The 144,179-nt window shown below is 37.6% G+C and overlaps 2 protein-coding genes across 4 annotated transcripts; both read left to right on the top strand.

Annotated features, from left to right (window-relative positions):
• The first annotated feature begins 27,102 nt into the window (after nt 1-27,102).
• Nucleotides 27,103-96,025, top strand: LOC109056093 (55 kDa erythrocyte membrane protein). 2 transcript variants are annotated; one of them, XM_042711423.1, is made up of 13 exons: nt 27,103-27,148; nt 27,265-27,336; nt 87,357-87,485; nt 87,750-87,828; nt 87,912-87,997; nt 89,330-89,398; nt 91,981-92,177; nt 92,325-92,431; nt 92,984-93,064; nt 93,872-93,952; nt 94,809-95,011; nt 95,170-95,244; nt 95,340-96,025. In XM_042711423.1, exons 3-13 carry the CDS (start codon nt 87,363-87,365, stop codon nt 95,514-95,516), a joined length of 1,278 nt encoding a protein of 425 aa, XP_042567357.1. In that variant the 5' UTR covers nt 27,103-27,148; nt 27,265-27,336; nt 87,357-87,362; the 3' UTR covers nt 95,517-96,025. The 2 variants fall into 2 exon arrangements, with proteins under 2 accessions (XP_042567357.1, XP_042567356.1); XM_042711422.1 differs by lacking the exons at nt 27,103-27,148; nt 27,265-27,336 and adding an exon at nt 69,941-70,014.
• A 1,999-nt stretch (nt 96,026-98,024) lies between these two features.
• LOC109056138 (NEDD4 family-interacting protein 1-like) lies at nt 98,025-106,512 on the top strand. 2 transcript variants are annotated; one of them, XM_042711420.1, is made up of 9 exons: nt 98,025-98,223; nt 100,129-100,216; nt 100,433-100,563; nt 100,711-100,761; nt 103,405-103,492; nt 103,717-103,841; nt 104,112-104,178; nt 104,433-104,538; nt 105,264-106,512. In XM_042711420.1, exons 1-8 carry the CDS (start codon nt 98,194-98,196, stop codon nt 104,534-104,536), a joined length of 684 nt encoding a protein of 227 aa, XP_042567354.1. In that variant the 5' UTR covers nt 98,025-98,193; the 3' UTR covers nt 104,537-104,538; nt 105,264-106,512. The 2 variants fall into 2 exon arrangements, with proteins under 2 accessions (XP_042567354.1, XP_042567355.1); XM_042711421.1 differs by lacking the exon at nt 100,711-100,761 and having other exon boundaries at nt 98,031-98,223.
• Nucleotides 106,513-144,179: the final 37,667 nt, after the last annotated feature.

Below are 144,179 nucleotides of genomic sequence, written 5' to 3'. Positions count from 1 at the left end.
GCACTGGTCCCCGAACCTTCCAGCCATTTTGACTCAATGACATTCTTCTGTGTGTTAAGATGAACCACTTTACACACATTAAGTAGCTAGTTTTCTTATCAGACTCACCACAAGCAGACCCAGCTTATGGTGTCTTAAATGACAAATAAGCAGCTCCTTTTTTGCATTAGTCAGTCATGCTTTTTACTGAGCAAAAAACCAACTCTGGAGAAGTCACACTTGTCTGCTTCTTCATCCAAAGTTTTCATTGCAGTCTATAGTCCCGAAGGCCAGAGTGACTCTAAAATCCGACTCCACAGGTTTTGCTGCCAGCTGACTGCTTTTATTACCCCATAGGAAAACTGGTGGAAGCAGCAACCATTTCCAGATGAGACACATTGTACACACTTTCTCCCAAGAGGCCTACCCAGTTTTTTCTTCTTAAAACTCTTCTGTCACGTTAAAACACTCCTAACTACCTTTAAACCTGCGCTTCCCCACTGGCAGCCACCAGGAAGCATTGGACTTTAAGAAAAGATTGTGGTTCCAGAAAACCCATAGGTGTCATCACAAATTTCACCAATCAAGTTTTCACATCAACACCCTAAACTCCTTCAAAAACCAGCTGGAAAACATTGGAGTTATGATTGATGAATCAGCTAACTTTCTCAGGACCACATTGCTACAACTGTCCGCTCACTGCACATGATTTGCTTTATTCAATATTAAGAAGATCAGGCCCATTCTGTCGGAAACATGCTGGCACAACCTCCCTTGTCAAAGCTATTGTTTGTCCAGGCTAGGACTATATGCAACACTCTCTTGGCAGGTCTTCCAAGCCAGTTCTATTAAAAACATTTACACAATTAATCCAGAACGCCAGGCGGCAAGATTAATTTGTTAATGAGCCGAAAAGAGAAAGAATCCACGTCACACACTCATTATTCTCAATTTGACACTGGTACAATAGATGCGCTACATAATTCAAAGGCATTGATGTTTTGCATACCAAAATCACCACTGGCTCTGCACCCCTTTACCTAAATTCATTACTTCAGACTTCATGTGCCCTCTACAAGGTTGCATTCTGCAAAAGTGGAACGTCGCTTGATTGTGCCATCCCAAAGAAGCACAAAGTCCCTGTTACTGACTTTTAAATTAAATGTTCACTCCCGGTGGAATGACCTGCCCAGCAATCGAGAGACTTGAGTCCTTGGCATCTTCAAGAATCGGCTTAAAAACATCTCTTCCTCTCTTATTTGACCCTCTAACTTTTGCACTCCACTATTCTAAATTCTATTAAAAAAACTACCTTTCTAATCTTTTGGTATTCTAATCATTTTTCTTTTCATTATATAAAATTATAAAAAACGAACTCTAACACTAGCTTGACTCTATTCTTTTTCTATTCTATCTGTTTTTACTTTTTATTTATTATATTATTTAAAAGCCCTTGCTACGTGGTTCCTGCGTTTTAAGGCTACACTGAGATTCTTTTGTTTATGAGCACTTATATATTTCATTGCTCTTTTTGTTGTTGTGATTGCTTCCATTGTCCGCATTTGTAAGTCGCTTTGGATTAAACGCGTTTGCTAAATGACTAAATGTAAAATGTACGAACACTTGCCACACCATAAAGCAATGCACTTTTTCCCCAGTTACTACTACCTGGCTGAGATGAGGCTTTTCCATTATAAAACTCTGAAGCCTGGTTTAAGCACCTGAATGTTCAACTTGGTCTCTGATTATAACTGAGTAAATATCATTCAGCATATGCCAGAGAGTTTAATAGAAAGGTTTAGGGTGTTGGATCCGTAGGCCCATTAACTCTCTTCTCAATTGACACAAACAAGGGGCTTCAAATTGCAATGCTGTACAGTTGACCTGAAAGTGGACACAAACCCGTCTGATTCCTCTTTTAACATTAATAGGGATACTTAAACCCACCACCAATTTTGATCCATTACATGTCGCTTTTGTATATAAAAGTTTAATCCTTGAGATTAATTTTTCCCAAAAAAACCAAAAGCATTAAGGGTGTCAAACAGAAAACTACGATCAACCCTGTCAAAAGCCTTTTCCTGATCCAAGGGACAAACAGGCCCATTATTGGCAATCCTTACTATAAGATAATCAAAACATCAACTGTTTAAGTGTATAACAGACTTCTTATGAGAGCTCCTTTAACCCTTTCATACCAGAAGAAGCTTAAATGTTTGTTTTTTCTTCAGTCCCCCCCACGCTCTTTTAAATTAACATCATCATTTACAGTCTATGTTCACAGTTAATAGTAACAACCTCTGTTTCCCGCCACTTTAATGTAATGTTTTTAAACGTGCAGAGGATATAAGCAGAATACTTCTAAGAGCAAATCGCTTACAAAAACTTTACCAACTTCACCACCCACTGTATAAATACTTTCAAAAAAGACTCTTTTCGTTTGCCAAGCTTCCCAAAAAAATTTAAAAACGTCACAAAAAGGTCTTTATCTTCTAAACAGTTTGGTATTACAATGGCAGTAGTAGAAAAGCTCTTATGTGGACTTTTAGGACAGGGTGTAAAACCAAACCCTAATGAGTTTGTGATCAGAAAGTATATTAGGAATAATTTCTTGTACTAGGCAAACTCTACTTTCATGTTACAAGCTATATATAAAAATGGTCAAACAGGCAGCAGAAACCTAAACATTACAGGACCTTCACCCTGTATATTTTTTATAGAAGGATAGTGTTCTATCCATACATCTGAGAGGGTTCAGCTTATTACACCAACTAAAGAGGAGGCTGACTGTGCATGAGGCTCTTCCCCATTTCTATCAAAAGTAAAATACACTAATCGATGGCACAAACAGGGGAGGCGAGACCAAAGGCACACGAGACATCAGATTGTCACGAGTTTCTCGTATTGCTTGCCATAGAATCCTCTACCCCAGATTCGGATATGACAAAGCTTGTGAATACTGGTAATTCTACCACCCCCTTGAGAAACAGATTTGAAGCATTAATGAATACGCTTGAAAACACTTGAAGACTCAAAGTTCAGTTGTTCATCAGTGGACCACTCCCAGAAAGGGGAACTAATATGTTATCATTGTTGCTTGGGTTGAACACATGGCTACAAAGATCTTGCAATATAAAAGGATTGTATTTAATGACAACGTACAATCTTTTCTGGGGCATAGGACAAATGTTTAAACGGATGGCATGCCACCCAAACAAAACTTGGTGATAGATGTTTAAGGACAAGATTCTATTCTCCCTACGTCATCCTTCAGCAGCGTGTGTCAAATCCATTCAGCACAACACACTGGTCCGAGTTGCATGTGGTTGCAATCCCACAAGTAAATGATAACACAATGAAGCCACAAACAAGACATGATCAGGACACTATCCTGGTTGAGCCCTGCCCAAAAGCTCATCCCAGACAGAGTGTGACATATCAAAACAGCTTCCAAGGACCTCAGGCATAAAAGGATGCCTTAATGGAAAACAGCCAGGGAAGCCAAGGACAACATATTTCAGCCACCAGAAACACCAGAGGGACACCGACTCATCTCACCCAGACACATCGATCCCTATCTTCAGCATCTCCACTTTCTATGCTTCTCACAGAAAATGGAGGAACTAGTGTATGCACTGGGACCAAACTCTCCCCACTATTTTGCTGCAAGGCCCCCAGCTATCAACTAAAAAATTGTAGGCCCCCCCAAACCATCCCCTTAAAGCCTGTGGGAACTGCTCCTGTGAGAGCCAGGGCCCAAACCCTCCATCTGCTGTAGGTGAACCAAACAACCTGAAAGCATTTACAAATGTTTTACAGAACAAGCAGCAACCCAGTGTGCCTGTAAGCTTTCTCAATTTCTGTTATCACGTGATATGAAAGTCTAAAGGCCTTCTCAACCGAAGGGGCTACTCATCTAATCTGCGGACTATTATGCATCTAACTAAGATTACTGTACAGACACAAAGCACTGCCATCAAGTACATTTTTTAACATGCGCTCATTCTGCAAGTGAACGTCGCTTGATTGGGCCATCCCAAAGAAGCACAAAGTCCCTTTTACAGACTTTTAAATTAAATATTCCCTCCCTGGTGATGGAATGACCTGCCCAACTCAATCCTTGGCCATCTTCAAGAATCGGCTTAAAAACACATCTCTTTCCATCTTTATTTGACCCTCTAACTTTTGCACTCACTATTCTAATCTATTTAAAAAAACCCTACCCTTTCTAATCTTTTTGTATTCTATCTATTTTCTTTTCATTTATTATAAAATTATAAAAAAGACCTCTAACACTAGCTTGCTCTATTCTTTTTCTATTCTATCTGTTTTCTTTTTATTTATTCATCTAACTAAGATTACTGTAAAGACACAAAGCACTGCCATCAAGTTAACATTTTTAAACATTCGCTCACTAAAAAAATAAATCATTTCTAATCAATGACTTAATAACCACAAACAATCTGGATGTTAATGTTTCTAAACAAAAATGGCTAGAAGACAGCTGGCAGTGCAAACAGTCCTCAATTGAAGCAGCCCTCCTAAATTTACTTTCATGAGTGACTGCAGGGACTGTAGGAGAGGTGGAGGTTTGCCACCTATTTTTAAGATGTCTTTATCAATGCAAGCAAGTTAATATGGTCCGTACTTGTCTTTGAATATCTAGGGATTGTGTTGAAAGTGAGTCGGGATGTTAGCTCATCCAGGACGCCAAGCGTTGTGGGATTCTGAATAGAACCAGAAACATATGGAGCATATTCACACCAGTCCTCAGGTCCTACACTGGCTTCCAGGTACATTTAGGATTGATTTTAAAGTACTATTGAATGTTTTAAATAAATTCCCACTCAATGACCTAGGACCAAAACTTCATGGCAGATATGTTCACTGAATATAAACTAACAGAACACGCAGATCATTAGGATCGAGTCAGGAGACAGACCAAGGGTTCACGGAAAACAAGGGAAGTCCCGATTTTATTATTATGCCCTGTCTTGCAGTGGAATCAGCTTCAGAAGAGATCAGATGTGCTAAAACATTTAACCACTTTTATCATAAGACTCAAAGTAATCTGTTTAGCTGTCATTTATGAAGAGCACTGTGCAATGAGGTCGATGACAAAGCACTTTGATTACGAAATGTTTTGGGACTAATAATATTTTATTTAACTTGCCTTGCCTTGCTATATCATCAGCATTATCACAATACTCACAGCATATCAAGTTAAATGACTACTGCAGATTGCTCCACACAAACAGCATTAACAACAGAGCCATTCACTCATGCTGCCCTGTCACCTCGCTAATGTATATCCTTTATCCTGACTCATAACTCTCTCAGAGTCTGTGGTTATTACTTGAGGTGTCTCAACATCGTTCATCACCACGAGATGTAGAAGCTGCTGTTCATCTCCAAGCAGACAACTAAAGCGTTTGTGACCCAATAACACATCAAAACACTTCAAACTCATCGTGCTGCATACAACCATGAAAGAATTCTCTCCTGAGTAACAGGAAAGAAACTTCCAAAGTCCACTCCGGCGCGGTTTAAGAAAACTATACGACATGTCGTCTAAAGATAAGAACAGGCTTGTGTTGGCGTACTTGACAGCTACCCAAAATCTCACTAACTCTTTCACGAAAGCTTTATTAGATATGAACAGGGAACATAGAAAACAATTAATTTAGTTGCTGGAGCAGATAGTGGGGTTACCGGAACACAAAAAGTTTCCCTGAACCCATATTCCACTCACCGTCAACTCATTGATGAGTGCAATTCAGGATCCCATCCTGTGCGACTACAAGCCGAAAGCACGCGACAGACACGTAAAAACTTTTCTTCCTACACTGAAAATGATTTAAAAAAAGAAAAAGAAAGCAGGTCATCAGTACATTGTATATTAGTAAAAATCAATTAAGATTCTAGATTTGCATCAGGGTTAAAAAACACCATTGCAACAATATTTTTGTACCTATATCATGTTCACACTTTCTTTTCTCCTGCTCAAATAGATGCCCATTTGTGCTTGTCCCACCACAGAATACAACCAGCGCTGACAAATTAATTTGTTTCTTTTAGAAACATATTTCTGCAAACCTAAAAATGAAAACCTCTCGTGATGAAACGATTTCATTGTAATTTTTAAAAACATTCTTAAAACCTGTTAACCCACATCCTGGACACTGACATGCTGAACGCTCTTTGTTTGCAAGTGTTCAATGTTACCCAATACGATTAAATGAAACTGGACAAAATTCATCTTTCAAAGTTATATATCATTATAAAGGTCTAAGCCTTAAAGCGATAGTATAGTTCACCCAAAATGAATGAATTTGATGTTTATCTTCTACCACCAGGGCATCCAAGATGTAGTTGAGTTTGTTTCTTCAGTAGAACACAAAATTATGATTTTTTAGCTTCAGGCATTGCAGTCTCTCAGCCAGTTACAATGGCTTGGCAACGGGTCACAGAAGTCTATGAGAGAAAAAAAAAAATGCACAGAAAAAATCCTGTAAATTAAAAATCTGCGGCCTCATGACGATACATTGATGTTTAAAGGACACAAAATGATCGGGGCCCGTGCAAGAAATTGAACATTATTTATATCAGGGTTTTTTTATTACCTCTTGGTGTGTGGAGATTCTCAAAAAATCCACGTGGGGACAGGAAGTCCAATATATTTGTGCCAATATTTCTGAGAACTTTCGGTATGATATTTGAATCTAAAAAGAGGGAAGAGGTCCAAAATCGAGGACACTGACTAGACTATTTTTAAAGGTCATGTGTTATTAATTATAGTCCAGATTATGATTTATTAGATAAGATTAGATTAGATTAGATTCAACTTTATTGTCATTGCACATGTGGGTACAAGGCAACGAAATGCAGAACAGGGGAAAAGAAGACAATACAGTATAACAATTAGGGAAGGGAGGAGAAAAAACAACCCCCAGGACTATGCTCCTTTGGGAGTACAGTGTGAGAACAGGAAAAACACACACCTCAGCAACAAAAGCACATAATCAATACAGCATAACACACAACTTTGCAAACAGGGGAGGGAAGAAACGGGGGTCGAGCTATTCCAGCACAGGCAAGCAGCCATCCGACCTGCAGCTCCCACGGGCGCTGGTCGCAGACCATTGCTTGTCAGGACTGGTGGTACAAAGCAACAAAGGCTTTTAGGATAGGGGTGGGGGGTGAATGCATATCTGCTGTATATATGTGCTGCATGTGTGGAATGTATGTATGTAAAAGTTCTTGTATGTGGGCTCCTCGAGAGCTGCTGCTCCTGGCATCAAATCAAGGTGCCTAAGTCCGCAGGGATTGCAGATAGCGATACACAGCAAGCTGCCATGGAGACAGCCTTGATCAGGTCCCAGACAGAGTCAACAATCAGCAGGTGTCTGTGAAGTGGGGGGAGGAATGCAAGAGGGGAGCTGTTGTTCCAACAGCTGGCCTTGGCTGAGCCAGTGTTGGTTGAGGGGAGCCAAAAAGCAGATGCAGGTAAGATTGGGGTTGTTTGTCTTGGGGCTTGTGCAGCCGTGATTCCACTTGGTACACGACTTCACTTCTTAGTCCATTCTGGTCTCCAAATCGATCCATTTGCCTTTGGCAAAGCCATACAGCTTCCTCCGTGGATGTTATCCATATTGGCGGTTAATAGTCTCAGTCTCAGTACTTCGACTGCTCTGCCCACTGCTCCGAACTCACAACACAGGCAGCCCTGGGTGAGGTTTTGTGGACAGCTGGTTCCCCGCTTTCTGGGAACTTCTTCGAGCAACCCAGGGCAAAGCCTAATCCAATCAGTGCAGAAGACCTAAGTATCATGGTTCTGAATAGGTAGATATCTTTCAATGTCCTCCACGGAAAGAGCTCTCGCCAGACACCCACGACCCGCGCATCTCCTCCCACGCCAGCGCATCGCGGTAGCCAGCTGCTAACATTCCGGCAGGGCAGTCAGGTTCCCCAGAACCCAAGCTTCTCACGCCGAGAAGATGGTGTCAGTTGCGTTGAGAGACCAGTCAATCAAATCCATGATTCCAGTTTGGAGAGCAGTGCAGAGAGAGTCTCTCAAAGTATAAGACAATAGACAAGATGAGAGAAGCAAAGCAGGGAAAGCTGTAACGGGAGGAGAGGGAGAGGCCTGAAAATCATCCGCAGAAACCAAGAAAGAAGTCTTATGTCTGAACAATAGTATATAAGATAAAGCTATACACTCTGGTAAATTGGGATAGGATTTCGACTTTCTGAGACTCTCTGGTCTCTCTATCTTTTCAGCTCTCACTTTCTCTTTTGGCTTAACTCAAAAATCCTTAGACTCCTGTATTTTAGAACTCTTACAGGTTTTTATTCAAATTCAGATACTTTGATATTCAGATACTTAATACTTTGGTACTTTTGATTAAACAGAATAATTGTTTATGTTTTAATTACAGTTTTACTAATGTTTTGATTAATACTAGATGGGGTGCAAATCCATCATAAATGGATTGTTATTAAAAATGTACCAACATTGATTTGCATTTCTATATATTTGAAGATTTCGTTACAAATATCAACAAGAGTTTTATTTCCGTTATGATTTTGTGGTTTCTGTTCTCTATATTCTTTTTTAATAATTTACATATTATTACACCTACGACTCCATCACTTGCAGTTTGATTTTTGCATCACCTCTGATTCCGCGCCAATGTCCTGTCTGTTAGAACTTCTTAGGGATCACGTGCTTCACAGCTCCTGTATCATCTTCTTCTTGTTGCTTTATGGCGGATCGCAGAACTTTCTATAGCCGAGCATCGCCACCTATATATCGTGGACCATTAACACTCTATCTGCACCGACTTCAATCAGGGAGTGTCAATGGTGCACATGAAAGATACAGGTGGTAATGTACTTATAAGTCTGTGATCTGCTCCATAAAAGCTTCAAAAAGAAAGATGATACGAGCTGCCAGAAGCCCGATTCTCAAGAGTACTAACCGCAGGCTGTATAAAAACATGGACGTAGTGTCCGCATTATCTTCATAGACATTCAAACATACATCAGTACAGCCTTTTGCTCAGATCTCAATTAAGGTTGGAGTATTGCTGGAAGGAAAGATCTTAGACTTTTGATGAATAACTGTTACTTTGTGCAAATACTATATTCATAGATGTAAGTTTTAAAGGTTAAGCCTCACTTCAGCGGATGGAAAGAATGAACTAAAGATATTTTTGAAGTCTGCTCAGGTGACATGATGGACAGGAATGCCTAGAAACTCTTATATGCTTTTAGCATGTTTGTTGTTGTTAGAATAAGTCCCCTCATCACATTCCCGTCAACATAAATGTCATGAAGAGACTTTGCAAATAACCTCTTCGTTCATTCTTCCATCCGCTGAAGTGAGGTTTAACCCTTTAAAAACTTACATCTATGAATATAGTATGTTGCGCAAAGTAATCAAGTTATTATTCAAAAGTTTAAGATCTTTTCCTTCAACAATACTCCAACCTAATTGAGGATCACAGTCAAAGGCTGTATGGATGTATGTTTGGAATAGAAGCCAGTTTTGAAATTTCAGCCAAAAAGTCGTGTAGAAGTTCACATTGGAAAAACATATGTTCTATAGTTTCAATATCTTTCTCACAGAACCCACATTAATTGTTCTCCAAGATTAAAATCTTTCAAGTTATTAGGTAATTAGATGGATAAATGTCGTTTAGAATTTTAAATGCCACTTCTTTGGCTTTAGGAAGAACTGGATAAGTAAACTAATGCTTCCTTATTTTCTTTGTCTATTCTTCACTAAATTCTTAAAGAACGTACTTTCTTTTCAGTTGACTGGGGAAGTACTGTTTGGATAAAACATTTCTGATAAACTTATTTGTAAATTGTTTGCTCTTAAAATTTTTACATGACGGCTAGCATAGGTGTAACTTAGGTTTTGGTGGCTTGTGTTAAAATGACGTAGTGAATAATGAAAGGACACAATCGTTTTGTATGTGTATGCCTCTAGCATTTGTTGTATAATGTTAAAAAGGTAATATAATTTTAAATGTATGACCCTAGGAAGTCAAAGTCTTTTTACATGTGACATTAACCAGAGAGGTGGAAAGTAATCGAATTACATTTACTCGCGTTACTGTAATTGAGTAGCTTTTTTTAGTACTTCTACTTTTTAAAGTAATTTTTAAAAATCTGTAATTTTACTACTTTTACTTAAGTATATATTTGTTTGAAGTATTGTACTTTCGCTACATTTTAAAACACATTAATTACTGAGTAAAAAAAAAAAAAAAAAATTCTTCCTGGAAACTACGGCAGTAAATAATGTGCAGGAGGGCATACTGGCGCTAAAATCACAAGAAAGATGCAGACGGACAATGCGATGTATATCGTCTGCGATAATATCATTGTTGTGTTTTAATGATGTGCGCGCGTTAATGATGTGCGTTTTTCACTGTGTGATTCAGTCTTGTAAAAATGCATTTAGAATGATCACAAAATTGAAGATATGGGGGCAGAAAAATGTACATATGTTATATTAAATTTCATATAGTAAATCAAAATCACACAAACAATGTCGTCTTTTCCTCCAACAATCATTATGATTATATATATTTATATATATATAGATATATATATATATATATATATATAGATATATATATATCTATATATATATTATTTATTTTTATTATTTTTTTTTATTTTTTTACAACAGGTCAGTAAATAAGTTAATTAAGAGACTTGCGTTTTTAGACACAATATTGCCTGTTTTTGCTCTATTTCTACAACAAAACATTATTCCAAACACAGCCACCAAAAGCACAGTTTTGCGTCTCTGAGCAATATGACAGTGTTTCGTTCCTGAATGAATCAACCGTTTAAATGATTCGGGTTCAGTCGCAACGACTCACTTATTAACAGTGACTTGCTGACACATACTGGCCATTTTAATTTCACATTTTTAAAGTAGCTTTTGATTTTTTTTAAATAATTAATTTCTTATAATTTCAAATGAGTATTCAACAATTTTATGTCTTGTATATCAAAAGATTATTCATGCATTTGTAACTGCAGGTTTAAATGCATTCTTGTCCTGCACTAAACAGTGTGTATTACATCTAAATGCCACTTCCGATGAAGCTTCTGCATTTCATCTGCATTGAAAAAGATGAGTTTGTTGATACTGATTTGCCTGGTAACAGCCCAAATGTCTTATTTTTCTAAATAACTGATTCCTTTAATTAAAAAACAACTAGTTTGAGATTAATAGGCCTCAGGGGTGTCAAACTCAGTTCCTGGAGCTCCGTAGCCCTGCAGAGTTTAGTTCTAACCCTGCTCCAGCACACATATCATGTAGTTTTCAAATAAGCCTAAAATGATTTAGATTAGCTGGATCAGGTGTTTAATTAGGGTTATATCTAAACTGTGCAGGACTGTGGTCCTCCAGGAACTGAGTTAGACACCCTTGGTCTATCCCATTTTTGCCTCCCTCCCACTGTTAAAATGTAACTAAGTAATTTTTACTCTGAGTAAATTTTAAATGAGCTACTTTTTACTTTTACTTGAGTAGATTTTTAGACTGGTACTTTTACTTGTACTTAAGTAAAATTTCATTAATGTAATGGTACTTTTACTTGAGTAGAATATTTTTGTACTCTTTCCACCTCTGACATTAACATGTACAGTGGGTACGGAAAGTATTCAGACCCCCTTAATTTTTTCACTCTTTGTTATATTGCAGCCATTTGCTAAAATCATTTAAGTTCATTTTATTCCTCATTAATGTACACACAGCACCCCATATTGACAGAAAAACACAGAATTGTTGACATTTTTGCACATTTATTAAAAAAGAAAAACTGAAATATCACATGGTCCTAAGGATTCAGACCCTTTGCTGTGACGCTCATATATTTAACTCAGGTGCTGTCCATTTCTTCTGATCATCCTTGAGATGGTTCTACACCTTCATTTGAGTCCAGCTGTGTTTAATTATACTGAGTGGACTTGATTAGGAAAGCTACACACCTGTCTTTATAAGACCTTACAGCTCACAGTGCATGTCAGAGCAAATGAGAATCATGAGGTCAAAGGAACTGCCTGAAGAGCTCAGAGACAGAATTATGGCAAGGCACAGATCTGGCCAAGGTTACAAAAAAATTTCTGCTGCACTTAAGGTTCCTAAGAGCACAAGTGGCCTCCATAATCCTTTAAATGGGAGACATTTAGGACAACCAGAACCCTTTCTAGAGCTGGCCGTCCGGCCAAACTAAGCTATCGGGGGAGAAGAGCCTTGGTGAGAGAGGTAAAGAAGAACCCAAAGATCACTGTGGCTGAGCTCCAGAGATGCAGTCGGGAGATGGGAGAAAGTTGTAGAAAGTCAACCATCACTGCACCCCTCCACCAGTTGGGGCTTTATGGCAGAGTGGCCCGACGGAAGCCTCCCCTCAGTGCAAGACACATGAAAAAACACCTGAAGGACTCCAAGATGGTGAGAAATAAGATTCTCTGGTCTGATGAGACCAAGATAGAACTTTTTGGCCTTAATTCTAAGCGGTATGTGTGCAGAAAACCAGGCACTGTTCATCACCTGTACAATAAAGTCCCAAAAAGTGAAGCATGGTGGTGGCAGCATCATGCTGGAATCATGCTGTGGGGGTGTTTTTCAGCTGCTGGGACAGGACGACTGGTTGCAATCGAGTGAAAGATGAATGCGGCCAAGTACAGGGATATCCTGGACGAAAACCTTCTCCAGAGTTCTCAGGACCTCAGACTGGGCTGAAGGTTCACCTTCCAACAAGACAATGACACTAAGCACACAGCTAAAATAACGAAGGAGTGGCTTCACAACAACACCGTGACTGTTCTTGAATGGCCCAGCCAGAGCCCTGACTTAAACCAAATTGAGCATCTCTGGAAAGTCCTGAAAATGGCTGTCCACCAATGTTTACCATCCAAACCTAACAGAACTGGAGAGGATCTGCAAGGAGGAATGGCAGAGGATCCCCAAATCCAGGTGTGTGTGAAAAACTTGTTGCATCTTTCCCAAAAAAACTCATGGCTGTATTAGATCAAAAAGGGTGTGCTTCTACTAAATACTGAGCAAAGGGTCTGAATACTTAGGACCATGTGATATTTCAGTTTTTCTTTTTTAATAAATGTGCAAAAATGTCGACAATTCTGTGTTTTTCTGTCAATATGGGGTGCTGTGTGTACATTAATGAGGGGGAAAAAAATAACAAAGGATTTTAGCAAATGACTGCAATATAACAAAGAGTGAAAAATTTAAGGTGGTCTGAATACTTTCCGTACCCACTGTACATATTTATTTTTTTCTATTTTGTTCTATTATTCTATTCCACAGACAGAGACTGGAACTTCTGAGCACTGTCACCTTGTCTGCTTTAGGACTGTCATAGGTGAATGATGCAGTACTTTTCGGTGTTGAATTTACATAATGTTAGTACACAGACATAGTTTTGTTCCTGTTTTGCTGTGCTCATGTCTTCTTTGTGTTCCCAGCCCAGCAATCAGATGCATCAGAACAATTAAATTGCTTTAACATTAATGATTATGCTATTTCAGTATTGTAATCAAACTTGACCCATCTGACGTAATTGTTCATGCCAGAGATTTAACAACATTGTCAGCCAGGGGCATATTTAACAGGAGACACACTTCACCTGGCTTGATAGTGACTTCAGTATGTGTGGTTGACCCTCTTGTTTTTTCTGGGTATAACAATTATGCTAAGTAATCTCACTCTCTTCCATTTCCCTAACATGAAACTTTTGACTGAAACATGAAAATGTATTGTCTGAATTGCTACTTAATGTGCTGTCATAATTGTTTTGTTTTTTTTTTGTTTTTTTGGTTTTTTTTGATACTGAACAGGTGCAGTGAAGATATTTAAAGAGACACTATCAATATCAAAAGTACAGAAAGCTGTACATCATCTCTAGGTGCAGTCGCTTACGGTGCAGCCAGCTTCACAAAGACTGTGGGGCTGGTCACCAGGGAAATGGACAACAGGGAGTGCTTTTGGGGTTTTACTCCTCCGATGACCACCCTGCCTATTTTAGCTGGGGTTGCTTCACAGACGATGGAGGTCTTGAAGAGTAAAGTGTGTGTGTGCGTGCGCACACATTGTGTTTTTACTGTAACAATTATGGTCACTTGCAGTTCATTTGTTTTCAGTGTAGTGTAAGAGGTGTTCATTATTGATGCAAAATCGAATCCATGTTTTACGTTTAGTTTGTAATTATTTTTAATTTTGTTAAATTTTATATTTTGAACAGAAACCACAAATCATAACTTGGAAATAAAATTCTTGATATTAATAACAACCTTCAAATATAGAAAATGTAAATCCAATGTTAGTACATTTTTAATAACAATCCATTAAGACGGATTGCACCCATCTAGTATTAATCAAACCATTAGTAAAATTGTAAGTAAAACATAAACAGTTATTTGTTTTAAATCAAAAGTACCAAAGTAATTAGTATTAAAATATTAAAGTATCAAAATATCAAAGTATGTGAAGCCAAAGGAAAAAAAGGAAGTGAGAGCTGAAGAAAAGATAGAGAGACCAGTCAATTCTATCCTAATTCGCAGAGTGCATATCTCTATCTTATATACTACTGTTTGAGACATAAGTCGTCATCTGGACTAAAATTAATACGGATGACCTTTAAAAATAATCTAGTCCGTGTCTCGACTTTGGACCTCTTCCTCTTTTTAGATTCAAAATATCATACTGATAGTTCTCAGAAATATTCGCACAAAAGAAAAATACGTGCAGTTTAACTCCTTATGCAAAGCAGACTCAGCTGACTATGCAGTTAGAAATACTTTGAAATTACATATGAAATATACCACAAAGTTTACCAGAAACATCTTTGAATATATAAATGAAACTTGTTAAATATATATGAGACATATCATTATCATGGAATATTAAATTTTATCATTTTAAATGAAACTTATCATTATGAGTAGACCACATTTTGAATACGTGGCTTCAGAGTAAGATACATCTTGGATACGTGGACTTCTCAGAATCTCTCTCAACACGCGGAATTAATTTGAATCTCCACACACCAATTATTATTACTCAAAAACAATTAAAACTGTTAAATTGTGGAAATTATTCTTCATTATTTTACTGTGGTTTATTTGTATATGTTGTTATTTTGCTTAAAATACAAAATTCAACACACAAAATTATGGCTGAGGTATTATTTTAATAATTTATTTAATATTTCATTTATTTTTCACTGCTAAATATCATAAACATAAGGTTAACTTTCTAAAATGTATGGAATGTTACATTGGCAGTTGTACATTGGTAAAAGAAACATGAACAAAAGGCAGAAGCCTTACTCTGAAGCCACGTATTCAAAATGTGTTCTACTCATAATGATAAGTTTCATTTAAAATGTTAAAATTAATAATCCATGGTAATGATATGTCTCATATATATTAATAAGTTTCATTTATATATTCAAAGATGTTTCTGGTAAACTTTGCGGTATATTTCATATGTAATTTCAAAGTATTTCTAACTACATAGTCAGCTGAGTCTGCTTTGCATAAGGAGTTAAACTGCACATATTGTTCTTTTGTGCGAATATTTCTGAGAACTATCAGTATGATATTTTGAATCTAAAAAGAGGAAGAGGTCCAAAGTCGAGACACTGACTAGATTATTTTTAAAGGTCATGTGTTATTAATTATAGTCCAGATGACGACTTATGTCTCGAACGGTAGTATATAAGATAGAGATATGCACTCTGCGATTTAGGATAGAATTGACTCTCTGGTCTCTCTACCTTTTCTTCAGCTCTCACTTCCTTTTTTTCCTTTGGCTTCACTCGAAACCCCTCTTAGACTCAGACTTAGAACTTTTACAGGTTTTTATTCAAATTCAGATACTTTGATACTTTGATATTTTGATACTTTAATATTTTAATACTTAATACTTTGGTACTTTTGGTTTAAATAAATAACTGTTTATGTTTTACTTACTATTTTACTAATGGTTTGATTAATACTAGATGGGTGCAATCCATCATAAATGGATTGTTATTAAAAATGTACTAACATTGGATTTACATTTTCTATATTTGAAGGTTGTTATTAATATCAAGAATTTTATTTCCAAGTTATGATTTGTGGTTTCTGTTCTCTATATTCTTTTTAATAAATTTACATATTATTACACCTTGACCGTCTGACTTGGATTCGATTTTGCATCAATAATGAACACCTCTTACACTACACTGAAAACAAATGAACTGCAAGTGACCATAATTGTTACAGTAAAAACACAATGTGTGCGCACGCACACACACTTTACTCTTCAAGACCTCCATCGTCTGTGAAGCAATCCCAGGTACAGTAGCCAGGGTGATCATCTGAGGAGTATACACATACAAAACGATCGTGTCCTTTCATTATAAGGTAAAAATTTAAAGAGCAAACAATTTACAAATACGTTTATCAGAAATGTATTATCCAAACAGTACTTCCCCAGTCAGCTGAAAAGAAAGTATGTTCTTCAAGAATTTAGTGATGAAGAGGAAAAGAAAATAAGGAAGCATTATTTTACTTATCCAGTTCTTCCTAAAGCCAAAGAAGTGACATTTAAAATTCTAAATGACATTTATCCATCTAATAACTTCCTACTTTAAAGATTTAATTGGAAGAACAATTCATGTGGGTTCTGTGAGAAAGACATTGAAACTGTAGAACATGTTTTCCAATGTGAACTTGTACAGACTTTTTGGGTGGAATTTCAAAACTGGCTTCATTCCAAACATATATCAATACAGCCTTTGACTGTGATCTAAATTAAGGTTGGAGTATTGTTGAAGGAAAAGATCCTAGACTTTTTGATAAATAACTTAATTACTTTGTGCAAATACTATATTCATAGATGTAAGTTTTTAAAGGTTAAACCTCACTTCAGCGGATGGAAAAATGAACTAAAGATATCTGCAAAGTCTCTTCATTACATGATGGACAGGAACACCCAGAAACTGTTATATGCTTTTAACTTGTTTTAGCTGTTAGAATAAGTCCCTCATCCTTCTTTTTCTTTCCCTTTTTCATTCTGTTTTATCTTATGGTGTGATTATTGTTATTTGTTTTTTTTTCCATCTTTTTTTCTTTCTATTTGGCTGTATCAACACTAATAATATGTGTTCATTTGTTGAAATGTGCCGTAAAGGTTTGTAATTGAACTTGATACCTTAATTAAAAAAAAAAACATTGGCCAGACACATTGATCTATATATGACTATATATGGTGTATATATGATTTATAGATCAGTGGCCAGACATCAACATTGCTTGCGATATAAAAGAAATCTATAAATCCATTGTGTTTTATTAATCCTTTTGTGAGTAATTTCACGCAAAAGCCCTGTGCGTTATTCTTACACTGCACGTTACAACAGCGTCAGTTCACCATTTTAGTGATGCTGAGATAAAATGACCTGAGTTTAAGTTTGAAGAACTCACGGCGACGCCATCTTGATGTTTTCAAGTGGAGGTGACGTATTTCCGGTTCAAGAGTGGAGCTCCACTCGCCCATGGTCTGCAGCCAGACCCTTCTCCATATGTCTGCAGCCAGACCCTCTTGAACAGTTCAGACATTGCGTGAATCAGAGGTAAAAAAAAAAAAAAACCACAAAAAACACTTATATAAATACTGTTCAGTCCATCGGCTATTTTGCACAAATAATTCTTTCTTTTTTCTTCTTCTTCAACATTTTTCATGTGTGTGTGTGTTTTGTGGGGAATGTGGCTGTATCTGCATGATTACCATCTCTATGACTGATAATCAGCATCGACAGCTATCAGTGTGAATGCGGTCTACATGAATAGAGTGTGATTATTGAATATATGGAGCATCTGTATGATTACCATCTGTATTAAGGCCATCAGCATGTGATTACTGACTGTTTGTGTGTCTATCAGTGTAAATGCTGTATTTGCAATCTCAGGATGTACTGTAATTGGCATACATAGTTAATTATTCTTATTGTATTTTTCTAGTGCTCAAATAAACAATACGATGTCTAAGATTCTGTCTATTGTTTTATAATTGGAAAACTATGCAGTGGTACTGTATGTTTAATGACTAAAATAGTTTGTAGAGCCCTTCAATACATTTGGTAAATACAAGGCTTAATTTGTGCCAGAACAAGCCGGTTCTGGCACCTCATTTTGCCGGATCCCTCTCCTCAGGCGCCAATGAAAAAAGACGTTTGTGCTGACCTATGCGTGCATTTGATATATTTCATGAAAAAAGGTATTATGAGCGCGCTTGCCGCACAATAACGAGCTTCAGCCTGCAAAAGATGCAACATGTGAACAGCCCCTTAGGGCCCCATTTACACTGCATGGTTCAAGTGACCCAATTCCGATTTTTTTCCTCTCATGTGGCACAGATCGGATATGACCGGTGAATGTGTAAGCTGGAAAAAAACGCATGGATTCCGATTTTCTCAGATCGGATTCAGGCCTCATTCATATGTGGTAATAAATCGGATATGAATCGGATACGTGCATTTGCGTGTGCCATGTAAGCAGACAAATCGGATATTCCCCAGTAAATGCGAATCGTACGTCATTAAAAAAGTGAAGTCAACTCAGGTGGACACCACCAACTGAGATCATATGACTTATTATAGGCGCGATGGAGGACGAAGGATACACACAGTGGAGCAATGCGGAGGTTTCATGTCTTTTAAGCTAAATATTGTGGAAAGCAAAACACTGTATAATTTTATCTGCATCTATTGTATTTTGTGCTGTTTTACTTTCTTTTCCGGGTCAGAACGTCTACGTTTGGTAGTTTCAACAGTGTATAGTGTAAATGCAAAAATCGGATCCGGGTCACTTTTAAAGGTGATATAAGCGGGTCGTCAAAAAAATCGAACATAGTCAGAAAATCGGATTTGGGCATCAAGACCTGCAGTGTAAATGCAGCCTTATAGGCTGCTATCACAAGACCAAATGCACAGATCAAATACTGATACATGCCTTTTCTATCTCAAATGTTTTCATTCACTTAAGACAAAACTGACTGTTTACAAGAATACTTGCCAGGACAGCTATTTTGATGTCATCTTTTGTGTTTATTTGGCCAGTTAAGCTCAACAAAGCACAAAAAAAAAAAAAATTCTCATTATGACACTCGCGAGGTGGCTTTAATACGAACCCACGCTTTGGCTGTGAGCACACCGAAAACCGCCTCTGGAGTGAGCGCGTATCGAATGGCTTGAAAAGACTTAAGAAGATGTGCAAATTATAAATTTTTGTGATGATGCAACAGTGACCCGATTAGGCAAGTGACAGTTCTGTCAACTGTCCTGAAATGTGAGCGAAAGTCTTGTATCGCAGCGTGGAGCAGCTCTTTGTAGTGCAGATGAGACACCGGCATGTCCAAACATCTTGCTGCAAAACAGTGTGACATTTTCACCAGAGCGCGAAAAACAGGAACAGAAAAACCAAAATCTCAGGCGGATCTTGACCAGGCTGACATGGCAGACACATCGGATGTGTTAGCTGAACTAAAAACGCTTAGAACGGAGCTTGGAACTAAATTGGACGGCATTGAAAAACGATTAAGTGAAGTTTTATCATCCGTTAAGACATTGGAGAACAACTAAACTGAAATTAAAACTGCGGTAATGTCCAACGAAAAAAGAATCGATGACGCGGAAGACCAGCATCTAAACGCTTGAATCTTCTGGAGGCAAAGGTTGAAGATTTAGAAAACCACAGCAGGAGAAAGAATCTCTGACTATTTGGCCTCCGTGAGGGTGCAGAAGGCTCAAGGCCGCTTTATTAAGGACATGCTGCCTCGGTGGACGGACACAACACCTGACACACCGTTCTCTCTGGAGCGGGATCACAGAACACTAGCCCCAGCCAAACCAAATCAACACAGACCCGTTCTCATCCGCTTTCTTAAATTTCAGGAAAAAGAACTGGTGTTTCGGTCAATGAGACGTAGAGAAATCACCTACGATGGAGCGAGGCTATATTTCTCCGAGGACTTTTTGCCTGAAACTATGCGACAACGCCGCAAGTTTAACAATGTCAAAAAACTGTTCGTTGAAAAAGGGATGTATCCACTGATCTATATATGACTGGATCGCTCATCGCGTTCTAAACTGCCAGCAGGCAGTGAAGCCACCGGAAGTGTTTGATCCGCCATCTTACTAATCCCAACCGACAAAAAGCACCATTGAGTCACATTCAAAACGCTGTCCTAAAATCACCCGATCTGAAGAAAATCAGTCAAACGGGACTAGTTTTTATGTTATGTGTATGTAAATGAATGTTTACTTCAGATGTTATCTGCAGTGTTTACGGTCTTTTGGGGCAATATAACCGATATATTTAAACCGTTTAGGTGGGTGTGTCTGCTGTGCACTGATGACACAGGTAACGATCCAACACAAAATATAGCCTATTTCTTTATGAACATAATTATTCAGGAATTATTAAACATGAATGTATTAGTATCAGAAATGGATTTGAATATATTACAATAAATAATACAATTATGTTGTTAATGTTGCTCTAATGAAATGAAAAGCTTAACTTACTATCTTGGAAATAAAGCTTTATGTCTTTAAATCCGTACTGTATTTATTTGTTTATTTCTCTGAATAAATTCAGATTTCAGAATGAGCACTTTGTCGTTTGTTTTATATGCTGAGGTCGTGTCCATCTGATGTTTATCATGTTCATGATGTTCGCTACTGTAATGAACGTAGGTTTTTAATAAGTAGGGGAAATTCCCGACATTTAAAAAAATAACCGTTTACATGCTTAGGGTGTTTGCATTTTAATAATGTACAGAAATACTTCAGATTTATAAACCCTGACTTGTTAGGTGATGTTTTTTCATTAAAATCATACAATTTCCTATTAATTCAATAGAACATTTACGCACACTAGGGATTACCAATATGGCGGTGTAGCGGCTTCACTTTCATGACGTCATGAGCAATCCAGTTCTATATTATAGATCAGTGGATGTATCGCGGATTCCTCGTCCAACCCTGTAAACTGCGAATTCTGCATGACAAGAAGATCTACCTGTTCTCATCTCCCAAAGAAGCCGAGGAGTTCTATCGCAGCATTGGCTAAATGTCCATGATGTGAGTAACGTTAACTGTGGATCGGATTTAAATGATCAAGAAGCTAGTTGGGGTATAGATATTGACCTTGCTAAGACTGATAAAGACTGAAATTACGAATCTAACTTTCTGTTTTGAAAGCTATGTTATGTTGACTTTTGCGTAAATACATTTGTTACGTCAGTATTATATTCTCATATCTTAGCATTGTTAGTTATTTTTATTTATTTATTTTATTTTATTTTTATTATGTAAGTTTGTGTGCTGTGAGATTTGAGCATGATTTCACTGGTTATTATATGTACAGAGTTCGTTCGATTACGGGCCTGCCTTGTTGTTTGGGGACAGGGCTCGTGCCAAAAGGGAAAGGGGGTGGGAGGGAGACGGGAGTTTGTAGTTCAGTTCAGTGTACTGTATTTAATCTTTTAGTTTTGAGTATACAAATGATCGGTCTGTGTAACCCAAGCACTGTTGAAAGATGGAAAATGTATGTAAAGTGATAACATGTGTAACCGGGGCAGGAATTGCCCAATATTTAATTCCCCTGGTGATTTCCCTCTTTAAGTTTTCGTTATGATGCAGTTATGCGTGCTGTCTCCTTTAAGAGTTTGTGCATGCGCACGATAGAGAGAGTGCGCGTCAGAGGGGAACAGAGAGCGCGCTGATAGAAGCAGCAGGTAAAAGTGAGGAGAAAATAGTTGATAAGAAATTGTTAAATGGATATAATACAGGCTGATTATCAACTCGTGGACCTGTGGTGGTTTCAGTTGTGTGACTGCACCGAGTGGATGACTTAAGTCAGTGTTTATATTAGAGTTTGTTGCTGTATATGAGAGATCTCCGATGGGGGAGGGGATTCAGGCCTACTTCGACGGAGATTGAGCGTAAGTTAATTTAAAATACATTTTGAAGACTGTTATAATGTAGAATAATACAGTGTAATACATGTATAGAAGGAATATGCAGTAATTGTTGTATATTATACTATTAAGAGGGGAGAACAAGCTTGTGAGATCGCACGTGCCAGTTTCCATGTGATTGATAATCCGGAGTCTCACATAACAGTGAGTTTCTTTTTCATTTTATTCTCCCAAAGTGTGTTTACATATGTGCTTTCTTTTTTTTTTTTTCTTTTTTTTTCCCTCTTTTTCTTTCTTTTCTTTTTTTTTTTCTTTTTTTCTTTCTTCTCTTCTCCTATGTGGCATGAAAAGTATTGTAACCTTATTTCACTTTCTGTGCCCATTGAAGTGAATTGGGTAACGTGATTTATTTTGTTTTATTATTGTTTTATTTGACTTTTCTTGTTTAATTGGATTGAAGTCCTGAGAAAAAAATATTTTTCCCCTGAACCAAACATTAATGCTGGGTCTCCTTTTGAGGCTCAGTCAAGAATAAAAGAATCCTTTTCAGTAGATGTCTTGGCATTGTCTTTTCCTTAGTATATTAGAAGGACGTCAAGCCGGCCACATCTAATTTTGGTGTCAGAAGTGGGATTCTGTTTTGTTTGGGGGCTGATTTCTTTTTGTTACAATAGTGCAAAAGTAGAAGGGTGCAAACAACGGTAGTGGCGAAAGGCGACTGAGCGCTGGAAGGACCTGCAGTGACATCCTGACAGAAGCGGCGGCAGGACAAATGGCCAGCGCACCAAATCTGCTGTGTGAGGACTTCGAGGAGGACAGTGTTTGTTGAACTGACTGTTTGAGAGCTGAGACTTTCTGTGACTACCGCTCAAAGTCATGGAGGCTGAGGACATGGATGGTGCAGCTGCAATGGCGGAGGACATTCAAGGTGCAGGTGCTGCAGCGCCGGAAATGGACATTGAGGGAGGTAACCCCGTCTCACAGCTTCAGTCCCAGATCTTGGAGTTGGGGCGTAGACATGATGAAGTAATGTCAGCTCTTGCTAACATGACTAATGTTCATACTAGATCCTATGTGTATATCCCAAGAGAGAGACAAATTGTACCTTTCAGTGGGGATCCAGGTAAAGACTGCCAAAATGTCGATGAGTTCATTGAGGAACTTGGGAGGGTTATAAGAGTGAGGGGGTTGAGTACTGAGGATCAGGTAGATTTTATCTTCTCCCACTTAAGGGGTTCAGCACTAGAAGAAGTCAGGCTGTGTATGGGGGGGGGGGAAAGGCGTCTATTCTCATATTTGAGGGCAGCTTTCAGGGAAAAGCGTAGCACCTCCCAGTTGTTACACACATTTTATGCACGGAAAGAATTGGACGGTGAGGATTTTCATGGTTTTTCACATGCACTGTCATTGATGTTAAATGCTGCACTGCAACAAGCACCACATTGTGTTCCAAATGTGCAGCTGGCATTGAGAGACCAGTTTATAGAAGGGGTGAGGGATTCAGCACTCTGGAGGGAACTGCGCAAGGTGGTTAGAGAGCGGCCTCATGCTACATTATTTGAAGTTCGAGAGGAGGCCCTGTTGTGGTGCTCAGAAGAGAGACCTCGTCCAGCTAATGTGGCCCAAAACCGAAACCTAGTGAGTGTGGAGGAAAGTGTAGAGCATTCAAGGATGACTGCCACTGTACCAAATGACTTGACTGTAGCCCTACAAGAAGTAATTAAGGTGATTACACAACAAGGGAAAGCTATCGGGGACCTTACCAATGCTGTCCGTGATCTCACTATCCAGAGGTCTGACCCAACTTATGAGAAACCTAGTAAGCCCAGGTTTAAGCCAAGGTATACCCGAGACGGCCAACCCATTTGTTTGAGATGTGAGGGCGTTGGGCACATAGCCAGGCAATGCACTGGGCAGTGCTTCCCGGAACACCCTGTGCCAGCTACGTCTGAGTCTCCGGTTCCGGGAAACGGCGCGCCTCCATTGGAAAAATAAGGTGGAAAAATGCCACTTCCTGCAGTCCGAGGTAAAGTTCTTAGGGCATGTGGTATCTGCTCAAGGGGTGTCTACAGACCCAGACAAAGTGAGTGCAGTGAAACAGTGGCCAGTCCCGAACACTCTGAAGGAGTTGCAGCTACTATCGGAGATTCATTGAGGGCTTCTCTAAGGTGGCCGGTCCGCTCCATGATGTTGTAAACAATTGTGTCCACCGGGGGAGTGTTGCTCAGGTCAACCAGTTGTTTAAGGACTCCTGGACAACGGAGTGCCAGCAAGCTTTTTAGCACCTCAAGGAGAAGCTTACCTGTGCACCGACACTAGGCTATGCAGACTTCACCCTACCTTTTGTGCTGGAGACCGACGCCAGTAACCTGGGATTGGGTGCTGTGCTATACCAGCAGCAAGGGGGAAGTAAAGACTGTGATAGCCTACGCAAGCCAGAGGTTGAGGGGTGCAGAGCGAAACGACAGGAACTACAGTAGTATGAAGCTGGAGCTCCTGGCACTCAAATTGGCTGTGGTGGAGAAGTTCCGTAGTTACCTGCTCGGATCTAAGTTTATAGTCCTAACAGATAACAATCCCCTCTGCCACCTCAACACTGCTAAGCTGGGTGCTATTGAACAGAGGTGGGCTGCACAGCTTGCGATATTCGATTTCAAAGTGCAGTACCGCCCTGGGCGGTGTAACACCGCAGCTAACGCTCTCTCTAGAAGACCAGGACTGGAGGCCATGGAGGTGGTAACTGAGGATTTGGAGTACGATGGCTGTGTGGCTATTTGCAGTGGGCTTCGTACAGGGACTGCAGTGGGAGTTGACCTGGCTGGGCTAGTGGCGAGTCCTAGAGAAGGAGAAATAGGACTGTTACAGGCAGCCATAGAAGATAGAGAGAGTGAAGGGGACCACCTGGAGAATACACCAACATTACCTGGATACACAAAGGATGAGCTTCGTCAGTTTCAGAGGGCAGATCCAACTATCAGTGTGCTTAAGAGTTTCTGGGACAAGAAGAGGAAGCCCACAAATCGTGAGAGGAAGCACCTGTCCAGGCTGGTGCTGTTGTTGCTTAAACAGTGGGACAGGCTTCAAGAGAAAGAAGGGCTAATGTACAGAACTATTGACAATGAGTTCAATGGGGAATGCCAACAGTTACTGCTCCCTGCATGTCTGGTTGAAATGGTGTTGCGAAGTGTCCATGACCAGATGGGGCATCAAGGTGTAGAGAGGACGCTGGCCCTGCTCAAGCAATGTTGTTATTGGGTTGGGATGTATGATGCTGTGGACAAGTGGGTGAAGGAGTGCCAGCGGTGCGTGCTAGCCAAAATGCCGCAGCCCAAGATTCAGGCACCTTGGACCCCATTCTTGGCTTCTCATCCACTGGAAGTGGTCGCAATGGATTTCACCCACACTGGAACCTGCGTCGGATGGACAGGAGAATGTCTTAGTGGTGACCGATGTATTCACTAAGTTCAGCCAGGCATTCCCCACCCGTAATCACTACCGCTAAGATCCTTCTGAAGGAATGGTTCCTCAAGTATGGTGTGCCTCAGCGTCTCCATTCAGACCAGGGGAGGAACTTCGAGAGTGCCGTTATTGCAGAGCTCTGTAAACTGTATGGGGTGAGAAAGTCCCGCACTACGCCACATCACCCCCAGGGAAATGCACAGTGCGAGAGATTTAACAGAACTCTGCATGACCTCTTGCGTTCCTTGCCACCTGACAAGAAATGGAAATGGCCAGAGTACTTACCTGAGTTGGTGTATGCCTATAATGTGACACTTCATTCCTCCACTGGTTACTCCCCTTACTACATGCTGTTTGGTATGCAGCCACACTTACCAGTAGATGCCTTGTTGGGCCAGGAGCCAGTGCTTGAGAAGGAGCCTGCCTGGTTGTCTGTCCACAAGGAGCGGCTTCGGGACGCTCACAATTGGGCACGTGCGTACGCTGAAAGGAAGGCAGCCGACCGAGTTACCAAGCGTGAGAGTGGGGTATACTGTCCTCAGGTAGAAGTTGGTCAGCAGGTGTACTTACGATATTGTCCCCCAGGACGGAACAAGATACAGGACGCCTGGGCACCTACAGCCTATAAGGTGGTGGAGGTGCATGGTATGAACCTACACTGTGGAGCCAGTGGGAGGTGGTCCTGCAAAAAGAGTACATAGATCAGACATTAGGCCCTGTCCGAGACCAATACCAAATGCCACGGAGAAAAGTGAGACCTGTAGAAGATGTACCTACCTCTGTGCTAGTGGAAGAGATACCTTTGTTGGATGCAGAATGTGTGTTAGTGGAAGAAACTAGATGGACTGAGGAGGATCCGCTGTACCCAGTGCCTGAGGAGTCACAGCAACAAGGTGTGGAATCAGAACATTGTGCTGGATTGGAAGAAGCACAAGGAAGATTTAATGATACACTAGTGAATAATGAGGCAAGTGCTGTTGAAGAGCTCTCTCTGCATGATACTGAAAGAACTGATTCACCTTTGGATGTGGTTTCAGCTAGGCCAGTTCCTGTTCCCCGAAATCCTAGAGAAAAAAAAGTGCTGCACCCCATCCTATGCCACGCAGGACCCAGCGATCAACTGCTGGAGTTCATGGTAACCCAAACAGACTGCCTAAATCTGCTTGTAATGCTGTGTCCTTCAGTCCTGATGTCCTTTCCCAAGTGTTAGCGGGTATGGTCTTGTACACATCCGGTAAACTACAAACAGTAATGGATGATTAAAGGGTGTTTGCAGTCATCGAGGACGTTGACTGTTAGCAGGGGAGAGTGTAACCGGGGCAGGAATAGCCCAATATTTAATTCCCCTCGTGATTTCCCTCTTTTCGTTATGTTTTCGTTATGATGCAGTTATGCGTGCTGTCTCCTTTAAGAGTTTGTGCATGCGCACGATAGATAGAGAGAGTGCGCGTCAGAGGGGAACAGAGAGCGCGCTGATAGAAGCAGCAGGTAAAAGTGAGGAGAAAATAGTTGATAAGAAATTGTTAAATGGATATAATACAGGCTGATTATCAACTCGTGGACCTGTGGTGGTTTCAGTTGTGTGACTACACCGAGTGGATGACTTAAGTCAGTGTTTATATTAGTGTTTGTTGCTGCATATAAGAGATCTCCGGTGGGGGAGGGGATTCAGGCCTACTTCGACGGAGATTGAGCGTAAGTTAATTTAAAATACATTTTGAAGACATTTTGAAGGTTATAATGTAGAATAATACAGTGTAATACATGTATAGAAGGAATATGCAGTAATTGTTGTATATTATACTATTAAGAGGGGAGAACAAGCTTGTGAGATCGCACATGCCAGTTTCCACGTGATTGATAATCCGGAGTCTCATATAACAGTGAGTTTCTTTTTCATTTTATTCTCCCAAAGTGTGTTTACATATGTGGCATGAAAAGTATTGTACCCTGTATAAAGTGTATACTGTTATCTATAGTCTGTTTACTGATTAATATGTTTAAAAGAGGTTAAAAGGTGAACTGTGTGTAATGTGGGTGGTGTATTTATGTGGCAAGATGTGCAGATTTTTCATGTATGCTCACGCTGTTGTTTTTTGTTTTGTCTGTTTTACCAGGCACATATAAGCCACTGTCATTGTTATGCACACCTTTATTGGTTCTTTTAACATTGGTTGCACTATTTCAAGTCAAATCGTGCTTTTGATCTTGTGTTTTGATTAGAGGTTATTATTGTAAAGTACTTATTTTTATTCTTTACATTTCTTCTTATACCTTATTGCACTTTATGTGCCCATTGAAGTGAATTGGGTAATGTCATTTATTTTGTTTTATTATTGTTTTATTTGACTTTTCTTGTTTAATTGGATTGAAGTCCTGAGAAAAAGCTATTTTTCCCCTGAACCAAACATTAATGCTGGGTCTCCTTTTGAGGCTCAGTCAAGAATAAAAGAATCCTTTTCAGTAGATGTCTTGGCATTGTCTTTTCCTTAGTATATTAGAAGGACGTCAAGCCGGCCACACATGGAATGTCAAAGGGTTAGGCCACCCTATTAAGCGCAAACGAGTGCTTACTTTCCTTAAGAAAGAAAAAGTTAACATTGCCTTTTTGCAGGAAACCCACCTGTCTGATATAGAACATCAAAAACTTAAGAGAGATTGGGTGGGCCAAGTATTCTTTTTCAAGCTATACACCTCAAAAAAGAGGAACAGCTATACTCATCATTAAAAAACTACCCTTTTTTACTTGAAGAACAACTGAGTGATACAGAAGGAAGATTTATTTTAATCCTATATGGTCGAGAGATTACTCTAATGAATATCTATGCTCCTAATACAGAAACTCCAAAATTCATGAGTAACATTGTTACTTTATTCAGTCAATATTGTACCTCTCTTGGGCTGTTAGCAGGAGATTTTAATTGTTGTTTTGATGCAAATTTAGATAGGTTCACATTTTCATTGTGTAATCACAATTCATCTAAAGCCCTAAAATTGGCCTCCAGTGAAGTAGGCTTAGTTGATATATGGAGAGAATTAAACCCTGGAACCAGAGATTATTCATTTTATTCAACAAGACATAAATCATATTTACGCATAGATATGTTTCTTTTGCAACAAGAGTACATTCCTTTTGTAAACTTATGTAATATTGGATCAATCCTCATATATGATCATGCACCAGTCTAAGTCTCTCAATAGGTCAAGGTTTACATCAACATAAACACTTGAGGTTTAATTCCTCATTACTTGATAATAACGATGCATGTAGTAACCTTAAAGGATGGTTTAAATATTATATAACAGATAATGCTGCCTCTGATGTTTTCTCCAGCAGTTATGTGGGATGCTGCAAAGGCAGTTATTAGAGGGAACATAATATCTTATACATCTGCAAGGAAAAGGGCAACAAAGAAATGTATGATGGGGCTAATGTCAGAACTGTCTAAATTTGGACAACTTCATAAACAGCATCCTTCAGAAGACAATTTTAAAAAATTACATGACATTAGAAAACAAATTAAATATTCTTCAGTCAGACTGAACAAACTAAGAAATTGCTGTCCTTTACGAAGCAGAAGTATTTTGAATTTGGGAACAAACCTAGTAGATTATTAGCTCACCAATTAAAGAAGGAGCATGCAGAACGTATAATTAAGGTAATTCGTAACTCCAATGGCCAGTTGACTTATGACACAAAATTAATAAATCAAGCTTTAACTGAATTTTAAGATAAGCTTTATTACTCTGAGAACCCATGTGATTCAAATATACAAACATTTGTGGACTCTATATCTTTACCATCACTGGCAGAGGAGGATAGGGCTTATTTGGATGCTTACCAACCCACCTCATTAGAAGTTCAAAAAACTATCAAGTCCTTGGCATCAGGAAAAACCCCTGGATTAGACGGATTCCCTTCGGAATTCTATAAAGGCATTTTTTTATGCCAATGGTGAATGATTTCTTTGAGAATGGGAATCTTCCTGAAGAAATGAAGACTGCCATCATAACTTTAATTCACAAGAAAGATAAAGATGCTACTCAATGCATGTCATATCGCCAAATTTCGCTACTTCCAGTTGATCTTAAAATTATATCTAAACTTCTTGCTAGCAGGCTTGAAAAAATTCTCCCCAATCTAATTCATTCAGATCAGACGGGTTTTGTAAAAGCAAGATATGGTTCAGACAATATTCGTAGACTTTTAAATATAATTTGATTATTCAAAATGTAATAACTTAAAAAACACTAACTGTATCCCTCGACGCCGAAAAGGCATTTGATAGAATTGAATGGAAATTTTTATTTGTTGCACTAAAAAAATTCAATTTGAGCGATAATTATTATTTTTTTTTTTGATTAAACATTGATATAGCAATCCCTTAGCAAAAATCTGTACAAATAATTTAATGTCTGAAGAAATAGTATTAAAAAAAGGATGTCGCCAGGGGTGCCCATTTTCCCCTTTATTATTTAATTTAGCAATTGAACCTCTTGCTGAAGCTATACGGAGTAGACATGATGTTTCAGGGGTGTGTATTGCAAACACTCTTCATAAGATATCACTGTACGCAGATGATATTTTTATTATATTTAACTAAACCCGACCAATCTATCCCTGCAACACTTAGTATTATAAATGACTTTGGCAATATATCAGGTTACAAAATTAATTATACCAAGTCTAATGCCTGCCTATTATCCTCTTCAATTAGTGAAAATCTTTGTAGTATATCACCCTTCACTTGGAGTCAGATGGGTTTCAAGTATCTGGGTGTGGTGATAACATCTAACCTTAAGGATCTGTATAGCAATAACTATCTTCCATTAAATAAAAAATAAAGGATGACTTAGATTATTGGTCTCTTTTGCCATCTCTCTCCTGGGAAAAATTAATGTGTTTAAAATGAATGTACTGCCACGCTATAATTATCTTTTTCAATCTCTACCATGCTATTTAAATAAAGCATTTTTCAAAACTTTAAATAAGCAGATTAGCTCCTTTATTTGGAATAACCATCCACCAAGGATTGCTCTTAAAACTTTATGCAAATCAAGAAAATGGGGGCCTAGGGCTTCCAGATTTTCAGTTATATTACTGGGCAGCACAAACAAAAAGTATCATAAGCTGGGTACACTCTCGAGACAAAGCACAATGGACTGATATCGAGAAACAAGCCATTTACCCATTGTCATCAACATCATTACCCTATATTAATAATATAAAACGAATAAATGGCTGTGTTAAGACATTTGTGATTTATAATATAATGAAAGTCTGGCAGGAAATCAAAAGATTTTGCAGTTTGCACTAAAAAAATTCTATTTTGGCACCTTTGTCCTTTAACCCAGATCTACCATCTTCTATGGGGAACACATTATTTATAAAGTGGAAGGATCAAGGTATTGTCTCTTTTAAGCAAGTTCTTAAAAAGGGCACCCTTAGATCTTTTACTGAATTAAAAAGCGAATTTGATATTGACAATAAAGATTTTTACAAGTACTTGCAACTTAGACATTTGATAAATTATCTCCTTGTAAAGGGTCATATCTCACTGGAACTATCTAAATTAGATAACATTCTAGAGAACACGTCAGTACTGAAGGGAAAAATGTCAGAGATATATGCAATTTTAAGAGATCAAGCTGCATCATCATTAACTTCATTAAAAAGCGTATGGCAAAAAGATCTGGGTTGTAATTTTGATTGGGATATTTGAGTGGGATATTATATACAAAAATTTATTTTTTTCATTCTCTAGTAACAAAATAATTGAATTAATTACAAATTTTTACAAAGAATATATTTGACTCCAGTTCGTCTTAGTAAGATATATCCTGGTGCATCCCCTTTGTGCAATAGATGCAAGACACACAGGGGCACCATTATGCATATTTTTTTGGAACTGTGAAAAATTAAATGAGTTTTGGGATTCTGTACATGAGTTCTCTGTGATTGCCCTGGGGAAAACATATCACAAGACTCCTCTAACATATCTTTTTGGGGTGGACTTAAATGAAACATTAGACTCTGTATTTATAAAAAGGGTAGGTCTGATTTCTTATGTATCTAAGAAATGTATTTTACTGAATTGGAAAAAAGAACAACCACCTACATTTGAATTATTTAAACGTATATTACAAATGACACACTACACATGGAATATTTAACATACAGCTAAAAAAAAACAAAACCTAAATCTTTTTAGAGACCTTTTTTTTTTTTTTTTTTTTGATCTATCACGAACCCTTATACCTCACAATATAATTTTTACCCACTGTCAGCACAAATTTTTCGATTCCATGTGCTATCACTTTGTTTCAGTTTTAATTTGCTAATACAAACTGGACCTGTTGATGTATGTACTACATTTTGTATACTCTGATACTGTTTAATGTGCAATGATTGTATTGTTTGTTTGTTATGTTGTAAACTGATAAATAAAAAAAAAATTAAAATTAAAATATATATATATATATTTCACCACATAAAAAAAAAAACATTGTGCTTTTGAAAAATAAAGAAAAATAATAGGGTGCGCTTTCCTACTTGGTTTCCTTGAACTTGTGGTGCGGTCACAAAAATTCAACGGAACTCCGTGTAGACTTGTCCTGCAGTTTTTTATTTGGTTTTGTTAATATGTTCGTTATTTAAGTGAAATATAAATGTTTAGTAATGTTTTTTCTATTCCTTTTATATGTTTTATTCTGTTTTTCTCCCATACACCGATGCGCTGCGGGTACGTGATGTGACAATGTGTGAATAGTTCTGATGTTTGTTAAGTTTAAGTTCTAAGTTTTAATTTCTATTTAACTTATATATTTAAATCTAATTTAAACTTTTAATTTTGTTGGTTACGGTTAATGATCGTGGCTAACGAGCGTCGGTTGTCCATTAGGAAAATTAATCGAAATCAAAACCGCTCGGTCCCCTTTTTTCTCTTCCCATGATGGAGAGCCAACTTTAAGAAAATTAAGATGTGTCGTCTATAAGTGGCCATTTGCACCAGCAGATTTAATGTTTCTTTTCTTTTCTTTTCTTTTCTTTTCTTTTCTTTTCTTTTCTTTTTTGATTGTCTTTTCTTTTTCTTTTTTCAATCATGAAATCCACTTTAGGAGCCTTGCATTTCAGCCCGGGCTCGGCTTATATTTACGCAGGGCCGGACTTCGTGCTACAGAAACTGTCAAGACCGGCTCGATGGTGTTTAGTGTTCAGCAGCAGCAAGCACTGGCTAAAGCTTGCCGCAAAGCCCCAGCAAAAGTAATTACCATGAATATAAGGAGATATTTTAATGATTTATTGATAAACTAGTCAGTGTCGCAAAGATGAAGTTGCCGATCCTGACTCGCCATCTCCTCATTGGAAGCACTTTAGAAAGAAATGCATCTTTACAAATTACATAATGAGTAAGTTTAAAATAAGTTTTTGTTTTCGATGAGAATGGTTTAATTTCCTAGTAATTAAAAATTTTCTATTGATATGTTTGTCATGTATGTGAGGCATATATTCGCTGAGTTTCGGTTAATTTTTGTGAAGCTCCTCTGCTCAAGATGAGACGACAGAAAGCGCATCTTGTTTGATTTCTTTATTTTATAAAAGCACAACGTTTTGTTGATATTGTGAGTGCACACAAATAAAGTAGACCTTTTTAAATTCAGAATGATGATGTATAACTCTTACGTTTATGGGCAAAAAAACACTTGAATTTCAATTAATTGCATTAAAATGACAACATATTTTAAGTTGTTTCTACTATTAGAAAAAAAATGCAAATGACCACGCTGGCACCTCCATGTCCTGCAGAGAGCCACTCTCCGCACAAACGCTTGGATATGCGCCTAACAGTGCACATTTATCTAGGTTAAATGTTTAAACTAGCATTGTGATATTGAACTGTTTTATATCTACAGATTTTATTTTAAGCATCTCTAAAATAATATGATTGCACGAATGCTCAGTTACCTCTTCCTCCTCTAATCACATGCCGGATCCGTTACTGCGCTTTGTTCCGGACCTCGCAATTAACAATTAAGCACTGGGTATTTTTTTGGGGGGGGGGGGTGGGGCACATAGTTTCAGAAAAATGGTTGCCAGGAATATCATTTTTTCATAATATCTACTTCAAAATCATGAGACATGTGACTTTTCCCAACCCCTTATTTTCCTGGATTTATCCAGGACTATATATTTCATGTATATATTATATGATAATATATATATATATATATATATATATATATATTATATATTATATTTAGTGGTGGTACAATTTTTTTCAAGGCAATTCAGTATCTATAACTTTTTATCCAGAGCATTATCGACTCTAGATGATGGACAGTAAAGCCCAAAGGGTCTTCTTTCCAAAGGCACCAAAATTGTGTGTGTAGCACTATTACAATTTAAAGTTAGGTTTCCAGTTACATTTTCAGCTGTGAGTCCCATAAAAAAAAAGTGAAGTGACATACAGCCAAGTATGGTGACCCATACTCAGAATTCGTGCTCTGCATTTAACTCATCCAAAGTGCGCACACACACCCGGAGCAGTGGGCAGCAATTTATGCTGCGGTGCCCGGGGAGCAGTTGCTCAAGGGCACCTCAGTCGTGGTATTGCAGGCCCGAGACTCGAACCCACAACCCTAGGGTTAGAAGTCAAACTCTCTAACCATTAGACCACGACTTCCCATAGGGGGTGCTGGTTAACAGGTTAAAACAGAAAACAGTATACTAAGTCTATGACAGCTTAAGAAAGCATGAAAAGAGACAGAGAGAATTTTTGACTTTTAAAACCCCTTTTATTCAAAACAACTAGTTTAGAAACAGTCTTAACAATTCACCAATAAAAACAACTCTTCAAAATCATCTCTCACCGCAAGAGCATTCTTCACACTCCACCTCACATCAAAAAAGTGCATATTATTTATAAATTTACAGTATTCCTATTCCACAGCAACCCGACCCTCTACTAAAGATTTGAACATTCCAAGTAAGTCAGCATTTTCCCCTTCATTCTTACATTTATGAGATTTTAAAGGGGCAGAGGCATAGCAATAGGGCAGGCAAGGCAGGCAATTGCCTGGGGCCCCACATTTTGAGCTTACCATTAGAACAATCGGAAATGTCATTATTAATATAACATGGAGCAATATATCTGCATCCCCCTAGGGGGACCCCTCTGCATTAAGCTGGATGCCGCCGTTTTCAAACTGGCACAGCGTTTAATCGTGCATTTGCTAATTTAAACATGAAGAGGACTTATTCTTTTGGCAGCCAGAAGTGGGAAAAAGCAAAAAGAGGAGGAAAAGAGGTAACATGCCAGTGGTAAATCATGGTGATAAGATTGATAATTATGACAAACAAATGTTTTCGTTTAATTATTAAAACTCAATTTTTTATTGATGTTTTTGTTTCTTTAGTGTTAAGTTATTTTTGATTTTTTGGAATTATTGAATGTTTAGAATTTTTTTTCTCCCCCGCGGTAGTTACTGCATCATCAGAGAGAATCACAGTAGCAAAGTATTAATGTTCTCAATAATAATAATAATAATAATAATATTGGTCGAGCTACAGTTGTGTTGTTTTTGAGTTCGCTCCCTAACAGCAGTCACGTGGTATGTTTAAGGGTAAGTAAGGGGATAAGTTAGACTTTCGGTTCCAAAAAACGGATATAACTTTCAGGGTATGTTAGTAGTCATAGCAACTCACTCTCTGAACTTAACCTGCTCCGGAGCAGGTTATGTTCCAGGGATAGTTCACTTCAGCGAGCCTTCAGTGGGCGTGACAGTTAGCGCACAACATTATATAATATACAATATGTAATATACTATTATCTATATATATATATATATATATATATATATATATATATATATATATATATATGACATGTTAATGAGGAAGCGCTAATATAAGTAATAAATAAGGTAATATATTATTCTAATATGATTATTTCTTTTATTGGCAAATATAAGAGTTATCTGTATAAATTATAAAAGACTATGACAAGGTAATGTTTAACTTATTATATATATTTATTTATTTTATTTAATTACATGTTATCTCACACATGGAGCGGCATTTTCTATAATGTCTAAATTCTAAATCAAAATACATATCTGATATGACTTAATATATAATTAGCATAAAACAAACAATATAATTCACATTCTTCTCAGGGATTAAAGATTAAATGGAAAAAAATAAAAATTATTGCACAGCCATCAATTAGGTGGCGATATTGCACTAAGCATGTAAACAACTAATGAACAAAATAAGAAGAAAGAAGCAGCATGGAGTGCTTTTTCTTAGTGTCCATAGTGACTTGTTGATTTGTCGCTCTGTTGAGAATGTCTTGAGTCTTAACCAGGAACATACTCTGAGTTGAATGAACTTACTCCCGGATGTGTTTTTTTGGAACCACATACCTCGAGTAAGCAAGGTTTGGGGTTAATCAACCGAGAGTTCAGGGTTTAGTTCATGGTAAGTTAACCCTGCTTTCTGGAATACACCCCTGATCAGCCTTCTAGCTAGTTTAAAATGTTTTTGTTTTTGTTTTTTACTTGCACAACCGGACAAATAGCCTGAAAATAAATAAATAAATAAATAAATACAAATGAATAAATAAATAAATAATAACAAGCGAAGCTTTGAAACGCGACAATGATTTTTCAAATTTTATTAGCATACATTCAGTGTAAATGGCGATTGATAATGGATAGTGTATTTCTGGTATCAAGGTCGCGCTGTTGAGGCTTACTGTTTGTCTCTTTGTGAGAGACTTAAAAACAAATGAGCATAACAGCACACATAAAGAAACTCAGAAGAAACACACTGAGGTAAATATTCTAAATGTTTAGTTTATTCCTAACATGATATAGTTAAGTAGTATACCATGACAAGTGAGCTACGGAAAAACAGAAAGACATTCAAAACACATACAAGTCTAGTGCGCATGCGCATTTACAGTGCGCTCTTTCACTGCATGATTCAGTCTATTAAAATACATTCAGACTTATCACAAATGCAAGACATGGGGGCAGAAAATGTATATATTTATACCACTTCATATAGTTAATCAATTTCACATAAAGAGTCCATTTTTTTTCCCTCCAAAAATGACCAATTTTTGACCATTTTTTTTTCTTTTTTTTTTTTTTTTACAGAGGGGATTTAGAAGTGGGTATATGCAAAGCTGAATGATAAAGAAGTGGGTATATGCCATATACCCTCCACTACACCACTGGGGTTTTTTTTCTTTTTTTTGTTTTTTTTTTTTTTTTATTCATAAAACCAAGCTTGGCGAATATGTTATCCAACAATTCAAACAATTCAAAAGGAATTCATCCTTAAACAATCACAAAAAGAGATGGAGAGGGAGATATGATTTGAAAATTTTGAAAAAAGCTTTATTTACAATTACTCAAAGACGCTTTACAAAAACCTTAAAAACAATACATTCAGCAAAAGACACATTAGAGAAAAGAGAAAAAAAACATCTTTACACAATGCACACAAAGCACCATGACTGCACCATATTTTTAAAAAGTAGAAAGAAAACTGAAAAATCAATCAACACTACAGATTTTACCAAAGTCAAAAACACAGATAAACACCATCACTTACCTTTGTTCAATCTTATTTTTCCGGCTAATATAAACAGCAGAATTTTGCTTGCCCTAAAATGAAATTCAATAACTGACAGATAAACATTTCTCTCTCTCTCTCTCTCTCTCTCTCTCTCTCTGAAAATATTTCAAAACCAAAATAAAAATCTCAATAGAAATTCTTTTCATTAAACCTACCAAACAATTATTTTAGCGTCACAGATAAAGGTTCTAATACAATACCTGAAAGCATGAAAAATAGTTTCTCTTTGGAGACAGAAAGGACATTCAGGACTGACATCTGGGTTTGTCACTGAAATAAAAAAGTTAACAGCAATAGGGTCGTGCATATCACCTACACACTTTTATAATGGTGGCTTATACAATGATTTCCATTCAGGTTTAATATCATTGCTTAATTTAAAAACAGAACACTATGTATCAATTCTTCTATCAAACAACTTCTTGTTAAAGACCAAAACACAGACTCTACACAGTTTTTTTTTTTTTTTTCTTCACTTGACAAGAAATCCAGCAACAAGGATTCACATAGTTAATAAAAAAACTTACATTCTCATCGAGAATGGGTTGCACAACTAACGGAAAATCATCCTTATTATCAGAACCACGAACCCCTGTAAAAAAATCTTTCAACATGTGGTCCTCTTCAACCATAAAACCTGATCTTAACTTGGTTAAGAACTGAGTGAACAAGGAAACAGATCAGATTCCCAAATGCTTGGATGTTGCAGTTAGAGTCAGTAAATGTCCCAAAGTAAAAATCTTGAAATCTTGAAAAGAGGTTCCAGACCCTGGTAAACTACAGTGTGTAGTAATATCCAGTCAGGCCCCAAGTATCAACGGCTCCTGGAATAGCCAATGGAGAGAAAATGAGTTCTCAGTCTTATGGACGCGAAAAACATAGGCTCCACACTCTGAAAAGAGTTGGATCCATTAAAAAGAATGATTTATCCAGTATTTTATCAAGTCTCCAAGGGTAAGCAGTATTGTGCAGCTAACATCACACCAGCTACAATCTGTTGAACCATCTAAAAATTCTTTGTAAAAACTGTAAATGAAAGGCAGTAATTCTACTTTTTAAGTGCCCACCTTCTTCTTTGGGGAGGTATGAAATACTCTGTGGGCCCCCATGTAGCTTGTTCTAAAAGAAATTCACCAGAGCAGCTTGAACTTCATATATATATATAAAGAAATGTGGAGAAGGGTCCACACCAGTGGTGTAGTCCTAAATAAAAAAAAAAGTGTCTTACTGTTACCTATTTGCCCCCAACCACACCACCAAAAATAAAAAAATAAATAAACCCCACCAGAAATCAATTGATGTCATTGTTGTTGGTTCATTAGTAATGTATATAGTAATTTAGTATTATTACAATACAGTTGCACTCTAAAACTGAATGAATGAGGCATTTTTATATAGTGCTTTATTGTGTATTGATGTACACCCAAAGTGATTTACAATCATATGAGGGGGTCTTTGCTCAACCACCACAGATTATTTGGTTGACAGATTATTTTTCAAGTACTCTACTGCATGACTTCCAGGTGTTCCTGCCCAGGTCTGTCGACTGAATTATTGCAGTTCTATATACAGGTGCATCTCAATAAATTAGAATGTTGTGGAAAAGTTTATTTATTTCAGTAATTCAACTCAAATTGTGAAATACATTTATTAAATAAATTCAGTGCACAAAAGACTGAAGTAGTTTAAGTCTTCGGTTCTTTTAATTGATGATTTTGGCTCACATTTAACAAAACCCACCAATTCACCATCTTAACAAATTAGAATACTTTCATAAGACTAATAAAAAAAATTAAAAAAAATTTTAGTGAATTGTTGGCCTTCTGGAAAGTATGTTCATTTACTGTACATCTACTCAATACTGGGTAGGGGCTCCTTTTGCTTTAATTACTGCCTCAATTCGGCGTGGCATGGAGGAGATCAGTTTGTGGCACTGCTGAGGTGGTATGGAAGCCCAGGTTTCTTTGACAGTGGCCTTCAGCTCATCTGCATTTTTTGGTCTCTTGTTTCTCATTTTCCTTTTGACAATAGAGAATCTATGGGGTTCAGGTATGGTGAGTTTGCTGGCCAGTCAAGCACACCAACAGCATGGTAATTTTTCAGGTATGGTGAGTTTGCTGGCAGTGTGGGCAGGTGCCAAATCCTGCTGGAAAATGAAATCAGCATCTTCAAAAAGCTGGTCAGCAGAAGGAATCATGAAGTGCTCCAAAATTTCTTGGTAAAGGGGTGCAGTGACTTTGGTTTTCAAAAAACACAATGGACCAACACCAGCAGATGACATTGCATCCAAAATCATCACAGACTGTGGAAACTTAACACTGGACTTCAAGCAACTTGGGCTATGAGCTTCTCCACCCTTCCTCCAGACTCTAGGACCTTGGTTTCCAAATGAAATACAAAACTTGCTCTCATCTGAAAAGAAGACTTTGGACCTCTGTGCAACAGTCCAGTTCTTCTTCTCCTTAGAGAATTTATTTAATACACGAGTTTCACAATTTGAGCTGAATTACTGAAATAAATAACTTTTCCACGACATTCTAATTTATTGAGATGCACCTGTATAATTTCAACATGTTACTTTGGAATTATATTCATTGTGAAAAGTGCTTTACAGAGACATCTGAATTTAATGTTTTATGCAAGTGGGTAAAAAACAAAAACAAAAAAAAAAAACAATATAATATAGTTAATTCAGAGAGTAATATTTTCTTAGCCTCTTCAGCTCTGCGGCATATTTGGGCATACCTGAAATTTAAAAGAGTACCCTATTTCATACATTGGAGGTAAACAGAAAAGACATTCATTTTAACACACGGGTGAATAATTAATATCTAATTTTAATTATATATCATATATATATCAATATATATATCAAAATCTAATTTTGATATATATTTTGATATATATATCTAATTTTGATATATCAAAATTAGATATATATATCAAAATATATATCAAAATTAGATTGTTTTTTCATATGTGTTTATCACAAAATTATGAAAAAAAAACATAATACAATACAAATATTAATTATTTCACCCGTGTGTTAAAATGAATGGTCATTTCTGTGAAATGAGACCATTTTTATCAGTTGTTTATCACAAAATTATGAAAAAAAAATATATATATATATATAATTATTTATTTATTTTTACTAAGTTTTTCTTGAAAGTCTGTTATTTAATGTCTGTTAGGTCCATCTTCCCACAGAAAGTTTATTTTGTTTCCACTAGGTGGCAGAATAAATATAAATAAATAAATCTAAAAAGTAATTTAGATTTGATATTTGTATGATTTTCTCAAAACATATAAGTGGGTCTTTATGCATGTAAAAAAAAATATATAGCTGATTTTAATATTTAGGAAGGTAATTTTACCTCCTGCAAGAGGATTTGAGGATTTTGCAGGTAGGAGAAAAACAAAAACAATATGTTATAATGAATCTCTCTTTACTGCACAATTAATAAGATGGTTTTTGAGCTTCTAGAACTGAGCACTGGACAAAAACAAGGTTGGTGTTAAAGAAATCAACAGATTGGCTTTATTGTTAAACTAAATAAATAAATAAAAAATAATAGAAACGATTTACACTGTCTGGAGCGCAAACACAAATACACAGTGGATACACCTTCATCTGAGGGTGCTCTTGCTTTCTTTAGCGTTTACTTTCTCTTTCACCCCTCTATTACCAATAGTATATTAGAAAAGGCTGGGATTGGGGAGCTTGGATGATTTGTACAAATAAATAACCTAGTAATCTTTCTGTCTAACTGGTTGGTCAAACCCCTCTGAGCGATTTATCTAAAAACAACATATTACAGCCTATATGGCTTTTAAAGACACACTAAAAGATCAATGTTATGTCATATGTCAATATACCCCTTCCACGTTTTGGAAGCCCCATCCTTTCCCAAAGGAGGTTTCGGAGGGCACTTACATATATGAACAACAGTTTATGTGCATATGGAAGAATAGAGGTGATTGTAACCCTCTTGAAAAATGGGCAGAGAGTCTGCCCGGGGACACATGGGATCTGAGGCTATACCATGGACTTTACACATAGGTCTCTACATATGGAACCCAGCCGTCTACCGTTCTCAAGGATTCATCGGGTCTCTACATATGGAACCCAGCCGTCTACCGTTCTCAAGGATTGATGGTATGGATGAGATTGGGTTGGGTCTACAGTACGGACTCTCTGGAGCGGTTTTAGCAAGGTGACACTAAACTTGGGCCTCTCAGCGCATCGATCCGTTTGAGGTGAGAACACAGGAGGATACTGGCTCCACACGAAGACTATAGAAATTTAGCAAACATGTTAGGGGCACAGTCCACAGCTCTACAAATATCTGTCAGTGACGGTGCCATGAGCCAGCACTCAGGAGGATGCAACACTTTTACTTCTAGTAGAGTGAAGTGAAGTGACATACAGCCAAGTATGATGAACCCATACTCAGAATTCATGCTCTGCATTTAACCCATCCAAAGTGCACACACACACAGCAGTGAACACACACACATAACATTTTTATTCAGATTTAATTTCACTTCAGAAAACAAATCACAGATCACGGTTCAAAAGAACTATGTACAAACAGATGCCATAAACCCGTCCACTTGTACAGAAAAAAGAGGAAAGAAAATTAAAAGTCAGAAAAGCATAGTAGGGTTGTAAACTTTTCAACCTATCTAGCAACATCTCAGCAACATTTGTCCAACTCCAAATAGTGTTGTCCTTTGTGCCATTGAGCCTGGCAGTGGTACCTTCCAGCAAGACAATGTCTCTGAAGTATGATAGCCCAGTGAAAGTTATGGAAGTGGATGGTTCTATCCATAATTTCAAAATAGCCTTTTTGGCAGCAGTACTTGCAGCTGATAAAGCCTTTTTTTGATGAACATTTACCTGGAGACTGGAATCATCTAACAATAGAAAAAGTAGGGAATCTCGAGGTATCCAAAAGAATGGAACATACAGTTTTCCAAAAAGGAACCACCACGGGCATTCCCAAAAGGATCAGATCTAACCTTCATCTTGTATAGTACACTCAGAGTGAAATAGGCTCTATTAATACATTTATAATGTATCAACTGATGTGCAAGATTTTTAGAAGCAGTAAAACATCTGGCCCATACCACATCCCAATCAGGTTGAACAAGACCATCCCTTTCTCAGGAGAGGATAGCTGTAATATAAGTATACTGCAGTATGAGGATTGAATTACAAACTGTCCCTTACCTTCTTGATGGAGGCCAGTGCAAGCAGGAGCAGAGATTTCATTGATAGAAACTTCAGCTCAACAGACTGCAAATTCTCAAATGGGCCCTGCTGTAGTGCTTTTAACACAAGAGACATGTACCAAGAGGGTATGGAGGGGGGCTGGGGAGGATTTAACCTTCTCGCCCCCCTATGGGGAATCTGTTGACAGGGTCATGGTTCCCTACCGACTTCCCCTCCGAGGTGTTGTTTTTTGTAGATATCGGAGACATAGACTTTAAAATATTGTATAAAACTTAACTTTCTGTAAAGTTGCTTTGCAATATTTGTATCGTAATATGCGCTATACAAATAAGCTTGAATTTAATTGAATATAAGGGTGGAGGGAGACAGCCTTCGCTCCAACTCTTGCTGCAGAAAGGAAAGCACGACCCTGAACGGCATCTCCGGGAGGTCTTCTCGACGAGAAGAACACCTCTCAATGAACAGGTTCCACTTCAAGGCGTAAGCATGTCTCGTAGACAGTGCTCTCGCCGAAGTGATGGTGTCAACTACCTGCTGGGGTAGGTTACCTAGATTCTCCGCATCTCGTCTGGGGACCAGACATGGAATTACAGAGGTCTGGACGCGGGTGCCACAGGATCCCCGTCTCTGAGTCAGTAGATCCTACCTCAGAGGATATGCCAGGGAAGGGGGGTCACAAGGCACATTAGTTTGGGGAACCAGGTACGAGTGGCCAATATGGCTCCACAAGAAGGACCTGCTCCTCGTCCTCCCTGACCTTGCACAGCATCTGTGCGAGAAGGCTCACTGGGGGAAATGCATACTTGCGCGGGCCCCGCAGCCAGCTGTGTGCCAGTGCATCCGTGCCGAGTGTTCCCTCGTCAGGGAGTAGAACAACTAGCAGTGAGAGGTTTCTGAAGAAGCAAACAGGTCTACCTGAGTGGCTCTGATACATATCCAAATCATCTGGACAGTCTGGGGATGGAGTCTCCATTCTCCTGGGAGTGTAGTTCATGACAGCTCATCGGCCATACGATTGAGCAGACCCGGAATGTGAATGGCAAAAAGTGACATCAGAACCTTCCGACTCCAAAGGAGGAGGTGGCGGGAGATTTGTGACATGTAACGGGAGCTCAGACCACCTTGTCTGTTGATGTACGCAACGCTCACCAGTGTTGTCCATTGGACCGCACGTGCTTGCCTCGTAAGCGTCCTTTGAGCGCCCTTTGAGGCAAGGCGCACCGCTAACAAGTCTAGGCAATTGATGTGCCAGTGCAGTTGGGGACCCATCCACATCTCGACACTGCGTGTAACGGCCGCTGCAGCTGCAATATGCCCCAGGAGCCTCTGAAATTGTTTCAGTGGGGACCGCCGTCCTGTGCTTGACTGACTTCAAGCAGTTCAGCACCGACCCGCGCACATTTCTCTGTGAGGTGTGCTGTCTGTTCAACTGAATCCAGCTCCATACTGAGAAAAGAGATGCTCTGCATCAAGGATAGTTTGCTCTTTTCCCAGTGGTCCCAAAGAACCAACTGGCTGAGGTGCTGGAGCACCAGGTCCCTGTGCTCGCACAACTGATCCCGAGACTGTGCTAATATACATAAGCAATCTTCGAAATAGTTGAGGATGAGAACACCCCTGCTCTCTGAGGGGAACAAGAGCCCCCTCCGCAACTTTTCCTTGTACTGATTTGCACGTCCTTCAAAAGTAAAACTGCAGAAATGGTCTGTGACACGGAAGGATCAACACATGAAAAGTACCCATCCTTCAGGTCGATTCGCTGCAAACCAATCTCAGGGGCAGCTGCACCCGAAGATGTTTCTGCGTCAAACATCTTGAACGGTAACCGGTGGTGAGGGCCTGGTTCAAGACGGTGAACGCAGATCACCAAGGTTGGTCGTAACCCACCGCCTTTCTTGGATACAGTGAAGTAGGGACTGTAAAAACCCAATAGGGGGGCCATTTGCTCTTCCACTTACTGCCAGGTTTGACAGGGGCCTGGACGGGCGGGGCAGCCTCCCTACGTCAGGCTCCACAGTGCTGCTTGGCTGGAGGCTGCAGCAGATGCAGCGCGGGGCTGGATGCAGTGGGCTGCCCTCGGGGACGGGCAGGCTGGGGCACTGCGGCTGGTGGAAGGGTGGAGGCAGCAGCTGCCTGCCGGTGCAGGATGTGATGAACTGCTGGGCAAAACTCTCAACAGCATCGCCGAAGAGGCCAGTCTGGGACACCGAGGCATTGAGGAACCATACTTTAATCGCCATCCCTCATGTTGTCAAGTCACTGCCAGAGATTGGCGCTCCTAGACCACAAGTGTGGATATTGCATGACCCAAAGAACTTGCGGTGACCTTCCTCGCTCGGAGAGCAAGGTCAGTAGCGGTTCGGAGCTCTTTCAGATCTTACGGATCGTGACCACACTGGTGCAGGTCCTTCAGTGCCTTGGCCTGATGAACCTGCAGTAACGCTGAATAGAATGTAAGTGGAGGCATCTTCTCCACAAGTCATATAAGCACCGCCGGTCAGACCAGACAAAATACCTATAGGTCCAGGACGGGAGAGACGGGTTTTCCCACCAGGAGGAGGTATCAAGAACTGCATCGCTATCGACCATTTTCCACTGAGGGGATCGCCGTCTACCCCCTAGGTGCACTCCCATCGAGGGGTGGTGATGGAGGAGGAACAGCAGGCCGGTTTTTGGCATAAAAGTTGCTCGTCCCTGCCCCTGTTTTTCCTTTTTTTTAGTACCTGGTTTTCTGAGCTCCTCATGCACCTCCAGACGACAGCCCCACAAGGCACAGGGGCAGGGGTGTGAGATCCAGCACGAGCCACCACAAGATATCAGTAGTCCAACCTCGACCCCCCCCCCCCCCCTGGCTCGGGACAAGGTGGAGTTTTTTTCCACTCAACGCCCTACCCTCGTCGGCAGCCGGAAAGCATAGCCGACATCTCCAGAATCTGATTTAGGCATTGCCACTGTCCCAGATGCCCAGACATGTGATTGGCATCGATCGTGATCATCACCCGGTGCCGGGTAACGACCGCATTCCATAAATGCATGGGTGTGAACCGACCTCTTTAAAAAGAACAATCTGTCATCTTTACAAAGACACACCCGTGTAGCCCTGCTTAGAGAACATAGACTCCTTCAGGGAAAAAAGTGTTTTTTTTTGCTCTTTTACGTGCTGAGATGCACAGGGGAAATTGGCCACTTGCCACATGACATGGGTGTAGTGGCAGCCTGAAGTGCGCAACCCACTCGAACACAGGAATGACCAACCAGCTGAAGCGCCATCCGCCAACAAAAAAAGCTCCCTAGAGTGCGTTGAACTCGCCATCACAACGAAGATACTGGTAAGGTAAAGCGAAAAGAAAGATGTGTTATCGCTCTAGCTCCGAAGCGAAAAGCAGGTATGCGTTGTACAACTGCAACTACTGCCTATTTTTATGCTCACGCTGTGATCAGCGGGCAGTTGGATGCAATCATCGCATGCCAATGGTCATTGGCTCATTTAGTTTTACACTCGAAGGTCGGATTGTCTCTCGAAGAGAGATCCCCAAGTCGTCAGTCATAGATTGTGACTCATAGTGACCAACTGAAAGGGAATTATATTGTCTGCCAAAATTATTAAATCCATAATACTATAATGATGTTATGACAAATCATGAGACATTTTTAGGGGAATTTATGGTGCGTATAGTAGTTCCACATTGAATTATTAAGGGAATAGTGCATCTGACTCTGACCCCCCCCCCCCCCTTTGGCTCTACAATACTGTATTTCTTTCGTTAAATCAGAAGATATTTTGTATATATTTCCAACCAAGTACACACGTGATATGTATGAAACACACAAGGGGCCATAAGGTGCATATGCGCCCGGGCAGATTTGGGGCCTGCCCCGATGCCCCAAAAATTTTAAATTTCAAGTGTTTTGTTTTTAAAAGTACCAGACCAATTGGCAAGTGGCAGACAGTGAGTTGATCAAATGTTTGATCAGTTTTAGGCCTTCTCAAATCAACACAACTTGCCTAAAATAAAATCTCTATGCATTAGGCTAAAACACCTTAATGGCATTTCACAGTATTATTTTAAACATTTTAAACTAGATAAATGTCGCACGATTAGACACATATCCGGCATTTGTGGCAGAGAGTGGAAGCTGAAGAGCGTGCTCTGCAGAAACGCTGGTGATCCATTTAATAGCCGATGCTTACACAGGGAAACACAGGGCTTAAGTAGATGAGGAAACTAATGAGGGCACACCTGGACTGTAATGAAACATGGACAACATGGAGGAAAAAACACAGCTGAACCAAATAAACATAATGAGGTAGGTAATATGCGGGCAAACACAAGACACAGGAAACACAAGGCTGACAGCAATAGTCTGTGTATTTTTCTGTTTTTGCAAAGGTCACTTTAGTGCCTCCATCAACATATAAAATATAAATAATAAGTATAAATCTGAATAGTACATATAAATAGAAATATCAATATAAATACAATAAAAAAAAATTGTTTGAAACTCTAGTAAGCTCCACATGGCACATGTCACCGCTTCTGCACACACCCTCGGAAAAGACAACAGCAGTCTAGTGCTGAGAAGCCCGCAAAAGATAAAAATAAAAATCCCCGCATTCACTTATCAGGTATTTTTACAACATGTTGGTTGTTTCAAATGTTTTTTCTGTTATATTTTTTACTATTTAAGTTAAGCGGTGAGTATTAAATTAAACATGTTTAACCGGGAACCGTACATAATTAAACCACAACGACACATATATGTCATATATGACCAATATATAATCCACTAATTCTCTTTTTTTTTGTTTTATGTTTTTTATAATTTTAAGATTTATAGGGCTATCATGATTCCTCTTTGATGTGATCGGATTTAAAAAAAAAATCCAGGATTGCAATTAAACCCGAAAAAAATACCCACGAATGTGGTGCATTACCCGAAATAAAATCCATGGCATTATTAGCCCATTTTTCTAACGCTGCACGATATATGTAAAACTATTTAAAATACTCCATATATAGTCTCAATAGCAAATAGAAATATATGCTATCATTATAAACCATACGCTAACTCCAGAGAATCATTTCAGAGGTTTCTAATATGTAGCCTAAATTACTGTACATTACCGAGTTTCCATGTTCTGATGTCCACATGTTTCTTGTTCAATAACTACAGTGGCCCGTAGCATTTCTATCATTTAAACGTGTCGCTAAACATTAAAGATTATGCAGACATGTGTAATAAACATGGTTGGGCCAATATTAAACAATGGATTTGATCACGCTGCATCAAAAAAAAAAAAAAAAAAAAACAAAAAAAAAAACACTATACACTATGTTTGGTTAAAGTATTAAAACAATCCAAGCAGGTCCGTTGGCACCCTATGCAGGATCATTTGCATGCAATCAACAAAAGGTTAATTGTTACTATATTATTTATTTAGCATTCATTATTATTTGTATTACTTTCACTATATTTTCAGCAAGTGTTGTTCAACAGAAACCATAAAATTACTTGCATTTGACTACTTTAATTTGAACTCATCTTGAGATTGCCTCATTGCCATTATATTCATTATTTTAATCATCAGTTTATGGCTGTTTTTCACCTTCGTCTGTTTTGATAACCACACAAAAAATTATGTTATTATTTTGAATAATCATCCTAAAATACGGGACCAATTACTTTGATAACCCCTAAACAAGTGTTAGTTTTGTGTTTAACATAACAGCTTACACTTTGTAAATATTTTATTTGTTTTATACTAGTAAGACAGAAAAAAAAAAAAAAAAAAAAACGGCAAAGGTTTAGCAGCTCAGGTTTACTGCTGCTTAACTTTTGATGATCATAACTGTGATCTTTCACTTCATGTAACTAAATCAAAATCATAAGAAGCACTGTTGTCTTGTCAATCTTAGAAAATCACATATTTTCACAGATTAATTTGTGATAATCTACTCTCCACAGACTCAGTCAATTTTTGACCTTGTGGATACATTTTTTGTGGTCCCTATGAGGGAAACAAGACAAGATAAATCACACTATAAATTAGTCTTTTGAAAATCCTAAAAGTGCAATAAGTTTTGTGTAGGTTTAGGTTAAGGGGATAGAAAATACAGTTTGGTAAAACCATTACGTCTATGGAATGTCCCCATAAAAAAAAAAAGGAAACCAGTATGTGTGTTTGTATTGTGAGGTGGTGTGTAAGGGTGTATTAAATGCAAAATGTAGTGTAAGTGGAAAATGATCTGAACTTGAAACTCATCAAGTCACAAACAAGATCCTGCAAGTCACCCACAAGCGGCCGAAAAAATAAAAGCAAAAAAAATTCTCATCCGTTCCATCCATGCGCTCGTGCCAATGTCCTTGATCAGAACCAATGACCCCAACCCCACACAGCCAGCTCTGAGCACATGTCAAGCTCCCTAAACAATATCTACTAAGGACTCCCCAGCTTAGAACTGCAGTTTTTTAGCAACAACAAGGCACTAGAGGTACATTGAGATATTTGATTTTAATAATACTGTCTGATTGTATTTTATTTTCCCTGCTCTGTTACAATTACGGCTTAGCCAGATTACAGACTTAACAATTGTGCATAACAATTTTATAAAGGGCATGACGTAAAGCGGAAGGATTACAGGATGCAATTGTAATAACAAAAAATATAAACAATTGTTATGACTTTTTGCATTGTAATCTCCTTCAGGTTTTCATTATTTATCAACCCATTTCAAATCAAACATTTAAAACAATTCTTTAAAAACAAACAGTTTAAAATGTTTAAGATAATTAAACAATATAAAAAAGTGCAAATATTTTTTTGATTTTAGTATTTTCCCACATTGCGCTCACGTTTGAAAAGTTAAATGTGGCTAACACTTATACGAGAAACTACCGACCCTAGAACCTCATAACCAAACACAGCCACCCGATACCAACCACATGGGAACTTCCAAGCAACAGAAGAATAAGAAACCCATAATCATTTACAAAGGTAATGTTCTATTTATCTACAATACTTAATTCTATCATAAATTACTGGTCCTTATCTCACGTAAAATAAAGATATGAAGGAAAACCTAAAAAGTATATCCACAAATGTACACCTCAGACATAGCTCTAGGCTCAAAGAGTGGTATCTCAAATGAGTTGGTTTTCACGTCATTCCTGGGTCACAGACAAGCAGAGAAAGGGGGGAAAATACACAATGCCTATATGTAAACTGGTAATACAGAGAGATGAGAGAAATGTAAACTCAAATCTCCGCGCCAAAAAGCAAATATAATATTGTATAGTTTAGATATTAATTATGCTTCCCATATATTGTTGTTAAAGTCAACAAGCTTGTGCCCAATCCAATCCATTGTTAAAAAAAAAAAAAAAAAAAGTTTTTAATTTTGTTTGGTCCGCAGAGAACTATCTACGACATTTAGAAAACCACCATGCTAGAATTGTTCCTATGTTAGCACCGTTAAATTATGTTAAGATACATTTTGTTGGAGGCTTATTGAACAATTTCCACACTGATAATCATATCCATTGTTTGATTTTGGATAGACCATTTTGATATTGCTTTGTCTGGGGCACCGAACCAACAAATCATTTACATCAAGAGAAGAACGAGACAATCTTGAGAACCACTGCTCTAGCAGAAAATGCTTACAGCTAACATATTCAGTATTTATAACTTTCCAGTCGGAGGCTTTGGGCACACCTTCTTATTTTTATTAGTATTATTATAATTAAAATGTATTAAAAAAATGTGATTATATATATATATATATATATATTTATTTTACTTTAGAATATTATGCAAATAGTAGATGTTCTTTCTATGATAGATCATGAATATATTTATCTCAACCCTGTGCCGCCAGAAATCGGCTGGTGCAAACCAACAGTTATACATTATTTAATACAACAAATATTTAAAATTTGCGGGAGCCATTGGAAAGGCTTTAAATAGTAGCCGACCTTCACGAACTCACAGGATGTAAAAGTCCTCATGCTCCTAATGCTAAAATAGAATATTCCAGTGAGAAGATCGCGCGGAGATCCGCATGGCTACCGACCGGTTATTTGCTTGTCCTTCTCCGTCGTAAGTACCGCATAACATTGTTTATTTAAAAGCTTGGCACGTACGACGCTGGGGTAATCGGCCACAACCATGTATTGGAATGTTATCCCTGGTAATGCACTGGAATACGAGAAGTATTAAGATAATTGGAGTCCAGGGCAAGCTTTTAGAGGCAGAAATTAGCAGAAGGTACTTACTCTCATTTAAGATGTGCCACAATTGTTGGCTTTGAAGATCTCCAATCACATTCATCTGAGCCAGAACGTATGGTAATTCCGGATCGCATGGTAGGGCAAACGAAACACACACGGTAAAAATGGGCCCGGGGCCTTTTGGGGGGTCAAGACAAGTCGTTGCATGTTACCCTTTTTTTTGCGTGAACTTTGTGCCTTAGGGCCCCCTTTACCCATGGACTAGTCTTGAGTTTTCTTCTCTTATGATCATTCACAAACAAAAAAGGCTACATAAAAAAACAAGAAGAGCACCTGTAGTCGGTTAATGGTCCCACCGACAGGTCCCCTTTGCTGTGGAAGTGGAAGCAACCTTGTCACACAACAGCACGTGTTTTTTTGACTGTTGCTTGTAAAAACGAATCGCTACGAGGATGAGGATCCCCAGAGATTACTTGCCATTTTGCTCCACTTTGTCTGTTTGTATTCGAAAGCCCAAACGGGTTTTGATATTTTCAAGTAGCGATCCGACTGATGAGGCTGAGGAACAGAGGCCTGTGGAATCATGTTGATGTAGAAGACGATGCCCACCACCTGCACAAGTAGAAGGCCTTCTTGTGTGGTAGTAAATCGCAAAGTCAAGCCCTTGACCATCAGGGTGTCTGCTAGTGCAAGGTGCTGCATGTACACGGCCATGGAAGAATCTGTGTGTCGCCGAAGGAAAAATATGTAGAGCGTGACAGTGTTGCCGAGCAGACCAATGCAACAGATGACAATGTAACCAATGGGCAAGAAGGGTGACAATATGCCATCATTAATCTGACAGGACACATTGGTGGTTAAATTGTCTTCTTGCATCGTGTGACGGTCAGAAATTGGTGTATACACTTGCTGACCACTGCTCCTCAAAATCTTGACATACAGTGATATTCAATGGTCCTAATGAGGCATGTGAGGAAAAGGTCAAAAAATGGTCTGCATTATGACAGGTTCTTACTTGATCTAACTAAATATTTCTACAACTTGTTGAATTGCTTTTGAACAAATGCTAAGATACCAAAGAAAGAATAACACTCTTACCTGTGTAGCTGGTTTTGCTTGTGCTTGAGCAAGTGACTAGATACATGCCGGGTTCAGAAACTCCAGTACCTATGCAGGAAACTCTGCTCGCATGTGACGTTGGACCCTGATTGCTGTGGTTGCAAATGACTGCTAACCTCAGTAGAAATGCAGAAGGAGTGCTAAGATAAACCAAGCTGATAGAAAAAAAAAGCAAAACTTCACTTCCATTCTCAGTGCACAGGAAAATATCTGGTTGCCTAAAATGAAAACTGTGACCATCACCTAGTTTTTACCCCAAGCACCCCAGACCCTAATTGGAACTACAGTTGAGGCTTGGCGTGCAGAAGTCTTCTGATTTCTGTTGACAACCTAGAAGTCATGGCCTAATGTTGAGATTCCAATCCAAGGTTGCGAGTTTGGCAGTCTTGGGTTTGGGAGGAATTGTATGGGCGGGGGAGTGAATGTACAGGCATTCTCTTCACCCTCAATACCATGACTTGAGGTGTCCTTGAGCAAGGCATCAAACCCCAACTGCTCCCCGGGCGCCACAGCATAAATGGCTGCCCACTGCTCCGGGTGTGTGTTCACAGTGTGTGTGTGTGTGTGTGGTTTGTGTGTGTTCACTGCTGTGTGTGTGCACTTTGGAATGGGTTAAATGCAGAGCACAAATTCCGAATATAGGTCACCATACTTGACTGTCACGTCACTTCATCACTTCATTAAACAACCTTTAAAAGAACCGAAACAAAAAAATCCATTTTCATCATAAAAGGTTTGCCTTTCAGTGTCCTCATCTTCTGTCATGTGCTTAGTAATAAAATTCTAAGATATTTCACTTTCACACACAGTAAGATTCTTATCAGACTCTTCATATAGGATTCTTGTTATTTTAACATTTATTCTCTTTAGTTCTACAGATCATACCATAAGCCATATATCATAACAGCTCTGTCCTTAATAACTTGGGAAAAAACAAAACAGACAGCATTGGGTCTGGTAACAAATCATGAATCACTAAAACCAGTAAAAACAGACATTGGGGGGCTATTCTCTTACTACAGATATTTGAGATGGTCAGCAGAGATATGGTCTAGACTCACTTCCTTTGTTTGTCAGATAGCTTGTATAAATACAAACTATCTACAGACAAAGCATTTGTTACTTGGCAAATATGAGATTATGCCTAGACGAAACTGAGCAATATGATCAAATGATGAATTTCTGTCTAAAATGATCTGCATTCATAACCTCAATGACATATATACAAGAGGAAGTATTCATTTCAATAATAATAATAATAATAATAATAATAATAATAATAATAATAATAATAATAATAATAATAATAATAATGGCAAGCCTATTTAAATGTTTATCCTCATTATAATGCCATTCATAAGGTGTATGCAACATTTAGGATAACAAATTCTTGTCCTTTTAAGTAAACTATATTGCAAATCCAGTTGACACCAACTCTAACCACATTTACTAAGTCAAGCTTCTTATTCCACAAGATAACCACACCCTCATTTATCCTACCACTAACCAGGCCACAAAGTATTCTCCATGATTCTGTTGTGGCCTTTTATGGGAAGCATTCCAACTGTGTAGTAGGTTAGAGTTCAAACAACACTTTCTTTGAGGATTCAATCATATCAGAATCAAATGGTCAACAGAAAAATCTTGTGTCCTGGCTTAATGTCTTATTTTTTCTGCAAGAAAATTAGAAGCCATCCTTTACAATAACTTTGCCATAAACAGTCTTATAGAAAGACTCGTTTAGATGTAGCTGCGCCTCGTACTGCACCATCTGAAATCTTTTAGTTTGCTCTTCCATACCAGATCCTTGGATGAAACTTCTGATGTCTCTTGCCATCTGGGTCCACCAGAACTGGAGGAGTGGAGGGTTTGATTGGACCCTGAGTGAGCAGTGTCCACAGAGAACTGTATGGACTCAATGAAGGAGATCCTTTGGGAGACCGAGAATATATGTACAGTTATATGGGGCAAGGCCCGCAGAGCTGACTCAATGGCGGTGGCTTCAGCAATTCTAACTCATCCATGGTCCCTGGCACTGCACAAGCTCAGGTAGAAATGAAGGTTTCCGGCTCTTCGTCAGGCTTTTTTCCCTCAGGTGAAATAGAGATGGGAGAGGGCATTTGCTGTCACATTCTTGGTACCTGGAGTGACAGTGGAAGGAGAACTGGAGTCCAAATGAAAGAAAACGCCCACTTGCCTGCCATGCATGAGAAGCACTAATGCTTTTAGACATGTTATGATTGTCTGTTAAAGAGGAATTGATTTTGGGCCCCTTCAGCCAGACACCACCACTTCTTCTAGAAGCCAATTTTGACTGCCAAAGATATCTGTGTGTCATAATTTTGCTCTGCCAGGGTAAGCTTTTTGGAAAAGAAGGCGAATAGGACAGATGAGAGGATTGCCCCTGGGCTGCTGTCAGAGGATGATATCAGAGGTTTTTGTTGTATGAGTATTAATATAAAAGTGAGGGGTCCTGTTAGAATCCAGAGACAACTATGTGATCAAATTCATCCACTATACACACATTTGAAATCCCAGCGGGTGACCATTTCAAATAGCAAACTGATGTAAGAAACCAACATCAAGTTTTGTTTTTTGTTTAGATAGTTTTTTTTGATGTTTATAGTTTTTTTACAAATGTGGTATATAATGCAACTGTCCTGGTAAGTAGTGAAGTAGGTAAGATAGGTAGTAAATACAATACCATTAAAAAGTCAGGGGTATATATTACCCATTACACCAGAAGTGTTCTCTCTCATTTCTGCACCAGTGCCAAACGTGTTTAGTTTGCTTTCAAAGTATGGTTTTTTATTTCTATGCAAGGTCCCTCGTACACCAGCATTGACGCAAATTAAATCACCAAAATAGTATGCCTTACTCATTTAATGTATAATGAGTGGTTCGCTGCATTATTTTAGGGAAATGTTTTGTGATTACAGTATTATTGAGCTTCTGCAATGGAGCAACTCTAATGCACCATTAAAATGAACAGTGAAAGTACATTTTAACAGGTATAATTAAGTGTGGAAATAACTGAGGGAAATATATGTTGCTAAAAACCAACTAACAGAATTCTTCCTTCTTCTTCCATACTTGTTTATTAGTATAGTCTCCTGTACCAACTTGTAGAAAAATGACAAATGGTGTAAAATACAGGTATCGGTATCGACGGTACCGAAAATGGAAGATCGGTAGCGACTTATTCTTAAAAAAAGTTACTAAAGTTATTTGAGGTAATGAAGCGAGAGATACTATTCTTACCTATTATCCTTATTAATGTTTGTCTCTGTATGCCAACACTTTGTAAAAAATGGACCAGGCTGTGGGAACTACAGGTATCGGTATCCGTAATCGACAGTACCCCCCCAAATGAACACGTATCGGAATCGGACTCGGTTCTGAACAAAAACATGGTATGTGCATCCCTGTTGTGCACAGGTGATGTCCTGTAATAACAATCTCAGTATGCAACTACATTTGTCATTTTTTCATTGAAAGGTGAAAAAAAAAACCCGTACCCAATGACTTCTCAATACATGTTTGGAGATCCAGTGCTTTATCTATAGCGTGTCAATCATAGGCCTACTTCCAGTGACCGAGGCACAGAATACAACAAAACCACTTTTTCTGTATTTTACAATATGTGGTAGGCAATATATATTTGACCTGCTAACTTGACCCTCCTAACCACTACACCTCTATACTCCATTCTATATTCTATTATATTATTCTAATCACTTTTTGATTTTTATATATGATTAAATTACATTACCATATACTTATATATATATTTATTTACTGAAAAAACTTATCCATACCCCTATTCTTATATTAAAAGAAATAATAATGCTTGACCTTCAAACACTAGCTCTCTCTTATTCTATTTTCTAAAAAAAAAAAAAAAAAAAAACCTGGCTACCATACTTATATTGTCACAGCATTACATACTGTTTAGCACTTTTGTTGGTTTGATTTCTTTTCTCTAAAATTGTCCCTCTATTTGTAGTCGCTTGGATAAAAGAGTAGCACAATGATTAAATGTAAATATTAACTACTATTCATTTTTTCAGTCCAGTTTTCAGAATCTGACGGGTTAAACACCACCGATCCTCTGTCCAAATATTTGAAATTATTTATAAACAAGACAAACTACAAAAGCTTAACCAGGTCTTCTGAAAAAAATCAGGGCACATCTCATATCATCTAACCCTGCCAAGCAGGCTGCACAAGACCACGACTGCTATCATTGCCCCCACAGGAAGTGTCATGAGCTTGTATCAAAACTAAGTTGCATGGCAGCCAACCCCCAAATGCAACCTAATAATCTTTGAATTGCGAACTGTAAATCCCAGCTCCATGCTCGAAATGATGACACCAAAAGTCTTTCCAGCACACTTACCAAATCCTCCCGTTTCACTTCGACACTGCAAGAAACTCAAGTTTCTGGTAAACCACATCCACTGAAGGTTCCTGAAACGTAGGGGTTTTCATCACGCATTTGACAAACCAAACATCCCCTCTAGCAACCCATTAGTCCTAAAATATTTATTTATTAAATTACTTCACGTATAACCCTGGGGAACCTGTGACCTGTGTTTTGTCTGTTACATCTACAGATGTTTCTTGGATGGTGTGTCATGTGTAGATCATTGTTTTACTCGCTTGAGGAACATAAAACCCATCCAAATATTGTAAAAGGTGCCACCCATTTTTCAAAAGAAGTTACATTTTGCATTTCTATATCTCGGCAATTGGTAATACATTACAATGAAGCCATTTCACATGCTGCTACATTAATTAAACATCACGACGACAAGTACCTTTGATAACTAGTCCGAGGTTCGCAATTAACAATACTCTTCCCTCTGTTCCTGTTGTTTTCTCCTAGATTTTTTATTATTTTTTTAACCTGATGTTATAACATAAAGGAGGAGACAAATGAAAGATTACAATTCATTTCATCAGTATGAATCACTTGTTTTCAACCTGAATCAGCAAGATCAAATGAGATGGAAGAGCGGAGCCAGCCAAACATAAACCTGTACATGTCCTTGCAATATTTGTAATCCATTGTTATTAATACACATACAGTAGGACTGGTATATTCTTCTTGTAAAAATCTGAATGGTAGCTAAAAGGTACAAACCCACTATGGAGCCTCATGAACTCACCACTGTGTTCGAGCAAGACAAGAACAATGTGCATTTATTTTAAATGGTAACATATTGGAATATAGTTTAGCATGTGTATGACGATGATACATCAGCCATCAGTCAAGTCACCTTCATTTATATAAAACTTTTACAATACAGATTGTGTCAAAGAAGCATTACAGTATTAATCAGATAAATAGTGTGTCGGTAATGCAAGAGGCACATAGAAAGAGACAGTTTATCAGTTAAAGTCACTTCATTGTTCAGTGATGTCATCATCCAATTCAGTTCACATCAAATAGTATCTGTGCAATCAAGTCAACAACATTGCCAAAAATTAAGTGTCCCCAAACAAGCAAGCCAAAGGTGAGAGTGGCAAGAAACCAAAACTCCATCGGTGACAGAAATGGAGAAAACACCTTGGGAGAAACCAGGCTCAGTCGGGGGGCCAGTTCTCGTCTAACCAGACGATACCAGCATGGTGTGGTTTAATTCCAGGCTGCAATACAAGTCAGAATTGTGCAGAGGACTCTTATGGTTCCTGTGGTCTTCTGCCGATGACCGTCAAGGTGGTGCTGGTGGTTGTCTCTAGGTGCTGATCCAACATCTGGACTATATGCAGACTAGATCCGGGTGACTGCAGTGACCATCTGATCTGGATACAGACTGGATCTGGATGGCTACGGTGATCACGGAATAAGAATGAAACAGACTAATATTAGCGTAGATGCCATTCTTCTTATGATGTAACAAGTACATTGGGTGTTATGGGAAGTGTTCATGGTTCCAGTTGACCTACAGTAATTAATGCAGCCTAACAATCCTTTAACAGATTGAAATTATAGAAATGTGATAGTGTGTTATGTGTAAGCCAGGTTAAATAGATGGGACTTTAATCTAGATTTAAACTGGCTGAGTTTGTGTGCTAAATAGAAAAAGGATCTACCGCCCACAGTTGATTTTGATATTCTAGGTCATATCAAATGGCCAGGGCTTTGAGATCGCAGCAGACGTGAAGGACTGTTATGTGATATGAGCTCGCTCAAGTACTGAGGAGCTAAACCATTCAGACCTTTATGAATAATTAGCAAGATTTTAAAATGTATACAATATTAAATAGTGAGCCAGTGCAGACAGAACCGAGCTAATATGGTAATACTTCCTGGTTCTAGTAAGGACTCTAGCTGTTGCCTTTTGTACCAGCTGGAGTTTGTTTATTAAGCGCAGAGCAACCACCCAATAAACCATTACAATAATCTAACCTCGAGGTCATGAATACATTAACTAACGTCTCTGCATTTGACATTGAGAGCACAGGTCATAATTTAGATATATTTTTAAGATGGAAAAATGTAGTTGTACAAATGCTAGAATTGTGGCTTTCAAAGGAAAGATCGCTATCAAACAGCACATCTAGGTTCCTAACTGATGACGAAGAACTGCCAGAGCAGCCTTCAAGTGTTAGATTGTGTTCTAGATTATTACATGTGGAGGTTTTTGGTCCGATAATTAACACCTCTGTTTGTTTGTTTTTGTTTTGTTTTTTCTCAGAATTTAAGTGTAGGAAATTACTAGTCATCCGGTTTTTTATATCAACTATGCATTCCGTTAGTTTAGCAAATTGGTATGCTTCATTGGGCTGCAAAGAAATATAGAGCATTTCTTGAGTTCACACTTACATATAATTGGATTGAGTAAATAGTAAGCATATTTGGCATGCTGTCCTGAGGGAGGGCTCCAAGTTTGGAATATAGCCTGAACCCAGGGCCGGATTTACGCATAGGCATTCTAGGCACGTGCCTATGCTTGCTCGTCCAGGGGGGCCCAAACACAATGAAGAGATATGTAATATTTTTGTTATACTATGGGCTATCTACAACAGTAAAAAAAACAAAACCCCAGAAGACACTGAGCAAATAAATGTAACAAACAACAGGGTAAAAAAAAAAATGACAAACTATTTCCATGTCTTCCACCTTTATTATATAGGCTACGGAAATCACATTTCCTTTCTCCCAGTCTCTCACACAGACACACACAGTGCAGACACACACTCGCACACACACGCATAGATGTGAACAGAAGCTTCTTGTCAGCGCTGCCCCGCAAATTTATCAATAAAATAGTTTTGCAGCTGAAAATCTACATGACATTTCTTAGTAGCGAGGTTCTTGAAGCAGTTTAACTTAATGATTCACTATTAATAGACGCGCTACTGAACACTGCTGAGAGAGGCACTGACACAGGTTTTTCCCCGCGTTAATTTCTCTCTCTCCCCCTCCTCTCCCCAATAACTGGTTAGACTGCTTTAAATACGCATTAGCCTGCTTCAGGGCTAACCCCCTTAAGCTGAAAATGAGTTTTGGAATTTTACAATGGATTTTTGGGATGAGGTGCGACTTCGGGGTGTCGCGATTACCGTAAGGTTGATAACCGTGTATCAAGCAAAAAATTATCGATTGTGTTAATTTAGGGTACAATACCGGTATTAGTGTTAACCGCAATATTTAAATAAACAGTTCTTATAAAAACCCCAAATAATACCCCAGCGCCTACCGGTTACTCCCAGGTAGCAGTTTTGTCCAAGGGAGCCTTTTTGAGGTAATTCTGTTTGTTTTATGTATTTAAGAAAAGGGTGTTATTTTAATAAGACGCATTTTTTTCCGTCTTTTTTTTGTTTTCCCAATTAGGCCGGCGTAGAAAACTTTTTTTTCTTTTTTAAAATCTAAAAGTTACACGTTAAAACGCTTAAAAAATGAGCGCCCACTTTCACAAAAAAACCTGTAAAATTTTAAGTTGCTCGCAGTAAATGCCTTAATGCCTTCCCTGGGGTCATTCTTAAATAGGTTATTAGTTAAATTAGTTAATTACTTATTAACATTAAAAAATTTTTATAAAAAAAAAAAATAAACAAAAATAATAAAAAAATTTTTTCCCACAGCATTTTTAATTTAGTTCATGTTAAGTTAACATTTACTTATAGCATTAAAAGTAAAGTTGTGTTTGTAAACATTAATGCACTGTAACAAACATGCACGTGATAGCCGTTTTTCCAAACTTTAACATAGTTTAATAGATGTGAAAAAAATGTATTGTTCATTTTTCATTCATGTTATTTTAATACTTAACATTAAAAAATGACACTTTTTGTAAAGTGTTAGAATTAAATTTTTCATCATATTTTTGAATTGACGTTTTTTCTCTCTTGTTATTCATGGAGCTGCAAAAAAGAGGAAAAAGCCAAGTTTTGCCCGCTTTATCAGTTATTTATTTTCGATCCCACCCCCAAAGGTTTCGAAGATACACAATATCGATATCGTAAATTTTTAGGGCCCAAAATAACCCGAAGAAAAAATTAATACGTGAACCCCTTGGGTGCATATAAAATTAGTTCAACCCCACAAGATTTCGGAGGAAACATGTCAAGTCTTGAAAAAATCCGAAAAATGTCTTGATGTGTGGTTGTGACCCGGGCTTTAAAATTTTAGAGAAATAACCACCCCGAGGGTGATGTTGCTCGGGGTCTATAGTGCCTGTCTGATGCAATACTTTAGCTGAAGGGCATGTTTTTTTTTTATCTCTAAAGAATCGTCTTAAAAGAAAAAAAGTTAAAAAGTCTTAATGCTTTTCGCACCTTTTGAGCTTTTTTTTCTTAATTTACCCTGTATGAATAAAAACATGGGGTTGTGTTTTTTTTCTTCAAAAAGATACAAAAGCAATCTAGCCATTTTTTAAAGGCTTTTTGTAGGAAAGTACTTTCCCCCCAGCAGTATGAAACCCCTCTATTTTTTTGTTTTTTGGGTTTTTTCCAAACTGCGCCCTTTTTCCCGGGTGCTCTTAAATCGGGTGTCTCGTTTCCTTAATCTTTTTTAAGCAAAAAAGATAATGTTTAAAGTGCTAGAAAAGAAGAGCCACTGTTCTTTTTACAACTATGTGGGGAAATTTGACAGGGGGGAGTCTTTGATATGCAGCATACCCCAAAACCCCTAGGAAAGGAAAGGGTTTTCCGTATCCCATTTTAAAAAGTGTGACTACGTGACAAATCGTATTGACAGAATTGTTATACTTTTTCATAATTTACCACACGTGTTTGAAACAAAGGTGTGTTTAATTTAATTGGCTCTGTCAACCGTTTTTCCCTTCAAGTCCAAACACACCCAAAGACCTTTTGGACCATGGGGTTTTGTGGCCTTTACCGGGGGCTGACTTCCCCCACCAAGCGGCCGTCTTCCGGTGCAAGTTTTTAAATCAAATGACTTCAAAACCCGAAATACTAGGGAAAGAAAGAATCAATTTAATGTTCATGCTTTTAAGCCGCTTTGAAGGTACCGCCACTTCTGTGGGCACTGCAGCTTCAGCAGAAACTAATCCTACAGAAAATAAGCCAGGTAAAAATGGGAATATTTACCCTTAAATAATTTTAAAAGAAGGGATTTTGGTACAGTATAAGAAATGGAAGGTCCACAAAGTTTTAAGGAAAACTTAATGCACTCACATTTTCAATTAATCTAGCCAAACGGCATTAACACAAAGGAAAATAAAACCCTTACCAAACTTCTTGTGTTTGCAGAACGCCGCAAGTTTTTGCTAAACTGTCGTTTACTTATTGCCCCGGTTTTCCCCGGGTTCAGCAATAGTTAATTATCTTCCCTGCAAACTATTTCGAGTTTGACATCCCCCCAAGATGCAAAATTTGTGTTTGGGTTTGCTTGGGCGGTAATGTTTTTTGGGCGTTTGTAGGTTTTGGGGGAAAACCCGGCTTCTAGTTTTCTCGGCAGGGATGTGAAAACATTTGGGGGAGTTCCCAGTGCTTTCCAGTGTTTCAGGTTTTTTCAAAACTGCAAATTTTACTCAAAAAAGCCCCAATTTCATTTCGAGAAGGGTTCCCCGGAAAAAAAATTTTTCACCAGGGCTAAAAATCCAAGGGGTCGCTCAACCCGCGGGGGATTAAAACAACCCAGCAACAGTGTTAAAAACCCCCTTCCACGGAAAAAACGGGATCCGGGGCTTTCCCCAGCTTCGCTTAAGTTTATTAAGTTTAAATTTTTAAACAAGGGGTTGTTTTGGGCTACCGGCGTTGCTGGCTTCACTTCAGGGGGTTTGGCACTTTTCATAACTCGCATGGTTTCATCAGGGCTTTTCCTTCTGTTTATGAATTTGGCCTATCGTGGCCTTACATGTCACAGCCTTCTGCTTCCTTAACAATGGTATCTCTTTTTTTGGGGAGTGATTTTGGTTATTTCAAATTTTTTTTTTGGGGGGGGGGGTAGGTTTTCCTCTGCGGTTTGGCGTTTGATGGGTTTTTCAACCCGGGACGGGTCTACCAAAGAATTATGTATCTGTGTGTATGTCTTATGTTGGCTAGAATCCTATTCTACCCCTATCAATTAAACCCAAAATAATACCCTTTCTTATTCAGTGCGGGGGTTTTGAATTCCGTAATCTTCCATCAAGGCTAACATGACGTCCCATTGGAGTCCGTCAAGACAACTCTAACTATTCACGAAACTCAAGGTACAATAAATACTCTTAGCAAAAAACCGGTGGTGATTTCTTCAATGCTCCCATTCCGTTTATCATGGTTTTTTTACTACAATGGCCCATCGTGGTCATCTACACACAAGGCTTCCTCACTATTTATAAAATTCGTTTGCCTATCAAAGTATTTGCAGCCCTTCCCCCCACTTTTTTATGGCCCACGAGGGAAAAATTCTCGCCCCATAGCGGCTTCGCTCAATTCACCTATTTTGGCCTTCTAAGTGCTATTTTTGTCTTTACAAAATGGCCTGGATGGTTTTCTCATTTTCTGGCTACCTTCTTTTCGTTAATGGCTAATGCGGCCGTCATTGATGGCTCAAAAGTCTTCGTTTGTAAATTTTTTTTTGTTAAAATCGTAAGCATTGGGGTTTTAAGGTAAATTAAGCAAAAATGGTGGTGGTGTACCCTTTATTACTCTACTCTCTCCTCCTCTCACAGGCTCCCATGCCTAGCAGCTTACCCCTACGGCCCTGGCGTTTTTCAGGCCCCTAGGGCCTTTTTTCTCTCGCGGCTGGTTTGCTCCATGTAGTCACCTTTGAACGCGGGTTTTCACCGCTTTTATACACCCCGCCCCTCTGCTGTTGAATTTGGGGTTTAAAATCAATACAACTACTGGGAAGATGGTCTCCTCCGTTTAATCCCATAACCTGAAACCCCTAAACATCTCAAGGAATATCAACTGTCCCCAGGATCTATATCAAATTTTGGTGGGGGTACAATCCTCTTTATATTACGCCCAACCTCTAGATTTTCTGTGGGCTTAAATGGCCTTTCTTTCTGTGGCCTGTCTTTTGTGGCCTTCCCCACTGTTACCCATCTCGTGGTGTTTCCCACCGTGGTCTAATTACATGGCCTTCCTCTCTGTATATACTGAGGCATTTCATTCTATACGGCCCCCTGGCTTTCTCACTAGGGCCCCAAATTGGGCATCTCCATCTGTGGCCTAGCTAGGCCCTTTTCTCTGCGGCCTTGTGGCTTTTTTTTAAAGGGCCCTATCAGGGCTATTCCCACTGTGGCCCGCTGGGGCATTCCCACTGAGGCCCGCCGGGGCCTTTTCTGTGGCCTAGTCTCAGCCTCAGACATCACCCCATGGACCTTTGGCTAAACGTCTGATGCTATGGGACATAAAAGTGGAAACACTTCAGGATGTTAAAGTCGTCACCAGATTGTTTAATAAATTCTACAGGAGTTCTGCCGAGACGTGTGTCACGTTCTTTAAAATGTTCCGCTGGGAAACAAGATTACCCTAGTGCCAAAGCCCCTACAAAAAAATAAGGCCCTGTATTTAAAACTGTGAGTGCTTATCAGGATCAGCTAAATGCTGGTTTTTTAAAAAGTATGTGAATTATAAAAGTTCACAGCATAGAATCTTTAATGTCAAAGGTTTACCACCAGTATGTTATTGTGGTGACATTTCACGTCTCGAAACGGACTATGAACAAAACGAACCGTGATCGGTTGTTTGACATGTCGGTCAAACCGTCCCATGGGGCGGCCTTGGCCAAGGAAACTCCATGAATTCTAGGGTGAATTCTATGCTATGTGAGACTAATTGTGGCTAACCCCCAGTACCCGGCCTCTATCATTTGTCGGGCCCTTTTGGGGTGGCCTCTATCCAGCCTATCCTGGCTCTATCTGGCCTATCGGGTTCCTCTACAATATCCACCTTTCTTGGCCTCTATGACTATTTGGGCCTATGGTGCCTCTATCACTGTCTGGCATTCTTAAATGCTTAATAATAACTTTAATTATGACTGATTAAATCTAATTGTTTATTTTGTCCAAAGGATCCTAGGATCTTTTAGAATTTAAAAATTTAAAATTTAGATTTTACTGAAAGATATCGCCAATATTTAGGGTTTGTAGCTCATGAAATCCTGGAAAAGTCATGGAATTTTAAAATAGAAATTTCCGGCCTGGATTTTTGGAAAAAAAATAAAAACTCAGAAAGTTTTGGAAAAGTCATGGAAATCTATTTCACAAAACCTTGTATAACAGGGAAAATTGACAGAACTGTCACTTGCCTAATCGGGTCATTGTTGCATAGTCCAAAAACGTATAATTGCACATATTTTTAAATATTAAAGTATTTTAATTTATAGTTTGTTCAATTTATGTAGATTTGTACCCAAATTCTACTTTTCGCCAAAACAGTTTCAAAAATGAAATTCAGGTCCTGAGTTTAACTGATATTATTGGTTAAAAATTACAATATTCAGTGATGTGATAGAGGCATGAAAGCCTGGGACTGCTATATGCCACGAACACAAGATGGTGTACTCCTGGGCATGTGAACATCAAAATTTTCCCCGCTGTAATTTGCATCCCTATTACTTTGGGCCCGAGAGTTTTGGGGATGACCTTGTTTTCATAGTTTATATCCCTCCCCTGATGCTGCGGAGGTAGCGTGTGACGTTGTCCACTCCGCTATTACTAACCTACAAACACAGCACCCTGAGGTGCTTGTTTTTAAACTCTGGGGGTTTTAATAAGTCACTAGGGACACAACATTACCTGCTTTTTCTCAGTATGTAGACTGTAACACCAGGGAAATAGGACTATTGATTTTAAAGTATGCAAATGTAAAGGGTGCATACAGCGCCACCCTGCGCTTGCACTGAGGAAAGCAGACCACAACCTTTTTCTGCTCAGCCTCACTACAAACCAAGAGTAAGGAGGCTATGAACATGGTCATGGTCATTCAAGAAGTGGTTTTCCTGAAGGCAGAGCAGGCTTGAGAGACTGCTTCGGAACTACACACTGGGATTTACTGCAGGAGTCGCACAGTTTTTGGAGCATTTAGAAGGTTGTTTTACTGCACTACTGACTACATTAAAGGCTTAGTTACCCAAAAATAAAGAATTAGCATTTGTTTTACTTACCCTCGAGTCATCCTAGGTGTATATGACTTTCTTCTTTCAGACGAATCCAGTCGGAGTTATATAAAAAATTGTCCTGGCTATTCCAAGCTGTATCATTGCAGTCAGCAAGTGTTACAGTTGAACCGTCCACAAGTCGTCAAATAAAGTGCGCGCATTCATAATAAAACGTGCCACACATGGCTCGGGAGTGAATAAAGGTCTTCTGTAGCGAATCCCCTATATTTTTGTAAGAAAAATATACATATTTCAAATGAATAAACACTTTTCTATCACATCTTCCGGTATCCTCAGAGGCTGTCTTCCTTAACAGTCTGCCAAAAGCTGCTGCACATTCTATCGACAGACTGTTGTGTTGAGAGCTCTCTTTCTATGCGTGGTGCACTGGGGAGGCAGCATTAAGAAAAAGACACCCCACGTAGGACAAGCTATTGAGCACAATAAAAAAGGCCCCCAAAAAAGGGGGGGGGGGGGGGACAGCACTGTTCATCTGTTCAAAGCAACGGGCAGTGAGGCAGGCTACGGTCATTATGGACAATCCACAGCATCCAGTACAACAGTATCGTCGTCTCCAGCAGAGGAACGTTTAAGTACGGCAGGTTGATCGAAAAATATAACACGTTAAAAAAATAAACTTAGGATAATCAATGAAATTGGTGAACGACTTATTACCATTGTGTAAAGAATATGTAACATGTAATCCATAAAAAAGTACTGATATGTTTTGATTAATTACGAGTATTTTAAAAAGTAAGTTTACTCTAAGGACAAGTACTTGAGGTGTTTGGAATCGGAATTACATAATCCAGGAGTACATCAAGTTAACTACCAGCTCTTTGTATTTTCTCTGCTTTTTTTTTCAGTCCCCCGGAACCTTCGCGCAATGCTCCACCAGTCAAGCACAACGGACGAATCGGAGTTGACCTAGGGTTCTTCACAAACCAACATCGCTGCCCCAATTGCATCGCAAAAACGAGTGCAACAAAACGAGCGCAATAATGCGAAACAACCACAGAAGTTGATACCAAAACAACCCACGACAACTCTGAAAAAGTAAGTATGCTCAAAATGAGCCCGAGAAGAGAACGCCTAGGAGCCCTGTCTTCGGGGGAATACTGTGAACTGCCCACAAGACACAGTGTCATGCGGAGTTAAACAAACAACAGGATATAAAAGGTAAGCGATGTATGTGTTATTTATAGACAATCGAGTCTCCTGCAGGAAGCCAGTTAAATTTATGGCCCAGGCAATTGAAAAACGAAAGGAGCGAGTATGTGGACCGAGAAGATTTTTTTTTGTTATGTGATGGACAGAGTTTTATTCAACACCTTCGTGCCACCCCCGACACGGTAAGATAGGGGGGCCCCATAGCCGCTGTATGTTTTTGCCTGCGTGTTATATAGAGTTGGATATCACCTGGCAATACTTATGAGTTTCGCAGAAACACTCCCACGTGATAACTTCCACTAGCAACTACAATATTCGGCACACTGTTTTTGATAGCTTTGGTTGTGTCCAAAATCTTGACAGTGACTTCGCCACATGAGCCACAGAATTGTGGACCGAATGTTTGAGTCAATTCCGCCATAGATCTAGTTGATGCTAACAGGTTGCATGAACCTTCCTATAGTGACAACTGTTTCACACTGTAGGGTCGCATTGCCAAAGTATACATATGGATGGTCGTGGGCCTAAATCTAATGCGGAAATTAAAAGATCAGATTTTCCCTGTGGTGTGTGCTGTTCACTGTCATGAGCACACAGATCCGAAGGTCCACATGTGAGCAAAAAAATTGGATTTAGGCCCACATTTGCGGCTGCAGTGTTCTGTAAATGACAGGGGCTACTCGGAGTAAATCTGTTTCTCTCAAACATCAGAAATCGACGCAGTGTGGGAGAAGCATTACATCTGCGGAGTTAAGTTGTCAAACAATTGTGGAATAAATGGAGTTTATTCACATAAACTATTAGGTTTTTTGGGTAATTTTGGAGGACACACATGTGAAAATGGGTTTTGCGAGTACACTTCTAAACCCACACAAAAGAACTCAAAGAATCGTGTAAACATGCCGTAAACTTGATTATGATTTGTGACATTAGAGCAAACTATATGAATATTAGAACATATGTATAACACTAAATTAAATAATGCTTTCTTATATGTTTTTTTTTTTCATTTTAATTCATTAAACATTTTCTTTTAATTAATGTTTGTATTTAACATGGACCATTCTTTATTCATTATTTCTGATATTGCAGGCTCATCTTGTAAATGTAAGTATTTTACATTTTAGACAAGTGAAAACTTGGTGCACAATGATAATTTGTCACATTTACAAAATCAGGTGATTGTGTTCACCCATCCATGCAAATGTATGTTTATGAAGAGAACAAATAATTAGGTTAATCACTGTCTGTCATCAACAATTTAATTTGTGAAGACTGATGAAGGGTTCCCCACAAAAAAATGGGACAGGGCCATTGATACACATGCAACTGTTTCCATTCAGATTTACTCACCCTCAGGGCATCATAGACATATCTGACATTCTTCTTTTAGACGAATCCAATCGCAGTTATATTTAAAAATGTTCTGGCTCTTCCAAGTGTATAACGGCAGTGAATGGTGTATGTTTTTGAAGCTGAAAAAAGTGCATCCATCCTTTATAAAACTACTCCACACGGCTCTGGGGTGTTAATAAAGGCCTTCTGAAGTGAAACGATGCATTTGAGTAAGAAAAATATAGATTTTTAAAAACGTTAAACTGTAATCTCCAGCTTCGGGTCACTCAAGCAGGCGTATAAGCATATTATTTATTCATTTATTTTTTTACTTTTTTACTTACAGCAACGCATCGTTTCACTTCAGAAGGCCTTTATTAATACCCCGGAGCTGTGTCTAAAATAGACACAAAAAATTTCATATTCAGCATAATACAATCATCAGTGAATACAGTCATCATAGATCATTATTTTTCAGACACAAATTAGATCAATTAACCTCAGAACAGCTTTGTCTGACTAAATCTCACATATGTGATATTCAGATGAGATCACAAAAATTAAAAGCAAACCAATCATTAAGTGTTAAGATTAGATTTTTGTGCAATGTATTGGTCATCTTACTCCATGTTAACCTACCCTTTTCACTATTGCCTTCATTAGTCCACTATTATAGTCCACTTTAAGGAATGAAAATGAGTGTAGTTTGTGCTTGCTGAAAAAAACGAGAAAAAAAAAAAAAACACCTTGACCCTCAGACTCTTTACCTGGGCCAGCAGCCTTTTTAAAGGTACACTTTGTACCATATTTAGGGCTAAAGATTGCTACTTTAAAGGTAACATATTATGACCTAAAAGCGTCCATTACCTTTTGAAATAGTAATATGCCCCTTGTACTATTTTTCTATCTTTCTTTCTTTTTCCCTCTTTCTTGTTCTTCTTCCTTCTTTTCTTTCTTATCTTTCTTTTCTTTTCTTTCTTTTTGGTATCTGTTGGGTGCACATTGGTTATCCTGTACACTCATACAGTAATGCAGTGGCATTATTGGAGTGAATGAAGTGCACTTCTAATTTCGTTTGATACCACTACTCCAAGGATGTCTCTGGATTTTCTTAATTAATTAATGTTCGTAGAGGACCCGTCTCATACTAGAAACACTCTAACCTGTACTTTCACAAATAAAAAGAAATAAAATAAATAAGATATTTGTGTAATGTGACGCATGAGGAGGCGTGCATTCTCTTAAATTTTCATTAATACTCAAACATGTCTTGCGTTGGACATCCAATTGACAATTAATGACACATTCACTAATTATGCACAGGAAAAGAGTTCATTTTCAGAGATCCAATTACAATACGCGTATTCGAGGAGAACTTCAGCACTTTCTCGTGCGCAATTTTTTATATATTATATTATTCTTGTACTAACTGTTGTCGAAAGCATAATTAAACAATCAACTGAAATAGGAGCACAAAACCGCTATAATCGCCATTTGTTTGCCTGACATTTTCAGTTTCATCCCAGTGAAAGCAGAAACAACTTCGGTTAGCAAGTGGGTTAACAACTATATTCGCGACAGGACATTTGCTAATTTTTAAAATCATACGTTGGAGAATGGTTCACTCATTCATATGTATCCAACCTGCCTCGAGAACACAGTCACATTAACATTATATATGAGCCAACGCCTTCAATAGCAGATTCCTTTAATTCGCTAAATGACTAAGCCCGCCTACCACTGTGTACTGCCTGTCACCACAATTTGACTACTGATACTTTAATTAATTTCATAGCTTAGTCCATGCCATAGTAAAATCGCTTCGCGGGTCCGCTTTACGTGTTTCACAAGGATGTTACTACTAAGGATTGGCGCACTCTGAGGGAGCTGCAGTGTCCGCCCTCCTCCTCACAGTAAGGTTTTATTTGCTTTTGTCAGCTGTGTCTTGTCTCTTGCGCCAAACTCGGACTTCCCGAGCACGAATCCCTCAAACCTTTATCTCAACATCTCAAGCGTTCTTATCACGTCGTATCGCTCGTCTGGCCAACCCCTTTCGGACCTTGAGTCAGCTACAACTGGTCAAGACTATTTCCTTTTTTTTCCCTCCCCCCTCCCCTTTTACTGTGTAACATGGACTGAAATCCAATAAAAACGAACCTGCTTGTCATTCTGAGCGTGGTGCACAGCGCGCGAACGGCTCTCTCTGATCTCTATCTGGAACAGCTGCTGCAGAATAAACCCAATCAGACAAGGTAATAGGCTCTAACATTACAGAAGACGCTGTTTCCTTATTTCAGCAGTACACTTCTTTGTCATCGGATGTTGACAGTGGTAGTGATAGTATTTTTTATTTTTTCTATTTATTTGTTTAATCAGTGTCACAGATATAAGTTTTCATAAGGGATGAAGATGTGGGTTCAGACTGGTTGCAGCCCGGTTGGAGATCAGCAGAACAGCCGCTCTTCTGAACAACTGTCCTCTTTCATAAGCATTAATATGTTGACGATGTATCTGGAAATATTTTGCAGCATAAAACTAGAAGAAAGGTGTAAGACGACTCCATCGTATCGAATACTATTTCGTCATTAACGCATCGTGACGTCATGATGGTCTTGGGTTCTCATTCGCGCAAATCCAGTCTTTGTTCTTTCGAACAGTGCTTTTATGAAATATATATAGATATTATTATATATATATATATATATAATAGATCTATATTATTATATGATCTATATATGATATATATATATATCTTATCTTGACCTGGTAGGACTCTAGCCGCTGCATTTTGGACTACCTGTACTTGTTTATTGAAGATGCAGGACAACCACCCAGCAAGTGCATTACATAGTCCAGTCTAGAGGTCATAACGCATGACCTGAGCCTTTTTTCTGCATCAGAAAAAGGTAACGTTGTCATAGCCTTGGGCCATCGTTCCTAACTATCGAAAAATGCTGTTTTTGTAACATGGGAAATATGAAGTTTCAAAAGTGTGTCTACATACCCTAGATTTTGACTTGTAGAGAAGTAACAGTACTTCCTCATTTCAAATATAATCCAGAGAAATTTAAAATTACATGACAAGATTGGTCATCAATCTTTTACAGTTTTAACACCTTCTGTTTTAGCTTAGATCAATGTTAAAAGTTAACAGAGCTTGTTTAACAGGTTAGTTCTGTTGAGATTAAATAGTTGAGTACTCATCAAAGCAAACAGTGGAAACTAAGCCCATATCTTTTTTTCTAAATTAACCAAGGGGGAACGTATATTGAAAATAGCCAGAGGACCTAGGCAGATCCTTGTGGCACTCCATACTTTACTGGTGATAATTAAAAAGGTAGAGACTTTGAAGAGATCTCATCTATCTTTCCTATAATCTGGCGGAGTCTGTAATAATACATGTACATTTAGCCTAGAAGCACAAATCATACTTATATGAATATAATGATAAATTAATCAGTCGAGTATATGTTTCAGATGTCAGCTCACCATTATCAATCTTACTTCACTTTATGAGTTAATGTCATTAACTGCTTTTCTTTGATATAGCATTGCCTAGCGGCATTAACTGTTTTCACATCCTTCTTTGAAAATCATAGACTTGTACATTATGTTCTGACATTGTAAAGTATCTGTGCGTAACAACGTATGATTGTTTCCCCTCGATAACGCATGCATGAGGACGACATATATTATGGCAAAGATAGATTAGTTGGCAGGATGTACAATAACGTATTTTGTTTGCCATAAAAAGTCATATTTCTAGTTAAATCTTCTTGGTCAAATGTGATGTTCCTGTTTCTTGAGGTAGACCCCTTGAAAGCATGAACAAAACCCATCTAATGATTATTTTTAAAGATTTATTTAGTTTAGATTTTTCTCTGAACTTCAGACAGAATTGGCACTGACATTTTGTCTGTCTCGGGGCCTCTCTACTGAACAAACAAAAAAAAAACATGTTTGCACATAACCCGTTGGATTTTCTTAAAATATCTCTAACAGATTTATATGTTGGCACTCTTTCTTTTTCTTCTTTCTGTCTATCCTTCTCTTTCTTTCTTTTTTATTTAATATATGACGGGAGCAAATAAATCGTTTTTATGCAATAGTCACGTAACACAGGATGCTTGATATTATAAATCATACTAAAGCTAATGGTTCCAATGTGGTAAGCTCCAATGTTTTCAGTAATCAGGTCCCAAGTCCGCCAATCCCGATGCTAATAGTACTCCTCTCGACAATAAATTTATGGTCAATATATTGTGAAGTGGAATGCCTAGTACACTGAAGTCATAGCTAGGGATTTTAGATTTGGGGCCGTAAGCAACCTATAGCAAAACCTTTCAGAATCACCCTAGTAACCCCCTAGAAACACTCTAAAGTGAGAATCATGAAGGACAATCTCTTCATCCAACTCTCATTCGAATACTAAACCTCTACCCTACAAATATTATGGTTTTCAAGATTGCTGACAGTGTCTTCCCTATAACCAAACAGAAGAAGCACAAGCTTTCTTAAAAAGAAGCCGTCATTTTCTCTGGCGCGATAAAAGAGGAGTCCTGACGAACAGTGTTGGGAGCTAGCTTTGTGGTAAAACAGTGTTCCTTGCATTGTTGTGTGTTTTAGATACAAGGAGCTCCCTGTTTCACTGCAGTGGCTGATACAGTAAGTGAGTGACTGTAGCACATGGATGAGTACGGGTCTGTAGTAAGAATGGATATTTTCCGTGAAAATGTCCTTATTAATAGTAAACCCTTCAAAAAAATTGCATTTCCTCACAAAATCAAGCAGAAACATACGTGTGAAAGAATATCATGATGTTTATTGTTTATAATATTTAATATCTTTGTCGTTCGCTTAGAGTCACAGTTTAGAGATTAGACCATAGGAGAATATATTTTATTGCGCGTCATGCATTTTGCAATGATGCAAGCAATGACAAAAAGAAAATAAAAGAAAAGAGGAAACGTAGCAGATATCGGTTATATATCGCCCTAGCTGAATAGATGTACGTGAATCAATTGGACTATCTAGTTCAATTTGTGACTTAATGAAAAATCTGAAATGGGTTGTGTGTTTGTGTGTGTGTATATATATGGGTAGAATGAGATACATACAGGGAGTCCTTCATTTGTATTTTGTATTATGCTCAAATGGACTTTAATAATTTGTTAGATTTAGTATGTCTTCCCTATAGAGATATATATATATTAGATATATCTATATAGATAGATAATATAACAAAAAACGGAGGCTACATTCCACAGGCTCACCAAAAATTGACATAGAAGTTGGAACAATGTGCCCTGGTCTGTGACTTCTCGATTTCTGCTGCGACATACGGGACACGGACGGGTCAGATTTGGCTTAAAGAACATAAAGCATGGATCCACCCTGCCTTGTCTAACTTTCAGGTTTAAATGGTGGGGATATTTTCTGAACTTTGGGGCCCCCTGAGCATCGTTAAACGGCCAGTTCCCTGAGTTTTTGTGCTGCCATGCCCATCCCCTTTAGATACAGTTTCCCCTTTCGATTGCTACTTCCAACAGGATAATGCACCAGTACAAAGCCAAAACATCTCAGACTGGTTTCTTGAACATGCAATGAGTTCACTTTTTCAAATGGCCCCCACACACCAGATCTCAAACCAATTGAGAGCTTTTGGGGGTGGGGGAATGGGGAAAATTTTTTATCATGGATTGCAGCCGACAACGCAGCCCTGCGGAGCATCAGTCAATATGGCCCAAAAACCTGAAGAATGTTCCAAACCTTTTTTGTCTATGCCCAAAGAATAAGGGTTCTAAAAGGGAAAAGGGGGGCCACCCCCGTACTAGCAAGGGGGTACCCCAAAAAATGGCCAGTGAGTGTTAGTATTTCCCCCCCTTTCCCCTGTTGACACAAAATATTTTGGGCATTGAGAATGGGAAAAGTTCGCACCCCTGCCTCTCTTACATGGTCCAGACGATGCTATATTTATTGGGAAAATTAAATGTAAACACATGTCACAAATAATTTTTATTATAAATTTTTTATAAAACCTGAGGAATTTTTGTATGGGGGTTTAAAAAAGATTTTTGAAGTGATTTATCCCAATCATAAAGTCAAAGTCAGTTTATTTCATTTATTATAAGAACCTTTTTAAATGTGTGTAAAATTTTAGTGTTCAAAATTTAGGAAGCCCAAAATAAAAAACAAACGAAAAAAAGGTTCCCTTTTTTAAGCAGTTTTTCGAAAAAGGGTTGTTTTAGGGGTTTTAAGAAGTTTTTATTTGTTTTGGGCAAAGTTTTATGTGTCAATTAAAACGTGAAATGATTTTGGCTCAAGACAAAACACATTTTTCTATTCTTTTATTTCAAAAACAACCCCTTTCAGCAGATTGCTTAGCTATTGGAAGATATTTGGAGTAATATAATCCAAGAGTTTGGTCATTGGGTCTAATCTTCTGTTTGAATAACTTATGATCCGCAAGAAGGGCCAGTTATTAACATGTTGAGAACTGCCAAAGTAAAAACCATGCTGTTATTTTGCTAAAGATTTTTAAAAGGGGTCATATGATGCATTTAAATTTTTCTTTCCTTTGGAGTGGTTACAAGCTCTTGGTGCATGAAGATGTGTAAAGTTGCAAAGACTAAAGTCTCAAATCCAAAGAGATATTCTTTATAAAGCGTTAAGACTTCTCTGCCACACGCCCCGCTAAAATGGCTCATTCCTAAACATGACCCCCTACATCTCTTACGTCACTATGTGGCAATATTTCATATAATAGCCAAAGAAAAGAAGGCGGTGGCTTTCAGCACCACTGCAGTTAGTGCTGTCAACGCAGCCATGTCCAGGGAGATGCTGTGTTATCTAGGCAAAAAGCACATCATTTGGCCTTCTGGAAAGTAGATTGCCTGTATGAGTGCTTAGGAGATTACCTACAAACAGAACAGCAATTCGCATTTTATGGACTTTACTCAAGCTTTCGCTGTGAACCTAGGAGAGGGACGGTAATTCTGACTTTGCTTTTTTACGCATAATCTGGCTGCCTTTCTGGAATGTTTTTCTACTGTGGGCATGTTTCTGAGCTATTGAAGTTAGTGCTATTGACTGTTCAAATGCATTTTGTTGAGCGCAATGTTGATGGTGTGTGTGTGTGTGTGGTGGTGTGTCTGTGTGTGTTTGTGTGTTGTGTGTGTGTGTTGTGGTGTGTTTTGTGGAGAGAGAAAGACAGAGATGAGAGAGAGAGAGGGGCACACAGTGGTCAGTCAACTCTGTCTTAACCTGTCCGGCTCTGTGTACTGCAAACACATACGAGCTTCAGTCACTGTGTCTCGTCTATCCTCGAATCTGTTCTCCTTTCGGGCTTGACTGGCTGGTACAAAAACTAAAGACATTATTAACTGTCCTTTACATTACTTTTGAAAAATGAAGCTCACCATTATGGGAAAGGGGCGTTACCTTTCCGATCAAGATTGCTTTGCGTGTTTCGGAGCCAATCACGGTGCAACTGGTTCCGTGGCCAATCTCGCAGCAGACTGCGCTTTTCAAAGGAGGTGACTTGTTTGTAGAAAACGACACGTTTGAGAGAGGCGGGCATAGAGGACCACATTGATGTCAGTATTTGACTGTACACTCATACAGTAATTGCAGTGCATTATTGGATTGAATGAGTTGCACTTAATTTCTTTTGGATCCACTACAAAATGGATGTCTAGGATTAAACTTAATAATTAATGTTCTAGAGGCCATCATACTAAACACTCTAACTGTACGTCAAAAATAAAGAAATACCATAGAATACGTATTTTTGTTTGTGACGCAAGGGGGCGTGCATGCGCTTAAATTTCATTAATACTCAATCTTGTCTTATATTGACTCATTGACATGAATGCACATTCACTAATGAGGCACAGGAAAAGTTCATTTTCAGATCATTACAATAAGCTACAGGAGAACCTATTTTTTCTCGTGCGCAATTTTTTTATTTTATTTTATTATTCATATTACTAACTTTGAAAGCATAATTAAACAATCAGCTGAAAAAGAGCACAAAACCGCTATTCGCCATTTGTTTATGACATTTTCAGTTTCACAGTGAAACGAAACCAACTTCGGTTAGCAAGTGGTTAACAAACTATATTTCGACAGGACATTGCTAATTTTAAAATCATACTATGGAAAGAAGGTTTCACTCATTCATATTTATCAAACCTTCCTCGAGAACACAGTCACATTACACGATTAATATTTATGAGCCAACGCCTTCAATAGCAGGATTACGTTAATTCGCTAAATGACTAGAGCCCGCCTACCAACGTCTGCCTGTCAGCCAATCAATTTGGACTACTGATACGTAATTAATATTCTAGCTAGTCGTTGCCATGTAGAATCGCTTGCGGGTCCGTTTACGTTAACGTTTTTTTCAAAGTATTACTACGTAAGTGCGCACTCTAAGGGAAGCTGCAGTGTTCCAGCCCCCTCCTCACAGTATGTTATGTGCTTTGTCAGCTGTTGTCTTGGCTCGGTGCGCAAACGCTGGACGTACAAGCACGTAATCCCTCAACCGTTATCTTCAAAACTATCGCAACTTTTCTTTATCACGTCGTATCGCTCTTCTCTGGCCACACCCTTTCTGACCGTTGAGCAGACTCAAAATGGGTCAAGACTATTGTCCTTTTTTTTTCCTACCCCCTTCCCTTCTACTGTGAAACCCTGAAACATTAAATTCCAATAAAACACGAACACCTGCTGTTCATTCTGGAGCGTCGTGGAACAGCGCGCGAACGGCGCTCGCTTGATCGCTATCTGGAACAGCTGCTGCAAGAAGACCCAACGTCAGACAAGGTGAAGAGGCTCTTAACGATTACAGACGACGACTGTGTCCTTATGTCAGCATGTAACTGTACATTTGTCAATCGGATGGGTGACAGTGGTGTATTGAGTAGTATTTTAGTTTTTGTATTTTATTTTTTTTAATCAGTGTCACTAAGATAGGCTATAAGTGTTTTCATACGGGATGAAGATGGTTGCGTTCAGACTGGTGCAGCCCGGTTTGAGATCAGCAGAAAGCCGCTCCTGAAAACTGTCCTCTTCATACCATTAGATATTTTGACGATTTTATCTGCAATAGTTTTGCAGCATAACTAGAAAAATGGTATATAACTACTCGCATATAAAGGCGTCTTGAATAGATTATCGAATAATATTTCGTTCGGCATGAGCCGCATCGTGACGTCATGATGGTAGTGGGGATCTCATTCCGCAAATCAGTTTTCTTTCGAACAGTTCTTTTATGAACTGGATTAATAAAATGATTCAGGGTTCTTTTAAACGCCCCCTTTTAATATATATATATATATATATATATATATAATATATATATATATATATATAATAGTATATATATATATATATATTATTCTTGACCTGGTAAGGACTCTAGCCGCTGCATTTTGGACTACCTGTAGCTTGTTTATTGAAGATGCAGGAACAACCACCTAGCAGTGCATTACAATAGTCCAGTCTAGAGTCATGAACGCATGAACTAGCTTTTCTGCATCAGAAAAGGTAACGTTTCATAGCTTGGCAATGTTTCTAATATCGAAAAATGCTGTTTTTTGTAACATGGGAAATATGATTTTCAAAAGTTGCTGTCTAACATACCCAGATTTTTGACTGTAGAGGAAGTAACAGTACATCCGTCTATTTTCAATTGTATCCAAGAGAATTTAATATGAGAAAATGATTGGTCATCCAATCTTTTACATTTTTAACACACTCTGTTAGCGTAGATAATTTAGAAGTTAACAGATCTGGTCTTGTTGAGATATAATAGTTGAGTATCATCAGCATAACAGTGGAAACTAATCCATTTTTTTTTTAAATATAACCAAGGGGTAACGTATATTGAAAATAGCAGAGGACCTAGGACAGATCCTTGTGGCACTCCATACTTTACTGGTTATAATTAAACAATAGAGACTTTGAAGGAGATCTCATCTATCGTTACTATAATCTGGCGGAGATACTAATAATATCATGTAACATTTAGCCTAGAAGCACAATCATACTTTATATGAATAGTAATGATAAATTAATCAGTCAGAGTAGTAATGTTTCAGATGTCAGCTCACCATTATCATCTTACTTCACTTTTATGAGTTAATGTCATTAACTGCTTTTCTTTATATAGCAGTGCTAGCGGTCATTAACTGTTCAAAATCCTTCTTTGAAAATCATAGACTTGGGACATTATGTTCTGACATGGTAAAGACATCTGTGAAGTAACAAGGTTAATGATTGTTTCCTGAGATAAACTCATTGATGAGGAGACAGTAGTATTATGTAGCAAAGATAGGATTAGTGGCAGGTGGCACAATAGACGTTCATTTTGGTTTGCCATAAGAAGTCATATTTCTAGATAATCTTCTTGGTCAAATGTGATGTCTGATTTCTTGAGGGAGACCCACTTGAAAGCATGAACAAAACAAATAATTGATTATGTATTATAGATTTATTTTGATTTTTCTCTGAACTTCAGACAGAAATTGTCATCTGACATTTATGTCTGTCTCTGGGCCTCTCTAGCTGAAAAAAAAAAAAAAACATGTTGCACATAACCCTTTGATTTTCTTAAAATCTGCTCTAAACATATTTATATGTTTGCACTCTTTCATTCTTTCTTTCTTTTTTGTTTAATATATTGATGTAGCAATAAATCTTTTTATGCAATAGTCACTTACCAGGATGATGGTTGATATTATAAATATATACTAAAATCTAATGTTCCAGTGTGTAAGCTCCAATGTTTCCAGTATCAGCCAATTCCGACCAATCCAGTGCTAATATTGGACAATAAATTTATGATCAATATATTGTGAAGTGGAATGCCTATTACACTGAAGTCATAGCTAGGGATTTTCAGATTTGGGCCGGTAAGCTACCTATAGCAACCTTTCAGAACACCCTAGTAACCCCCTAGAAACACTCTAAAGTGAGAATCATGAAGACAATCTCTTCATCCAACATCTCATTCGAATACTAAACCTACTACCTACAAAATATTATGGTTTTCAAGATTGCTGACAGGCGCGTGTGGTGCTTCACTATAACCAAACAGAAGAGTACAAGCATTTCTATAAAAAGAAGCCGTCATTTTTCTCTGCAGATTAAAAGAGAGTCTGACGAAACAGTTTGGAGCTGCTTGTGTAAAACAGTGTTCCTGCATTGTGTTTGCTTTAGATAAACGGAGCTTCCCTGTTCACGCATGGCTGAGTGTAAGTTGCAGTGACTGTAGCACATGTATGAATAGCTGGTCTGTAGTAGAGATGGGATATTTTCCGTGAAAATGTCCTTATTAATAGTAAACCTTCAAAAACTTGCATTTCCATCACAAAAAATCAAGCAAGAAAATAAAGTTTTAAAGAATATCATGATGTTATTGTTTATAATATTTAATATCTTGTAGTCGCCTTATAGTCACATTTAGGAGATTAGACCTAGGAGATACTATAGTTTTTTGCAGCGTATGCATTTTGCAATGATGCAAGCAATCGAGCAGTATATGGTATATATATCGCCCTATCTGAATATATGTACGTGAATAAAGTTGGACATATATATTCAAATTTGTGACTTAATGAAAAATCTGAGATGGGGGTGTGTGTCTGTGTATATATATATATATATATATATATAGTTTATTGTAGGTATGCAAATAATTAATAAGTAATACAGTGTAAATTTTGAGATGCTATAGACAACCAGATAATGAAGATTTGTTATATAGTATAGCAGTGAAAAAATAAAAATAACTGTGGTAAAATCACTGTATTGTTTGTGGCCTGTGGCATTTTTAAAACTGACCAGCAGTATTATGCTAAAAGGACACATAACTAATGCCACAGTCTTTTTCCTACATTGCAAGACCGTAACAATGTTATGATTCATTTTTTATTCAAAACGAATTGTAATTTTAAAGGGATTTATTGGAATAAAGAAGAAGAAAGAACCTGAATTTGAAGTAAGAAGTCAGTTTAAAAACTATTTTCATATGTTTGCCTAATACATATTCAGTTAAGAAATCATAAATCCAGTCAATGAAGACATGGAATGTTATATCAAAACTGTGGAATCTGACAAAAAGGTGGAGTAGTTTGGCAACAATGGATTATACTGGTCATCATGTCAAAATGCTATGCAAACAGTTTTTTAGCTTACTTCTTCCCGTAAATCTGTTGCTGCCCAGCATGAAACAACATTATCATGAAAATGTTAGATTAGCATTTAGCAATAGTGAATAACAGGATATTGCAGGTATCAGCCAGAGTAATTCTCCTTCTATCTCCCTCCCAGGCGAGAGCTTTTCTTTGGTTTACATTTGTGTGTTTGCTTCAGATGAAGGAAAAACCCAATAGAGTTTTAAACTGAGGTGTTTGATTAATAAATGATTTGAAAAGAAATAGCAGTTAATGTACCGTGGTTATTGCTATTTCTTTATTGTGTTCAGCCACTGAAAATCAGTGGACACTTTCAACATCTCAAGCCATGCGACGACCACTTCCCTGAAAACAGAGGGTGGTGTTGTCTGCATGGAGGCACATGATAGTCCACAATAAAGTGTTTTATATAATTTAATTCACGGTTATTTGCTATAGTGCTTTCCACAATACAAACTCATCGCCACCAGCCGCTTTACAGACCATTAAGAGATTTACAATATATGTTAGTAGGAGCTTACTATGTCAAAAACTATGGCAGAAAATGTACGGTAAAATTCAGGAAATGACATAATCAAAACAGACGCATGAACCACTATTAACAGCATGATTATCTGTTGCAATCAAACTTGTAGCCACATTTGGTAGTTGTAGTTGATGTTGTTCAGGGGTTGGCATCATCTAAGGTCCCCTGAAGGGTTGGCATCATTTCTGTCCCGTGTTCGGTCATCTCTCTTCGTTGTAAGGGAGGGATTCCAGAACGAAAAACTGTGTGAATTCCTAGTTACCACGGGCTGTCAGACCAGAAAACAACAGAGACATTAATACGAGCGTTAGCACTAGCCTGTTCCAAAACAAACAAAATTTTATTTGTTTAACCAAGCTAAAAGAATAATAATGCCACCATGTTGCTCAGATATAACTGTAGTACACGCTTTGAGGTGAGGCAATTATTTGACTGCTTGGACAAAGAGATGTGTTCTAATCTATATTTAAACGGAAGAAGAGTGAGTCTAAACCCCGAACATAAGTCAGGAAGGATATTCCAGAGTTTGGGAGCCAAAATGCGAACACGCCGTCTACTTTGCCTATCCTAGGTAACTACAACAAATCAAGCGTTTTGTTGTGACCTTCGGGAGTGTGATGGACTGGATTGTAAGATAATTGTATATACGCGAGATCAAGTCGCAGACTGTTATTTTGACTTGGGAATGAGGGCTGTGTTAGGGTATCCCACACGTGATAGAAGCCGTTATTGTCACATACACACTGCAAACCTTTGGGGAGTGTCACAAATAAAGCAACAATATTAGCATTACAGTCAAAGGTCTGGATATGGGATTTACTGCAGCAGGAAGATGATACTCTGGCTGCTGTCAAACTGCAATAGCTTAGTTATGTCAACCTGAATTCTGCAATATGAAACATACAATTTCACTTGAAGTGCTGATTTCTCAAGTCCTTAGTCAACACGTTTCTCTGCGTGGACACCCCATAGACTGTATAAAAAACATGGACGTAGTGTCCGTGACGTCACCCGTAGACTCCTTAAGAGCAATTTTGAAGCTCAAAGTTTGCAGAGCGGGCCGTCGCCATCTTGGCAGCACATCACCGTGTGACTCTCCCGGATAATTGAAAATGGGCGAAAAGGCGGGAGCTGGTTGCTGAAGCCACGCTCACCTAGCTCGACGGCAGTGTCAGCAGCGGCGATCCATCTGTCACTCAAGTGGCCACGCCCTTAATTATGCAGAACTTTAAGGCTTAATATAATTTAAACGTATGAGTTATAAAAAAAATTCACCCCCCTCACAGTTGTCTTGAAGGGCAAAATTAGCTATATAGTCAAAAATAATTTTTTGAACCAGGCTGTGAACATGTTTTTTTCAGCTGTAAAGTTGGGCATTTTCTATGGGCCTGACTCCCTTTTGCAGCCAGCCTCAAGCGGCTAGTCAATGAATTGCAATTTTAGTCACTTCCTTGTTGGCTTCACGAGAGAGCGGGAGGTTGCCGCTCGGTGGACACGCATTAGAAGGTTCTCTTTAACTGATCCACGCATTAATGTTTTATCATGCAAACCTTTGCTTAGGAATGTTTGGCTGTTTCCTACCAACGTGTGACTTCATGAAGTCAGCTCTGTCAGCAGCTGTGAACTCTGTAAGCGAGTTCACGGGAGGCTTTTGCTGATGGTTCATCTCCAAGTTTTGGTACCGAATTAGCAGTTTTAAAAATAGAGGAGGTACACTAAATTCTAGCATTCTTTTTGTGCTTAACTGCTTTAAGGTTTTTTTTTTTTTTATCACTTTTAGACAAATTAAGACAATTAAGAATTGCATTTGTATATATGTGAATGTATATGACAATTAAAAATATTAAAAAATATATATTTTTTGATATTATTTTAATAATATATCACAATTGCTCAAATGGCAAGCTTAATAAAATTTGTTTAGTGATTTAGTATGTCTTCCCCTATATATATATATATATATATATATATATATATATATATATATATATATATATATATAAAACGGAGGCTACAATTCACACAGGCTCACCACAATTGGACAATAGAAGATTGGCAGAAATGTTGCCTGGTCTGATGAGTCTCAATTTCTGCTGTGACATTAAGACAGTACGGTCAGAATTTGGCTTAAAGAACATGAAAGCATGGATCCATCCTGCCTTGTCTCAACAGTTCAGGCTGTAATGATGTGGGGGATATTTTCTTGATACTTTGGGCCCCTGAGCATCGTTTAAACGGCACAGTCTACCTGAGTATTGTTGCTGACCATGTCCATCCCTTTATGACTACAGTTTACCCATCTTCTGATTGCTACTTCCAACAGGATAATGCACCATGTCACAAAGCTCAAATCATCTCAGACTGGTTTCTTGAACATGACAATGAGTTCACTTTACTCAAATGGCCTCCACAGTCACCAGATCTCAATCCAATTGAGCAGCTTTGGGATGTGGTGGAATGGGAAATTTGCATCATGGATGTGCAGCCGACAAATCTGCAGCACCTGCGTGATGCTATCATGTCAATATGGACCAAAATCTCTGAAGAATGTTTCCAACACCTTGTTGAATCTATGCCACAAAGAATTAAGGCAGTTCTAAAGGCAAAAGGGGGTCCAGCCACCCAGTACTAGCAAGGTGTACCCAATAAAGTGACCAGTGAGTGTGTATGTATTTCACCCATCTTCCCATGTCTGACACAACATATTTAGGGCATTGAGACATGCAGGATATTAAGTTCGCACCTCTGCCTCGATCTTACATGTGTCCAGACAGATGCTATATTTATACTGGATTAAATTAAGTGTAAACACATGTCAGCAAATATGCATTTTAGGATTATAAAGTCTTAACAGACTTTATACAAATCATGAGTTGTGATTTTTGTCATGGAGGTTTAGACAAAGCATATTTTGATAGTTGATTATCATCCGAGTATCATATAATGTGCAAAGTCAGTTTTATTTCATTCATTATAACTGAACCTTATTAAATGTGTGTAATTCTAGCTGTTACAACTTTCAGGAAGCCTAAAATAAAGAACACAAAAAGGATTCCTTTTGTTAAGCAGTTTTACAGAAAAGGCTTGTTTCAGGGATTTCAAAGAATGTTTTTTCACTTCTGTTTTGGGCAAAGATTTTAGGTGTGTCAAGTTAAAACAGTGAAATGATTTATGGCTCAAGACAAGCACACTTTGTCTATTCTTTTATTTCAAAAACAACCTCTTTCAGCAGATTGCTTATGCTATTGGAATGATATTTGGAGTAATATAATCCTAAGAGTTTGGTCATATGGGTCTAATCTTCTGTTTTGAATAACTTATGATCCGCAACAGAAGGGGCCAGTTATTATACATGTTGATGAACTGCCAAAGTATAAAACCATGCTGTTATTTTTGCTAAAGATTATTAAAGGGGTCATATGATGCATTTAAATTTTTCTTTCTCTTTGGAGTGTTACAAGCTCTTGGTGCATGAAGATGTGTAAAGTTGCAAAGATTAAAGTCTCAAATCCAAAGAGATATTCTTTATAAAAGTTAAGACTCTGCCACGCCCCGCTAAAATGGCTCATTCAAACATGCCCCCACATCTCTACGTCACTATGTGGAAATATTTACGTAATACAAAGAAAGAAGGCGTGGTTTCAGTAACCGCAGTTAGTGTTGAAGCAGCCATGTCAGGGAGATGCTGTGTGTATCTAGGCAAAAGCACTTTATTTGGCCTTCTGAAAGTAGATGCATTTATGATGCTTAGAGATTACCTACAACAGAACAGCAATGCATTTTATGGACGACCGTTTCGTGAACCTAGGAGAGGAAGTAATTCTGACTTTGCTACGACAATCTGGCGCTTCTGAATAAGCTACTGTAAGTATGTTTTGTTATTGAAGTTAGTGCTATTGACTGTTCAAATGCATTTTGTGAGCGCATGTGTGTGTGTGTGTGTGTGTGTGTGTGTGTGTGGCCTGAACTGTGTGTGTGTGTGTGTGTGTGTGTGTGTGTGTGTGTGTGTGTGTGAGAGAGAGAGAGAGAGAGAGAGAGAGAGAGGGTCACACAGTGGAGTCAGCTGTCTTAACTGTCCGTGGCTTGTGCACTGCAAACACATACAAGCTTCATCACTGTGTCTGTCATGCGAATCTGTTCTCCTTTCGGGCTTGAACTGATGGTAAAACTAAAGACATTATTAACTGTCTTTACATTTATTTTGAAAAATGAAGCTCACTATTATGGAAAGGGGTGTTACATTTCCGACGAGTGCTTGCGGTGTTCGGCCAGTCACAGTGCACTGGGTCAGTTGGCCAATCAGAGCAGACTGCGCTTTTCAGAAGGAGGGACTTTGTAGAAAACGACACGTTTGAGAGAGGTGGGGCATAGAGGACCTACATTGATGTACAGTATTTGAAAAATAATTTGTTTTTTGAACATTAAAGCATGTCAACATATTCTGTTACACCAAATACACAAGATAATGATCTTTTAAAAAAGCAACATATGACCCCTTTAAATGAGGAATAGGTATGGGGTAAAGTGTGCCTGTGGCTCAACTAATAGTGATTGTAAGCTTTGCATCAAAAAGCAATGTTGCTAACACATTATTTTAAAAGGATAACTCACCCCCATCAACATTTATTCACCTCCAGTAGAGGTAGTTTTTTTTTAGGGAAAACAAAAGAAGATATTTTGTGAAATGTTTCAGTGTTTTTGGCAGAGCTTGTCCCCATTGTGCACTATGAATATACAATGGATTTTGCAATGTAGGAAAAAAAAAGAAAAAAAAAAAACTTAATCATCATATCTAGATGACACCAGATCATGCTGATCATCAAAACCTGACATCAGCCCATCGTAAGTCACTGCGTCATCAAGCTCAACTCAAAGCTGAGGTCTAAAGTCCTGATTATGTAATTGTGGTATTGTGGTGTAAACTTTGTCCTGAACTCAGGTCATTCATGCATTGTTATGCATTGGCAGAACACCAAGACATGTACGTAAGAGCTTTTCTGTGTAGATCACTGCTTGGAGGGTTGTAAAAGCAAGACATGGCAATTTTTTAATATTATTGGAATGCCGGACTGCTGCTCTCTAGGTCCACTGCTGTGTCTGTGAAAGCAGATGACTGACAATCAGAGCATATCTGTCATATCATTTTGTTCATAAATGATGCCTGAGGACAGGTTATCAGATTATGCTAGGCCTGAACAATAATGATGCCAATGAACATGTCAGTGCCATCAGAATGACAAGTCCTTGTGTCATTGTGCACGGATAAGACAGTCAAACTGCTTAGTCATGTTGTCAATATATAACACTGTATATGTACTCTGGAGGGATGTTCTGATGTAAACTATGGCAACATTTTGGATGACAGTTACTGTATTGAACAGTATGCCATATGCTTATGTATGCTACAGTATATATCCATTACAAAAGTACAAATTTACACATTACTGTGTGTGGGGTATTGACTGAAAGAGACTGGATAGTATTCCTAGTTAGACTTTTATTAGTGGTCTGACCAAAATAAAACAAACAAACAAAAAAAAAAAACCTTTACAATGTCATTGTGATAAAGAAAAGAAATATGGGCAGAAAGATAAAAATAAAAAATAAGTCCACTGTCAGAATTTGTAACTCTTGTTTTGTCCTCTGTCTATACAGTATATGCTTTCCAACTGAAGATTCATGAGATGAACCTTTGAGCTATTTCAGAAAAATGCTTTATCATTGGTTGATCTAGATTCTCTTCATTAGTCAAGATTCACTTGCACAATTCATGGCAAATTTACAAAAAGTCTAGTAATAATGTGTAAAAAAAAAAAAATGTGTTTACGTTTATGACAGTTTATGACAACTAGATGAACCATTCTGCATTTAATGACTTATACGATGAACTAACGACTAGATGTTTTGAGGGGTAAGACTATTGCACAGAAAACTATATAATACATTTTGAGCAACATGACATTAGCAGCTGATAATGTAGGAAACCGCAGATAAATATGCATAATCAATTGCATGTATGTACAAAAGCAACTTGTTCAAAAGAATGAGAAACTGGTTTTATGATGTGTATAAATGACTAGAAGATGTGGAGGTTGTGCAAGTAGTTTTGAGAATTTCTTTTCTGATTTGAGAAATGCACCAAAGTGACTGAGAAAAACTGTAAACAGAGCAAAATAAAAGGTCCCACTTTATATCAAGTGGCCTTTAATACTATGTGCTTACATTTAAATTAATAATTTGGTACAGTGCACTTATTGTGTACATACATGTTTTTACATTGTAATTATATTTTAAAAATACCTGCATGTAATTACATTCATAATTACACTGTTGACCCATCCCTTACACCTTAACCCACCCTTAATCCTACCCATACCACCAAACCTGTCCCTAACCTTACCCATATCCCACCTCAATAGCAGCAAGTGTTTTGCAATACAATATAAACACAATAAGTACATTCTACTTATTTTTTGATGTACAGTAAGTACACAGTAGTTAAGGCCACTTAATATAAAGTGGGACCCTACCTTCCTATGATGTTTGTTTAGTCAAGTCAGTAGAAATCAAGCTCCATCATAGCAGAGAACATAACCATGCCAACCAGTTCCCAGCATTGCAGGATTAAATGAAGTGGTAAGATGGAACCATTTAATCGTTAACCCAGGACAGATATTCACATCGACTCTTTAATTCTTCTCCTTCATCATGCCATTTGATTTTACACCTGGGGGGAAAAAAGTTTTAATTTATAATTTTTATAATAATTTATAAAACATGCATGATTCCTCCCTAATATCTAAGATATATAGATCCAGCTAATACAAAATTAATTACTGGGATCTCAACGATGTGTTTGCATTCCCAGGCCGCCATGCAGACAAACGACTGCAAAGGACAGGAAGTCTACACCAACGGCAGCGCTGGCTATATGAACAACAAAGATGTGACCAGAATGCGGGAAGTGGCCTTTGAGAAGAGCTCCTCTGAGCCACTGGTATATGCACTTTTTTTATTCATGTGTTTCATGTAACATTTTAACGTGACTTGACATGACTTATTCAAGTACTCATTTTACATACAAAGAGGAATAGAATTAAACTCATTGAAGTCATTCAGTTATTTGAAAGTAATAATTCACAACATGTTCAATTCTGTTATAATTTATTTACATGCTGTAACATTTATTTTTTCCCATGGGACACAAAAGGAGCATTAAGTATTAAAATTGTAATTAAATTTGTGTTTTGTTCTTGTTCAGGGTGTAACTCTTAAGCTGAATGAAAGGCAGAGGTGTACAGTGGCGAGAATATTGCATGGAGGGATGATACACAGACAAGGTACAGTGGATTCCTGGCGTGTGAATAATATTTCCATACAGCTCAGTGGATTTAAACCTTTTATTTATTAATGTTTTTAACAGGCTCTTTACATGAAGGTGATGAAATCGCAGAGATCAATGGGAAAAGTGTTGCTAATCAAAGTGTAGACCAACTACAGAAGATTCTGGTGGGTTGTGTTCTCATTTGCGGACACACACTGTGCAGTCCCTTATGAAAAACTAGTACATTTTAGCATACTTTTAAAACTAACAATAAAATGTGTTAAAAAAGTGTGAACTGAATGTAATGTTTTTGAAGGCTTAATTGGATGTTGTTTAAAAATAAATTAAAATATATTAGACTTTATATTATATGCAGTTAGTTTTGTGTAAGAGTGCTTTCTTGGCCCATTGAAGTAGGACATAAGTACACATTTATGGAAAATGTCATAATTCTATTGTCTTTGAAACATGTGAACCTGGAGCACAAAACCAGTCTTAAGTCGCTGGGGTATATTTTTAGCAATAGCCAAAAAAAAAAAAAAAAAACCTTGTATGGGTCAAAATCATCGATTTTTATTTTATGCCAAAAATCATTAGGATATTAAGTAAAGATCATGTTCCATGAAGATATTTCGTAAATGTCCTACCATAAATATATTGAAACTTAATTTTTGATTAGTAATATGCTTTGTTAAGAATTAATTTGGACAACTTTAAAGGTGATTTTCTCAGTATTTAGATTTTTTGCACCCTCAGATTCCAGATATTCAAATAGTTGTATCTCAGCCAAATATTGTCCTCTTAACAAACCATACATCAATGGAAAGCTTATTTATTCAGCTTTCAGATGTATAAATCTCAATTTTGAAAAACTGACACTTAAGACAAGGTTTTGTGGTCCAGGGTCACATATGGTTAAAGCTTAATGCTGAATGTGCTGATAAGCATTTATGAAATGGCTAAAATATATTTTACACTTAACCGTTCAGCTCAATTAATGGTGTTGCATGACAAAATTCAACATACACTGTTTTGCATTGTGTTATATCATTCATATTACAGTATACAATGAAAAAGGTGTATCTCATCAAAGCTACAGAGAAATGCCTGGGTCCCAAAATCTAAAGAAGAAATAAGCAATTACATTTAACATGTTTTGTCAATGCAAAGTATGAATGAAGTCTAAATAATGATAGCATTTGTTTATGACTGACTGGAGGAATCTTATTACTGCATTAAATTAATGAGAATTACATTTTTGTGTGTGTGTTATGCTAATTAGAATTTGGCATGAAGATGGGCAAAGAAAGCTTCAGTTCAAGTTTATATTGTGTAGCTATATTATTATATACTATAAGCTTAACTTTAAATTCTGGGTAGCTTGTTGTTTGATTAGCTACAGTTTCACAGCATCTTCCTGAACTCTGGCACAGTTGTAGAAAAAATAGTACTCGAAGATGTTTCTGTGGTCATGTTACTTTTGATTTAACGTTGTTGGATGCTGTTCAACATTACAGAAAGACACAAATGGTGTTGTCACATTGAAAATCATCCCCAATCAGCAAAGTCGCCCCATGGCATGTGAGGTGAGGGAAAAAAAACAGCGAAACCAGTCTCACATCTTATTAGTTTCCTGCTTTTATTTTTAATGATCACAGTCTACTCAACTTGTTTATTCCTATGCGCTTCAATGTGATTTTTTGTGTGTCTATCCTGTATCCTTGGTTAAATTAAGGTTTGGGGTTTATCATGGGAATGGGAAACCAATTGAAAGACACAGGTGACTATTTAAAACATTAATAGCAGATAACTACACTTTGTCATTAGATGAAGTAACTGCAAACCTTCTTCTGCCATCTGCTGTTCACACAGTGTCAAACTGAAATGCAGCTGACTGAAACCTTTTAGACTCTTGACATTGTGTCAAGGGATGGCAGTATTCTAAGTCTTCATTCACCATATACAAGTAACCATTGTGCTACTGTAAATTTAGAACATCTAGATCCATTTAGAGCTTGGCTTGTCATTTTTAGGCTGTAACTGCTGTAGCTCTAGCTGTAGATATTGCTACTATCTATCTATCTATCTATCTATCTATCTATCTATCTATCTATCTATCTATCTATCTATCTATCTATCTATCTATCTATCTATCTATTAAAAAATCTATCTATCTATCTAGAATAGTTTAACCAAAAAATGAATGTATCACATCAGGGGAAACTAACATTTATTTATGTATGTATGTATTTATTTATTTATCATATATATATATATATATATATATATATATATATATATATATATACAGGTCCTTCTCAAAAAATTAGCATATTGTGAAAAAGTTCATTATTTTCCATAATGTAATGATAAAAATTAAACTTTCATATATTTTAGATTCATTGCACACCAACTGAAATATTTCAGGTCTTTTATTGTTTTAATACTGATGATTTTGGCATACAGCTCATGAAAACCCAAAATTCCTATCTCAAAAAATTAGCATATCATGAAAAGGTTCTCTAAACAAGCTATTAACCTAATCATCTGAATCAACTAATTAACTCTAAAACACCTGCAAAAAATTCCTGAGGCTTTTAAAAACTCCCAGCCTGGTTCATTACTCAAAACCGCAATCATGGGTAAGACTGCCGACCTGACTGCTGTCCAGAAGGCCATCACTGACACCCTCAAGCGAGAGGGTAAGACACAGAAAGAAATTTCTGAACGAATAGGCTGTTCCCAGAGTGCTGTATCAAGGCACCTCAGTGGGAAGTCTGTGGGAAGGAAAAAGTGGGGCAAAAAACGCTGCACAACGAGAAGAGGTGACCGGACCCTGAGGAAGATTGTGGAGAAGGACCGATTCCAGACCTTGGGGGACCTGCGGAAGCAGTGGACTGAGTCTGGAGTAGAAACATCCAGAGCCACCGTGCAAAGGCGTGTGCAGAAAATGGGCTACAGAGAAGCAGCACTGGACTGTTGCTCAGTGGTCCAAAGTACTTTTTTCGGATGAAAGCAAATTTTGCATGTCATTCGGAAATCAAGGTGCCAGAGTCTGGAGGAAGACTGGGGAGAAGGAAATGCCAAAATGCCTGAAGTCCAGTGTCAAGTACCCACAGTCAGTGATGGTCTGGGGTGCCATGTCAGCTGCTGGTGTTGGTCCACTGTGTTTTATCAAGGGCAGGGTCAATGCAGCTAGCTATCAGGAGATTTTGGAGCACTTCATGCTTCCATCTGCTGAAAAGCTTTATGGAGATGAAGATTTCGTTTTTCAGCCTGACCTGTCACCTGCTCACAATGCCAAAACCACTGGTAAATGGTTTACTGACCATGGTATTACTGTGCTCAATTGGCCTGCCAACTCTCCTGACCTGAACCGCATAGAGAATCTGTGGGATATTGTGAAGAGAAAGTTGAGAGACGCAAGACCCAACACTCTGGATGAGCTTAAGGCCGCTATCGAAGACATCCTGGGCCTCCATAACACCTCAGCAGTGCCACAGGCTGATCGCCTCCATGCCACGCCGCATTGAAGCAGTCATTTCTGCAAAAGGATTCCCGACCAAGTATTGAGTGCATAACTGAACATAATTATTTGAAGTGTGACTTTTTTTGTATTAAAAACACTTTTCTTTTATTGGTCGGATGAAATATGCTAATTTTTTGAGATAGAAATTTTGGGTTTTCATGAGCTGTATGCCAAAATCATCAGTATTAAAACAATAAAAGACCTGAAATATTTCAGTTGGTGTGCAATGAATCTAAAATATATGAAAGTTTAATTTTTTATCATTACATTATGGAAAATAATGAACTTTTTCACAATATGCTAATTTTTTTGAGAAGGACCTGTATATATGTATATATATATATATATATATATATATATATATATATATAATAAAAAACATATTTTATTACATATATATATATATATATATATTTTTTTTTTTTTTTTTTTTTTTTTGAAGATGCTAGTTAATTAAAAACTTCTACAGTACACAAGTAAGATAATAAAAAAAAAAAATGTATACACAGTAGGACATCTGGGTCAACATCTTTTGTTGACCATGGAGAAACCAATCATGATTGGCTGATAAGTCATCTTTTAGAAGCACATACAATGGTTTTACAAGAGAATAATATTTTTCGGATAATGTTTTTGCAGATGTATATGAGAGCACAATTTGACTATGATCCTGCCAAAGATGACCTCATCCCATGCAAAGAAGCCGGCCTGAAATTCCAAACAGGTGACATCATTCAAATTATCAATAAGAAGGATCCAAACTGGTGGCAAGGAAAGGTGGACAACTCCTCCACAGACTTCGCAGGACTCATCCCTTCTCCAGAACTTCAGGAATGGTACGTTCTGACATGCATTCATTTTTTTATTTTTATTTTTCTATATTTGATGACAGATTGACTTTCTTTGAAGTAACGGATTAGTAATGTAATGTACATTTAAGATATCCTTGTCTTTCACAAGTTAAGCATTTCATTTTTCTTCAGGCGTGTAGCAAGCAAAAGCAAAGCAACACAGGAAGCCAGTCAGTCCTGCAGTCCTTTTGGCAAGAAGAAGAAATGCAAAGACAAATACCTTGCCAAACACAGCTCAAGTTAGTGAAGCTCACTCCTCTAGCATTTCTAAGGCCTGTTTCGCATCACATGCAGTGCATGTTCATTTTGAGAAAATGCTCTAATAACAATCTTTAACGAAATAGGTTTTTATGAATCAGCACACAAACTACTTGCCCATTGTTTGTTAAAAAAAAATAATAATAATAAAAAAAATGTCTATAAGACTTGATGCCAGGCACACAAACAACATTTTCTGTGCTGCACTAAATCCAATTGATTTAAGCTGTTGATATTCTGCACTTTGGGTTTGTGTTCACTTCATGTATATTCATTAATTTTTGGATGTAAAGACAGCCCTAATAATGTAAATTCGATTTCATAATGATGAATTGTAATAATTCTCAAATACCATCTCCCAATAACCAATTTATGGCTGTAATAAAAAAAAAAAAAAATTAATACTTTATTTTCTGTACGAAGCACGAATGATGTCTGTGTTAAAGCACAACACGTGTCTGCTGTTGTAGAAACAGACCTTAGACAGTTGCTCTTGTCATGCATTAGCTAATGAATTTTTGTTTCTTCCATAGTCTTTGACCAGCTTGATGTAATATCCTATGAGGAAGTAGTGAGACTGCCTGCATTCAACAGAAAAACTCTGGTTCTCATTGGTGAGCATCATCATACCCATCTTTGACACAGCTCAGACCAGCAGGGAGCTCTTCACGGACCTCACAGACTGTGATAATGTGTTCGTAAAATTGTAAATCCAGTCAAAGTTTTGGTCATAGTTTTGCACATAGGTTTGGTATTCACCCCGCACATAGTGTTACCCATTAAGTATATTATAAAATGCTATAAAAAAAATCAAATAACCAATAATAGTATTATTTATTTATTTATTTATAAAATTATAAACAAAATAATAAATACTGTGTGATAATATTAGTATTACTATATTAACACTATTATTTTTTTAAATACAAAGTATTAAATAAAAATAGAATTATTTTATAGTACACTTTAAAATACAGTACTAACATTCACATTTTAATTTTTGCCAGCAAGTAAATATATGCACTGCAGGTTTTAGCGCTGCGTCAGTAAATGAAATGTCACAGTCTCGCATTTTGCTCTGAGCAAACGGCAGAGTGTGCAGTAGCCTAGGTTTATGCTTTCAGTTTGAATGGAAATCTTATGCAGTTTTACATTCAATCGATCTAAAACAACCTGCGCATTTTTTATTTTGGTCAGCATGCACACCTGTGCAACACTTGTGTGCATCCCTGACTATACGTGTTTACCCAGCTATGACGATTTCTGCTTCTGAATACACCTGAAATATGAAAAAGTGTCCACTGATAAAACATAGATCATGTACAGTAGATCTACAAAGATGATCAAAATATTTGGAAATGCAAAGTTAATTGAAAGTTTACAGGCTAAAATGTTATTTGCTCTTTTGCTGTTGTTTAAAGGTGCACCTGGAGTTGGAAGGAGCCATATCAAAAATTCACTGCTGAGCAAGTATCCTGAGAAGTTTGCTTACCCAGCACCACGTATGTACTGTCCAGCTGCATGCCTTCTCTTTTTAATTTCTTTTAAATATTGAACTCTTCCACCTGTTTTTGAGAGTGTGAATATCCATAACTCACCGTCATGTCAAACCTGTTTGATGTCAGGTTGACATGCTGTACCATTTTTGTAGTCTACTGTAAATTGCATTTTGTACACTATAAAAAACATGATGTATTTAAAGCAAATTAAAATTATCAAATGTGTCATTTCTAAGAAAATCTATCCAAAACTAAGTTTGTTTGTAGTATGTTATAGTTTAAAATAGCTTGTCAGTGTGAAGCACTATACAAATACATTTGAATTGAATGTGAGTATATTGGAGGCTTTTTCATTCCACTGCACTGATTTTCCAGTGTTTTTCTATGTAAACATGCTCTTAGCTGACTTCTATTAGTTCAACTTAAAAAAATAAAAAACTCATCACTAACTAGTTTTTTATTGCATTTTTTGCATTAAAAAGACAGTTTCGAAAGCTTTTTCACTGCAAAATTATTTTCTTAATATCTGGTTTTATTTGTCCTTTTTTTGTTTTTTACCAGTATGTATTATCATCCATAAAACAAGTTACATTTACTTGTAAAACAAAACTGCATAAGATATTAAGACTATAAGATATATAATTTAGAGATCAGCTTAATTAAAAATATAATTTCTTATAACAAGTCTTACAAATATCTTATTTGAAGAATATTTCCTGGAAAACAAGACGAAATAATGAAAAAAAATAATGAATCATAAAAACATATATATATATATATATATATATATATATATATATATATATATATATATATATATAATTTTTATATATTTTTTTTTTTTTTTTTTTGTTTGTAGACACCACTAGACCTCAGAAGAAGGATGAGGAAAATGGCAAAGAATATTACTTTATTTCCAATGATGAAATGACCAAAGGTATCATCGGGAATGAGCTACTTGAATACGGCAGTTTCCAGGGACACATGTTCGGGACTAAGATCGAAACTGTCCACAAGATTCACGAGCAAGGGAAAATCGCTGTGCTGGATGTGGAACCGCAGGTAATGCCACACTGTCAGTTTAATTAGTATAGCAATTAAATCATAGCATTGTGGTGATATGTTTTAGAATTATCTCTCACATTTTTTATGAACCTTCCAGTGTCACTAATGTTAGCTTGGACAGTGACTGGTTTTCTGAACTCTTTCTGTTTTCTCAGACACTGAAAGTGCTCAGAACGGCAGAGTTCGCTCCTCTTGTGATATTCATTGCTCCTACTAACACTGCCAGTCAGGTTAGAAACTGATTTATTCAAAATATAAGCCTCAGAAGCTCATTCCTAGCCAAGCTTATGACCTAAATATTGTTTTAATTTTTACACATTTTCAGTCAGAGGCGGTGCAGAACATCCAGAAGGAATCCGATGCCATCCTCAGTGCATACCGTCACTTTTTCGATGAAATGCTCATCAACAACGATGTAGATGAGAGCGTTAAGGGTGTGGAGGAAGCCATCGAGAGAGCATCCTCAACCCCGCAGTGGGTACCAGTCTCCTGGGTGTACTAAAACCCCAATCCCTTTCTCCAGAAATACCATACGAGTGAACCGCACTCACACGGTGCCCCGCCTAATACAGCTGTTATCAAGACAGTTTGCACATGAATGCAAGTGTTTTATAGAATGTTTGGAAAAAAGCAATAAGTTTTTTCTTTTTGTTTAATATGTGAATGATTTTCAGATGATAGGGCGCTATAGTATTAAGCGATGACATTGTTAGCGATGCAAAAAGGACCTCTACTGTGATTCAAAATACCACTCAGTTCATAAAGGTTTGCTGGTTTTCGATCTTCCCTGGAGTTTCAGTGTGTTTTTTGTAACATGTGACATGGTGTCCTTCTTAAATATAATAACATACAAAAAACACATGTTAAAACACAAGGAAATTGTATTAGTCAATATTTGAAAGCAGTTTTGTGGTGTCCTGAAATGTTCTTCATAATGATATATGGATTTACCTCAAGTCATGATGTAAGGCACTTTTAAAAGAACTGAATAAACCTCTCCCTACACTCCAACTGTGACTCTCTGTGTTAAAGAAATAAAAAATGACTGACACCAGTCACATGACACCATCTTTTTCACGTTTTTGCATCGGTGTCTGTGATGAACGTTTGAACAGTTTCAGCTCTTTATATAGATGTTGGTTTTGTGAAGTTCTCTGTGCTCAGTTTTTGTAGAAACAGGTGTTTCCTCAAAGGTGAATATTGAGGTTTTCAGTCGTTTGCTGCAGTAATTCTGTGTAGTTTGTACAGACTTCTTCTTAGTAATGGATGGTACCATGGTATTATTTGTTTTCAGATTTCACCTACTAATCTTTGTTGCTGATGAAGTCTTGCCATGCTTTGTGTACGCTGTCATAATCGTAAATACTGTTGTTCTTAAAACACCAAACAATTAGGCTGATAAGTTTACAGATGCTTGTGTTGAATTAAAAATACATTTCTCCCAAAAATCTGCACACTGATTTTTGATCACAGTGCTAGAAGGTATATTCCACTAAGCATAATAAAAAAAAATGTTTTTAATAATGTTTCTGTCTGAAGTGTGAGAGACAGGTTCACACATCATTTTTAAGGTCATGGTGAACTACAATACATGAAAATACATGGCTAGTATAACAGTGGATACAAACATGTTAACAATGATATTCATATACAATAAGAAAATTAGCCCAAAACTGGCCTTTTTACCCTGTATTCAGATATACTGGGGCAAAGTAGCCTGCACTATTTTGAATTTCGTTTTTTTTTTTAAATCACTGTAGTTATTTTTCTGTTTGTCAGTTATTATAATCATAAATTCATGGTTTATATGTTTGTATGTAAGTGTTAGCATGTCACTAAATTCATTATCTTTAGAAAACATATCTTTTTAGTAGAACTTTAGTAGTATCTATCTATCTAGTCTGACTAATTGTCTTGGTATCAGTATGTTTATTTCTGAAGTGCTTCATAAGTACCCTTTCTTATCTTTGCAGTGTAAATTGAGCTCTTTCTCTACTGATGCCTATTCAAAAGTATTTATGTATTCTGACTAAACATTGCATGCAACATTTATATTACAAATAATTCATCATATTGAATGTTTCACTAGAAACCACTTTTTTTGGAGGGATTTTAAAGAAATATTCATATTGAGAGAGAGAGAGAGAGAGAGCAGACAAATCTAACCATCCTAATGGATCATGCATTGAGTCATTAAGTGTCTCTGCTGACCTCTTGTGGGGGAAAAAATGACATAACAATTGCATTTTATGGTTATTGACACTAGAGGACCCTATAGGATCTCTATGGAAATCTATAAGGGTTTATATATATACATACATATATACATATATATATATATATATATATATATATATATATATAAACCCTTATAGATTCCTATTTCAAGTCTGATATTAAGGTCTTGTATGTTGAGACACTGAAGCATGTTATCAAGGTGGTCAATATGATCAAATGGATTTTGATGGAAAGGACACACGTCTTTCAGCTGTATCAGATATCTGTCATGTCATGCATTAATACCACTCATATGTCTGTATGCAGAATGTAGATTGTGAGTTTCTACATATTTCCTTCTACAGCACTAAAACATACGGCCTTAAGACTTGAAGAAAGCTGTCACATCCAAACTACCCTGATCTGTAAATTCATGATGCTTCTTTTAAATGTATACAGACTATTTACTAAACAGGGCAATAAATCAGTGTAATACCGCAATCCCATAAAAGCACCAATGGGAGTGGAAACTGTTAATGCATTAAGTAACAATAATGCATTATTCTTCCTTATTCTTAAGTGTTTCTTTCATATTTAAATGTTTCTCTCTTGTAAATAAACTGAATTTTATTCACAGCAGAGCAATTGCACATTTTAAGTATATAGATGGAATCTTTAATAAAATAGTTTTAAGCAACTACTTAAAAAAACACGTTTATCAAAATTACGCTTTTGAATGAATTGATATGAGCTGGTTGATGTTAGTGTAGTACTCGTGTCGTCCTGTGAGACCGCTATAGATAGCAGCTGTCTGACTGACGTCACAGGAAGCTCAGAGACTAATCTGATCTGATGAGGGCTGTGCCTTTGCCATTAACTAGATATTTCATTTTATTTAGACAGTTTGCTGCCTGAATTGTGTCTATACTGGGATCCTCGTTATCTTTTTAAGCTCGCTGAGGATGGCTGAGCCAAGTGGGAGATATCAGCAGGTGAGTGAGTTCCACTGTGACTCGACGCGGTTATTTTTAAAGCAGACCTGCGGCAGTGAGGCGCCTCCACGGCGGGGAGTGTTGTCGGGAAACTCCGAGGCTCTCACAGGATTCGGGCCGCAATGTTTTGAAATTAATAACTCGTCCATTTAAATAGTAGCGGCATGACATAACACATAGTTTGCGCTCATCTCTGAACATAATGTGTTTAGCCAGTTCGTTATTTAAAAGTAGTTGCTAATGCAATTGAATTCTTGCTTACGTCAAAGTTTTCATTCATACAATATTAATGAACTTACGTGAGTCATTTAACAGTCCCCGTGCAGGGCAAGTAAACGTAATGCAGAGATATTGCAGATTGGCATATATTCATGTAGCAGGAGCCTGGTCTGTTAAATTTATAAGTTGACAAAATATTTGATTAGATCACTGAACTAGTACAGGCCTATGTAATGTAATTTCGCACCACGGCAGTTTTAAGTGTGTAATTAAGAACCATACTACACAAGGATATATGAAATTTGGTCAAGGTTATTACACTAACCTTAGATGGTAATACCATGGTACTTTGATCTACTATAGATTATTAGATTGCATGTCCAAGATGCTTCAAAAACTGCTTCTGTTGTGGTAAAACGATGATAAAACATGTCTCAAAAACCATGGTATTACCATGAAATACGTTTTAAAGATATGTATAAATCTGAAAAACAATTTAACTACGTATAATACATGGTTCCTTTAACCTTGTAAAGCCTGATATAATGCCTGATTTGATAGTCAGAAAAAAAAAATCTAATGTTTTGGAATATAATATAACAATATAATATACATACTGTATATATATATATATATATATATATATATATATATATATATATATATATATATATATATAATATTATATATATATATATATATATAAAATAAATAAATAAATAAAATAACATTTTATAATATAACCATTTATTGACTCGTGGCTTTATGGCCCTTAAAGTATGATATAGTGAGAATATGGCGCTTATACTTTGAGGAAAATATACCCCAGTTTTATTCAGAGGCCCAAATTGAGCACAGATATGCACATTTGTATAGATGTTGTCATTTATATGTTTGAAAAAAGAAATTCTGATCACTTATTAAAATGTGAATCATAAATCGATGAGATTTGTGTAACAGTACAGCAGACTTCTTATCGAAAATGTTCAGTTCAGTTGCTTCAGTCCAGTAAATGTTTATCTTGAAATATTTATTAATGCTTAATAATAATAACGCATGTCCCACACCATGAAGGTGAACATATTTAGAATTATACTAAAGGGACTTTTGCTTACTAAAAAACTATAAACTTTGAATCAGAGAGTAGAAGGCATGTAGTAGATTTTGTGCAACAGGTTTTTCAGCAGTTTTGATCTTGCTGATAATTTAGAGGCTCAAATTTGATACAGTAGGATTTAGGGTTATTATTGTTAATACTGATACAAAAGGTATAATCCTATTTCAACCTGTTGTATTATGTGACTGTTTACTTCATCATTTAAAAAGGTATTGTATTATTTCAACCTGTTTATTTAAGCCAATTTTCCAACCGTTTTATGAAATGGTGAAGGCGAGCACTTCTGGAACAAATGTGACTGTTTAGTGTGTGGCCACATGATGAGTGTATGGCAAGTCATGTGAGTTTAAACTTGGAGTTACATTGTCATAGTGTGCATTTTTAGGGGGTATTTAAACTGACACCACTGATATTTAAATTTAACACATTAATATTTTGCTTTACAAAAAGATCATCTCATATTTCCACTTGCCTTTATGACAGAGTTGTATATGCAACAATGTCACAGTCAAACTCAGAAGGCAAGGTTCAGGTTTTCATGCAGCCAGTGAACTCTCTTGTGTCACCAGCTGCCCAATGAAGAGGAGCCAGAGGAGGGAGCTCAGGTGGCCAGTGATCCTCCGCCCCCTTACAGTAGCATTGCAGCTGATAACGCAGGTATGCAACATTTATAGTGCCCAATGAAATCCATTTTATCTTCTGTTTTCCATTTCGTTTTTGGAGGGGGGGTTCTATTTTAAAGGTTTAATATTGAATTTGAATAATCAAACAGAATTTCTAAACATAATGGAAATCACAGTGCACACCATGCATTTTTTATATTATGCAATAACACGTGAGTAATCACCATTTGTATTTTTCCCTTCTACTCAGCATATTTTGATTACAAAGACGATGCAGCATTTCCCAAGCCCCCATCTTATAATGTAGCCACATCTTTACCATCGTACGACGAGGCTGAGAGAACCAAAGCAGAGGCTACTGTCCCACTGGTGTCAGGCCGAGTAAGTACAGAAATCTCACCCATTAATTCGATCCAGCTCTGGGACAAAAAAAAATCCTTAACATCACCACAGGAAATACTGTTTTAATGTGATGTCGTGTCCCCTGTTCACTGCTCTGTTTCTCTGCCACACACTGCTTGCGTACAGCACAGGGAGCGTCTGGACACACTCGATGACGTAACTCGCTGTGTGCTGGAGGTACAATGAGAGTGTGTGAGACTGTAAAGTGTGGTGGTGGAGGTGATGTCGATCTAGGAAGACCCCAGGGTCCTGTATTCTGGCTTAAACCTGTTACATGTCTTGACTAGGGATAGATGTACATTTGTTTTTGTAATGTAAATTTGCTGCACAGAATACTATCTGCACTAATAACAGCCATTGCATATTTGATACAGTTATTAGCATTTGGATAACAGCACTGACTTGGTGCTTTTCAGGCCATGAAATGTTGCCCCTGGTGTCGTAGGTTTTAGATGTGATGATAGTTAAGTGCTATAGAGTATCTGAAATATTTTTTTCTGGAGATATTTTGCTATTTGAATTTGATATGTCTGTGGAAATGTCTGTGGGTGATTTGGCACAATCATCAAGAGCTTGTAGTTCTTTCAGTCAGAACAACTTTTAAAGGAAGCTCAAAAATGTTTGATGAAAGTGGAATCATGATCCTGCTAGCAGTGGAGAACCCAATCAAAGCTCATCGTTCTGAAAAGCAAGGTGACGGAATTGTTATGCCTCTTACCATACTGTGATGCCGTGTCCAGTGAGATGACACAAAAACAATAAAACCCATTACAAACGAGGCAGTTGTTGCATCCAGTGGGGACATAAATACTGTTTATAATGACTTATACTGTCTTTTTACGCGTTGTGTTGCATCGTGCTGCGTAAACATAAAACTGTGTCTGCATTTGTAATCTGAGAAATGACAAACAACAAGCTGCTCAAAACTTGCATTTGAATCATCAGAGGCAAATTCTTTAAATATGAAAACGTATAAATAAAGAATATTTCTTTGGGTTTAAGACTTTAGTTTCTTTACAACTTTAGGGATCTTATTTATTCACGAACAGCTTGTAACACTCCAAAAAGAAAGGAAAACTTGAAATCACATCATATGACCCATTTAAGTATAGTAACATTATACTTTTCTTAGGAGAAATTCTGCATGAGGTGTGAAACATTTCCCTGCTCTGATTTCACATGAGATTCAAGTTTTGTTTAAATCTCACGTTCTATGCCTGTGAAATGTGTGCCTTTAGACTGTTTGCACTGTTAAGCCTCTTCTTAGAGAGCACCGCTGTCACATCTGCACACATGCAGCCAAATATCTTTAGTAGCTACGGCTTGCTCTTATTTTTAGGCACTTTGCATGTCAAGCTAAAAATGCTCTAACTTTATAAAATGTGTCTCAAGACTATTTTATACTTTCCAGTTGTGATATTTGAAGCCCCCCTATGAAACGTGTCTGATAGGGTGAGGTGAACCCCAAACAAGTTTCATTTCGAAAATATAGATTTTTTTCTTTACTGTTTTGTTATTTCCAGTTGTGCCCTTAGAATACTCTTCCACAACACTAGGCAAGACTATACATCCTTTTGCTCTTCCCTTTGAAAACTGGCCACGTTAGAAACACTGTGATGTCTAAAGAGATTCTCTTGTTTTAAAGTCAGCAAAAAAATCCAGAGAAATTCCATGTTTTTGTTCTGCTTTAGTATCACCAATTTTGCTAACACTTGGGTCCTTTTTATAATGTTCTTTGGATTAAATGTTTTATGTGCATTCTGGTTTTAAAATCACATGTACGGTTCAGGAGAAACTCCAAAATTAATTACAGAAATTAAGTATTGCAACTAACAATTTTGATAAATTATTTGTTAATTATTTATGTGATTTCACATGAAAAAATACAAAAAATAACTTTTTTAAAAAAATAATGATACTTGTATTTCACAATACTTTTTTTAATCCATAATTGATCTTGCTCAAAGTTGTCCTAAAACGATGTGCAGTTTGGAGGCAGTGTAAACAAATATAGTGAATTTGTTTATAAAGGCTATGTGCAATAAAAGAGTGTGCAAAAGGGAGTTAAAATGTAAGATGCTTGCTTACAGTCACTGTAATGATTGGCTAACGTCATTGCATGAGAAATAGTATCAACGCCTCTTTCTATTGCATGTGAGTAATGCTGAAAACATTATCCATGTAAAACCATCATTAACAGACAAACCAATGTTTGTCAAATTGTTGACGGTGTGATTGGATTGCATTGCAGCTGTTGTCAGATACGATGCAGTTGGCTGCTTCATCTTTCCACAGAAGTTTCTTTAAAAAACTCTCCATTACTGTCCTTTTACATAACAATATGGAGTCAAATGCTCCGAATAAATGTATAATCCTTCAAACGCCATTAAATCTAAACGATTCCATTTGTTGTCTTGACTGGAGTAGCTCTAGTGCATGGAGTAAATTGAATGGGCATCTGTAATACTGTATCCAGTATAGACGGGGTCAGTAATTATAATGGGTTCTATTTGCTTTTGATGCCCAAGTGTAAATAGTCAGCTAGTGGGCAGGGCTTGTAGTACAATCATGTTTAACCATCCGTTGATGGTTTGCTCTAGAGGAGGATGTATAAAAAACTATATGTTTTAATAAACAAATAACTTCTATAATGAAGATCAGAAAAATGGTTTCAACAATCAAGGAAAATTTGATTTCTCATGTTATGACCCCTTTTAAACTATCTCCCGATTGTTGTGTTTTAGCCTTGCTTTCCTCTTTCTGTCTCTGTTACACATTTAGATTTGATGGACATCTCTGTCTCTGTATATTTTCCTGCAGGATGATGACTTTGTGGCCAGAGATGACTTTGAGGATGCTGACCAGCTGCAGATAGGCAACGATGGCATTTTCATGTTGACATGTTTCAGTAAGTGTTTTGAGGGAAACAGGTTATCCATTCCATCTCTATCTTCTTTTATCTCCTTCCCATCAAGCGGGAAAAAAGTAACAAAAAGAAAATGCTGGTGATGAGGGTCATGTTAAGTCTTTTTTTTTTTTTTTTTTTTTTTTTAATGGGAATAAACCGTTCCACGTAATCTTTAGAAAATCTAACATTTCTGATTTCAGTTTTAAAATCTAATTTTTCCTCAGTGGCATTCCTCTTCAACTGGATTGGCTTCTTTCTATCATTCTGCCTTACAACCTCAGCAGCTGGGCGTTATGGCGCCTTATCTGGGTTTGGTCTGTCCCTCATCAAATGGATTCTCATCGTACGGGTACGCTTCCACCTAGACAGATGCAGCTCATTTTACACATTAGGATTTATATAGATAGTATATCTATTGGTTAACCATTTTAGCTTGGCTGGGTTAGTGAGAACATTCTAGAAGCACATTACCCCCCATTAGTAGTCACCACAACAGCTAGAATCTGACTAAATGATTCAAACATGCTGTAATGCATTGTAATGTGTTTTCTTCATGACATTACAAGCCTGGACATGAGGACATCTCTTTCTCACTCTTCCTCTCTCTTTTCATTCTCAGTTCTCTACTTATTTCCCTGCTTACTTTGATGGACAGTACTGGTTATGGTGGGTGTTTCTGGCACTTGGTGAGTATGAGTGCACAAACACAACAGTTTTTTTTTTTTTTTTTTTTTTTTTTCTGCTTACAACTGAAGTTCCTTGTGTGAAATGTTTTGCTTGTAAAGTAGGCTTGTGCGGTGTATCAATAAATGCTAAAAATGTGTCTGTTTTTCTAGTGAAATGACACCTTGAGCATTGAAAAGATGTACATTGTCGGCTCAGTTCAAAGGCCGTTTAAAAAGAGGGCTAAAGCACTGATATGAGTTTTTATGACCTACAGGCATCCTGCTCTTCCTCAGAGGCTTTATTAACTATGCTAAGATCCGAAAAATGTCAGACTCCGTTTCTACTCTTCCACGGACCAGAGTTCTCTTCATCTATTAAAGGTAAATATTTCTGAGCAAATATGAATATTCCCTTATGAGAAACCCCCTTCTTAATATTTAAAGGCAGCTATATATTTTTCATATTTAAAAATAAAATGTGTGTGTGTGTGTGTGTGTGTATATATATATATATATATATATATATGGACAGAATAGGAATAACGAGTCAGTGAATAAAGCGGGGGTCAGTATCAAAAGCTGCAGTGAGTATTTTGTGTGTCCACCAGCTGCTTTAAGTACTAGAGTGCATCATCCTTATGGACTGCACCAGATATACCAATTCTTGCTGAGATGTTAGCCCACACTTCCACCAAGGCACTTGCAGATTCTTGAACACATCTGCGGAGACACATGGTCACACGTGGTTTGCCCCTGCAAGGACGATCAGCTGTGCTTCCTGTCTCCCTGAAGCTCCCTGTCTTGGGCAGCTTATATTACAGACACTGCAGTTCCACAGGTGTATGTGTTAGCTAATTTGGATTTTACAAATGTAAAACTTTAAAATACAGTATCCTGAAAAGGGCACATTGGGTTGGGTTGCACATGCCATATAAAGGCATTGTCCAGTGTTGCAGGTCAAATAGTGCAGTGACCATACAGAATTTGTGTTCAGCAGCAAGCATGCATTTTGGAACATCTCTGGAATAGTTTATAATAATGACTGTCCAGTCCAGTAAAGTGAACACATGAATAATGATATATGTATTTTTTTTAATCTACTCTAGTCACTTGCTGGAAATGAAAATGTTCTTGGGGCTTGCATTGAGTCGTTGACCCAGTGGGGAAAATACATTTAAGAAAAGAAAATCCTTCCATCTGTTATCTACTCATCTGAAAAGAAGACCACGGAACTGCAGAGCATTTTTTTTCTTTCTTTCATTTTTTCCCACTCTGCTTTTGAAAATGCATTTTGGGTGTCAGATAGCAAGATACTCTTTTTACATTTCTAGATGTATAGTGGATGCTAACAGCTCTATACCTGTTCTGAAATCATTAGTGGTTTGATGTTGAGTGCTATTTGCTCTTTTCAAGTCTGTAATGTATTAAAAAAAACCTTGTTTGTAGTACAGGCATGCACTATGCTCCCTGTTAACCAGTAGGGGGAAGTCTTGCTTTTTTTATTTCTGTGTGTGTGTGTGTTTTCAGTGACGTTTGACAAGAAGGCAACCAGTCACTGCTGGTCTCCATTCATGAAGAGCTTTTCTCTTTGTGAATGGCAGTGTGAAATGAATTGAATCTTAAACAGTCAATGCTTTTCTTCTATTCTCTTCTACTGTTTCTCTCTTTCTCTCTACCTCCTTACATGACATGAAATTAAAGTTACTGTTTTTAAGTTGTCATTATTGATGTGGTTCAGACGTGTTTAATTGGTCGTGTAGTTCTTTCAAACGGCTTATTAATAACAAAATTATGATCAAGGAATATTTCTTAAAAGATCCAGGAAATGCGTGAATGGCATCTAGCATCAGTAAATGTATAGTTTTACACGTAACATTTGGCCCCATGTTTGAGAACTTGCAACTTTTCAGGGAAGAGAACTTTAGTATTTGCATTCAAACATGTTTCTTTTTATACTATAGCATTGCACATTTTTCCGACCTTTGAATATACATTTAGCCGGATGTCTCTCCCCCACCTTGTGCAGTGGCCGTGATAGGGGCCCGTTTGATCTCTCGCTGTCTAATCATGCATGATTTTGTTGTGGCTTGTCTGCTCTTGTCACCTTGGGTCTCATTCATGACACAGGAAGTTACTCTTTTGTGTTTTGTTTTCCATGCAGCTTTGCGGTCGCCCTTTGAATTCCAATGGCTGTGCACATGTATTTGCTTGTAAATAAGATACTGCTATTAAATGTCTCTGGTGTTCAACGTTTACTGGAAATGTTTGGTGTATCTTTGTTGTAAAGGTGAGGTATACACAAGAAATTTGAGTAAACATTTAAAGTACTTTGCAATAAAACTTTGATGAACTTTATACAATGTGAATTGGTAATTATTTTATCATTATTATTTTTAATTAAAATTATTATCAGTACTACATGCCTTATGATTACTTTTGCTTGACTTTGTAGAGTCATGAAATTTAAACTTTTTTTTTTTTTTCATGGTTTAAAACTTTTAAAAATATGAGGATAATATGAAAACAAAGAATGTTTCTAAGCACTTATCGCTTGCGGTTTTTGAATTCATTTTCTTGCAAACTCTAATTTATTATTGACCATTTTCTAACAGCAAAAGCCTTTGAGAAAGAATCATCTGTTACTGAAGGGCTGTTTTCAACTGTTAGCCTCTCCTGAAGTGGCTGAGCCAATAAAACTAGTCTGACCTGATTTCCTTGGTCGGATGTAGATGAAAAATATTCATGTCAACAAGGGCAAATTTCTGTTGCGGTTGCGGCTGGAGACTATTGACAAGCAATATATCATGTCAGCGAAATGAAAGTAATGAATCATGTGGAATGTAGAATATTAAACAGCTGGTTTTGAATACAAAGATAGTTTTCGTGGCTTCATCGCATCAGTGATGTTTGCTGATGCCCATCTAATAGCTCCTGAATGCAGTGTAGTTGTGTGTATGCGAGTGTGGGTTTGAGGAGCAGGCACAGGCTGTCTCCTGTTATTGCCTGTTTGTGCCGTCCATTTGAGGTGTGAAACCAGCAGCTCTCATTCCTCCTCCTGGTGTGACTTCCTGGGGGAAGCGCACAGCATTTAATAACCTAACACTCTCCTACCACCGACAGTCATCTCCGCAAACACAAACACTCATGCAATGGACTCCTAAATATATCCAGGATGGCTTTCCATAAAGGGGACCAGAGTCCCATTTGGATTTGGAGGGAGGTGGGGTGTGACTGTGACAGATGAGTGTCTGGGGGGTGGGGGGGCAAGTGTGTGTGTATATATATATGTTCATGTTAGGGGAAAGTCGTGGCCTAGTGGTTAGAGAGTTTGACTCCTAACCCTAAGGTCGTGGGTTTGAGTCTCGGGCCGGCAATACCACGACTGAGGTGCCCTTGAGCAAGGCACTGAACCCCCGGGCACCGCAACCCCAGGCGCTGCCCACTGCTCCGGGTGTGTGTTCATGGTGTGTATGTGTGCACTTTGGATGGGTTAAATGCAGAGCACGAATTCTGAGTATGGGTCACCGTACTTGGCTGTATGTCACTTCACTTTCATGTTAATCTGAACATGTAAATTCTACCAAATAAAGGTTTCAAAGGAGGTTTTCGCAGTGATGCCATAAAAGGGTGAAAAGGGGGAAACTTTTTTTTTTCTTAATATGAAGAACATTTTAATAATCTAAATAACATTTTCAGTGGTATTTTAGAATATATTTGATGTTAATATTTTGAATTTGATAAAAGTTTTAGTCATTTTGTTTTTGTCATTTTAGTTAATTTTTATATCTTTAGATTTTAATGTTTAGTTATTAGTTTGTTATTTTAGTACTTCAGCCTAAACTAAATTAAAATAAGTGTTGTCTGAGTACATTATAAATGTACAATAGCCAAAATAAGTTTTTTTTTATTAATTTTTCATTTTTTCAGATTTTATTAATATTCCAGTTAATGTTATTTTAAGTAGTGATAAGAGGAGTGTACCATAGCAATACTATAGTACAACGATGGTATCAGATGCTAATCAGATGTTAATAATATGGTACTTTATAAGGAAGCATGACAACATCTCCAAAAAACATAAATAAAAAAATCATATGTGCAATGCCAGTACTATGTTTTATTTGTTGGACATGTACCATTTTTTTTTTCTTTTTGTTCTTTTAAACATTCTTAAAAAAAACTTCCTATTACCATCTAATACCATCTGATCACATGAACCATGCCATAAATTTTAGAACATGTAGCATGGTCATACCATGCATGTATGTATGTATGTATGTATGTATGTATGTATCTATTTATTTATCCTCCAATGAATATGTTCCATGGCAGTACTGTTTTTCGGACATACGATGGTCGGTGTAATACCACTTTTTACACAAATTCCTTAAATTAAATGTAAATACCATTATACAAGATAATCATCCAGTAACATGGTATAAATACTATTAAAAGTACCGTGGCGATACCATTGTGTAATCTTTTTTTAAAAGCTTTTTTGGACGTGTGTAAACACCATATATAATATGGTAATCATCCAGTACCATGGTATGAATCAAAGTACCATGCTATTACCATCTGATAGAATCGCTGTACCATGGTACAGTCTCAGCACTTAGTAAAGGTGGAGGCGGGGGGCTTTAGTCATCTATGAGTCATACAGCCCCCCACCCCTCCCCCCATACACATTTGGCATAGATGTTTTGTTGGTGTGTGTGTGTGTGTGTCTGTGTCTCTGTGCTGATAAAGTCAATCGAACGGTGCAAAGACTCTCACTGACTGGTTACCGTGGTGAGGGTGGACCAGTTACCGGGAGTGACGGCCGAGCGATTGGTGACTCATCGGCGGCTGCTGCTGAGTCCAATGTATTCTGCTCACACTTGCTTTCCGCACCTCTCTCTCATCACTGTTTATGAACGGCGTTCATTCACAAATTCTGTATTTTTGCTCATCTTATATCACCAGGATTCTGCTCCAGCAATCAGTAACCATCATATAAACTGTTTATAGGTCAGTGTTTCCTAACCTTTTTGGTTTAATGAGGCCCCATGGCCCCATCAGTAAAGCTCAAGAACCTCTTCATCGACAACGAACCAGAAATGTGCAAATTTTGAGTCATGTTCTACGGGACATCATATAATATCCTCCTTATTATTAAAATGACCATAGTTGTCCCAAAAGATGTACTGAACAGTATGCACTTACACTATGCACTATCTACTCTACTGTTTAATGTATGAGGTTTATGTGCTTATTTTGTCATCCAACATTTAATATGATAACATCTAATTCAAAATATCAACAAAAACAATAGTAGTGTATCACTGATTCACTTTTTAATTTTAAAAATTACGGGGCAATTCATATTATTCCAGATTTAAAGGAATAATAAAGCCTAATTTTAACTCGGTCTTGTTTCAAACTTTAATGAATGTATTTATTTATTTATTTACTCCTGTAGAACACAAGATGATATTTTGAGAAACATTTAAGTTGTTTTGTCCATACAATGAAAGTCAGTGGGGTCCAAAGTAACCCCACTGGACCCCACTGTCTTTTATTGTATGGACATTTTTTAACATATTTTCCTTAGTTTCCACAGAAGAAAAAAAGTTTGAAGGAAGAAAGGTTAGCTATGCCTTTTACAAAACATTGGAAAAAGTATACCCCTAGATGGAAATCAGCGAATCAGTGATTCAAGAGTCCTACAGAGGCTTTGAGATGCTGAAATGTTGGCCAGACATATTACCCAGCTATCTACATCCACATTTCATATTTTTATGAATGAGGAGAGACAGTGAATGCTGGGATGCTGCTATTGGCTGCAGAGGACTCATTCAACCATCCACCCTCCAAACACACACACACACACACACACAGAAAGACGGAGGAGACGTCATGCTACGCTTCCGCAGTGCATCAAGGGAATCAGACTGCCTCTGACTCATGCTGGAGAAATTGAGAGAAAGAGCTAGTGGGGAGGGCTCGTTCTTCATTCTGATTTCTCCTCTTTCTTGCTCACTGCTCCTGAAGCCCAGTGATGTAATACAGGTGACCTATTCGTCACAGACCACCCCCGCTTCCCCCTGGCAGCTGATTGGCTGAGCGCTTGTGTGAATGGGCTGCTCTGTTCCCTGTGGGGAGGGGGTTTGGGTGGAGTGAGGCAGAAGCACATCACTCGTTCATTGAGGAAAAAAAAGGGAAGTGGAGAAAAAACACTGCTGGCTTCCTTGGCAGCAGCTCTGAATAGAGCTCAAATGAGTTTGCGTGCTGATCTCACTCTTTGTCACACATGTAGGCAGTGTGTGCATAAAGGTGACAGCAAGCATGTTTATTCTGCGTGTTTGCTGGTGGATATACATTATTAACTATTGCATGATCGTTCATTACAGACAATGAGAATGTAATAGCTATAGTTTCATAATTATTGCATTAATTAAAGACACTTGCAATAACACAGCTATTAAGTGGACTGTATATTGAAGCATAACTGAACCGTGTCTACAGTGTAATGAAAAACAAACCTTGTAAATATATGATGTCCCATGCAATTTAAACTGCTAAATATATTTCAGCCTCAAGTTTCCTGCTGAAGTTCTGTTCTGCTCTGCTCCTATTCTGTTCTCTCCTATTTTACTCCATTCGGTTCTATTCTACTCTAATTTCTTCATTCTATTCAGTTCTATTCTATTCTGCTCCTATTCTATTCTTCCCAGCTCTATTATGTACTGTTCTTGTCCCATTCTACTGTTTCTGTTCAGTTGTGTTTCTATTATTTTCTTCTGTTTTATTTCTATTGTGATCTGGTCTGCTCCTATTGTATTATATTTGTATTCTGTACTTTTCTGCTCATATACTGTTCTGTTACACTTCTATTCTATTCTGTTCTTATTCCATTCTGCTCTGATGCTATTCAGTTGTATATCCATCCTATTATTTTTCTGTTCTATTTCTATTGTGATTTATTCTGCTCCTTTTGTATTTTGTTTGTATTCTGTTCTGTTATGCTCCTACTCTGTTTAGTTATGTGTATATCCTGTTCTGTTCTATGTTATTCTATTTTGTACTGTACTTATTCCATTCTACTGTGTTCCTATTCATTTGTTTCCATTGTGTTCTGTTCTGCTCCTGTTGTATTCTGTTTCTGTTCTATTCTGCACGAAGAGTTGCGTTCTGTTCAAAAGGAATTGTTTAAAAAGAATTGTATTCTGTTATGTTCTGCTCATACTCTTCTATTCGATTATATTCCACTCTATTCTGTATACCATTCTTATTCCATTCATCGCTGCTCTAAATAAGTTGTATTGTGTTCTTGTATTATATTTCAATTGTATTCTAGTCTGCTTCTGCTGTATTCGGTTCCTATTCTATTCTGTTGAAACTCTCTTCTGCTATGTCCCCCTCCTATCCTATTCTACTTGTATTCTATTTTATTCTGCTTATATTCTGTTCTACTCTATTCTAGAATGTTCTACATAGATTAATATTGTTATATTCTGCTCATATTCTCCATTATTTTCTACAAAGTTTTATTCTATTCTTATATTATTTTCTGCTCCTATTCTATTTCTGTTATGCTCTGCTTCTACTTTGTTCTGCTCTGCTTGGCTTGTTTCTAATTCTATTCTGTTATATATTATTATTTGCTAAGAAAGATCTAGTTATACAGTTATCAACATAAGTATTAGAACACAAGTATTGTTAACATATGTATTGAACTTTTGTCAGTATTTTTGTGAATGACTTCATACTGTGTGTATTTGAGTACATACTGGAGAGTTGAAGCTGTGAGTGTGTGTGACTGTGTTGTGTGTGTTGGGCTGGTGGAATGTGTTTGCGTGTGCAGACCCTGGCCGTCTCTCTGCCTTGATCCTGAATGAGTCACTTCTGCAGTACTCTGTGGGAGGGGCTAAGGTTGGATCCCCTGCTGCAAACCCAGTTAAACATACTCGCATGCATGATTTCTCTCTCTCTCTCTCTCTCTCTCTCTCTCTCTCTCTCTCTCTCTCTCTCTCTCACACACACACACACACACACACTGCATGCTGTCACATCCGGCCCTCAGGTCTACAGTGTGGCCTATAATTAGCCGCCTGCACAACTTATGGCCTCAGAATGATCTAACCAAATGCTTCAGAATACCATTCCACTGAGACAAAGAAACAGAAAGATGCTTATAAAGAAAAAGAAGGAAGAATAGATGCTGAGCTGGAATCTCTAATGAGTACACCTATGTTACTGCTGCGTCTTGTGCAATCCAGAAACACTCTGTTGTGTGTTTTCTGACTGTCCTCCCAAAGCACTCCCCAAAAAAAAAAAAAAAAAAATGTGTTTTTGTCATTAGGTTGAGTTCATGGTGGGAGAAGAGGCCACTCTCTGCCTTTCCAAAGTTATTAGATGCTCCAAAACAGCACAGCGGCCCAGCAAACAAAGCAATTGCAAGGAACCTCCAGTGACTACAATCAGAACTGACCTGATATGGATTTGTCCTTCACAAATATTTGTCATAATTATTAGCAAATTATTACATCCTACAACTTAAAATGCTTATTTATAGTTGTTTATTATAAATTAAAAACTTGTTTGTCGGTCAAAGCTTGCTTTTTAGGAAGCAGTTTATCATTGCTTTTAGTACAGATTTGGCGCTCAATATGCAATGGTAGTTACTCTTGAGTGGGATTTTAAGGTCACACTAATATCCCTCAACTCATCATGTCTGCATCACTGTTTGCTGTTGTGTGGAATCTCTTCTCGGGATGGACAGTGAGTCATACACTCCCCCGTTGTCACTTTGCTGTGCCAGGAGTGGGATCTCCATGGAATCACTTATTCTTGCCTGACTAACCCATCTCTGGTCGGGTCTTCCTGCCTCCACACTGGTCAGGCAGGAGTCTTCAGTGCATCATCCAGAATATATTACACCCAGACATACAGAAAAAAATTGAGTCAATTTCCTTATAGAACATAATGCAATATATTACAGGTGCTGGTTATATAATTAGAATATCATCAAAAAGCTGATTTACAGTATTTCACTAAGTCCATTCAAAAAGTGAAACTTGTATATTATATTCATTCATTACACACAGACTGATATATTTCAAATGTTTATTTCTTTTAGTTTTGATGATTATAACTGACAACTAAGGAAAATCCCAAATTCAGTATCTCAGAAAATTTGAATATTGTGAAAAGGGTCAATATTGAAGACACCTGGTGCCACACTCTAATCGGCTAATTAACTCAAAACACCTGCAAAGGCCTTTAAATGGTCTCTCAGTCTAGTTCTGTAGGCTACACAATCATGGCGAAGACTGCTGACTTGACAGTTGTCCAAAAGATGACCATTGACACCTTGCACATGGAGGGCAAGACACAAAAGGTCATTGCAAAAGGGGCTGGCTGTTCACAGAGCTCTGTGTCCAAGCACATTAATAGAGAGGCGAAGGGAAGGAAAAGATGTGGTAGAAAAAAAGTGTACAAGCAATAGGGATAACCGCACCCTGGAGAGGTTTGTGAAACAAAACCCATTCAAAAATGTGAGGGAGATTCACAAAGAGTGGACTGCAGCTGGAGTCAGTGCTTCGAGAACTACTACACAAAGACGTATGCAAGACATGGGTTTCAGCTGTCGGATTCCTTGTGTCAAGCCACTCTTGAACAACAGACAGCGTCTCGCCTGGGCTAAAGACAAAAAGGACTGGACTGCTGCTGAGTAGTCCAAAGTTATGTGCTCTGATGAAAGTAAATTTTGCATTTCCTTTGGAAATCAGGGTCCCAGAGTCTGGTGGAAGAGAGGAGTGGCACACAATTCACGTTGCTTGAGGTCCAGTGTAAAGTTTCCACAGTCAGTGATGGTTTGGGGTGTGTTTTCTGAGGTCCAAGGTCAATGCAGCCGTATACCGGAAGATATATATGGAATTTTTAGAGCACTTCATGCTTCCTGCTGCTAAACAACTTTATGGAGATGCAGATTTCATTTTCCAACAGGACTTGGCACCTGCACACAGTGCCAAAGCTAACAGTACCTGGTTAAAGGACCATGGTATCCCTGTTCTTAATTAGCCAGGACACTCACCTGACCTTAACCCCATAGAAAATCTGTGGGGTATTGTGAAGAGGAAGATGCGATATGCCAGACCCAAGAATGCAGAAGAGCTGAAGGCCACTATCAGAGCAACCTGGGCTCTCATAACACCTGAGCAGTGGCACAGACTGATCGACTCCATGCCACGCCGCATTGCTGCAGTAATTCAGGCAAAAGGAGCCCCAACTAAGTATTGAGTGCTGTACATGCTCATACTTTTCATGTTCATACTTTCCAGTTGGCCAAGATTTCTAAAAATCCTTTCTTTGTATTGGTCTTAAGTAATATTCTAATTTTCTGAGATACTGAATTTGGGATTTTCCTTAGTTGTCAGTTATAATCATCAATATTAAAATAAATAAACATTTGAAATATATCAGTCTGTGTGTAATGAATGAATATAATATACAAGTTTCACTTTTTGAATGGAATTAGTGAAATAAATCAACTTTTTGATGATATTCTAATTATATGACCAGTACCTGTATAATGTTAGATCATGTTTTCTTGGAGTTCAGCTTTGATGCATTTACTGGTAGCACCAATTGGAATTTGTTTTCAAATGGGTTTCCCAAACACTTTCATTGTTCTCAAACAGGTAGTCCCACCCCAAATACACATCATTAGTTGAGCAAGTAGTTGAAATAGTGGACCGCTCAAATAAACAAAGCAGTGTTTTGGAAGCATCACAGAGTCTCTGTGCACATTAAACTGGAACAAGAGTATGTCAGCGTTAAAATTAATAATATGAAATAAACCATTTTTCTGTTTTATGTGATAGTAATCAAGGCTTGTGTTCATAGCAAATTAATTAATAAAACATACTTTTTACTTGAACTGGCACTAATGACAACGTCTGTTTGCACAAAATTAAAATTATTTCTCTGCCCTCTACTCGATCCGTAAACATGCAAGATGAATTGAGCAACTTTATATCAGTATATCAACTCCAGCACAGGAATAACTAATCAGCAAGCAGGAAAAACAGAGTGCTGTTTACTTAGCATTAGTATTCTCTCTCTTCTGCGGCAAACTGGCCTCCAGCTGCAATCGCATATGGAACCTATAGATCTTGTTTTTGGTCTTGCAGAATGCATTCCTTTGTAATGACATCCTGACCAGAGACTGTATCATCCTCTCAGCGGCCAAAACAGCCGACCCTGAGAATCTGTTGGAGTTTTGCTTTCCCCTATAACAGTGGCAAAGTTTGTAATTCTTTTATAAAAGAGTTGTATGTAGGACTTGGTAGTTAACTTAATCTGGCAAGACAGTTCAAGGCAAAGGGCACGGTATTGTCAGTAGGGGACATAACCCAGTTACATGAACCATTACACAAGGATCCTGATAACTGCCTAATGGGTTAAATCTGAAAATGGATGTGGTAACTTAAACTGTCAAAATACATTGTAGGAATTAATCGTTCATGCTTGTTATTATGACGGCAGCACATTTAACTAAGGTGATAGCAGAGTGAAAATAGGTGTTACATCCTTGCCCTTGTCCTGTTTGAGCATTGCATTGCATGCCATAAAAGCACTGACAGGTTACATAAATACCATGAAATGGAATGTAGTCTTATATTCTTAACCTAACCGCTTAACTTCCTGTTACTATAGAACAGTGGTTCCCAACCACATTCCTATAGAGTCTGACAAAGACGATGTGCAAAATGTGCAGTGTGTAAGGTGACGTGACATCTAGCCAAGTATATGGTAAACCATACTTGGAATTTGTGCTCTTCGTTTAAACCATCCAAGTGCACACACATACCTGGAGCAGTGGGCAGCCATGTTTGCTGTGGCGCCTAGGGAGCAATTGAAGGTGCCCTGTTCAAGGGTATAGAGGGTGGAAGAGAGCGCTGTTCATTCATCCCCCACCAACCTACAACATCTGCAGCTTTTGAAAATCAAACCCGCAACCTTCAAGTTCCAAGTCCAACTCTCTAACCATTAAGCCACAACTTCCCAGATGGTACTCCAGGAACCTGGGTGGGAACCACTGCTATATAAAATACATAAACACACTTAAAAACTTAAATTCATCACACTATTTCATGACCTACATAGGCAGCAACACATTCAACCAAATTAGTGCTTTAGAATTTGGCCAATAGTATGGCAAATAAGTTTTCCTCAGACTGTGTCCAGATAATTATAGATACAATCATAATGACAAAAGTGATTGAAAAGCATTTCTAATACACTATTCTGATCTGTAAAAACTGACCCGTACGAAAGACTATAGAATACACAAGACATGTCACTCGTATAGTTTTGAATGGGGTAAATGCAACACTCAATATGGATGAAAGAGCCAATCGCTAATCGGTAAAGTCAGCGCGTCACTGCAGCTGCCGTTAGAAGGCCCTGTTGCTATAGAAACAGTCAGCGCTCTGAGACGTGCACTTAGGACTGCGCATGCGCACTGGCTGATCTAGCCTGAAAAATAAGTTGTTGTCATATTTCTTTGGTGATTTCAAATATGAAATTTAATCATAAGCTTAGTGAAAAGTTTTTGAGAATTTGATGTTTCCCCATTTAAAGAGATAGGAGTTGCACTTGCATGCCCGAGAGGCATTTCAAAGATGGCCACTGAGTGACACGACTTGTCTTAAAAGGACTTTGCTAATACTCAACACTTGACCTGGTGGCTCAAAGACATTCCCTTCTTCACTTAAAGGGTTGCTGTGCAGACATGGTTCTTTTCCTTACAGTGAGGTGTGGCTGGGTGGAGGAGGAGGTAAGGGGGTGTACTGAGGAATGGAAGGGGGAGGGATGAGGAGAGAGTATTGAAGATGGGGTTGGGAGGTGTGTGTGTGTGGGGGGGGGGTTAATGAAGGTGTAATTTGGGAACCATCTGTTAGACGCCTGCAGGGCTTCCTCTCCAAAACCTCCCCCTCCGGAGGGACGCAGGTGCTAGAGGCGGAGTAGGGGAACAGGAGTGGAGGAGGAAAGGAAAGGGGAAGTGAGAAAGAGAGGTGGTGGTAATTGTAGTTAGCTAAAATGTCATCAGCCCCAGAAGTCTGAGTTTTGGGATCGGGAGTCTATGTGACATGGATGGTCTTTTGTTCCTTTGACCTTCTAAGAGGTGTTAGAGTCAAGGGGTGTGACCGTTTATACCCGCAGGTCTTCCTTCCTATGCTTAATTTGGGGAAAGAGTTTGTAAATGGGAGAGGTGATGCTCTTAAGCTAAGACTATAATGATTGAAAATAAAGGCCAATCATAAGGTAATTGCTCAGAAAACATGAAAGGAGGTGGAGGACTTTGTGTGTAGCTATGTTGTCCTATTTTTGGCAAGCACAGCTAGTGGGCTCCTGAGATTCTAGAATGGAGATTGGCATATTCGACACTTTGGAGTGCGTGATTAATAGTCGGACGCACACTGTCTTCGGTTGCATACATCGCAACATGACACTGAGCCTCATTATTCTTGGAATTGTTCTGATGTTATGATTTTAGTAGAGATGTACAAAAATACGATTACACCAGCACGTTGGATGTACATGTCGTTTCCTGAACATGAACAGCTGTAATAATAGACTAAAAAATGCATGAGTTGGACTCCCTCTACTCCAATTCCATTTACAGTTTCAGTGCTCTTTCTTGCATCCAGCTTGTGCTTTTTCCTTCCATTTTAGCCACTTACCCTCAGTCTCTGCTTAGATTCTATTAAGACTAGCGCATGTCAATATCCATACCACCCCCGAGAGGACACCTTTGTTGGGGTGTGAGCATTGCGGTTCAGTGGTTGAATTCTTGCCTGTTCCCTGTTTTGCAATCAGTGCAGATGCTCCAGCAGTTTTCCCAATCTTTATGAAAATGCAGTTGATGAACTGCAGAGAGATGACCATTACCTGCATGGAGTGTTTTTGGCAACTGGACTTTGTTGTCACAGGCAATCTTAGTTTGGTTCTCTTTGAGTTCCACAACATTACTGTGCAGTTATTTGAGTTGTTCTTCATGCTGAAGACAAATAGGGCCATTACCTTCAAAGATTGGCTAAATCGTGCCATTAGTTCTACCTGAGCTTGTTTGGTGGAACTCGTTCTTGGTGGAGTCAGTTGTAAGGAAGTCTACTGCCGGTGGTTATACTCGTTCTTTAATCAGTTCAGCCCTCTCTAGCAGTCTCTCCCTCTCTTTCTTTGGACTGAGTGGGCATTGCTGTGGCTCCTTCCTGCTTTGAAATCCTCTAGTCAAGCGTGCTGGCTCTCGCCACCGTAATGGGTTTAAGAGGCTCTCCTGAGCCGCCGTGGCTTCCTGCAGAAATGGCTCCTTCCGCTGGCTCGATTCTTGTCGGGGAATGTGGCAGGTGGCTGGGTTGTGCCTGCTTCTTTGTCTTTGTTTTTTTTTTTTTTTCCATCCACCCCTCCTTTTCTTCTCTCTCTTTTTCCCTTGAGCAAGAATGAATGAGGCATTTAACCCCTTCAGCCTTGTCTGTATTGTTGGCACTTCCTAGTGACTTTGTGTTGTTTGGGTAGAGTGGCCTTATATGTGCAATGTGCCATGCTAGAGTCAAGTATGTATACAACACGGCAGAATAGTAATGATTACCAATCTGCGGTGGATTTCAACAGCAATACTGCATAAAAGAAGGTCTTTTAAAGAAGTACGTTGAGTAACAAGGACAACAGCACAGATATCCATACAACACAAAGTGTGGTGATCATACTTTAGATGGTGGTAACCTACACATCAGTAAAGTAGGGGCACAATTTTTTTTTTTTTTTTTTTTTTTTTGCGTTACCCATCTCAAAACAAACTTCCGAGCATGCTGAAAAGTGCTCACGCAGTATTCCTTGTTTCTTTCCGAGCAGCGCTCTAACAGTGCTCATCAGAACGACCAGCAGATTTCCTCTAATCTGGCATACCGCACATTCCCAATTTCCCACACTGATCCGCCACCCTTCCATTCGGCTCAGCTGTGCTTCCAGCAGGACCTCAAGGCTCTATCGTGAACATGCTGTTGTTAGTACAGAAACGGGGGGGGGGTCTTTTACATGTGGCTATACAATAAATGTGCACAGTAAAATAGAACTAGTTCATATTTATTATAACAGAACAAATAACTGTTGACCTCCTAAATCATTTTTCTACACTTAAAAAAAATAAAAATGTGCAGTTGTTTCCTTGAGGAGCAGTTATTCCTGATACTGTTGTTGAAGTAGCATATTGTAGTTAGATAATTTATTGATTATTTTTACTTGAATAAAACTATTCAATTAAAATATTACCAGAGGAAGCATTTATTTATTTTTTTCTCAGTGAAACGCGACAGTCAGGTTTATACATTTTATTTCACGTTATCCTCAAAAATATATTTCAAATCTTTGCAATTGCTCTCCAAAGGTAAAGACGTCTTTGAGAACTCCCAGGGGCAGCTCAATTCGGTTTCATGAGGGCTGTGGGACACAAAGGCATCCTCTCTTTTTTCTTGACTCTGAAGCTATGTTGTTGTTTTGAACTCTATCTTCACGCCTTGACTGTCACACTCCACCGAGGCTGGAATGAAGAAAAGATGAGAACCTTGGTGATGGAGGTGCTGGTGGCTTTAAGAGCCAAACTAAACCCTGCCCCCTACCTTTATCTGAAAGTGATGCCAGAAAAAAAAACAAAAAAAAAAAAACGGCTTATTTAGCAGTTCTTTGGAAGTAACAGACTGGCTGAAAATTACAACACATTCTCACTCCCAACCTGTCACATATGGACACTTGGTTACTACCCCTTGGCGTCACTTTTTAACACACCAGGTACCCCTTTAGCATAATTTTTCAATGTGCAGGGTACTCAGTGGAATTCAATGAGAAACCTTTGGCGTCAATACACAGATGCAAAGGGCATGGGACATGTTTTGTTATGAAATTATTTATTGAGGTATAATACTGTTGTTATGTTGTAGTATGATTTTTGTAGTATGATATTTTGTGCACCGGTACATATTATGCAATGATCAAATTTTCAAATAGTAGTATAGTACATTGTTTCACATGACCTTACATTAGGCTTTTTATTTAGCAGTGGCATCCAGTTATCATCCTGTCTTGTCATCTTGAATTTTAATCAAATTTTCAATAAAAGCTTTTTAACTTTGGGCAGTTTGATCATGTAATCAAAAGTCAAAAAAAGAAATAAAAAAAATTAAATGTTGTAATGGTATGTCAGACTGCAGTGTGATATACAGTATCCCCCATACACCTTTTAGCATATATAATAGGTTTTCTTTGTATTAAATGCATGCAGAAAAATTTATACTTCCATAACTCATAAATGGTATAAATAATATGAACATTTAATTATTCTTTTTCTGTTATCTTTTTTTATTATTATTATTTAATTGTATTTATTTTTTTCAAGCTTCAAGTTTGAGTTGATGTATTGAACTCAGATTTGAGCAGTATGGTCACACTCTGTCCCTTTTATTACAATAGTTTGGCTTTTGGGTGTGACAAATTTGTGACCATCCCTCTCTCTTGCTTTTTCTCACCATCTGTGTCTCTTTCCCCTCACCCATGCCCTAAAGGTCCACATCCGGTTACTGTGGTGTTTATTGCTGCTTGGTCAGGTGGAGTGTCAGGATTGTAGTCCACAGTTTAACCTGAGGCACATAATTACAGCTCTTGATGGTGAAATAGCAGATTTGCACTGTTGCTCTCGGTGTGATTGATGACCCAGCTGGATGTGGAAACACTGCTGTCCAGAAAACACATTTAGGAGTAGAGGGAAAGGAATATCACAGTTTGACTAGGGCTGGTGCGATATATCGCATGAGATTGTCACGCGCATTTTGTCAGTAAAGCCGGTTCCCTGATTACCGCTAAATTGCCATCACCTGCTTTCAAATGGAGTGGCATTTAATAGACGTAGCCGTCGCCCAGTCCTAAGTTTGACTCTTTTTCAGGATTTGGAAATTGGCAGTTTTTCAAATTATAAGTCACAATTTTGAATTGGCCTTGTGACTTTAAATATTTTGAATTGGCATTTAAACTGGAATGGCAGAAATCATTCAGGAACAGTTCGGCTCTGTATGGTTCACAGCCCTGGAATCTGAAAGTGTTTGTGCTGTGGTTTATCAGGTGAGAAGCCTCGCACAGATGACAAAAGTCTGCTAGTCTTCTTTCCCCACACTCCCACACACTCACACAACTCATTGCCCACTTGATCAGATGGCACAGGAACACTCGATCAGCATGCTATCTTGGCTCCTGTTTACCCTGCCTGCCCTTATCTGTCACATGAGGGCCATTCAGTCACATAAACATGTTCCTGGACTGGTGAATCCTGGGACAGATGTGAGCACCACATGAAACCCATTGTTCCACCTGCATCATACTTTTAAAACTTCTTACATGAAACTAAAAGTTTCTAAAAAATGCATAACAATATAAATGTAGTTTATTTTGTTAATTTAACTATTAAGTAATAATTGAATTTATAAGCTTATACTAACATTGTCATGGATTCACTCTGTTTGCTCTCACCATTGACACTTCAGTTTGCTCACAGACTAATCACCTGCATCACCTGTCTTCAATAAACACTCATCAAGAACTGCATAAATACTTAGTTCTTTTTATTTGATACACACACACAAAAATAAGAGAACACACACACACACACACACACACACACACGTTGGGTTTCCATGTATTATGGGGACATTCCATAGGAATAATGGTTTATATACTGTAGAAAACTTGTATTTTTCTAAACCATCCCCTCACACAAAACTTTCTGCTATTTTATATTTTCAAACAACTCCATTCTGTATGATTTATAAGCTTGTTTCTTCATGGAGAAAAAAAGGGTAAAAAATGTACTGGTATTACTATTCTTGTGGGGGACATTTTGGTCCCCGTAATGTATAAGGAATACCAGGACACACACAGACAGACAGTCTTTAGGTGCGTTCCAGTTTACATGGTCCCTAGTATGCAGTGTTCACTGTTCCCTACACCCTAAACAGGAAACCTGTTGAAGTCGACTTCACTGACAACAGGGTCACACAGATCACATAACATAAATAAATATTGTCATTTACTATACTTTGAAATGTAAAATACATGTTCAAAGCACACAATGTGTATCTAATAAATATAATCAAAACTTATATGTGTATTTTATGTGTAACCGTCATGCAGTATGAAAATACATTTTTATTTGCTTATGTGCATATGTATTCTTAATCCATACAAATCTTAATTGATTTGTAGCAATCTCATCTTGTGTGCTTTCTTTACCAAGCATTTCATTTTATTTCGGGTTATTTTGTTTTAGTTGAATGGGTCACACTTTACTTTGGGGACCAGTTCTTATATTAACTAACTATTAACTATGAATTTTGCCTCAATAAACTCCTAATTAGCTGTGTAGGTAACACTTTATAGTAACTTTAATTAATTAATCATTAACAAACATTATATAATGCTTAATGGATCATTAGTTAATATATATTCAAAGAGTTAGAAACGTGAGATAATGTGCTTTTTAATGTTTGCTAATACACTTATTAAACATTAGCTAAGGTTCAAACAAATCATTATTTCATGCAAGATAAAATGCTTACAAATGTCATTAAACTTTCAATTCTATATGATCAAGCACTTATTGAAAATATACAGATGATTTTAACAGATTTAGGTTTCCCCTGTTTATTTATGATTTAAGGAATACACTGAAGAGTAAAATAGTAATGTGAGTGTTGAGGCAATAAAAATGTTTTTTTTTTTTTTTTTTTTTTTGCAACAAAATTACAATCTATTATGTCTTTAGCAAGCATTTAGCTAAACTTAACCAGCCACCCTTTACACAAACCTTGTTACATTAGCTAAAAGTCCAATGCCCGTAAAGATACTAAATGATTAGTTATCGTTTATAAATATTTGCAAATGATGAATAGTTTCAACTTTAGACTGGCTACTGCAACGACATGAACAATTGATTAATAAATGATTAGTAAAGATGTGTGAATAGGGTAAATTCAGGCCTTTCGGGACACTTTTTACCATTGAGATGACTGTTCATAAAGGGATTGATGATTAGTAAACGTTTATAAACATTTGCAAATGATGCACAGTTTCCACTTTAGATTGGGTTCTGCAAAAACATGAACACATAATTTGTAGATTATTTGTTAAGATGTGTAAATAGAGGTCTACACAACAAACAAAGATCAACAAATGAAGATCATACGAACTGAACGTTTACTGACATTTGTAAGCATTTCAGTTTACATTTAATAATCATATGTTAATACTTTTTAGGAAGTTCATTAGTAAACATTAACAAGAACATTATCTCATATTTCTAGCTATGTGAATATATTAACTAATGATCTGTTAAGCATGTTTGTTAATGATTTATAAATAAAAGTTATTATAAAGTGTTACCCAATTAATATGTGCTCTATAAGTAATAAACAGCCAATATAGTAATATGCAAGCTTGTAAGTAACTAGTTAGTGGTTAAAATAGTGTTACCATTATATGTTAGCATGTGGCTAAGCTAATGAACCAATCCGTATTTTGTAAAAATGGCTTCTAAAGGTTTTTTTTTTTTTTTTTTTTTTTTTTTTGGGTGTTTTTTTTTTATTTTATTTTTTTCGGGTGGCAGCCATTCAAAATATCTAAATTGATGTCCCCCCCCTAAAAATAAGTTTGTTCAAAAGAAGCAATTCAGTAATGGTTTGGACTTCCCATTGCTAAACAACCAATAATTTATTTGACAAAGTTTAAATGTTGCCATTAGACTAATTATCTAAATCAGCACTGAGCTTCTGGATCCTATGGACATGAAACATCTGGAGTATAGTCTTCATTGTGTCTTTCAGCGGCCGTTAATAAGGACACTTTCTCAGACTCTGTTCAGCCTCAGAGTCGCTTCCTGCCATCTACAGGGCGATGGGTTGTGGTTAGCTGATCTCCAATGAACTTTCAATGAAAAACAGACCTGGTGGCAAATCAAAACATCCTCCACAGAATTAAACACATTACGACAGGAATAAACAATCCGCTCCGATGACCAGGAATAACTGCCTGGGCTCAGCACGCTGATTGAAAGCAATGATATCGCCGCATTGGCATCATGAGCCCCTCTTTTTTTTCCAGAGGAGGAGGATTTGAAGGAGTTCAGGAAGGATAGAGTAAACAGAGCGGTCAGGGGTGTCAGTCGTAGGCTCAAACTCTGCATGTTTCCTTGTGAATGACAAGGGCCCAAGTGTACCAGTAAATAAAAAGTGGCTGTAAAATTAACTTCAAGACAGGTCCAACAGGAATCCCTGGCAGCACTTCCTGCCTCTCAGAGGCCATAAACAAGCCTTAAACAAGCCAAGCTGGCTCCAGTTCATATCCCGCGGCAACAGGCTGGGGTCATGGTGGCCCCTGTTGCCTGCCTTCTCTGTTGGGGGCCAGGACACTGGGACAACATGGAAGAGACCACCGGAACCAAAGGAAGCTGTTTATGCCCTAATGTTAATGTTGACTTTTTAGTGAATAACAAAGTGGTGGCTGGCATGAAAGTTAAAGGGATACTCCACCCCAAAATGAAAATTTTGTCATTAATCACTTACCCCCATGTTGTTCCAAACCCATGAAAGCTTTGTCCGACTTCAGAACACAATTTAAGATATTTTGGATGAAAACCGGGAGGCTTGTGACTGTCCCATTAACTGCCGAGTAAAATACAGTGTCAAGGTCCAGAAAAGTATAAAAGACATCGTCAGAATACTCCATCTGCCATCAGTGGTTCAACTGTAATGTTATGAAGCAACGAGAATACTATTTGTATGCGAAGAAAACAAAAATAATGACTTTATTCCACAATTCGTCTCCTCTGTATCTCTTTGCATCACCGCAGCGCCATTTTGGAGAATGTACGCTCTTCTTCTTATTTAAGTAAGAACCCTGTGGAAATTAATATGTAGATTTTATAATAGTTATCCAAATGTCTTATGATATTCATACGTATTTGGCCTCTGATAATCTCAGAAGCTGTTGAGTGCTGAGTGTTTTGTTGGTAGTTATTGTAAAACAATTTCTGTTAAGCCATAAAAGCCATTTTGTGTGTCCTAAACCTTGGCAGAGTTTTATGGCATTGGCGTCAGTAGAAAATGGCACTTGACAGACCAGTGGGGTGGGGGGGGTCTTGTTGACTCGGGCTTGACCTCAAGTTTCTCCTACCTATCCTACACTAACTAACCCTGTCTGCTACATAATTGACCGGAGTACCCCAGCAACATTTACTTGCGTTATGGTCAACTGACAAGACTGTAGACTGAGCTACATCAAATAACAAACCAACCCACCAAAATAACAGCTCCTTTCAACAGCCACTCCTGCGCTTCTGCTGTCAGAACAAAGCAGGCCAGCACTGCAGTATTATTGTTTTGTATGGCTTCTTTGCAAAGTTGCCCAAAGCCTCCTAAAACACTTGGTCAGTTGCTTGTATGGGAATGGTCTAACACAGACAGGAAAAAAAACTGTAGAATCTTATATTTTTTTATTTTTTTATGAAAAAAAGAAAAAAAGTCTCTGCTTGACATAATTGTTAAGTTTTATACTTTGAGCTGATTCCATATATACTGTTTTACATATCCATTACATTACATATATAATGTTGGGTGTTATAATAACTTGTTTTTGGGAAAATGGCCTCTAAAGATAAAAGTTTTCTTAAATTTTTTGACAAACTTAGATTTACTAAAACATTAATAATTAAGACATCAATAACAGATTAAGTAAATATGTGCCACATTTATCATATGCATGTGTATAATGCATATAAATATGTATAAAAATGCATTTACCGTTTTAGTGATTTCCTATCCTTAAACTGATTTTTTTTCTACTAACAAAAATTTAAGGTCTTTCCTGAGGTAAATGTTGTTCACAAAATGTTTTGATGATATCTTCCTGCAATTGAAAGTGTGATATTTTTGTGCTATAACACGCACTAAATAAATAAATACAGCTGTGCTCAAAATTATTCATACCCTTGGTAAATATGATCAAAGAATTCTGTGAAAATAAATCTGCATCTTTAATCCTTTTAGTCATTTATTTTCAAAATATACAAAAATCTAACCGTTCATTGGAGAATAAACACTTAAAATAGGGGGAAATAAATGTTTTTTTCTCTAATACACAACGACCACAATTAATCATACCCTTTTATTCAATGTTCTTTGCGATGTCCTTTTGCCAAGATAACAGCTCTGAGTCTTCAGCTATAATGCCTGATGAGTTTGGAGAACATTCAACATTTTAACTTTGTTCCTATTTACCAAGGGTATGAATAATTTGGATCTCAACTGTAAATAAATAAGAGGGAGACAGTGAGAGAGATTTTTGCTTGCAATCTCTGACATTGTTTTGATGTCAGAATGTTCTTTATTTTAAGGTGTCTTTGTTACAGTGTAATTGTGCAGTTACGTACTGAGTAATATTAATTAACAACATGCACTTACTATATGGTTAGGATTAGTTGCATGTAATTATTCATAATTTATTGTTATTACTATAAGTACATGTAACGTGCAACAAGGCTCCTAAAATGTCCAATGCATTTCATGAGAAAATTTGAAAGCTGACACTTTGTTTTATCAAAAATAGCATAACACACTACAGTCCAAATTCAAACATGTCACATTTACCAGCACTGTTGAAATGCTGCTTGTCCAATCAGATTAGAGAACCAGAAGTATGTTGCTTTTTAAAAAATTATAAAAATAATAAAACATATTAAAAACTCTAATTGGATGGAATTTTGTCATGCTCTGCAGCAGTTTCACATTTACTGTGGACAAACCAATTTCCTGTTGCTGCTTTAAATACTGTGTTAGTGTATGTTGGAAAGTGTTTCAGTCACATTATTTTTGTTGGGACTGTATCGGTTTTCCAAAATTCCCATTGCAATCATCTGTGACACTGACTACAGGGTTGTGGACGGTCTGTAAGCTGTGCTTAAACACAAATCTCCTACTTCAAAAATGTTCCACCTCCATCTTTTTTTTTTCTTTTTTTTCCCTGCAGTTGTTTTCCTAAACACCGGATTTTCATTTGGAGTTTGGGAGGGAGCGGTGCTGACAGTATTTATAGCCTGGTGTTCTAACCAAAATTATCAGTGTACCACAAAATAACTTCCTCAGTCCTGGCCACAAAATAACAGGATGCCTTCAATTGTGCGTATTTATTAATTTTAGCAAAGGATTGCTAGCTTTATAAATAGCTTCGCTCCTGATGCCCTCTAAAAGTTGGCTGTATAAACTTCCTCTCTTGTCCTCCTCCTCTTCATTGGGCCTCTTCAGTGGTTGCTTGAAGTCGAAAGACACTCGTCCTTCCCATGGGCCACACCGTCACCCTGCGCTGGCGTCTGGCCTCCATTAAGACTCCATTTTATCAGGGCAGAGGTGGGAGGTCAGAGGTCACAGTATGTTAATAGTTTAACTGGGGGGTCTTTTCTGCTTGACTGATCATCAGCACCTTGTACAGGGAACCCCAGTAAACTTAACCTCAGCTTCCTTCGAATGCATTATGGGGCATTGCAAGCGATTTGCCATGACAAAGTGAACAGGAGTCTTTAGCCGTGTTCAACTGTGGCTGAATTCGCAGTCGGAGGAGGAGCTGAACACAGAGACGTGAAATCGGACACTTTCTGATTCACAGAATGATGCTTGTGCATTTGTGTATTTTCTAACAGATGAAGTGGATTAGCTGCAATATTCACTGCAGACATGTCAGACATTTTCATGTAGCAACAGAGACACTTTACATTCATGCACTACTTAATACAGTGCCTGTATGTACAAGAATAAAGTTTTATTCAATGCTATTTAAATACCAATAAAGTAGGGTCTGTAATTAATTTTGATTAACATAACACAATGTAACATTAACATTACATGAAAGGGTTGGTATTGTTATAAAAATGTAATTAATTTTGGCAACATGAGCAATATTGTGGCCATCAACAGGTGTGTTCAACATGTGGCATTCAAAAGAAAATAGCATCTTTTTTTATTGGTAACCAGTGTCGGACCGTAACGAAGTGTTTTTACTTCATTACAATACTTAAGTACAATTTTCAAGTATCTGTACTTTACTGGAGTATCTATTGGAATGACTGAGCAATGGTAAATGTGACTGCATCTTTTCTGTGAACAAGGCTTTACACCTATACACTACGACTGACCCATCCAGCCATTTTTGGCAACTTTTGTTAAACGTTTTAGTGATTCATTGGATTTTGTCCAGACGTTTCCAGGCAAATATGCGCTTTGTTTACAACTGAACAGTGGCAGCTACTTAGCTACTCACTAACATGTATCTTTAACCTTCTAGTTGTGCCTCTCCATTATGAGCTGTTACTCATACTTTCAGCATGAAGTGATGCATGGTAATATTTCATCCTAATGGATGAGCCTGCTTGATAAATAGACATATTAGGAAATTCTTCACTGATGAGCAGGACCAGCTGTGTTCCTCCTGCTCCTCATCGCACTGTAAGTGTCCTCCTCCTCCTTTGGCCTGCCTAGCTTGTTCTCTAGTGCTGAACAGGGCCTCAGGGTCAATAAATCTTTGGGAGGACATTTCAGCACAAAGCTGAGTGTGTCTGCTCAGTGCAAATAAAATAGCAGAACCTCCACCTGGTGAAGATGTTAGCATGTGTGCTGCAGGATATATGCTATTGCAACATTTGATCAGATGTTCCACTGCTATCAGTTACAAATACTGACGTCTTATTTTATTTGTCAAATTATTTACTGCAAAATAAGCATGATTTTCTTGCCTTGTTTTCTAGTACAAATATCGAAATATTCTAAAGTCATGATAAATTAACTTGAAAAGCAAAATTATTTAAGATAGTAAGCCTTGATTTCTGAAAAAAAAAAATGCATCAGAATTGTGTTATTTTATGCTTAAAACAAGAAAAATAAAATCTGCCAATGAGGTAAGAAAAGTATGGAAGCCCGTTTCCGCCACTAAATAAAAAATAAAACAAGGTAATTGCAACTTTTTTTTAAACTTTTTTTCTCAGAATTGTGTGATATAAACTCGCAATTCTGACTTTTTTTATCAGATTTGCGAGTTTATATTTTGCAATTATGACTTTATAACTCGCAACTCAGAGAAAAAAAAAAGTCAGAAATGCGAGATATAAACTAGCAATTGTGAGAAAAAAACTCAGAATTGTGACTTTATATCTCGCAATTCTTTATTCCTCAGAATTGTGAGTTATAAAGTCAGAACTGCGAGATATAAACTTGCAATTCCGAGAAAAAAGTCACAATTACCTTGTTTTATTTTTATTCGGTGGCGGAAACGGGCTTCCATAGAAAAGTAATCTTAACTCAAAGGTAAAATAAGATTATTTTTCTGACCCGATTGACAATTTTTTTTTTTTTTTTAGCAAAAACTAACAATATCAATCAATTAATTAATTCACTCATTCCAAAAAAACAAGGCTTAATATCTTAATTAATTTTGCTTCTCAAGTAAATGTAACTTGATTTAAGAATGTGTAGATATATGTTATGGAAAACAAGACAAAAATACTAAGTAAGAAAATAAATTTTGCAGTGCATCTTGTGCAAATCAATATACTCCAATAAATATTTATTTTTAAAAAGCAGATTTTTTTTTATTTATTTATTTTTTGGTCTTAAATGTTTTAAATTCTGTTTTATTTATGGCATCATTGCACTGAAATGTAAAATTTAGCACAGTTTCTTTATTGTGTGCTTGCCTGTTTCCAGACATTTTGACTTCTATAATAAATCTGGAAAATGTAATTTTGCACTCCTTCCAAGAAGGAAGGTCCCAAAAGAAACCACAAAATAAATAAATAAATAATAAAAACAATCACTTTGAAGGTAACAGCAGATTAAAGATGCACCAGTCAACCGTCAACAGTACTACATAATAATGTCGTGTATGGGTGTGTGGCACAATTTAAAAAACAACCGTTTATTTAAATGTCATTTATTGTTATTTAAAACAACCATTTGGAAGCAAGTCTGCCATCAAAATAATTGTAATATTGACTAAGCTGCAATGTAGACAAAGATATTGTGGTCAATATCAATATAGAACTGCTTTTCATCAGCCGACACTGAGCACTGTGTTAAAACAGAAGGAAGAATGGAACGGCTGCAAGATTGGAACTGCTTGGGAGATGGTTTATCTACCTCTAACACACTGGAGTGGTTGAAGAACAACAAGTTGAGTGTCCCACACTGGTCCAGTCAAAGCTCAGATCTTAAGCCAACTGAGAATCTGCAGAACTATTTGAAAAGCACAGTACTCAAGCATCATCGAACAAACCTAAACAACAGGACCGCATCTGCCCAAAGTAATGTGCCAAAACCACATTATTATTATTATTCTTTCTTTCTTTCTTTCTTTCTTTCTTTCTTTCTTTCTTAATCAGTCAATCAATCAATCAATCAAAATGAGAGAATGTGAAATGAGAAAGTGCTTTTGAAAGCCACTAGGTATTAAAGACATGTGCTAACTAAATTCCAAACACGTTGTACTTTGTCAGCTAAAATATTCAGATCAGGCAATTGGGCTACAGCTAAATGGGCAATTAAATAAACTGTTGTCCATACATCTATAACAGCATGTTCACATTACAGGGAGTAATGTGTGTGTGTGTGTGTGTGTGTGTGTGTGTGTGTGTGTGTGTGTGTGTGTGTGTGTGTGTGTGTGTGTGTGTGTCGTAGCAGTTGCCTGGTTGCACAACCTATTTTGAGGCTTGCTGCTTTCAAGCCCTGCACTTGTTAATCCCAACTCTTTCCTGCTGTCAAGTTAACAAAAACAAACAGACAATTAATCTACGTGGCTGAGCACACGGAACCAAGCTCTGGGGGAGTGGTGCGCGTCACGTTGACCTCATCTTTGGCGAGAAGCATTCGTTTGTCTCCCGCCGCTCGTCAGCTAACACTTTATTTATTCTGCAGGAAGAATGTTACTCTCTAAGCCTGGCACAGCACATCCGTGAGGAATTCTGTCTGAGAGAGTCGAAGCCGCTGCCTGACGTCATTGCATCATCATGTTCATTCTGAGAGATTCACCACAGTGAAATATACCAGCGGGTGCTCAGACTGGATCAAGATGGTACTTGGGAAAATATTGCTGCTTTCTTAACCCCTTAAAACAGAAATTAAAGCTATATTAATACAAAATGTGGGTGGTCAAATTTAAAAAGTGCTTAAAACTTCCTATTTTATTCCCATCAAATGCCTCAGCCATTCAGATCAGAAACCAAATCCATGACTAAAGCAATCGTCTTGAATTGAAAACTGATCAACACACCAAAAAAAAAAAAAAAAAAAAAACTAAAACAGAGGAATGAGAAACGTCTATTTTCTAAAGCGGGGTGTCCAGTGTTCTGTGTAGTTCAGCTCCAAACTTAACACACCTGTATCAATGAATCAAGAGCTGTGCCTGAAGCCGTGTACTTTCATACTCTTGTGCTGCATCTGAAATCACATACTGAGTAGGTACTTCTTTTGAATAAATAATAATTTTGTGAATGTATATCTGTCATTATCATGTGAACTATCAGCATCACCTCACTGTCATTCACAAATCCTCTCCTGTGGCCTCATGGGATAGTGAATTCAAAGTCTCACACAGCATTTGTTTTTTTTTTTTCTTTTTTTTTTTTTTTTTCATTGTTTGCGTGTTTAATTTAATAAACTAGGACTGTCAATGTTAATGCATGTGATTAATTTTAGTTTTGTTATAATTTAGATATATTACCCAACAAAGCACCATTGTGTGCAAAACTGTGCCATTTTAGACATGCAATAAAGTGTGGGGGAAGTTTGTTTATTATTTAATTTTTTTTTTTTTTTTTTTTTTTTGCAGAGATTTATGTATATGAAGCGGTAATCAAAAACAGCAACATATAAAGAACAGTGTTGAATTAAATGTCACTCGAGTATCATTCAAACAAACTGCTGAACTGAATAATTGCACAAAGGGGTATTTAGTTTTTAAAAACTGCGGAATAGTTAACAACAAGAGTTAACATTGAATAAATGAATTACTTGCTATTAAATGTTTTGACCCATTGACAGCCTTATTGATATCATGATTTTTTTTGTGATGTTAATTACTTTATTTTACATTTTTAGTTTTAGCTGTCTATAGCTAACCTAATTTTGCAATGAATACAGATAATTGCAACATTACCCCATACAACTTTTAGAACCAGACATCCCACTGTCATTTACTAGATGACCGTAAACTAGCCTGCCTGGACCTGGATTGGGTTAATTATTTCCCTGTCTTAATTTTACCTGCTCTTTCCTTGGAGCAGGGCTCACCCCTGTCATTTTTATGATACCTCCTTGTGCTGGACTGATAAAGAGAGAGTGAGTCGTAGAGGGCAGCCACCACCGGAGACTGGCGCTCCCTGAATTCATGCACTGCTCAGCCGGGGCCAGTAAATCTGAGCATTAGTGTGAAGGAAGTATGATCCATAAAGTGCTAAGTGACGCTGTCTGCTCCTCCTCCGTCGCCCATGGCCCAGTGTGGAGGCATTATTGAGACTCTGTGACTGCGAGCTGTCCCGCTGTCTGCTAAATGAGCTCCGTCCAGCCCCGGTGGTGAGGCGGCAGGGAAGGGCAGAGGTGTTTGGGCCAGGATGAAAATAAATGCTTTAAAAGGCAGTAAACTGTGTTACCTAAAGCAAGATTGCGAATGTTCGGGACTTTTTTTGTGGTACCAATAAAACACTCCAGACTCCAGATGAATGCTGCCATCACCATTTAATGAAATTAGTGCAGCAAAGTCATCAACGCAATTACTGAATAATCACAAACTTTCTATACATGCTTTAGGTTTAGGCTAGTTTTCCCAAACATTTTATTCCACAATCAACTTGAAGGTGAGTAAATATTAGTTATTACCTCTTTTGAAGACGTATGCAAAGTGGTATATTTATCCCTGATAATCCTAAAATATTCCAACAGTAGTTACAGAATAATGTAATGGTTACTCAAACTGACATTTTTACTTCAGCAATTCTAAAACTATATTGCATGTCTTATATTACATGCAACAAAAATGTTTTCTGAAGGAGGCTTAGGTTTGGTGTGGGTTTGTGTCTAATATGCAAAATTATTTTACATTTTAGTACTTTTGATTTTAGAGGTTTTGTGAATCATCTATTTATGAATCTTATGTTTGTGATTCTCTTAGGTTTTTTGTGTTGCTGGATCATGATCCCAACCCCGGATCTGTGGACAGCATTTTGCGGCCTGTAAAGTAAAACTATCTACAGGGACAGCTTTTGACTGCGGAAATTATTCATTAACAAACTTGGGTTTTACGGTCATATTTTTCTCATGTTGGCTCAGAAAGTACAACGATTGCCAAAGGAAACATTCTGGCCTGTACTTGACTCACAGTGGAAGGATAGAGTGTCAAGAAGGACGGATGACCTGTTTGGCCACATGTCTTTCCAATTTTTTGTTCCTTTCCCCTCTATTCCACAATCAAAGTTCTTGGAAAAAAATGTGAAAATAGAACAAATCACTCAATGAAAAAGTCCCTCGGGCTCATGTTTGCTGTTTTATGTCCTTGCGAGAGAGCCTTAGCTGGCCCGATCATGTTTGCCCCGATCCACAAGCTGTTCCATCCCCCTCTGGGACGCAAGCCATGTGCTTTGGAGGAAAACCACACAAGAGAGACCTAGCAGGGGGTAGAAAGTTCCAGAAAAAGCCGTGGCCGCTCTAAGCCAAGACACCAGCGAGAAACCCAAGTGGATGTGGTGAAAATGTCAAATTACCAAAAAGGAAATGGAGGGGAAACCTCAAGGCAAATGAGAGCAGCTAGATGCATTCGTGTTTTGCAACACTCTGAGCTGCATCTAGGAACAGAGGCCTGAGATGATCTGATTTGGAGTTTTGATATGCTTAATATGTTGAAAGTATATTGCATATGATTAAAGACCTCAGACTAAAGGTGAACTGTCTCATTTTTTAGACGTTAAAATGTTAGTCTGTCCCCGCTTAATATGCAGAGACAGTTAAAAGCATGTGTTGGGGAAAGTTACTTTTAAAAATAATGCATTACAATATTACGTTACTAGGTAAAAAGTTGCATTACTTTTGCGTTACTTTTTGTCACCTGGGCTGGGCTTGCTTATTTGTTTTTAATAACAAAAAACCCAAATGTTATATTTTTGGCAACTGTAAGTTTCATACCAAAAGTGAAATGAATAAGCTTCAGGCTAAAGGAAGTGCTTCTGTACCTCACTCCCAATTTCTCTCAACACGGGGACAGGAGAGCTGTCAGTGTGTAAATGGGAAAACAGTTTGTAAAAGTATTTTATATATTTTGTTGTAAATGTAAAAGTAATGTGTTACTTTACTAGTTACTTGAAAAAATTAATCTGATTAAGTAACTACTTGTAATGCATTGCATTACCCTAACATAAGTTATAAAATATTTCTAAGCTGATTTCCCTGAGAAACATAAAATCAAACGATTGTTTGAGCACCGAAAACGGATTTTTGCTATTTAATTTGTTGCCAGTCGTGACCCTGAAATTGTATACGTCACCTTTGCAAAAGCACGTCTAACTGCACATGGCAAGTTGTTTGTGTATTTGGAAAGTTATGAAGGCAGCAAGCATCTTTTCTTGAAAAAGTAAATAAATAAAAAACGACTAACATGCCACAGAACGGCTCCACAACGGCTCCATCCCGGTTTTAGAGGACAGAGACCGCCAACAGTTTCCTCTTTACTCTATAACAAACAGAGAGAGGCCGGGCCCCCGGGGCTTCCTGCATCCCACACACAGCCAGCAAATAAACACAATCACGTTCTTTAAACGTTCAACTACTTCCCCTCCACATTTCTTCCCTCTCTTTCTTAGAAACACTGCTTGCCCAGCTACGTAACTTTTTCTCTGAAAAGGAATGCTACATGCCTTCATGCGGCATCGGGATGACAAAAAACATGGAGTGGAATGTTTTGAGCGGTCCTGTAAATACATCTCCTCCCCCTGTATTCTGCACATATTCCCTGGCTGCATTGTCAGATGTAAAGAACCAGATTTGAGTAATGTTTGTGCAATGCTATGGTTATACACTTATATATTCATTTATATATTTAACTCAAAAATCTTGACGTTGATAATAGATCACTGGCCTAAATCGGGAATCCTTGTCCAACAGAAAATAATATACCCTACAAATGTCCTGGTTTCAGCAATAGCTACACTTTAACCTAATAATTATTCTCTATCTTCTAACTCCAGCGTGAGCTGCTTTATGGAGTCATAATTGAATTATGACCATGTTCTCCTGTTGAAAGCTGAATCTTACTCCTCTGTGTAAAAACAAAACCACAAAAGACCTCATTTACAGCAATAAATGAAATAACTGGAAGGCAAAGAATTTTGTTTCCGCTTGTGGCAATAAAGAGAACAAACGTGAGCAGATTTTATGCAAATAAATCCCCAAGAAAAATATTGGAATTTGAATGATTTTTGATAACTGTCAAGTAAACGGGAAACATTGAGTCCCTGTGGAGGACAAAGGGAATGTTTGGCACTGCCTTTACTTCCTTTTTGACTTGTAATGAAGTCTAGCGTGAATTGAAAGTTTTTTTTTTTTTTAAATCTTGAGTTTATGAAAGAAGTTTGTTTCCCTGTCCTATAAAAGATAATTAGAGTCTAAACTGATTCTGTAGCAATATAATGACCTTTTTTTTTTTTTCCTGTCACCCTCCATAGAAAAGACTATCACAAATGAAATCTATTTAATATCTCAACTGTTTGTCTTTAACAGGAATGAGATTAATTTTGTAATATCAAAGTTTGCTCAATATGACCAACAGAACATTTCAAACAGTAAACTAGCAACAATATTTTAGTTGAATATTCAATTGTGGGGGAAAAAGAAATAAAAGCTATTTTCTAAAATAAAATAATAAAAAAAAGGTTTTACTTAATGTACAATATTCTGAAATCTTCAATTTTATGATAAATTAATTATCTATTCAAAAAATGAGTCTCTCTGTTTTCCCAAGTCTTAAATGTGACAACTTACATACATGTCCTGTGAGCAAGCTTTAAACCAGACCAAAATTATTAATACATTTATTTTGGACTGGTTGAACATTATATGTACCACATGTGTGTGTGATGACAGATTTTATATGTTTGCTAAACTTAGCTTTGACACAGGCATGTGTAAATTGTCACATGCAATCAAGAGCATAAACTTTTAATTACTGTTTGCAATTCTGTGCACCGAAACATCCGTTTCAACTCATTTTAGACTCTAAATTTCATTTACAAACGTAAACTGTGGAATTAAATGGGTAACTGGTGTACTTGTGTCAATCAATCAATTATATTTTATCTTTTTTCATTTTATTTTTTATGATATTATTTATTGTGGTATTATTTTATTAAGTAATGTTATGGTTTTTGGTAGGGTAAACAGTGTAATTATAGATGTAATTCTAGAACTGAATTACAAATGTTATTACATTGTTATATATATATATATATATATATATATATATATATATATATATATATATATATATATAATTACAATGTAAAAAGATAAAAGAAAACATGTATGTACACAATAAGAGCATTGTACCAAATGATTAATTTAAATGTTAGTACATAGTTAAAGATGCTTAATACAAAATTGGCCCAAAGACACCACTAATCTCACAAATGAGTTTCAGATCTCTGTGTCATTAACATTTATTTTACATCTTTTACTGAATACCAACAACTGTCCCATTTCTGCCTGTTTTTATTTATTCTACAAAAGTTTAGGAGAAACATCTAAGACAATGTTAATTTCATGAAACACTCAACTATGTCTCAGAAGAGCGACCTCTGGGAGCGGCAGAGATGGAGATGATTAGTTTTTGTTTTTCAGGAGAACCATCAACTGCAACAGTCAGAGTGCCAAATGCAAAGTTTTATTTAACCTTGCAGGTGCATATTATCTGCAAGCTTTGCCATGTCAAACTTTATTTAAAAACTCTCCCCATTTACTGCCATCCAGACACTCTGTTTTTCAAACAGCGATGTGCTCAAATGAGCATATAACTCAAAGAGCAGGAAATATTTTCCTGCGCAGTTCACAATCTAACTTTTCTTTAGCACAAACCACCTCTTTTCATCTTAATATTTTGACATGTGCATTCTTGTGCTCATGCATTCTTATTGTATGCAATGGCTTTTATTGTAGATGCAAAAGAAGCGTAAGTGAGGAAAATTCTAATTGCACAAAGTTTTGTGTATTCACATGATGAGATTTCTAGTTGCTTTGTGTTTTGCACCACTTTCAGGCATTGGCAGGGAAAGCCCACCAGGCATGCAGTCGGCCACTGGGATCAAACGGTTCCAACAATCACTGCACAATTAGCAATCATGCTTAATGCACTCCCACTAATTTGGGCCAATCATCTGGTATTTCCACTTGATGCCCACATCCTTGTGCTTTCATCCTCCCCTGGTGCATTTAGTCAGGTGAATGATTACAGTGCTTAACACCGCTCTCCTAGAAATAGCTATTTTAGGGAACACTTCATGTGACATGTGCCGACAGATGCCGTCATATTTTAATTCAGGTTCAGTGCACAATATTTGTATCGTGAGAAGAAAATGTCACATTCTGCCAGTTTACACTAATACCAATGTTGTATTTTAATGCACTTGGGTGAGAATCCACACCCAGGTCTGGGTTTTCCTACCTGTCCACATCTGCACTGAGATGAGCGCTCTTCCCTGTGTGTCCCGTGAGCCTCTCCATCCCACTGAATGACTTTTTTCATCTTGATCTAGTTAACCTGTGACATGCCTCTTTTTTCCCTGGTGAAAAAAAACATCCTGGATAAATATTTGAGCAGGCGGTGTGAGTGCGCTCGGTCCTGGCTCTCTCAGAGGCCCTTCCTGGCCCGTGTCAGCCAAGATTAATGTAGATTCACTAATGCACTGGGGTGGGAGGCTAACAGACACACACTTACACACATACAGTACACGCTTCTCCACCAGATCTCCCATGCCCTAAAGTTTGTGGAACTACTTTGTACATGACTTGGCCACGGAGACATCATTTTGGTTGGTTTCTGAGATGTTAGGAAAGTGGACTGTGTTTACAGTTAAAGAACCAGATGATAGATGGATGGACAGGGGAGAAACTGGATTTCTTTAAAAGGATGGACTTTGGTGTGGGTGGAAGTGAGTTATTAGGGATGGATGCTCAAAAATGGCTTTGCTAAGGCATTTTAGCTTTCTTGGCAGTAATAATTTGTGAATTTCAACTTAATTTCTGAAATATAGAGAGGTTATGGAGAAATCTGGTTTCAGGAAATGACCAGTGTTGACCGTTTACAATTGATTATCATACCTGTGATACAAAGTCACAAATATTTGGTATCCTTGAAATGAACGTGCCAGTCAGTTTTCCATTCAAGTTGCAAATTTGTAAGAAAGAAAGAAAGAAAGAAAGAAAGAATAAACGATTTGCAAATAAAGCAACATTTTTATACAATGTGTTCAAAAGCACAGAATAGTTCATTTTGGAGAAGTACGATGATTATCAACAGAAATGGAAGTTGTATTCACATGAGAAGCTACTGTGCCCCCTTTATCAATATAATAATAAATCATTTGGGGCTTAGAGCGTGCAGACAAAATGCTCTCATGAAATGTGTGTTTGCAAGCAATCAGCAGCAGATTCTTTATGTTTGGGAAAGAAGGTCAGACAGTTATGCCATTAAACCATACATATGAAGCTGTATATGTGGCGCTAACGTACAAAAGTTTCAGTTTTCAAATTGTTTTGAGGTCAAAAAATATTCTAATTGTAATATAAAACACTGTTGTAAGGCTGGACAGAGGTGCTTTTGTTTGGAAGCACCCATCGCTTAGCAGGTGCTTTCAGCTGACCCGGGGGTTCCTGTGTTCAGCCCCTCTGGTGGAGGCATGAAAGAAGGGTAAGCGAGTGGGTGGACCTGAGCTGCTTATGAGCTGGTTATGAGCTGGTCCTGAGCAGGAGCTATAGGACCAGCACATGACCAGCTTAAACCAGCTCATCAACAACTAAGCACCAGCTTAAACCAGCTGCCATGCTTCAAAACATACCCAACCAGCATATGCTGTTTTTTTTTTCAACACAGCTGTCGAACACACAAAAAAAACAGTAATCACCTTCTCATTTTAAAAATGTAATAATTTCATCATAAAGAAATGTAGGGTAGTGTTTATCGATAGGAAAGCATGTGGATGTGGAAGACCTGTATGTATAGGAGGAGAAAGTAAAGGATTACAAGAATAGCGAGAACAAGAGATTCACATTTTGACCCAATATGTCATGATGGATAGCCAGACCGTTTTCGAGAAATGGAAGAGCAGCATGACCCACCATATCCTCAACAAGAAGCCAACACTTCACACACATCTGACTGCTCTGCATTCTTGGGTTACAGACCTCACAGTGTTCCCTTGAGGCATAGCCTTTCTCTGGGCTTGATGGGCTCAACGTGTTTCAGCTTAGTTTTTTAACTTTCAACAGACTCTTGTGGTGCTGCTTGGGTTGTGTGATCATGTGTAGGGTGCAATTTAAACACGACTATTGTTTTACACTTTATAATCATTACTACCCCAGCATTTCTTGGTCTAATGTGTATATATATGCATCTGTTTGACATAAAACAATCTCATTTGCGTCAGCGTCTTAAACCAAAAGGTCTACAATTGAGTAATTGTTACACAAGCATATTCCATACCACAGTGACATGCAGTGGTCACCACTTAAATTTGGTTCCTGTCGCGGCATTCCTTTGAACGTCACTGTGGAAAAAAGCTTACTCCATCATTACGGCTCAGAGCACAGAGGAATTCTCAACATTCAGAGCCGAGTTTAAATGAGAATGTGCAAGTGTGGTGTGACATTGCAAAAATCTCTAGTTCCTGGATGTTAAAACCCTCATCTATATTATATGTTTTCCCACAGTTGTTCTGAAAATATTTGGTCATTCCTGAAATGGATATACTATGAAAACACTTTAAATCTTCAAACTTCAGCAATTTGAAGAATAAGGAAGAGTAAGATCAGTATTAAACAGCAGAAAAACTAACACTATAAGAGCAAAATGCTGTTCCATTGGTCAAATTATGAATAAGAGCGTCCAAGATAAGGAAAAGGAAAACACAAAAATCTACTTTAAACTGCATGCTGTGTTTTTAAACATGTAATCTTTGTATTCATGTTGGTTTAAAAAAAAAACTTTTATACCATTTTTAACAAAAGTTTAAATATTCAAAAGTTTACATACAGTATATCATGACTTATTCTATACCTAATTTGGTATGCCACATAAAAAGGTCAAATTATCTGATATTTTAAGAGATTAACTGTTCTTGAAGGTCACAGTCATAAGGGTCTTCAGGGGTCCTCTCTATGATATTCCTTGGTGTGTTTTTTTTTTTTTTTTTTTTGCATAAATCTGATGTGGCCACATTATACAAGAAGTTTATTAGTTGTTTGTAAGAAATGCTTTTTAATGTATTTGGGTCATACAAATATACACATTTTAAAGTTGTCTTAGTCATACATAACACTTCTTAAATTTTAAGCATATTGAAGTTAAAATAATAATTTAAACCACTAGATATTACAATGTTCATGATAAAAACAGTTACACTATGATTATTATTATTTATTTATTTTCACATTGTTGGGTATAACAGTAATACTTCTTTCTAATGTATAGAATTTTTTTTTTTTTTATCCAACCTCATTTTACAATATATACACTGAATGATTCTTAATGGTTTGAAGGGAAAAATAATGAATGCTCAAACTTGGCAGCTTGTGTATTTTTAGCACATATCTCATGACATTTGTTGTATCATACACCAGGAAGCCAATGTGTGGCTCAAAGGATGTTTGTAAAACTAAGAGCGATTGCACCCACTGTTTACTCAAGTGTGGTAATCCATAGCTCAGTTTGCTGAAAGTCAAAGTTTGCCTTTCTTATCATTGCCAGGACTTCAGTTCCTACAGCACAGGAGAGACAGGCAGAAAACAGACCACCAGTAACCCCCCACCCTGGGTATGGTTTTGAGTAGCTTTTTACTTTTAATCAGATTGGCTTAATGCCTACAGGTCGCCCACACAGTGTGAGCCGGAGGAGACAATTGATACATATGCTTGTCCCTTTACTCCTCCTCTTGTCCGGTGGGACAACAAAGCATCTTTGTAACCCCAAGGAAGAGACACAGTGGACCTTTATATGTGTCTAGTGCATCTAAAAAAAAGAACAACCCGCAAAACCTTTATTCAGTCGCCTTCCTGTGAGATCATACATATTACATAAGGGCTTGCTTCCTGTTGCACTGACTTGGTGCTTTTAGGTCAGATGGTGGATGGTTTCTCAGGAGGGGGGCATGTCTGACCACCTTTTGTTGTGATGTCCTGTGACAAAATCATACACATCTTTATCTATAGAGACAGGAGGAGTACAAGGACTAGTTAACTCGCAAATAAAAATTCACTCTCACATCATTCTTGGGTTTGAAACCTATGACTTGCTTCTTTGAAATACAAAACATATTTTAAAGACTGTTTTCCATGGTCTCCCATTTGCAATAAAGAATAAAAAACTGTAATTTTTGATTCTTGCCTTACTAGAATGTCTCTTGCACCATTTGCCATTTTCCCCATCCCGCAGTGTCCTTAAAGACCATAAAAACCACCCGAATGTGCAGTGCTGTGGGTCACTGGGACCAGATTGAACACTGGATCAGCACATCTACAGCAGGGTTTCTGATCTTTTGAAAGCGAATTCTTTCTTAAACAAAATGAACCAAAAAGTACAGATTTTAAGGTCATTATTGTAGAAATGCAAGCACTTTTATTCATTGAGTTAGTTAATGGCCCAAAAAGTATCGGGACACTTAAAAGCCACATTTAGATGATAAAATCTAGTAAAATATAAGGCCAGTTTGAAAGAAATATAGCATAAGCACACTTTTAATGAAATGTGTTAGTTTAGTACAAGATTTACTATTCAAAAGGATTTAGCTTTTGAAATATCGCAAGTGTCCAAATACTTTTTGAGACCACTGTTTATTATAATTTATATTAAAGATTATTACCAGTCATTATCATATTTAAAGTAAGTTAAAAGATATCTGAAAATGAATTTAAAAGTTGTATTTTTATATACATTCTGCTGCCCTTAAAACTGTAATGAAGTAAAAAAGCAGCGGGGCGAGGACTTGTTAAGCGGGTTGCAGCTGTCTTCGGTCTGAACGCCATGCATGTATAAAATGTCTCTGCGGTCGTGTCGGTCTGTACACTAGAGGAAGTGTTTGACTTTTGACAATGAGCTCCCTAGGAATGCACCACTGCCGAGGCCAAGTGGGCGTGTTGCACTTCTGATATCGAAAGCCAAGTTTGGTTGGCTCCGTCCACTCCGGCGCCTCGGGGGGCTTCTGCACTTAGTTAGAAGGGTTGTTTTTCACACAGCCCAAAATGATAAGCAAGCACTGTATGTGTGTGCTTGCAGTATTAATACTTGAAACATGACAGTCTGCAAACTGTAAAAGCAAGAAAGATTACATATTGTTTCTAAACTGGTGCATTTATGTATTCTCATTTTGCTTGTTGCATTGTCCATGGGAGATGGGGTATTTTGTCATGAATGTTGACAGGGAAGAATCTGTCCAATAAAACATGGCAAATTTATTGGGCACATGTAAAGGAGAATTTGTCTGCATTTGGAGCACCGAAAATCCATTCGGGCTGGGTGTTAGCATAGACCAGGCCTCTGATACAGACTGGCAATAAATGGTGATAAGAAGTGCTTTCCGGAGCGGAGGTGGAGAGGGGAAATGATGCAAGACAGTAGCCCTTTGTTTAAAAAGTTGCTCACTTGGGTCTGTGCCATGGAGTTTGCAAAATGAGTGTGGCGAGCTGATTCACGCTGAAAGATTTGACCACTTCTCAGGGCCATCTCTGTGTCTGGCCTTCCTTCTTTCCCACTTTTCCTTAATGCAGATGATTGAATTTGTTTTCTACATTATATTTAAATTCATACATTCAGCAGATGTGTCTATCCAAAGTGACACTGCATGCAAGATGTGCATTTTATAAACAATTTCCATGGAAAGAGCTACAGGAATGATCCATCTTAACTATAGTTTCTGCCAAAATAACACTGGTTTAACAGTAAAATTCTGGTAACTTAATATAGGCTCCACTCCCATCAAAACAAGTTAATAAAAAAATATTAATTGTTTTTTTTAATATATATATATAGAAAATATTTTACAATATGAACATTTGTAGAATTTCAGTTGATTTGTATGATTTATGAAATTTATTTGTAATATATTTAGTACATTTACATTTCTTTACTAAACAGGTTTTTAAAAAAATGCTGTTTATTAAACAAATATTGTTTGAATGAGAACCAGTATGAATTTATTATGATTTAAATGCAGATTTTATTATTATTTTTTAAACCTTGTAAAAGTTTAGTCCAATAAGACATTGTTAACTTGTTTATTATCATTGAGTAAAATTGAGATAAAACACTTTTAATTACACTACAAAAAAAATAAAAAATACTTATTAGTATGTTTGTCTTGGTTTCAATGACAGATCTCTAAACATTCTTAAATCAAGATACATTTACTTGAGAAGCAAAATGACTTAAGATATTAGGTCTTGTTTTCTAAAGATTTTTTTTTTATTATTATTATTAGTTTTTGCTTAAAACAACAAAAAATACCTGCCAATGGACCATGAAAAATAATCTTGTTTTCCCTTTGAATTAAGATCATTTTTTCTTACCCCATTGGCAGAATATTTTTTTATTTTATTTTTTTCCGTTTGAAGCAAAAATAAGATTTAAGATATAAGAGCAGTTATGTATTTGTA

This window comes from Cyprinus carpio, chromosome A21, assembly GCF_018340385.1.
Source record: "Cyprinus carpio isolate SPL01 chromosome A21, ASM1834038v1, whole genome shotgun sequence".
In the NCBI taxonomy this organism is placed as follows: Eukaryota; Metazoa; Chordata; class Actinopteri; order Cypriniformes; family Cyprinidae; genus Cyprinus; species Cyprinus carpio.
Note: the sequence above shows the minus strand (reverse complement) of the source record. Positions and strands in the feature narration are given on the sequence as shown.

Excerpts from the sequence above, each read along its gene's own strand:
- LOC109056093 (XM_042711423.1), top strand. The coding sequence starts at position 87,363 with ATGCAGACAAACGACTGCAAAGGACAGGAAGTCTACACCAACGGCAGC. Across the intron at positions 92,178-92,324 it reads TCTCCAGAACTTCAGGAATG|GCGTGTAGCAAGCAAAAGCA; the intron begins GTACGTTCTGAC and ends ATTTTTCTTCAG. Across the intron at positions 95,245-95,339 it reads CTACTAACACTGCCAGTCAG|TCAGAGGCGGTGCAGAACAT; the intron begins GTTAGAAACTGA and ends ACACATTTTCAG.
- LOC109056138 (XM_042711420.1), top strand. The coding sequence starts at position 98,194 with ATGGCTGAGCCAAGTGGGAGATATCAGCAG. Across the intron at positions 100,564-100,710 it reads TCCCACTGGTGTCAGGCCGA|CACAGGGAGCGTCTGGACAC; the intron begins GTAAGTACAGAA and ends GCTTGCGTACAG. Across the intron at positions 100,762-103,404 it reads TAACTCGCTGTGTGCTGGAG|GATGATGACTTTGTGGCCAG; the intron begins GTACAATGAGAG and ends ATTTTCCTGCAG.